Source organism: Mustela nivalis (assembly GCF_964662115.1).
Source record: "Mustela nivalis genome assembly, contig: HAP1_SCAFFOLD_1279, whole genome shotgun sequence".
NCBI classification, from domain to species: Eukaryota; Metazoa; Chordata; class Mammalia; order Carnivora; family Mustelidae; genus Mustela; species Mustela nivalis.
Window position 1 is genome coordinate 33,542 of NW_028135385.1, and position 137,523 is coordinate 171,064.

General features: G+C 42.8%; 1 pseudogene across 1 annotated transcript; it reads left to right on the forward strand.

The window, feature by feature from the left end:
• Window positions 1–43,176: 43,176 nt before the first annotated feature.
• LOC309857789 (renalase-like) lies at window positions 43,177–118,809 on the forward strand (annotated as a pseudogene). The gene is made up of 7 exons: window positions 43,177–43,274; window positions 47,555–47,562; window positions 50,943–51,288; window positions 52,502–52,598; window positions 53,260–53,402; window positions 59,176–59,334; window positions 118,693–118,809. The product of its transcript is annotated as a renalase-like (transcript).
• Window positions 118,810–137,523: the final 18,714 nt, after the last annotated feature.

Here is a 137,523-nt window from a genome sequence, read left to right on the forward strand (position 1 = left end):
AATCTGCTTGACCACAAAGGCTTTTCTAGACGTATTAGTGGAAAGTACTTTCAGCAGTTCAGACAGTGGAAACTGGCTTCCTTAAAATTCTGTCTACCATTTAGAAAATCTTCATTTACTTATACGTATCCTGTTTGAGGACTGCTGTCCCAGGACCACTGTCCTATCCAGTACTTCAGTTTCTTTGACAATATCCCCCATTGTGCCCATCCACATTCCGAAGGTGTCCCTATTGGAGAGCTACTTCATGAGGAAATGTGTTCCATTTTTAGATGCACCTACTTAAAATTATTCCTTAAGTTTCTTCTTTGAGAATATCTATATTCTCAATAAATAACATAGATATTTAATATATAATACAGATAATAAATATCTATATTATTCCTTAAATATCTTTAAGCCAGAATCTAGTTTCTTATAATTTTCATCAACTGATTTTAGTATACTGATGTATCCAATTATTTTTCTTTCTGAAGATCTATTACATGTTTGAAGATGGTTTTCATGTTTTCGTGACGTTTTCTTCAGGCTAGCAATCTAGCAAACTTTATCCCTCTTACCTATTCAAGCAAGATAATTTCAAGTCCGCTTATCATCCTGGACACTTTTCCTTGGAATGGCCCCATTTCTCAATGATCCTTTTGAAATCTTGGGTCCAGGAATGAACCTGGTATTCTAAATGTGTTCTGAGCAGTGTAAATAGTGTGGGACTATCACCTTCCTTGTTCTGCACACTAATCCATTTATCATAGCTTAGGTTTATATTTAGTTTTTTGTCTTAACAGCTCTATTATACTGTTAACTCAAAATAAACTTAAGGCCAAGTACAATTTTTTTTTCCTTAAGTAGGCTACACATGGGGCTTGAACTCAAAGCCCTCATTTAACCAACTGAGGCACCCAGACACATAAGCCCAGTAAAATTCTAAGCTCTCTTTCCTTGATTCTGTAAAATTGTTTTCTAGATACAAAGGTAAGACTTCAAATAACCTCCTCCATTTTTTTGTTGTTGTTAAATTTGTTTCAGTGACTTCTATTGAAATCTCTTAAATTCCTGATCTTAAAGTAACCCTATGAGGCTATTCACCTTGATTTTATGCCATCAAAAACTGATTTGCCATTAATGGTTATTGAAGTTATCAATAACACGGTTAGTAAGAACAGACAGAGCTGTGCCTCACACAAGCAGACAACCTTTGCTGACTGGCATGATATTTTTATATTATTACAGTCCTATTATACCATAAAAAAGCACTCTCTGAGAAAGTATTCTCAATACTGAAACTGACCTACTGAATTACCATTCAGCCTATCTTAGTTTAAGCATAATTCTTGAACGGCTTGCATACCTTCTAGGCAGAGTTACTGAGCTCGGTGTCTGAGAATGTGACTTATTCTAGTTGCCAGGGATACCACATTGACTATGACAATGTTTCTATCCTCTTAAACACTATTAAGTAAACAACAAATAAGTAGGCAAGAAAGCAAGATAACTTCTAAAAGTGATTAGGTAACATGAAGAAAATGAAACAGGTTGGGGGTATAAAGTCACAGGGTGGTTCTTTTAAGTCAAATAGTTAGAGAAGGCTTCCTTTAGGTGACTTCTAAGTGGGACTTAAATGAACAGAAAGAGCCAGCCTTGCAAAGATCAGGAACAGGAAAGAAGAGCAAAGGTCAAGGTGGCTAGGAAGAGTAAATACAGAAGCCTGTCCTAGCTATTTTGCAATCCTACTTTCTTTAGTTGTCTAGTCATTCTCAAAAGTCCCAGAAAGATGCACTAGTACCAGTAGCCAACCATGGACCTACAACCCTACAGTTATAACTCTGGGCTGATGGAACCCATTCTGGAGATTGGGGATGGGGGTTAGGTGGGTGGTTATACTAGTCCTTAAAGACTAATGAAAAATCACAGCCATGATAGCCACCTCCATTCAGTGCTCATAACCATCTCCAATTCTACATACTTTTTAAAGAACATATTATTGATCACATCAGAAAAGGAAAAGAGTGAAGAATTCATGCAAATGAACAATACTAGAAATACAAGTCAAAGAAAGTATGCTCTGTACTCAAGAACTACATAAACAAGGCTTACCGCTTTCACAGATATGTGGACAATTTGGGGGGAACATAAAATAATTCCATTTAGCTATAGCACAGGACATACGAAGATTACCAAGGTTAAGATATAAAGATAGGGTGGGGAATTATCACTGAACAGTTTTTATGCCAAGCAGTTGAACTTGGTTCTGTATGAAACTGAGTGCTACTGCAAGTTTTCTGAGAATGGTAGTGACTGACCCAGAAGCTCAGGAGAGAACATAGATTAGGAAAGGGGAGAAAGTCATTATAATAATAATGAAATAATAGTCATTATAATAATAAAAAGTCATTATAGTAATCCAGTTAAGAAGTAATGACTGCTTGGGGCAGCTCTGCAGCTAGGTCTGTTAAGTGTCCCACTCTTGATTTCAGCTCAGGACACAATCTCAGGGTCGTAAAACTGAGCCCGGAGTAAAACAAAAAAACAAAACAAAACAAAATAAAAAACAAAAAAAAAAAAAAGAAGAAGAAGAAGAAAGACAGAAAGAGACAAAGAAAGAAAAAGGAAAAAAGTAAACCTTGAGTTTTCTGGTGTAGAATTGCATGGGATTGAATATAAGAAACAGAGGAGAAAAGGTCAAAAGGACAGAGGACCAATAAATAACAGTGACAAAAGTGAAACTATGGAAGATGACCATGAGGTTTTAGGCCTGATTGTACAAGAAACGAGGAAGCAGGAGCTGTTTGAGAACAGACTCAAAACAATTCAGGAGGACCTGCCCTGGTCTCATCCTTGAAATACTACATAAATTTGGGCAAATTCACTTTAACTTAGTGTATATATTTACATTATGTAAAATGCTGGTGGCAGAGCGCGGTTGAACTAGATTACCTCAAACCTCCTTTCCAGACAGTTCTGAGGTCTTTAGCATGTGGTTGTGAAATCTCTTTAAAGCGGGGATTGATTAACTTCTTCTGCCTAGAATAGAAGCTTTATTTTATTTATAACAAATAAATTAATAGATTCATATGGCTTTTATAAAACCTGAAATTAATAGAAAAATGTAGATACATCTGTTTCCTCTCGAATTTCTCTAATACTGCAGTTATACTTGTCTCTGTGTGTTTGTAAAACTCTGGGATTTTACTAGTTTTGTAGCCAGTTTTTCAACATTATAGAATGAGTAAATTTCTGTATGTCCTTAAATATTTAAAGCCATATTTTCTTAGTAGGTTCGTTGGTTATAGACGTCAATGATTCTTTTTTTTTCTTCAATATTTTATTTATTTATTTGAGAGAGAAAGCATGCCAGGAGAGAGGTCAGCGGGAGAAGAGCGCGATGCAGGACTCGATTCGGGGACTCTGGGATCATGACCTGAGCCGAAGGCAGTCGCTTAACCAACTGAGCCACCCAGGTGCCCCTAGACATCAGTGTTTCTAATAACATTGAGGTAAACACATTTTTATATAAATCTTAATGTATAGCTATATATTATTTTCCCCAGATAAATGTCTAGACCTGGTATGTTTCATTCAAAGGACAGAGTTTTAGGATTTTTGATATATTATCAAACTCTACTCCGGTTTGCTATTTATATTTTGTCCTGTGCATTGTGCAACACACAAGTTGTAAATAACTATGTTTTTAATGTTTTTCTGTTCAGTTCTATCTTTTATTCTTATGTCTTTTTACAGCTTGTAATTCTTCTATATTTCATCTATATTTTCTTTTATCAGATATATGTACTATTGGTCCACCACCAATTTGATGTATGGTAATTTCTTCATAAGGGGGCATAAAGTAAAACCTTTAATTTTTAAATGTTTTCATTATCTGGCTACCACTGTCAACTTTCTTAGCACTTCTCATAGCTATCCAGTTTCTCTAGTTATCTACAATCTAGGGTAACTGAATTCTTTATTTTTTTAACGGTTCATAGTTCTCATTGCTTTTTGTTGTTTCACTGAGAATTTCCAGGACAATGTTGAAGGGAAACCAACAGGTCATGTGTCCTTGACTTGCTCATCTTTATATACCTCAGAGCACGTGGAATGTGTTCTAAAATATGGACCGAAGAGCCGAGTGAGCTCAAGTTTTCTGGTGAACGGTCACCAATCTGACGCGCAGACGTTAGGGTCCCCCTTTGACAGATGGAGAAACTGAGGCTCAGGGTTACAGGGCAGCCACAGAGCCCTGGGCCACCCTGAAAAGGACAGCTCCTGCACTCACACGTGCTTCCGGAGGAGGTGAGCAGCGGCCGTCCGGGTCCCTCCCTCCGCACTGCGGGACTGCGCGGTCACTCCCGCAGCGGCTCCGGCCTGGGTCGGTGCTGTCACGCTCCATCCTGCATCCCTGCCCCCTCCGCGAGGCTCGGGAGCACCCGGGCGTGGCCCGCCCCTCCCAGCGGCCCGCTCGCCTCCCGTCTGCCCCCTAGAGGCCGGTGGGCGGCACTGCGCGCGGGCGAGGCTGGGCGAGCCTGGAGCGCGGAACCCGACAGCCGGGTGCGGCCTCGCGGCGAGACTCCCGGCCCTGGCGCGGGTGCTGATCCTGGGCGCCGGGCTGACGGGAAGCCTGTGCGCAGCGCTGCTCGGGAAGGAGGCGCCTCGTCCAGTGCACCTCATGGTGTGGGATGAAGCTGGGGACTCAGATGGGTCGTGGGGTGGTCGAAACCGGGGAGAGGAAGGCGGCGCCTGCTGGCGGCCCACCCTGGGAGAGCTGTGGGACGATCCGGTCACCGCGGCCGCCACCTCCCTGCGGCAATGTGCGCGGTGCACGCCCGGTAACGTGCCCGGAGCCTCCAGCTCCCCAGGGACGCCCGAGAGGGGCGGAGTAGGCGGTGACCCCCGCGCGAGGGAGTGGGAGGAGCCCCGCGGGGCGGGGAGGGAGGACCGGGAGGAGCCCTGGGTAGGAGGAGGGGGGCCACTGTGGGAAGTAGGAAGATCCCCAAGCGGGGTCAGGAGCGTGAGGAGGGAGGACACTCGGGATGAGGAGTGGGGGTTTAGGGCGGGAGACGGGAGGATCCCCGCGCGGGTGAGGGAGGAGGAAGGAGCCTAGGGTAGGAGGAAAGGGGGGATAGGGAGAGAGGGAGCCTAGGTCAGGGTCCAGAGTCCGGGATGAACAGGAGGAACCCGGGCTGGAGAAGTGGGCGTGGCGGGGGGGAGGGGAGCAGGGAGAGGGAACCTTGGTCAGGGTCTGGGAAGAGCAGGAGGAGCCCTGGCTGGAGGAGCACAGGTCGGGGGATCAAGAGGGGGAGGAGTCTCACGCGGGGTCAGGGAGGAGGAGCGGGAGGTGTGCCACCCTGAGGGCAGCCCAGGAGCTCTGGCAGTTTGCACAGCTTGGGCCTACCCCCTTGGCCAGTGCGCGGTTTTTGTTGTTGTTGTTTTGGTTTTCATCTAGGCCTGGCCATGCCTTCCAGGCCATCTGCACATGTCGAGGATCCCAAAGTGCCCTTGGACTAGGACTACCAAGATCTAGTTGACAGACTCCTTTTTTTCTCATGAAACCCGTTTGGGGGAGTGAAAGCATGCTCCCAGTGATTATTCTGACATGTCATGCGTTTTTTCGTTGGATGTTCTCCACGCACCCATCCCTGTTGTTTAAATGTGTGACTCCAGGGGCCAGGCACAGCGCTGAACACCGCTGTGTCCTCTTTAAAAATACCTCGCAGTGACCAAGTTGTCCTAACGATGGTAGAGGACAAAGCCCAAAACTAAAACAGAAAAGCACAACAAAGTCCTCTTTTAATACAGCCCTAATCTCTTTGGCCCACTCTGGGGTGCATAATTGAGGTGTTCATTGCAAAAGAGTCATTCTGATGCACTAAGATGTTTCTTGTGAATGAATCCAAGGGGGAAGAATGACGACAGCCAGGAGCCCTTATAATCCACAGAGCATGGTTGACTTGGGTGCCCAGTCCATCACCTGCACGCCTCATTATGCCAAGCAACACCAAAGGTGAGTTAGTTGGCAGGAATCAATATTCATGCCCATAGGATGTAAAAAGATAGAAATCATCCATTATTAACAGAGCGACACCTTGCCCCTTGTGATATAGTGAAGATACTACAATAACATCGTTGATGGCATTAGCCCGAGTTAAGTGGGAAAGCCAGAGTCCATGCCTCCCAAGGGTGGTCCTGGAGACTGGAAGAGAAGCTACATCCAGGGCTCGATTTAAATATGAATTACTGTGCTATGTTGGCAAAGAGGACAATTAGTCCTGGGGGAACTGCATACCTTTCTATGTTCACTGTCTGTAATTTTGAGATATACAAGAAAATAGGCCTTCAGCTAATGTCAGCAAGATTTATAGATTCGCAGAACGTTTCTGTTCTTCACCTGGATGATGGTTTACTGATTTTTTAAGGAAAGTCTGTACCCCACATGGGACTTGAATTCACCACCCCAAGACCAAGAGTCCCCTGCTCTATTGACTGAGCCAGCCAGGTGCCCCTTGAATTGTTTTCTTTTTTTTTTTTTTTTTTTTTAAGATTTTATTTATTTATTTGAGAGAAAGACAGTGAGAGAGAGCATGAGAGGCGAGAAGGTCAGAGGGAGAAGCAGACTCCCCATGGAGCTGGGAGCCCGATGCGGGACTCGATCCTGGGACTCCAGGACCGTGACCTGAGCTGAAAGCAGTTGCTTAACCAACTGAGCCACCCAGGCGCCCTTGAATTGTTTTCTTAATGTAAAACATGCACTTATGTAGAGTGATACTCTCTAAGAATTCTTGGAAGAGAATACAGTATTTTTAAGCTAACTGATAGTGGTATTTAATTATATCATATATATTGATTTATTTCAGTTTTTATGATGACCTGTTAGCTCTTGGCATTTTGAAGCCTCTGACGTCTCCTATTGAAGGGGTGGTGATGAAAGAAGGAGACTGTAACTTTGAGGCACCTTAAGGAGTTTATTCAATCATTAAGCACTACTTGAAAGAATCAGGTGGGGATAGGAGTTTCTCTGCTTCATTTTACTATTGGCATTTAAAGATAAACATTGTAAACATAATTAAATATTAATACTATAAAGAAAGTTATAAAATAGATGTTCTTCTCTTTACCAATAGCTGATTTTCTTTTATCCCTAATAATAGTTTTCAATGTATTCTTCTAGAAAAAACTTTATGGATCTGTGTATTGATTTACATGGCTGCCTCTATTTATTTATTCATGTGTGTTTATATTTATTCTTTTTAAGTATACCAATGGGATTATTTTTCATAAACCAACACCTTGTTTGGGCTACTTGTAATAAATCAGTCCCCCCCCCCCCCATTATCTATCTGTCTGCCTCCTATTGGTTCTGTTTCTCTGGAAAATCCTAATACATCATCATCAACTGAATCATATCTTAGGTATATTTTCATAACAACAAATTCAGTATGCTTCATTTTTCTCAATGCCTGTTCAGTGTTATATGATTTCTTTATGAATAAATAAATTCATTGCTTATGTCAGGATTAGCTTTCTGGAAAATATTTATGTTGTTGGTGGGATGAGGGGTTGTTTTGGTTTTCGCTAATACCACTATTGCTGCATTGTTTAACTGTGTCACACTTCTTTAGGTATATCTGTAGAACCAGTTTCTAACAGCACAGTTGCTGTGCCAAATGGTATTGTGAATTTTTAATTAAACTAAGTGGTTCCATCTGCTCCTCTGAAAGAATATCTCATCAGTGGTAATGAGGAGGCACCTGGGTGGCTCAGTCAGTTAAGCATCTGATTCTTGGTTTTGGCTCAGGTCATGATCTCAGAGTGGTGAGATGGAGCCCCACTCTGAGCTCAGTGGTGAGATGGAGCCCCACTCTGAGCTCAGTGGGGAGTCTGCTTGAGATTCTCTCCCTCTCCCTCTACCCCTCCCACTCGTGTGTTCTCTCTCTCTCTCTAAAATAAGTAAATAAATCTTTTTAAAAATTTTGAAAAAGCAATGAATGAAAATTACTCTCTCTGCGCATCTAGGTATTTTATAACTAAAAATTTTAAATTTTTGCTAGTGGGGCAGGTTAAAGCTGGTGTCTTTCTGTGTTCTGATTTGTATTTACATAATTATGACTGAGTTCATGCATCTTTGTGTTTTTAGTGAGCTCTTTCCACCTTTTTTTTTGAATTTCTTATTTATAACTTTGTCCCTTTTCTATTAGGATTTTCATTTATTCTTTACGTATTTTATGAATGTTTTGAAAATGACCTTTTATAGAAAAGTTGATAAATGATCTTGGATGATAAACGATTTATTGTTTTTTTTTAATCTTTTAATTTTTTTTTTAAGATTTTATTTATTTATTTGACAGACAGAGATCACAAGTCGGCAGAGAGGCAGGCAGAGAGAGAGAAGGAAGCAGGCTCCCTGCTGAGCAGAGAGCCTGATGTGGGGCTCGATCCCAGGACCCTGGGATCATGACCTGAGCCGAAGGCAGAGGCTTTAACCCACTGAGTCACCCAGGCGCCCCTAATCTTTTAATTTTTTAAAGATTTTATTTATTTTTGTGTGTGTGAGAGAGAGAGAGAGAAAGAGAGATCACGCATGTGCATGAGGCAGCATGCAGGAGAAACAGATTCCTAGCTGAGCAGGGTGCCCAACCCAGAACTCGATCTTAGGCCCTGGGAACATGACCTGAGCCAAAGGCAGATGCTTTAACCCACTGAGCCACCCAGGCCCCCCTATTCAATATATATTGAATATACATTCAAAGTGCAGAAGGAAGGGAAGAAAGAATAGAAGGGGGAAAAAAAAACCCTGCCAACCATGAACATTCAACAACCCAACAAAGCTGCCTTTCTTTTTTTTTTTAATATTTTATTTATTTTCTCTATTTTTTATTTTCAGCATAACAGTATTCATTATTTTTTGCACCACACCCAGTGCTCCATGCAATCCATGCCCTCTATAATACCCACCACCTGGTACCCCGACCTCCCACCCCCCCCCCCGTCCCTTCAAAACCCTCAGATTGTTTTTCATAGTCCATAGTCTCTCAAAGCTGCCTTTCAAATTGGAAGGGAAGATATTTTTTCAGACAAGTAAAAGCTGAAGGACTTTATCACCGGTAATAGTTGAGCCTTACAGTACACATTAAAGGGACTTCCTCAAGCTGAAATTAAAAGGATGATAATAAGTAATGGGAAATCATGTGAAACTATAAAACTGTTCAGGTAAATATATAGTTGAATTCAGAAAACTCTAGTCTTTCATGTTGGTGGTAAATCTGGAGAATTCTTACAAAGCTGGTAAAGAGCAACTGTGAAAGGGTAAGGTAGGAAAGGCAAATCTGCTTGACCACAAAGGCTTTTCTAGACGTATTAGTGGAAAGTACTTTCAGCAGTTCAGACAGTGGAAACTGGCTTCCTTAAAATTCTGTCTACCATTTAGAAAATCTTCATTTACTTATACGTATCCTGTTTGAGGACTGCTGTCCCAGGACCACTGTCCTATCCAGTACTTCAGTTTCTTTGACAATATCCCCCATTGTGCCCATCCACATTCCGAAGGTGTCCCTATTGGAGAGCTACTTCATGAGGAAATGTGTTCCATTTTTAGATGCACCTACTTAAAATTATTCCTTAAGTTTCTTCTTTGAGAATATCTATATTCTCAATAAATAACATAGATATTTAATATATAATACAGATAATAAATATCTATATTATTCCTTAAATATCTTTAAGCCAGAATCTAGTTTCTTATAATTTTCATCAACTGATTTTAGTATACTGATGTATCCAATTATTTTTCTTTCTGAAGATCTATTACATGTTTGAAGATGGTTTTCATGTTTTTGTGACGTTTTCTTCAGGCTAGCAATCTAGCAAACTTTATCCCTCTTACCTATTCAAGCAAGATAATTTCAAGTCCGCTTATCATCCTGGACACTTTTCCTTGGAATGGCCCCATTTCTCAATGATCCTTTTGAAATCTTGGGTCCAGGAATGAACCTGGTATTCTAAATGTGTTCTGAGCAGTGTAAATAGTGTGGGACTATCACCTTCCTTGTTCTGCACACTAATCCATTTATCATAGCTTAGGTTTATATTTAGTTTTTTGTCTTAACAGCTCTATTATACTGTTAACTCAAAATAAACTTAAGGCCAAGTACAATTTTTTTTTCCTTAAGTAGGCTACACATGGGGCTTGAACTCAAAGCCCTCATTTAACCAACTGAGGCACCCAGACACATAAGCCCAGTAAAATTCTAAGCTCTCTTTCCTTGATTCTGTAAAATTGTTTTCTAGATACAAAGGTAAGACTTCAAATAACCTCCTCCATTTTTTTGTTGTTGTTAAATTTGTTTCAGTGACTTCTATTGAAATCTCTTAAATTCCTGATCTTAAAGTAACCCTATGAGGCTATTCACCTTGATTTTATGCCATCAAAAACTGATTTGCCATTAATGGTTATTGAAGTTATCAATAACACGGTTAGTAAGAACAGACAGAGCTGTGCCTCACACAAGCAGACAACCTTTGCTGACTGGCATGATATTTTTATATTATTACAGTCCTATTATACCATAAAAAAGCACTCTCTGAGAAAGTATTCTCAATACTGAAACTGACCTACTGAATTACCATTCAGCCTATCTTAGTTTAAGCATAATTCTTGAACGGCTTGCATACCTTCTAGGCAGAGTTACTGAGCTCGGTGTCTGAGAATGTGACTTATTCTAGTTGCCAGGGATACCACATTGACTATGACAATGTTTCTATCCTCTTAAACACTATTAAGTAAACAACAAATAAGTAGGCAAGAAAGCAAGATAACTTCTAAAAGTGATTAGGTAACATGAAGAAAATGAAACAGGTTGGGGGTATAAAGTCACAGGGTGGTTCTTTTAAGTCAAATAGTTAGAGAAGGCTTCCTTTAGGTGACTTCTAAGTGGGACTTAAATGAACAGAAAGAGCCAGCCTGGCAAAGATCAGGAACAGGAAAGAAGAGCAAAGGTCAAGGTGGCTAGGAAGAGTAAATACAGAAGCCTGTCCTAGCTATTTTGCAATCCTACTTTCTTTAGTTGTCTAGTCATTCTCAAAAGTCCCAGAAAGATGCACTAGTACCAGTAGCCAACCATGGACCTACAACCCTACAGTTATAACTCTGGGCTGATGGAACCCATTCTGGAGATTGGGGATGGGGGTTAGGTGGGTGGTTATACTAGTCCTTAAAGACTAATGAAAAATCACAGCCATGATAGCCACCTCCATTCAGTGCTCATAACCATCTCCAATTCTACATACTTTTTAAAGAACATATTATTGATCACATCAGAAAAGGAAAAGAGTGAAGAATTCATGCAAATGAACAATACTAGAAATACAAGTCAAAGAAAGTATGCTCTGTACTCAAGAACTACATAAACAAGGCTTACCGCTTTCACAGATATGTGGACAATTTGGGGGGAACATAAAATAATTCCATTTAGCTATAGCACAGGACATACGAAGATTACCAAGGTTAAGATATAAAGATAGGGTGGGGAATTATCACTGAACAGTTTTTATGCCAAGCAGTTGAACTTGGTTCTGTATGAAACTGAGTGCTACTGCAAGTTTTCTGAGAATGGTAGTGACTGACCCAGAAGCTCAGGAGAGAACATAGATTAGGAAAGGGGAGAAAGTCATTATAATAATAATGAAATAATAGTCATTATAATAATAAAAAGTCATTATAGTAATCCAGTTAAGAAGTAATGACTGCTTGGGGCAGCTCTGCAGCTAGGTCTGTTAAGTGTCCCACTCTTGATTTCAGCTCAGGACACAATCTCAGGGTCGTAAAACTGAGCCCGGAGTAAAACAAAAAAAACAAAACAAAACAAAACAAAATAAAAAACAAAAAAAAAAAAAAGAAGAAGAAGAAGAAAGACAGAAAGAGACAAAGAAAGAAAAAGGAAAAAAGTAAACCTTGAGTTTTCTGGTGTAGAATTGCATGGGATTGAATATAAGAAACAGAGGAGAAAAGGTCAAAAGGACAGAGGACCAATAAATAACAGTGACAAAAGTGAAACTATGGAAGATGACCATGAGGTTTTAGGCCTGATTGTACAAGAAACGAGGAAGCAGGAGCTGTTTGAGAACAGACTCAAAACAATTCAGGAGGACCTGCCCTGGTCTCATCCTTGAAATACTACATAAATTTGGGCAAATTCACTTTAACTTAGTGTATATATTTACATTATGTAAAATGCTGGTGGCAGAGCGCGGTTGAACTAGATTACCTCAAACCTCCTTTCCAGACAGTTCTGAGGTCTTTAGCATGTGGTTGTGAAATCTCTTTAAAGCGGGGATTGATTAACTTCTTCTGCCTAGAATAGAAGCTTTATTTTATTTATAACAAATAAATTAATAGATTCATATGGCTTTTATAAAACCTGAAATTAATAGAAAAATGTAGATACATCTGTTTCCTCTCGAATTTCTCTAATACTGCAGTTATACTTGTCTCTGTGTGTTTGTAAAACTCTGGGATTTTACTAGTTTTGTAGCCAGTTTTTCAACATTATAGAATGAGTAAATTTCTGTATGTCCTTAAATATTTAAAGCCATATTTTCTTAGTAGGTTCGTTGGTTATAGACGTCAATGATTCTTTTTTTTTCTTCAATATTTTATTTATTTATTTGAGAGAGAAAGCATGCCAGGAGAGAGGTCAGCGGGAGAAGAGCGCGATGCAGGACTCGATTCGGGGACTCTGGGATCATGACCTGAGCCGAAGGCAGTCGCTTAACCAACTGAGCCACCCAGGTGCCCCTAGACATCAGTGTTTCTAATAACATTGAGGTAAACACATTTTTATATAAATCTTAATGTATAGCTATATATTATTTTCCCCAGATAAATGTCTAGACCTGGTATGTTTCATTCAAAGGACAGAGTTTTAGGATTTTTGATATATTATCAAACTCTACTCCGGTTTGCTATTTATATTTTGTCCTGTGCATTGTGCAACACACAAGTTGTAAATAACTATGTTTTTAATGTTTTTCTGTTCAGTTCTATCTTTTATTCTTATGTCTTTTTACAGGCTGTAATTCTTCTATATTTCATCTATATTTTCTTTTATCAGATATATGTACTATTGGTCCACCACCAATTTGATGTATGGTAATTTCTTCATAAGGGGGCATAAAGTAAAACCTTTAATTTTTAAATGTTTTCATTATCTGGCTACCACTGTCAACTTTCTTAGCACTTCTCATAGCTATCCAGTTTCTCTAGTTATCTACAATCTAGGGTAACTGAATTCTTTATTTTTTTAACGGTTCATAGTTCTCATTGCTTTTTGTTGTTTCACTGAGAATTTCCAGGACAATGTTGAAGGGAAACCAACAGGTCATGTGTCCTTGACTTGCTCATCTTTATATACCTCAGAGCACGTGGAATGTGTTCTAAAATATGGACCGAAGAGCCGAGTGAGCTCAAGTTTTCTGGTGAACGGTCACCAATCTGACGCGCAGACGTTAGGGTCCCCCTTTGACAGATGGAGAAACTGAGGCTCAGGGTTACAGGGCAGCCACAGAGCCCTGGGCCACCCTGAAAAGGACAGCTCCTGCACTCACACGTGCTTCCGGAGGAGGTGAGCAGCGGCCGTCCGGGTCCCTCCCTCCGCACTGCGGGACTGCGCGGTCACTCCCGCAGCGGCTCCGGCCTGGGTCGGTGCTGTCACGCTCCATCCTGCATCCCTGCCCCCTCCGCGAGGCTCGGGAGCACCCGGGCGTGGCCCGCCCCTCCCAGCGGCCCGCTCGCCTCCCGTCTGCCCCCTAGAGGCCGGTGGGCGGCACTGCGCGCGGGCGAGGCTGGGCGAGCCTGGAGCGCGGAACCCGACAGCCGGGTGCGGCCTCGCGGCGAGACTCCCGGCCCTGGCGCGGGTGCTGATCCTGGGCGCCGGGCTGACGGGAAGCCTGTGCGCAGCGCTGCTCGGGAAGGAGGCGCCTCGTCCAGTGCACCTCATGGTGTGGGATGAAGCTGGGGACTCAGATGGGTCGTGGGGTGGTCGAAACCGGGGAGAGGAAGGCGGCGCCTGCTGGCGGCCCACCCTGGGAGAGCTGTGGGACGATCCGGTCACCGCGGCCGCCACCTCCCTGCGGCAATGTGCGCGGTGCACGCCCGGTAACGTGCCCGGAGCCTCCAGCTCCCCAGGGACGCCCGAGAGGGGCGGAGTAGGCGGTGACCCCCGCGCGAGGGAGTGGGAGGAGCCCCGCGGGGCGGGGAGGGAGGACCGGGAGGAGCCCTGGGTAGGAGGAGGGGGGCCACTGTGGGAAGTAGGAAGATCCCCAAGCGGGGTCAGGAGCGTGAGGAGGGAGGACACTCGGGATGAGGAGTGGGGGTTTAGGGCGGGAGACGGGAGGATCCCCGCGCGGGTGAGGGAGGAGGAAGGAGCCTAGGGTAGGAGGAAAGGGGGGATAGGGAGAGAGGGAGCCTAGGTCAGGGTCCAGAGTCCGGGATGAACAGGAGGAACCCGGGCTGGAGAAGTGGGCGTGGCGGGGGGGAGGGGAGCAGGGAGAGGGAACCTTGGTCAGGGTCTGGGAAGAGCAGGAGGAGCCCTGGCTGGAGGAGCACAGGTCGGGGGATCAAGAGGGGGAGGAGTCTCACGCGGGGTCAGGGAGGAGGAGCGGGAGGTGTGCCACCCTGAGGGCAGCCCAGGAGCTCTGGCAGTTTGCACAGCTTGGGCCTACCCCCTTGGCCAGTGCGCGGTTTTTGTTGTTGTTGTTTTGGTTTTCATCTAGGCCTGGCCATGCCTTCCAGGCCATCTGCACATGTCGAGGATCCCAAAGTGCCCTTGGACTAGGACTACCAAGATCTAGTTGACAGACTCCTTTTTTTCTCATGAAACCCGTTTGGGGGAGTGAAAGCATGCTCCCAGTGATTATTCTGACATGTCATGCGTTTTTTCGTTGGATGTTCTCCACGCACCCATCCCTGTTGTTTAAATGTGTGACTCCAGGGGCCAGGCACAGCGCTGAACACCGCTGTGTCCTCTTTAAAAATACCTCGCAGTGACCAAGTTGTCCTAACGATGGTAGAGGACAAAGCCCAAAACTAAAACAGAAAAGCACAACAAAGTCCTCTTTTAATACAGCCCTAATCTCTTTGGCCCACTCTGGGGTGCATAATTGAGGTGTTCATTGCAAAAGAGTCATTCTGATGCACTAAGATGTTTCTTGTGAATGAATCCAAGGGGGAAGAATGACGACAGCCAGGAGCCCTTATAATCCACAGAGCATGGTTGACTTGGGTGCCCAGTCCATCACCTGCACGCCTCATTATGCCAAGCAACACCAAAGGTGAGTTAGTTGGCAGGAATCAATATTCATGCCCATAGGATGTAAAAAGATAGAAATCATCCATTATTAACAGAGCGACACCTTGCCCCTTGTGATATAGTGAAGATACTACAATAACATCGTTGATGGCATTAGCCCGAGTTAAGTGGGAAAGCCAGAGTCCATGCCTCCCAAGGGTGGTCCTGGAGACTGGAAGAGAAGCTACATCCAGGGCTCGATTTAAATATGAATTACTGTGCTATGTTGGCAAAGAGGACAATTAGTCCTGGGGGAACTGCATACCTTTCTATGTTCACTGTCTGTAATTTTGAGATATACAAGAAAATAGGCCTTCAGCTAATGTCAGCAAGATTTATAGATTCGCAGAACGTTTCTGTTCTTCACCTGGATGATGGTTTACTGATTTTTTAAGGAAAGTCTGTACCCCACATGGGACTTGAATTCACCACCCCAAGACCAAGAGTCCCCTGCTCTATTGACTGAGCCAGCCAGGTGCCCCTTGAATTGTTTTCTTTTCTTTTTTTTTTTTTTTTTTAAGATTTTATTTATTTATTTGAGAGAAAGACAGTGAGAGAGAGCATGAGAGGCGAGAAGGTCAGAGGGAGAAGCAGACTCCCCATGGAGCTGGGAGCCCGATGCGGGACTCGATCCTGGGACTCCAGGACCGTGACCTGAGCTGAAAGCAGTTGCTTAACCAACTGAGCCACCCAGGCGCCCTTGAATTGTTTTCTTAATGTAAAACATGCACTTATGTAGAGTGATACTCTCTAAGAATTCTTGGAAGAGAATACAGTATTTTTAAGCTAACTGATAGTGGTATTTAATTATATCATATATATTGATTTATTTCAGTTTTTATGATGACCTGTTAGCTCTTGGCATTTTGAAGCCTCTGACGTCTCCTATTGAAGGGGTGGTGATGAAAGAAGGAGACTGTAACTTTGAGGCACCTTAAGGAGTTTATTCAATCATTAAGCACTACTTGAAAGAATCAGGTGGGGATAGGAGTTTCTCTGCTTCATTTTACTATTGGCATTTAAAGATAAACATTGTAAACATAATTAAATATTAATACTATAAAGAAAGTTATAAAATAGATGTTCTTCTCTTTACCAATAGCTGATTTTCTTTTATCCCTAATAATAGTTTTCAATGTATTCTTCTAGAAAAAACTTTATGGATCTGTGTATTGATTTACATGGCTGCCTCTATTTATTTATTCATGTGTGTTTATATTTATTCTTTTTAAGTATACCAATGGGATTATTTTTCATAAACCAACACCTTGTTTGGGCTACTTGTAATAAATCAGTCCCCCCCCCCCCCATTATCTATCTGTCTGCCTCCTATTGGTTCTGTTTCTCTGGAAAATCCTAATACATCATCATCAACTGAATCATATCTTAGGTATATTTTCATAACAACAAATTCAGTATGCTTCATTTTTCTCAATGCCTGTTCAGTGTTATATGATTTCTTTATGAATAAATAAATTCATTGCTTATGTCAGGATTAGCTTTCTGGAAAATATTTAGGTTGTTGGTGGGATGAGGGGTTGTTTTGGTTTTCGCTAATACCACTATTGCTGCATTGTTTAACTGTGTCACACTTCTTTAGGTATATCTGTAGAACCAGTTTCTAACAGCACAGTTGCTGTGCCAAATGGTATTGTGAATTTTTAATTAAACTAAGTGGTTCCATCTGCTCCTCTGAAAGAATATCTCATCAGTGGTAATGAGGAGGCACCTGGGTGGCTCAGTCAGTTAAGCATCTGATTCTTGGTTTTGGCTCAGGTCATGATCTCAGAGTGGTGAGATGGAGCCCCACTCTGAGCTCAGTGGTGAGATGGAGCCCCACTCTGAGCTCAGTGGGGAGTCTGCTTGAGATTCTCTCCCTCTCCCTCTACCCCTCCCACTCGTGTGTTCTCTCTCTCTCTCTAAAATAAGTAAATAAATCTTTTTAAAAATTTTGAAAAAGCAATGAATGAAAATTACTCTCTCTGCGCATCTAGGTATTTTATAACTAAAAATTTTAAATTTTTGCTAGTGGGGCAGGTTAAAGCTGGTGTCTTTCTGTGTTCTGATTTGTATTTACATAATTATGACTGAGTTCATGCATCTTTGTGTTTTTAGTGAGCTCTTTCCACCTTTTTTTTTGAATTTCTTATTTATAACTTTGTCCCTTTTCTATTAGGATTTTCATTTATTCTTTACGTATTTTATGAATGTTTTGAAAATGACCTTTTTTAGAAAAGTTGATAAATGATCTTGGATGATAAACGATTTATTGTTTTTTTTTAATCTTTTAATTTTTTTTTTAAGATTTTATTTATTTATTTGACAGACAGAGATCACAAGTCGGCAGAGAGGCAGGCAGAGAGAGAGAAGGAAGCAGGCTCCCTGCTGAGCAGAGAGCCTGATGTGGGGCTCGATCCCAGGACCCTGGGATCATGACCTGAGCCGAAGGCAGAGGCTTTAACCCACTGAGTCACCCAGGCGCCCCTAATCTTTTAATTTTTTAAAGATTTTATTTATTTTTGTGTGTGTGAGAGAGAGAGAGAGAAAGAGAGATCACGCATGTGCATGAGGCAGCATGCAGGAGAAACAGATTCCTAGCTGAGCAGGGTGCCCAACCCAGAACTCGATCTTAGGCCCTGGGAACATGACCTGAGCCAAAGGCAGATGCTTTAACCCACTGAGCCACCCAGGCCCCCCTATTCAATATATATTGAATATACATTCAAAGTGCAGAAGGAAGGGAAGAAAGAATAGAAGGGGGAAAAAAAAACCCTGCCAACCATGAACATTCAACAACCCAACAAAGCTGCCTTTCTTTTTTTTTTTAATATTTTATTTATTTTCTCTATTTTTTATTTTCAGCATAACAGTATTCATTATTTTTTGCACCACACCCAGTGCTCCATGCAATCCATGCCCTCTATAATACCCACCACCTGGTACCCCGACCTCCCACCCCCCCCCCCGTCCCTTCAAAACCCTCAGATTGTTTTTCATAGTCCATAGTCTCTCAAAGCTGCCTTTCAAATTGGAAGGGAAGATATTTTTTCAGACAAGTAAAAGCTGAAGGACTTTATCACCGGTAATAGTTGAGCCTTACAGTACACATTAAAGGGACTTCCTCAAGCTGAAATTAAAAGGATGATAATAAGTAATGGGAAATCATGTGAAACTATAAAACTGTTCAGGTAAATATATAGTTGAATTCAGAAAACTCTAGTCTTTCATGTTGGTGGTAAATCTGGAGAATTCTTACAAAGCTGGTAAAGAGCAACTGTGAAAGGGTAAGGTAGGAAAGGCAAATCTGCTTGACCACAAAGGCTTTTCTAGACGTATTAGTGGAAAGTACTTTCAGCAGTTCAGACAGTGGAAACTGGCTTCCTTAAAATTCTGTCTACCATTTAGAAAATCTTCATTTACTTATACGTATCCTGTTTGAGGACTGCTGTCCCAGGACCACTGTCCTATCCAGTACTTCAGTTTCTTTGACAATATCCCCCATTGTGCCCATCCACATTCCGAAGGTGTCCCTATTGGAGAGCTACTTCATGAGGAAATGTGTTCCATTTTTAGATGCACCTACTTAAAATTATTCCTTAAGTTTCTTCTTTGAGAATATCTATATTCTCAATAAATAACATAGATATTTAATATATAATACAGATAATAAATATCTATATTATTCCTTAAATATCTTTAAGCCAGAATCTAGTTTCTTATAATTTTCATCAACTGATTTTAGTATACTGATGTATCCAATTATTTTTCTTTCTGAAGATCTATTACATGTTTGAAGATGGTTTTCATGTTTTCGTGACGTTTTCTTCAGGCTAGCAATCTAGCAAACTTTATCCCTCTTACCTATTCAAGCAAGATAATTTCAAGTCCGCTTATCATCCTGGACACTTTTCCTTGGAATGGCCCCATTTCTCAATGATCCTTTTGAAATCTTGGGTCCAGGAATGAACCTGGTATTCTAAATGTGTTCTGAGCAGTGTAAATAGTGTGGGACTATCACCTTCCTTGTTCTGCACACTAATCCATTTATCATAGCTTAGGTTTATATTTAGTTTTTTGTCTTAACAGCTCTATTATACTGTTAACTCAAAATAAACTTAAGGCCAAGTACAATTTTTTTTTCCTTAAGTAGGCTACACATGGGGCTTGAACTCAAAGCCCTCATTTAACCAACTGAGGCACCCAGACACATAAGCCCAGTAAAATTCTAAGCTCTCTTTCCTTGATTCTGTAAAATTGTTTTCTAGATACAAAGGTAAGACTTCAAATAACCTCCTCCATTTTTTTGTTGTTGTTAAATTTGTTTCAGTGACTTCTATTGAAATCTCTTAAATTCCTGATCTTAAAGTAACCCTATGAGGCTATTCACCTTGATTTTATGCCATCAAAAACTGATTTGCCATTAATGGTTATTGAAGTTATCAATAACACGGTTAGTAAGAACAGACAGAGCTGTGCCTCACACAAGCAGACAACCTTTGCTGACTGGCATGATATTTTTATATTATTACAGTCCTATTATACCATAAAAAAGCACTCTCTGAGAAAGTATTCTCAATACTGAAACTGACCTACTGAATTACCATTCAGCCTATCTTAGTTTAAGCATAATTCTTGAACGGCTTGCATACCTTCTAGGCAGAGTTACTGAGCTCGGTGTCTGAGAATGTGACTTATTCTAGTTGCCAGGGATACCACATTGACTATGACAATGTTTCTATCCTCTTAAACACTATTAAGTAAACAACAAATAAGTAGGCAAGAAAGCAAGATAACTTCTAAAAGTGATTAGGTAACATGAAGAAAATGAAACAGGTTGGGGGTATAAAGTCACAGGGTGGTTCTTTTAAGTCAAATAGTTAGAGAAGGCTTCCTTTAGGTGACTTCTAAGTGGGACTTAAATGAACAGAAAGAGCCAGCCTTGCAAAGATCAGGAACAGGAAAGAAGAGCAAAGGTCAAGGTGGCTAGGAAGAGTAAATACAGAAGCCTGTCCTAGCTATTTTGCAATCCTACTTTCTTTAGTTGTCTAGTCATTCTCAAAAGTCCCAGAAAGATGCACTAGTACCAGTAGCCAACCATGGACCTACAACCCTACAGTTATAACTCTGGGCTGATGGAACCCATTCTGGAGATTGGGGATGGGGGTTAGGTGGGTGGTTATACTAGTCCTTAAAGACTAATGAAAAATCACAGCCATGATAGCCACCTCCATTCAGTGCTCATAACCATCTCCAATTCTACATACTTTTTAAAGAACATATTATTGATCACATCAGAAAAGGAAAAGAGTGAAGAATTCATGCAAATGAACAATACTAGAAATACAAGTCAAAGAAAGTATGCTCTGTACTCAAGAACTACATAAACAAGGCTTACCGCTTTCACAGATATGTGGACAATTTGGGGGGAACATAAAATAATTCCATTTAGCTATAGCACAGGACATACGAAGATTACCAAGGTTAAGATATAAAGATAGGGTGGGGAATTATCACTGAACAGTTTTTATGCCAAGCAGTTGAACTTGGTTCTGTATGAAACTGAGTGCTACTGCAAGTTTTCTGAGAATGGTAGTGACTGACCCAGAAGCTCAGGAGAGAACATAGATTAGGAAAGGGGAGAAAGTCATTATAATAATAATGAAATAATAGTCATTATAATAATAAAAAGTCATTATAGTAATCCAGTTAAGAAGTAATGACTGCTTGGGGCAGCTCTGCAGCTAGGTCTGTTAAGTGTCCCACTCTTGATTTCAGCTCAGGACACAATCTCAGGGTCGTAAAACTGAGCCCGGAGTAAAACAAAAAAACAAAACAAAACAAAATAAAAAACAAAAAAAAAAAAAAGAAGAAGAAGAAGAAAGACAGAAAGAGACAAAGAAAGAAAAAGGAAAAAAGTAAACCTTGAGTTTTCTGGTGTAGAATTGCATGGGATTGAATATAAGAAACAGAGGAGAAAAGGTCAAAAGGACAGAGGACCAATAAATAACAGTGACAAAAGTGAAACTATGGAAGATGACCATGAGGTTTTAGGCCTGATTGTACAAGAAACGAGGAAGCAGGAGCTGTTTGAGAACAGACTCAAAACAATTCAGGAGGACCTGCCCTGGTCTCATCCTTGAAATACTACATAAATTTGGGCAAATTCACTTTAACTTAGTGTATATATTTACATTATGTAAAATGCTGGTGGCAGAGCGCGGTTGAACTAGATTACCTCAAACCTCCTTTCCAGACAGTTCTGAGGTCTTTAGCATGTGGTTGTGAAATCTCTTTAAAGCGGGGATTGATTAACTTCTTCTGCCTAGAATAGAAGCTTTATTTTATTTATAACAAATAAATTAATAGATTCATATGGCTTTTATAAAACCTGAAATTAATAGAAAAATGTAGATACATCTGTTTCCTCTCGAATTTCTCTAATACTGCAGTTATACTTGTCTCTGTGTGTTTGTAAAACTCTGGGATTTTACTAGTTTTGTAGCCAGTTTTTCAACATTATAGAATGAGTAAATTTCTGTATGTCCTTAAATATTTAAAGCCATATTTTCTTAGTAGGTTCGTTGGTTATAGACGTCAATGATTCTTTTTTTTTCTTCAATATTTTATTTATTTATTTGAGAGAGAAAGCATGCCAGGAGAGAGGTCAGCGGGAGAAGAGCGCGATGCAGGACTCGATTCGGGGACTCTGGGATCATGACCTGAGCCGAAGGCAGTCGCTTAACCAACTGAGCCACCCAGGTGCCCCTAGACATCAGTGTTTCTAATAACATTGAGGTAAACACATTTTTATATAAATCTTAATGTATAGCTATATATTATTTTCCCCAGATAAATGTCTAGACCTGGTATGTTTCATTCAAAGGACAGAGTTTTAGGATTTTTGATATATTATCAAACTCTACTCCGGTTTGCTATTTATATTTTGTCCTGTGCATTGTGCAACACACAAGTTGTAAATAACTATGTTTTTAATGTTTTTCTGTTCAGTTCTATCTTTTATTCTTATGTCTTTTTACAGCTTGTAATTCTTCTATATTTCATCTATATTTTCTTTTATCAGATATATGTACTATTGGTCCACCACCAATTTGATGTATGGTAATTTCTTCATAAGGGGGCATAAAGTAAAACCTTTAATTTTTAAATGTTTTCATTATCTGGCTACCACTGTCAACTTTCTTAGCACTTCTCATAGCTATCCAGTTTCTCTAGTTATCTACAATCTAGGGTAACTGAATTCTTTATTTTTTTAACGGTTCATAGTTCTCATTGCTTTTTGTTGTTTCACTGAGAATTTCCAGGACAATGTTGAAGGGAAACCAACAGGTCATGTGTCCTTGACTTGCTCATCTTTATATACCTCAGAGCACGTGGAATGTGTTCTAAAATATGGACCGAAGAGCCGAGTGAGCTCAAGTTTTCTGGTGAACGGTCACCAATCTGACGCGCAGACGTTAGGGTCCCCCTTTGACAGATGGAGAAACTGAGGCTCAGGGTTACAGGGCAGCCACAGAGCCCTGGGCCACCCTGAAAAGGACAGCTCCTGCACTCACACGTGCTTCCGGAGGAGGTGAGCAGCGGCCGTCCGGGTCCCTCCCTCCGCACTGCGGGACTGCGCGGTCACTCCCGCAGCGGCTCCGGCCTGGGTCGGTGCTGTCACGCTCCATCCTGCATCCCTGCCCCCTCCGCGAGGCTCGGGAGCACCCGGGCGTGGCCCGCCCCTCCCAGCGGCCCGCTCGCCTCCCGTCTGCCCCCTAGAGGCCGGTGGGCGGCACTGCGCGCGGGCGAGGCTGGGCGAGCCTGGAGCGCGGAACCCGACAGCCGGGTGCGGCCTCGCGGCGAGACTCCCGGCCCTGGCGCGGGTGCTGATCCTGGGCGCCGGGCTGACGGGAAGCCTGTGCGCAGCGCTGCTCGGGAAGGAGGCGCCTCGTCCAGTGCACCTCATGGTGTGGGATGAAGCTGGGGACTCAGATGGGTCGTGGGGTGGTCGAAACCGGGGAGAGGAAGGCGGCGCCTGCTGGCGGCCCACCCTGGGAGAGCTGTGGGACGATCCGGTCACCGCGGCCGCCACCTCCCTGCGGCAATGTGCGCGGTGCACGCCCGGTAACGTGCCCGGAGCCTCCAGCTCCCCAGGGACGCCCGAGAGGGGCGGAGTAGGCGGTGACCCCCGCGCGAGGGAGTGGGAGGAGCCCCGCGGGGCGGGGAGGGAGGACCGGGAGGAGCCCTGGGTAGGAGGAGGGGGGCCACTGTGGGAAGTAGGAAGATCCCCAAGCGGGGTCAGGAGCGTGAGGAGGGAGGACACTCGGGATGAGGAGTGGGGGTTTAGGGCGGGAGACGGGAGGATCCCCGCGCGGGTGAGGGAGGAGGAAGGAGCCTAGGGTAGGAGGAAAGGGGGGATAGGGAGAGAGGGAGCCTAGGTCAGGGTCCAGAGTCCGGGATGAACAGGAGGAACCCGGGCTGGAGAAGTGGGCGTGGCGGGGGGGAGGGGAGCAGGGAGAGGGAACCTTGGTCAGGGTCTGGGAAGAGCAGGAGGAGCCCTGGCTGGAGGAGCACAGGTCGGGGGATCAAGAGGGGGAGGAGTCTCACGCGGGGTCAGGGAGGAGGAGCGGGAGGTGTGCCACCCTGAGGGCAGCCCAGGAGCTCTGGCAGTTTGCACAGCTTGGGCCTACCCCCTTGGCCAGTGCGCGGTTTTTGTTGTTGTTGTTTTGGTTTTCATCTAGGCCTGGCCATGCCTTCCAGGCCATCTGCACATGTCGAGGATCCCAAAGTGCCCTTGGACTAGGACTACCAAGATCTAGTTGACAGACTCCTTTTTTTCTCATGAAACCCGTTTGGGGGAGTGAAAGCATGCTCCCAGTGATTATTCTGACATGTCATGCGTTTTTTCGTTGGATGTTCTCCACGCACCCATCCCTGTTGTTTAAATGTGTGACTCCAGGGGCCAGGCACAGCGCTGAACACCGCTGTGTCCTCTTTAAAAATACCTCGCAGTGACCAAGTTGTCCTAACGATGGTAGAGGACAAAGCCCAAAACTAAAACAGAAAAGCACAACAAAGTCCTCTTTTAATACAGCCCTAATCTCTTTGGCCCACTCTGGGGTGCATAATTGAGGTGTTCATTGCAAAAGAGTCATTCTGATGCACTAAGATGTTTCTTGTGAATGAATCCAAGGGGGAAGAATGACGACAGCCAGGAGCCCTTATAATCCACAGAGCATGGTTGACTTGGGTGCCCAGTCCATCACCTGCACGCCTCATTATGCCAAGCAACACCAAAGGTGAGTTAGTTGGCAGGAATCAATATTCATGCCCATAGGATGTAAAAAGATAGAAATCATCCATTATTAACAGAGCGACACCTTGCCCCTTGTGATATAGTGAAGATACTACAATAACATCGTTGATGGCATTAGCCCGAGTTAAGTGGGAAAGCCAGAGTCCATGCCTCCCAAGGGTGGTCCTGGAGACTGGAAGAGAAGCTACATCCAGGGCTCGATTTAAATATGAATTACTGTGCTATGTTGGCAAAGAGGACAATTAGTCCTGGGGGAACTGCATACCTTTCTATGTTCACTGTCTGTAATTTTGAGATATACAAGAAAATAGGCCTTCAGCTAATGTCAGCAAGATTTATAGATTCGCAGAACGTTTCTGTTCTTCACCTGGATGATGGTTTACTGATTTTTTAAGGAAAGTCTGTACCCCACATGGGACTTGAATTCACCACCCCAAGACCAAGAGTCCCCTGCTCTATTGACTGAGCCAGCCAGGTGCCCCTTGAATTGTTTTCTTTTCTTTTTTTTTTTTTTTTTTAAGATTTTATTTATTTATTTGAGAGAAAGACAGTGAGAGAGAGCATGAGAGGCGAGAAGGTCAGAGGGAGAAGCAGACTCCCCATGGAGCTGGGAGCCCGATGCGGGACTCGATCCTGGGACTCCAGGACCGTGACCTGAGCTGAAAGCAGTTGCTTAACCAACTGAGCCACCCAGGCGCCCTTGAATTGTTTTCTTAATGTAAAACATGCACTTATGTAGAGTGATACTCTCTAAGAATTCTTGGAAGAGAATACAGTATTTTTAAGCTAACTGATAGTGGTATTTAATTATATCATATATATTGATTTATTTCAGTTTTTATGATGACCTGTTAGCTCTTGGCATTTTGAAGCCTCTGACGTCTCCTATTGAAGGGGTGGTGATGAAAGAAGGAGACTGTAACTTTGAGGCACCTTAAGGAGTTTATTCAATCATTAAGCACTACTTGAAAGAATCAGGTGGGGATAGGAGTTTCTCTGCTTCATTTTACTATTGGCATTTAAAGATAAACATTGTAAACATAATTAAATATTAATACTATAAAGAAAGTTATAAAATAGATGTTCTTCTCTTTACCAATAGCTGATTTTCTTTTATCCCTAATAATAGTTTTCAATGTATTCTTCTAGAAAAAACTTTATGGATCTGTGTATTGATTTACATGGCTGCCTCTATTTATTTATTCATGTGTGTTTATATTTATTCTTTTTAAGTATACCAATGGGATTATTTTTCATAAACCAACACCTTGTTTGGGCTACTTGTAATAAATCAGTCCCCCCCCCCCCATTATCTATCTGTCTGCCTCCTATTGGTTCTGTTTCTCTGGAAAATCCTAATACATCATCATCAACTGAATCATATCTTAGGTATATTTTCATAACAACAAATTCAGTATGCTTCATTTTTCTCAATGCCTGTTCAGTGTTATATGATTTCTTTATGAATAAATAAATTCATTGCTTATGTCAGGATTAGCTTTCTGGAAAATATTTAGGTTGTTGGTGGGATGAGGGGTTGTTTTGGTTTTCGCTAATACCACTATTGCTGCATTGTTTAACTGTGTCACACTTCTTTAGGTATATCTGTAGAACCAGTTTCTAACAGCACAGTTGCTGTGCCAAATGGTATTGTGAATTTTTAATTAAACTAAGTGGTTCCATCTGCTCCTCTGAAAGAATATCTCATCAGTGGTAATGAGGAGGCACCTGGGTGGCTCAGTCAGTTAAGCATCTGATTCTTGGTTTTGGCTCAGGTCATGATCTCAGAGTGGTGAGATGGAGCCCCACTCTGAGCTCAGTGGTGAGATGGAGCCCCACTCTGAGCTCAGTGGGGAGTCTGCTTGAGATTCTCTCCCTCTCCCTCTACCCCTCCCACTCGTGTGTTCTCTCTCTCTCTCTAAAATAAGTAAATAAATCTTTTTAAAAATTTTGAAAAAGCAATGAATGAAAATTACTCTCTCTGCGCATCTAGGTATTTTATAACTAAAAATTTTAAATTTTTGCTAGTGGGGCAGGTTAAAGCTGGTGTCTTTCTGTGTTCTGATTTGTATTTACATAATTATGACTGAGTTCATGCATCTTTGTGTTTTTAGTGAGCTCTTTCCACCTTTTTTTTTGAATTTCTTATTTATAACTTTGTCCCTTTTCTATTAGGATTTTCATTTATTCTTTACGTATTTTATGAATGTTTTGAAAATGACCTTTTTTAGAAAAGTTGATAAATGATCTTGGATGATAAACGATTTATTGTTTTTTTTTAATCTTTTAATTTTTTTTTAAGATTTTATTTATTTATTTGACAGACAGAGATCACAAGTCGGCAGAGAGGCAGGCAGAGAGAGAGAAGGAAGCAGGCTCCCTGCTGAGCAGAGAGCCTGATGTGGGGCTCGATCCCAGGACCCTGGGATCATGACCTGAGCCGAAGGCAGAGGCTTTAACCCACTGAGTCACCCAGGCGCCCCTAATCTTTTAATTTTTTAAAGATTTTATTTATTTTTGTGTGTGTGAGAGAGAGAGAGAGAAAGAGAGATCACGCATGTGCATGAGGCAGCATGCAGGAGAAACAGATTCCTAGCTGAGCAGGGTGCCCAACCCAGAACTCGATCTTAGGCCCTGGGAACATGACCTGAGCCAAAGGCAGATGCTTTAACCCACTGAGCCACCCAGGCCCCCCTATTCAATATATATTGAATATACATTCAAAGTGCAGAAGGAAGGGAAGAAAGAATAGAAGGGGGAAAAAAAAACCCTGCCAACCATGAACATTCAACAACCCAACAAAGCTGCCTTTCTTTTTTTTTTTTAATATTTTATTTATTTTCTCTATTTTTTATTTTCAGCATAACAGTATTCATTATTTTTTGCACCACACCCAGTGCTCCATGCAATCCATGCCCTCTATAATACCCACCACCTGGTACCCCGACCTCCCACCCCCCCCCGTCCCTTCAAAACCCTCAGATTGTTTTTCATAGTCCATAGTCTCTCAAAGCTGCCTTTCAAATTGGAAGGGAAGATATTTTTTCAGACAAGTAAAAGCTGAAGGACTTTATCACCGGTAATAGTTGAGCCTTACAGTACACATTAAAGGGACTTCCTCAAGCTGAAATTAAAAGGATGATAATAAGTAATGGGAAATCATGTGAAACTATAAAACTGTTCAGGTAAATATATAGTTGAATTCAGAAAACTCTAGTCTTTCATGTTGGTGGTAAATCTGGAGAATTCTTACAAAGCTGGTAAAGAGCAACTGTGAAAGGGTAAGGTAGGAAAGGCAAATCTGCTTGACCACAAAGGCTTTTCTAGACGTATTAGTGGAAAGTACTTTCAGCAGTTCAGACAGTGGAAACTGGCTTCCTTAAAATTCTGTCTACCATTTAGAAAATCTTCATTTACTTATACGTATCCTGTTTGAGGACTGCTGTCCCAGGACCACTGTCCTATCCAGTACTTCAGTTTCTTTGACAATATCCCCCATTGTGCCCATCCACATTCCGAAGGTGTCCCTATTGGAGAGCTACTTCATGAGGAAATGTGTTCCATTTTTAGATGCACCTACTTAAAATTATTCCTTAAGTTTCTTCTTTGAGAATATCTATATTCTCAATAAATAACATAGATATTTAATATATAATACAGATAATAAATATCTATATTATTCCTTAAATATCTTTAAGCCAGAATCTAGTTTCTTATAATTTTCATCAACTGATTTTAGTATACTGATGTATCCAATTATTTTTCTTTCTGAAGATCTATTACATGTTTGAAGATGGTTTTCATGTTTTCGTGACGTTTTCTTCAGGCTAGCAATCTAGCAAACTTTATCCCTCTTACCTATTCAAGCAAGATAATTTCAAGTCCGCTTATCATCCTGGACACTTTTCCTTGGAATGGCCCCATTTCTCAATGATCCTTTTGAAATCTTGGGTCCAGGAATGAACCTGGTATTCTAAATGTGTTCTGAGCAGTGTAAATAGTGTGGGACTATCACCTTCCTTGTTCTGCACACTAATCCATTTATCATAGCTTAGGTTTATATTTAGTTTTTTGTCTTAACAGCTCTATTATACTGTTAACTCAAAATAAACTTAAGGCCAAGTACAATTTTTTTTTCCTTAAGTAGGCTACACATGGGGCTTGAACTCAAAGCCCTCATTTAACCAACCGAGGCACCCAGACACATAAGCCCAGTAAAATTCTAAGCTCTCTTTCCTTGATTCTGTAAAATTGTTTTCTAGATACAAAGGTAAGACTTCAAATAACCTCCTCCATTTTTTTGTTGTTGTTAAATTTGTTTCAGTGACTTCTATTGAAATCTCTTAAATTCCTGATCTTAAAGTAACCCTATGAGGCTATTCACCTTGATTTTATGCCATCAAAAACTGATTTGCCATTAATGGTTATTGAAGTTATCAATAACACGGTTAGTAAGAACAGACAGAGCTGTGCCTCACACAAGCAGACAACCTTTGCTGACTGGCATGATATTTTTATATTATTACAGTCCTATTATACCATAAAAAAGCACTCTCTGAGAAAGTATTCTCAATACTGAAACTGACCTACTGAATTACCATTCAGCCTATCTTAGTTTAAGCATAATTCTTGAACGGCTTGCATACCTTCTAGGCAGAGTTACTGAGCTCGGTGTCTGAGAATGTGACTTATTCTAGTTGCCAGGGATACCACATTGACTATGACAATGTTTCTATCCTCTTAAACACTATTAAGTAAACAACAAATAAGTAGGCAAGAAAGCAAGATAACTTCTAAAAGTGATTAGGTAACATGAAGAAAATGAAACAGGTTGGGGGTATAAAGTCACAGGGTGGTTCTTTTAAGTCAAATAGTTAGAGAAGGCTTCCTTTAGGTGACTTCTAAGTGGGACTTAAATGAACAGAAAGAGCCAGCCTGGCAAAGATCAGGAACAGGAAAGAAGAGCAAAGGTCAAGGTGGCTAGGAAGAGTAAATACAGAAGCCTGTCCTAGCTATTTTGCAATCCTACTTTCTTTAGTTGTCTAGTCATTCTCAAAAGTCCCAGAAAGATGCACTAGTACCAGTAGCCAACCATGGACCTACAACCCTACAGTTATAACTCTGGGCTGATGGAACCCATTCTGGAGATTGGGGATGGGGGTTAGGTGGGTGGTTATACTAGTCCTTAAAGACTAATGAAAAATCACAGCCATGATAGCCACCTCCATTCAGTGCTCATAACCATCTCCAATTCTACATACTTTTTAAAGAACATATTATTGATCACATCAGAAAAGGAAAAGAGTGAAGAATTCATGCAAATGAACAATACTAGAAATACAAGTCAAAGAAAGTATGCTCTGTACTCAAGAACTACATAAACAAGGCTTACCGCTTTCACAGATATGTGGACAATTTGGGGGGAACATAAAATAATTCCATTTAGCTATAGCACAGGACATACGAAGATTACCAAGGTTAAGATATAAAGATAGGGTGGGGAATTATCACTGAACAGTTTTTATGCCAAGCAGTTGAACTTGGTTCTGTATGAAACTGAGTGCTACTGCAAGTTTTCTGAGAATGGTAGTGACTGACCCAGAAGCTCAGGAGAGAACATAGATTAGGAAAGGGGAGAAAGTCATTATAATAATAATGAAATAATAGTCATTATAATAATAAAAAGTCATTATAGTAATCCAGTTAAGAAGTAATGACTGCTTGGGGCAGCTCTGCAGCTAGGTCTGTTAAGTGTCCCACTCTTGATTTCAGCTCAGGACACAATCTCAGGGTCGTAAAACTGAGCCCGGAGTAAAACAAACAAAACAAAACAAAACAAAACAAAACAAAATAAAAAACAAAAAAAAAAAAAAAGAAGAAGAAGAAGAAAGACAGAAAGAGACAAAGAAAGAAAAAGGAAAAAAGTAAAGCTTGAGTTTTCTGGTGTAGAATTGCATGGGATTGAATATAAGAAACAGAGGAGAAAAGGTCAAAAGGACAGAGGACCAATAAATAACAGTGACAAAAGTGAAACTATGGAAGATGACCATGAGGTTTTAGGCCTGATTGTACAAGAAACGAGGAAGCAGGAGCTGTTTGAGAACAGACTCAAAACAATTCAGGAGGACCTGCCCTGGTCTCATCCTTGAAATACTACATAAATTTGGGCAAATTCACTTTAACTTAGTGTATATATTTACATTATGTAAAATGCTGGTGGCAGAGCGCGGTTGAACTAGATTACCTCAAACCTCCTTTCCAGACAGTTCTGAGGTCTTTAGCATGTGGTTGTGAAATCTCTTTAAAGCGGGGATTGATTAACTTCTTCTGCCTAGAATAGAAGCTTTATTTTATTTATAACAAATAAATTAATAGATTCATATGGCTTTTATAAAACCTGAAATTAATAGAAAAATGTAGATACATCTGTTTCCTCTCGAATTTCTCTAATACTGCAGTTATACTTGTCTCTGTGTGTTTATAAAACTCTGGGATTTTACTAGTTTTGTAGCCAGTTTTTCAACATTATAGAATGAGTAAATTTCTGTATGTCCTTAAATATTTAAAGCCATATTTTCTTAGTAGGTTCGTTGGTTATAGACGTCAATGATTCTTTTTTTTTCTTCAATATTTTATTTATTTATTTGAGAGAGAAAGCATGCCAGGAGAGAGGTCAGCGGGAGAAGAGCGCGATGCAGGACTCGATTCGGGGACTCTGGGATCATGACCTGAGCCGAAGGCAGTCGCTTAACCAACTGAGCCACCCAGGTGCCCCTAGACATCAGTGTTTCTAATAACATTGAGGTAAACACATTTTTATATAAATCTTAATGTATAGCTATATATTATTTTCCCCAGATAAATGTCTAGACCTGGTATGTTTCATTCAAAGGACAGAGTTTTAGGATTTTTGATATATTATCAAACTCTACTCCGGTTTGCTATTTATATTTTGTCCTGTGCATTGTGCAACACACAAGTTGTAAATAACTATGTTTTTAATGTTTTTCTGTTCAGTTCTATCTTTTATTCTTATGTCTTTTTACAGCTTGTAATTCTTCTATATTTCATCTATATTTTCTTTTATCAGATATATGTACTATTGGTCCACCACCAATTTGATGTATGGTAATTTCTTCATAAGGGGGCATAAAGTAAAACCTTTAATTTTTAAATGTTTTCATTATCTGGCTACCACTGTCAACTTTCTTAGCACTTCTCATAGCTATCCAGTTTCTCTAGTTATCTACAATCTAGGGTAACTGAATTCTTTATTTTTTTAACGGTTCATAGTTCTCATTGCTTTTTGTTGTTTCACTGAGAATTTCCAGGACAATGTTGAAGGGAAACCAACAGGTCATGTGTCCTTGACTTGCTCATCTTTATATACCTCAGAGCACGTGGAATGTGTTCTAAAATATGGACCGAAGAGCCGAGTGAGCTCAAGTTTTCTGGTGAACGGTCACCAATCTGACGCGCAGACGTTAGGGTCCCCCTTTGACAGATGGAGAAACTGAGGCTCAGGGTTACAGGGCAGCCACAGAGCCCTGGGCCACCCTGAAAAGGACAGCTCCTGCACTCACACGTGCTTCCGGAGGAGGTGAGCAGCGGCCGTCCGGGTCCCTCCCTCCGCACTGCGGGACTGCGCGGTCACTCCCGCAGCGGCTCCGGCCTGGGTCGGTGCTGTCACGCTCCATCCTGCATCCCTGCCCCCTCCGCGAGGCTCGGGAGCACCCGGGCGTGGCCCGCCCCTCCCAGCGGCCCGCTCGCCTCCCGTCTGCCCCCTAGAGGCCGGTGGGCGGCACTGCGCGCGGGCGAGGCTGGGCGAGCCTGGAGCGCGGAACCCGACAGCCGGGTGCGGCCTCGCGGCGAGACTCCCGGCCCTGGCGCGGGTGCTGATCCTGGGCGCCGGGCTGACGGGAAGCCTGTGCGCAGCGCTGCTCGGGAAGGAGGCGCCTCGTCCAGTGCACCTCATGGTGTGGGATGAAGCTGGGGACTCAGATGGGTCGTGGGGTGGTCGAAACCGGGGAGAGGAAGGCGGCGCCTGCTGGCGGCCCACCCTGGGAGAGCTGTGGGACGATCCGGTCACCGCGGCCGCCACCTCCCTGCGGCAATGTGCGCGGTGCACGCCCGGTAACGTGCCCGGAGCCTCCAGCTCCCCAGGGACGCCCGAGAGGGGCGGAGTAGGCGGTGACCCCCGCGCGAGGGAGTGGGAGGAGCCCCGCGGGGCGGGGAGGGAGGACCGGGAGGAGCCCTGGGTAGGAGGAGGGGGGCCACTGTGGGAAGTAGGAAGATCCCCAAGCGGGGTCAGGAGCGTGAGGAGGGAGGACACTCGGGATGAGGAGTGGGGGTTTAGGGCGGGAGACGGGAGGATCCCCGCGCGGGTGAGGGAGGAGGAAGGAGCCTAGGGTAGGAGGAAAGGGGGGATAGGGAGAGAGGGAGCCTAGGTCAGGGTCCAGAGTCCGGGATGAACAGGAGGAACCCGGGCTGGAGAAGTGGGCGTGGCGGGGGGGAGGGGAGCAGGGAGAGGGAACCTTGGTCAGGGTCTGGGAAGAGCAGGAGGAGCCCTGGCTGGAGGAGCACAGGTCGGGGGATCAAGAGGGGGAGGAGTCTCACGCGGGGTCAGGGAGGAGGAGCGGGAGGTGTGCCACCCTGAGGGCAGCCCAGGAGCTCTGGCAGTTTGCACAGCTTGGGCCTACCCCCTTGGCCAGTGCGCGGTTTTTGTTGTTGTTGTTTTGGTTTTCATCTAGGCCTGGCCATGCCTTCCAGGCCATCTGCACATGTCGAGGATCCCAAAGTGCCCTTGGACTAGGACTACCAAGATCTAGTTGACAGACTCCTTTTTTTCTCATGAAACCCGTTTGGGGGAGTGAAAGCATGCTCCCAGTGATTATTCTGACATGTCATGCGTTTTTTCGTTGGATGTTCTCCACGCACCCATCCCTGTTGTTTAAATGTGTGACTCCAGGGGCCAGGCACAGCGCTGAACACCGCTGTGTCCTCTTTAAAAATACCTCGCAGTGACCAAGTTGTCCTAACGATGGTAGAGGACAAAGCCCAAAACTAAAACAGAAAAGCACAACAAAGTCCTCTTTTAATACAGCCCTAATCTCTTTGGCCCACTCTGGGGTGCATAATTGAGGTGTTCATTGCAAAAGAGTCATTCTGATGCACTAAGATGTTTCTTGTGAATGAATCCAAGGGGGAAGAATGACGACAGCCAGGAGCCCTTATAATCCACAGAGCATGGTTGACTTGGGTGCCCAGTCCATCACCTGCACGCCTCATTATGCCAAGCAACACCAAAGGTGAGTTAGTTGGCAGGAATCAATATTCATGCCCATAGGATGTAAAAAGATAGAAATCATCCATTATTAACAGAGCGACACCTTGCCCCTTGTGATATAGTGAAGATACTACAATAACATCGTTGATGGCATTAGCCCGAGTTAAGTGGGAAAGCCAGAGTCCATGCCTCCCAAGGGTGGTCCTGGAGACTGGAAGAGAAGCTACATCCAGGGCTCGATTTAAATATGAATTACTGTGCTATGTTGGCAAAGAGGACAATTAGTCCTGGGGGAACTGCATACCTTTCTATGTTCACTGTCTGTAATTTTGAGATATACAAGAAAATAGGCCTTCAGCTAATGTCAGCAAGATTTATAGATTCGCAGAACGTTTCTGTTCTTCACCTGGATGATGGTTTACTGATTTTTTAAGGAAAGTCTGTACCCCACATGGGACTTGAATTCACCACCCCAAGACCAAGAGTCCCCTGCTCTATTGACTGAGCCAGCCAGGTGCCCCTTGAATTGTTTTCTTTTCTTTTTTTTTTTTTTTTTTAAGATTTTATTTATTTATTTGAGAGAAAGACAGTGAGAGAGAGCATGAGAGGCGAGAAGGTCAGAGGGAGAAGCAGACTCCCCATGGAGCTGGGAGCCCGATGCGGGACTCGATCCTGGGACTCCAGGACCGTGACCTGAGCTGAAAGCAGTTGCTTAACCAACTGAGCCACCCAGGTGCCCTTGAATTGTTTTCTTAATGTAAAACATGCACTTATGTAGAGTGATACTCTCTAAGAATTCTTGGAAGAGAATACAGTATTTTTAAGCTAACTGATAGTGGTATTTAATTATATCATATATATTGATTTATTTCAGTTTTTATGATGACCTGTTAGCTCTTGGCATTTTGAAGCCTCTGACGTCTCCTATTGAAGGGGTGGTGATGAAAGAAGGAGACTGTAACTTTGAGGCACCTTAAGGAGTTTATTCAATCATTAAGCACTACTTGAAAGAATCAGGTGGGGATAGGAGTTTCTCTGCTTCATTTTACTATTGGCATTTAAAGATAAACATTGTAAACATAATTAAATATTAATACTATAAAGAAAGTTATAAAATAGATGTTCTTCTCTTTACCAATAGCTGATTTTCTTTTATCCCTAATAATAGTTTTCAATGTATTCTTCTAGAAAAAACTTTATGGATCTGTGTATTGATTTACATGGCTGCCTCTATTTATTTATTCATGTGTGTTTATATTTATTCTTTTTAAGTATACCAATGGGATTATTTTTCATAAACCAACACCTTGTTTGGGCTACTTGTAATAAATCAGTCCCCCCCCCCCCATTATCTATCTGTCTGCCTCCTATTGGTTCTGTTTCTCTGGAAAATCCTAATACATCATCATCAACTGAATCATATCTTAGGTATATTTTCATAACAACAAATTCAGTATGCTTCATTTTTCTCAATGCCTGTTCAGTGTTATATGATTTCTTTATGAATAAATAAATTCATTGCTTATGTCAGGATTAGCTTTCTGGAAAATATTTAGGTTGTTGGTGGGATGAGGGGTTGTTTTGGTTTTCGCTAATACCACTATTGCTGCATTGTTTAACTGTGTCACACTTCTTTAGGTATATCTGTAGAACCAGTTTCTAACAGCACAGTTGCTGTGCCAAATGGTATTGTGAATTTTTAATTAAACTAAGTGGTTCCATCTGCTCCTCTGAAAGAATATCTCATCAGTGGTAATGAGGAGGCACCTGGGTGGCTCAGTCAGTTAAGCATCTGATTCTTGGTTTTGGCTCAGGTCATGATCTCAGAGTGGTGAGATGGAGCCCCACTCTGAGCTCAGTGGTGAGATGGAGCCCCACTCTGAGCTCAGTGGGGAGTCTGCTTGAGATTCTCTCCCTCTCCCTCTACCCCTCCCACTCGTGTGTTCTCTCTCTCTCTCTAAAATAAGTAAATAAATCTTTTTAAAAATTTTGAAAAAGCAATGAATGAAAATTACTCTCTCTGCGCATCTAGGTATTTTATAACTAAAAATTTTAAATTTTTGCTAGTGGGGCAGGTTAAAGCTGGTGTCTTTCTGTGTTCTGATTTGTATTTACATAATTATGACTGAGTTCATGCATCTTTGTGTTTTTAGTGAGCTCTTTCCACCTTTTTTTTTGAATTTCTTATTTATAACTTTGTCCCTTTTCTATTAGGATTTTCATTTATTCTTTACGTATTTTATGAATGTTTTGAAAATGACCTTTTTTAGAAAAGTTGATAAATGATCTTGGATGATAAACGATTTATTGTTTTTTTTTAATCTTTTAATTTTTTTTTTAAGATTTTATTTATTTATTTGACAGACAGAGATCACAAGTCGGCAGAGAGGCAGGCAGAGAGAGAGAAGGAAGCAGGCTCCCTGCTGAGCAGAGAGCCTGATGTGGGGCTCGATCCCAGGACCCTGGGATCATGACCTGAGCCGAAGGCAGAGGCTTTAACCCACTGAGTCACCCAGGCGCCCCTAATCTTTTAATTTTTTAAAGATTTTATTTATTTTTGTGTGTGTGAGAGAGAGAGAGAGAAAGAGAGATCACGCATGTGCATGAGGCAGCATGCAGGAGAAACAGATTCCTAGCTGAGCAGGGTGCCCAACCCAGAACTCGATCTTAGGCCCTGGGAACATGACCTGAGCCAAAGGCAGATGCTTTAACCCACTGAGCCACCCAGGCCCCCCTATTCAATATATATTGAATATACATTCAAAGTGCAGAAGGAAGGGAAGAAAGAATAGAAGGGGGAAAAAAAAACCCTGCCAACCATGAACATTCAACAACCCAACAAAGCTGCCTTTCTTTTTTTTTTTAATATTTTATTTATTTTCTCTATTTTTTATTTTCAGCATAACAGTATTCATTATTTTTTGCACCACACCCAGTGCTCCATGCAATCCATGCCCTCTTTAATACCCACCACCTGGTACCCCGACCTCCCACCCCCCCCCCCGTCCCTTCAAAACCCTCAGATTGTTTTTCATAGTCCATAGTCTCTCAAAGCTGCCTTTCAAATTGGAAGGGAAGATATTTTTTCAGACAAGTAAAAGCTGAAGGACTTTATCACCGGTAATAGTTGAGCCTTACAGTACACATTAAAGGGACTTCCTCAAGCTGAAATTAAAAGGATGATAATAAGTAATGGGAAATCATGTGAAACTATAAAACTGTTCAGGTAAATATATAGTTGAATTCAGAAAACTCTAGTCTTTCATGTTGGTGGTAAATCTGGAGAATTCTTACAAAGCTGGTAAAGAGCAACTGTGAAAGGGTAAGGTAGGAAAGGCAAATCTGCTTGACCACAAAGGCTTTTCTAGACGTATTAGTGGAAAGTACTTTCAGCAGTTCAGACAGTGGAAACTGGCTTCCTTAAAATTCTGTCTACCATTTAGAAAATCTTCATTTACTTATACGTATCCTGTTTGAGGACTGCTGTCCCAGGACCACTGTCCTATCCAGTACTTCAGTTTCTTTGACAATATCCCCCATTGTGCCCATCCACATTCCGAAGGTGTCCCTATTGGAGAGCTACTTCATGAGGAAATGTGTTCCATTTTTAGATGCACCTACTTAAAATTATTCCTTAAGTTTCTTCTTTGAGAATATCTATATTCTCAATAAATAACATAGATATTTAATATATAATACAGATAATAAATATCTATATTATTCCTTAAATATCTTTAAGCCAGAATCTAGTTTCTTATAATTTTCATCAACTGATTTTAGTATACTGATGTATCCAATTATTTTTCTTTCTGAAGATCTATTACATGTTTGAAGATGGTTTTCATGTTTTCGTGACGTTTTCTTCAGGCTAGCAATCTAGCAAACTTTATCCCTCTTACCTATTCAAGCAAGATAATTTCAAGTCCGCTTATCATCCTGGACACTTTTCCTTGGAATGGCCCCATTTCTCAATGATCCTTTTGAAATCTTGGGTCCAGGAATGAACCTGGTATTCTAAATGTGTTCTGAGCAGTGTAAATAGTGTGGGACTATCACCTTCCTTGTTCTGCACACTAATCCATTTATCATAGCTTAGGTTTATATTTAGTTTTTTGTCTTAACAGCTCTATTATACTGTTAACTCAAAATAAACTTAAGGCCAAGTACAATTTTTTTTTCCTTAAGTAGGCTACACATGGGGCTTGAACTCAAAGCCCTCATTTAACCAACTGAGGCACCCAGACACATAAGCCCAGTAAAATTCTAAGCTCTCTTTCCTTGATTCTGTAAAATTGTTTTCTAGATACAAAGGTAAGACTTCAAATAACCTCCTCCATTTTTTTGTTGTTGTTAAATTTGTTTCAGTGACTTCTATTGAAATCTCTTAAATTCCTGATCTTAAAGTAACCCTATGAGGCTATTCACCTTGATTTTATGCCATCAAAAACTGATTTGCCATTAATGGTTATTGAAGTTATCAATAACACGGTTAGTAAGAACAGACAGAGCTGTGCCTCACACAAGCAGACAACCTTTGCTGACTGGCATGATATTTTTATATTATTACAGTCCTATTATACCATAAAAAAGCACTCTCTGAGAAAGTATTCTCAATACTGAAACTGACCTACTGAATTACCATTCAGCCTATCTTAGTTTAAGCATAATTCTTGAACGGCTTGCATACCTTCTAGGCAGAGTTACTGAGCTCGGTGTCTGAGAATGTGACTTATTCTAGTTGCCAGGGATACCACATTGACTATGACAATGTTTCTATCCTCTTAAACACTATTAAGTAAACAACAAATAAGTAGGCAAGAAAGCAAGATAACTTCTAAAAGTGATTAGGTAACATGAAGAAAATGAAACAGGTTGGGGGTATAAAGTCACAGGGTGGTTCTTTTAAGTCAAATAGTTAGAGAAGGCTTCCTTTAGGTGACTTCTAAGTGGGACTTAAATGAACAGAAAGAGCCAGCCTTGCAAAGATCAGGAACAGGAAAGAAGAGCAAAGGTCAAGGTGGCTAGGAAGAGTAAATACAGAAGCCTGTCCTAGCTATTTTGCAATCCTACTTTCTTTAGTTGTCTAGTCATTCTCAAAAGTCCCAGAAAGATGCACTAGTACCAGTAGCCAACCATGGACCTACAACCCTACAGTTATAACTCTGGGCTGATGGAACCCATTCTGGAGATTGGGGATGGGGGTTAGGTGGGTGGTTATACTAGTCCTTAAAGACTAATGAAAAATCACAGCCATGATAGCCACCTCCATTCAGTGCTCATAACCATCTCCAATTCTACATACTTTTTAAAGAACATATTATTGATCACATCAGAAAAGGAAAAGAGTGAAGAATTCATGCAAATGAACAATACTAGAAATACAAGTCAAAGAAAGTATGCTCTGTACTCAAGAACTACATAAACAAGGCTTACCGCTTTCACAGATATGTGGACAATTTGGGGGGAACATAAAATAATTCCATTTAGCTATAGCACAGGACATACGAAGATTACCAAGGTTAAGATATAAAGATAGGGTGGGGAATTATCACTGAACAGTTTTTATGCCAAGCAGTTGAACTTGGTTCTGTATGAAACTGAGTGCTACTGCAAGTTTTCTGAGAATGGTAGTGACTGACCCAGAAGCTCAGGAGAGAACATAGATTAGGAAAGGGGAGAAAGTCATTATAATAATAATGAAATAATAGTCATTATAATAATAAAAAGTCATTATAGTAATCCAGTTAAGAAGTAATGACTGCTTGGGGCAGCTCTGCAGCTAGGTCTGTTAAGTGTCCCACTCTTGATTTCAGCTCAGGACACAATCTCAGGGTCGTAAAACTGAGCCCGGAGTAAAACAAAAAAACAAAACAAAACAAAATAAAAAACAAAAAAAAAAAAAAGAAGAAGAAGAAGAAAGACAGAAAGAGACAAAGAAAGAAAAAGGAAAAAAGTAAACCTTGAGTTTTCTGGTGTAGAATTGCATGGGATTGAATATAAGAAACAGAGGAGAAAAGGTCAAAAGGACAGAGGACCAATAAATAACAGTGACAAAAGTGAAACTATGGAAGATGACCATGAGGTTTTAGGCCTGATTGTACAAGAAACGAGGAAGCAGGAGCTGTTTGAGAACAGACTCAAAACAATTCAGGAGGACCTGCCCTGGTCTCATCCTTGAAATACTACATAAATTTGGGCAAATTCACTTTAACTTAGTGTATATATTTACATTATGTAAAATGCTGGTGGCAGAGCGCAGTTGAACTAGATTACCTCAAACCTCCTTTCCAGACAGTTCTGAGGTCTTTAGCATGTGGTTGTGAAATCTCTTTAAAGCGGGGATTGATTAACTTCTTCTGCCTAGAATAGAAGCTTTATTTTATTTATAACAAATAAATTAATAGATTCATATGGCTTTTATAAAACCTGAAATTAATAGAAAAATGTAGATACATCTGTTTCCTCTCGAATTTCTCTAATACTGCAGTTATACTTGTCTCTGTGTGTTTGTAAAACTCTGGGATTTTACTAGTTTTGTAGCCAGTTTTTCAACATTATAGAATGAGTAAATTTCTGTATGTCCTTAAATATTTAAAGCCATATTTTCTTAGTAGGTTCGTTGGTTATAGACGTCAATGATTCTTTTTTTTTCTTCAATATTTTATTTATTTATTTGAGAGAGAAAGCATGCCAGGAGAGAGGTCAGCGGGAGAAGAGCGCGATGCAGGACTCGATTCGGGGACTCTGGGATCATGACCTGAGCCGAAGGCAGTCGCTTAACCAACTGAGCCACCCAGGTGCCCCTAGACATCAGTGTTTCTAATAACATTGAGGTAAACACATTTTTATATAAATCTTAATGTATAGCTATATATTATTTTCCCCAGATAAATGTCTAGACCTGGTATGTTTCATTCAAAGGACAGAGTTTTAGGATTTTTGATATATTATCAAACTCTACTCCGGTTTGCTATTTATATTTTGTCCTGTGCATTGTGCAACACACAAGTTGTAAATAACTATGTTTTTAATGTTTTTCTGTTCAGTTCTATCTTTTATTCTTATGTCTTTTTACAGGCTGTAATTCTTCTATATTTCATCTATATTTTCTTTTATCAGATATATGTACTATTGGTCCACCACCAATTTGATGTATGGTAATTTCTTCATAAGGGGGCATAAAGTAAAACCTTTAATTTTTAAATGTTTTCATTATCTGGCTACCACTGTCAACTTTCTTAGCACTTCTCATAGCTATCCAGTTTCTCTAGTTATCTACAATCTAGGGTAACTGAATTCTTTATTTTTTTAACGGTTCATAGTTCTCATTGCTTTTTGTTGTTTCACTGAGAATTTCCAGGACAATGTTGAAGGGAAACCAACAGGTCATGTGTCCTTGACTTGCTCATCTTTATATACCTCAGAGCACGTGGAATGTGTTCTAAAATATGGACCGAAGAGCCGAGTGAGCTCAAGTTTTCTGGTGAACGGTCACCAATCTGACGCGCAGACGTTAGGGTCCCCCTTTGACAGATGGAGAAACTGAGGCTCAGGGTTACAGGGCAGCCACAGAGCCCTGGGCCACCCTGAAAAGGACAGCTCCTGCACTCACACGTGCTTCCGGAGGAGGTGAGCAGCGGCCGTCCGGGTCCCTCCCTCCGCACTGCGGGACTGCGCGGTCACTCCCGCAGCGGCTCCGGCCTGGGTCGGTGCTGTCACGCTCCATCCTGCATCCCTGCCCCCTCCGCGAGGCTCGGGAGCACCCGGGCGTGGCCCGCCCCTCCCAGCGGCCCGCTCGCCTCCCGTCTGCCCCCTAGAGGCCGGTGGGCGGCACTGCGCGCGGGCGAGGCTGGGCGAGCCTGGAGCGCGGAACCCGACAGCCGGGTGCGGCCTCGCGGCGAGACTCCCGGCCCTGGCGCGGGTGCTGATCCTGGGCGCCGGGCTGACGGGAAGCCTGTGCGCAGCGCTGCTCGGGAAGGAGGCGCCTCGTCCAGTGCACCTCATGGTGTGGGATGAAGCTGGGGACTCAGATGGGTCGTGGGGTGGTCGAAACCGGGGAGAGGAAGGCGGCGCCTGCTGGCGGCCCACCCTGGGAGAGCTGTGGGACGATCCGGTCACCGCGGCCGCCACCTCCCTGCGGCAATGTGCGCGGTGCACGCCCGGTAACGTGCCCGGAGCCTCCAGCTCCCCAGGGACGCCCGAGAGGGGCGGAGTAGGCGGTGACCCCCGCGCGAGGGAGTGGGAGGAGCCCCGCGGGGCGGGGAGGGAGGACCGGGAGGAGCCCTGGGTAGGAGGAGGGGGGCCACTGTGGGAAGTAGGAAGATCCCCAAGCGGGGTCAGGAGCGTGAGGAGGGAGGACACTCGGGATGAGGAGTGGGGGTTTAGGGCGGGAGACGGGAGGATCCCCGCGCGGGTGAGGGAGGAGGAAGGAGCCTAGGGTAGGAGGAAAGGGGGGATAGGGAGAGAGGGAGCCTAGGTCAGGGTCCAGAGTCCGGGATGAACAGGAGGAACCCGGGCTGGAGAAGTGGGCGTGGCGGGGGGGAGGGGAGCAGGGAGAGGGAACCTTGGTCAGGGTCTGGGAAGAGCAGGAGGAGCCCTGGCTGGAGGAGCACAGGTCGGGGGATCAAGAGGGGGAGGAGTCTCACGCGGGGTCAGGGAGGAGGAGCGGGAGGTGTGCCACCCTGAGGGCAGCCCAGGAGCTCTGGCAGTTTGCACAGCTTGGGCCTACCCCCTTGGCCAGTGCGCGGTTTTTGTTGTTGTTGTTTTGGTTTTCATCTAGGCCTGGCCATGCCTTCCAGGCCATCTGCACATGTCGAGGATCCCAAAGTGCCCTTGGACTAGGACTACCAAGATCTAGTTGACAGACTCCTTTTTTTCTCATGAAACCCGTTTGGGGGAGTGAAAGCATGCTCCCAGTGATTATTCTGACATGTCATGCGTTTTTTCGTTGGATGTTCTCCACGCACCCATCCCTGTTGTTTAAATGTGTGACTCCAGGGGCCAGGCACAGCGCTGAACACCGCTGTGTCCTCTTTAAAAATACCTCGCAGTGACCAAGTTGTCCTAACGATGGTAGAGGACAAAGCCCAAAACTAAAACAGAAAAGCACAACAAAGTCCTCTTTTAATACAGCCCTAATCTCTTTGGCCCACTCTGGGGTGCATAATTGAGGTGTTCATTGCAAAAGAGTCATTCTGATGCACTAAGATGTTTCTTGTGAATGAATCCAAGGGGGAAGAATGACGACAGCCAGGAGCCCTTATAATCCACAGAGCATGGTTGACTTGGGTGCCCAGTCCATCACCTGCACGCCTCATTATGCCAAGCAACACCAAAGGTGAGTTAGTTGGCAGGAATCAATATTCATGCCCATAGGATGTAAAAAGATAGAAATCATCCATTATTAACAGAGCGACACCTTGCCCCTTGTGATATAGTGAAGATACTACAATAACATCGTTGATGGCATTAGCCCGAGTTAAGTGGGAAAGCCAGAGTCCATGCCTCCCAAGGGTGGTCCTGGAGACTGGAAGAGAAGCTACATCCAGGGCTCGATTTAAATATGAATTACTGTGCTATGTTGGCAAAGAGGACAATTAGTCCTGGGGGAACTGCATACCTTTCTATGTTCACTGTCTGTAATTTTGAGATATACAAGAAAATAGGCCTTCAGCTAATGTCAGCAAGATTTATAGATTCGCAGAACGTTTCTGTTCTTCACCTGGATGATGGTTTACTGATTTTTTAAGGAAAGTCTGTACCCCACATGGGACTTGAATTCACCACCCCAAGACCAAGAGTCCCCTGCTCTATTGACTGAGCCAGCCAGGTGCCCCTTGAATTGTTTTCTTTTCTTTTTTTTTTTTTTTTTAAGATTTTATTTATTTATTTGAGAGAAAGACAGTGAGAGAGAGCATGAGAGGCGAGAAGGTCAGAGGGAGAAGCAGACTCCCCATGGAGCTGGGAGCCCGATGCGGGACTCGATCCTGGGACTCCAGGACCGTGACCTGAGCTGAAAGCAGTTGCTTAACCAACTGAGCCACCCAGGTGCCCTTGAATTGTTTTCTTAATGTAAAACATGCACTTATGTAGAGTGATACTCTCTAAGAATTCTTGGAAGAGAATACAGTATTTTTAAGCTAACTGATAGTGGTATTTAATTATATCATATATATTGATTTATTTCAGTTTTTATGATGACCTGTTAGCTCTTGGCATTTTGAAGCCTCTGACGTCTCCTATTGAAGGGGTGGTGATGAAAGAAGGAGACTGTAACTTTGAGGCACCTTAAGGAGTTTATTCAATCATTAAGCACTACTTGAAAGAATCAGGTGGGGATAGGAGTTTCTCTGCTTCATTTTACTATTGGCATTTAAAGATAAACATTGTAAACATAATTAAATATTAATACTATAAAGAAAGTTATAAAATAGATGTTCTTCTCTTTACCAATAGCTGATTTTCTTTTATCCCTAATAATAGTTTTCAATGTATTCTTCTAGAAAAAACTTTATGGATCTGTGTATTGATTTACATGGCTGCCTCTATTTATTTATTCATGTGTGTTTATATTTATTCTTTTTAAGTATACCAATGGGATTATTTTTCATAAACCAACACCTTGTTTGGGCTACTTGTAATAAATCAGTCCCCCCCCCCCCATTATCTATCTGTCTGCCTCCTATTGGTTCTGTTTCTCTGGAAAATCCTAATACATCATCATCAACTGAATCATATCTTAGGTATATTTTCATAACAACAAATTCAGTATGCTTCATTTTTCTCAATGCCTGTTCAGTGTTATATGATTTCTTTATGAATAAATAAATTCATTGCTTATGTCAGGATTAGCTTTCTGGAAAATATTTAGGTTGTTGGTGGGATGAGGGGTTGTTTTGGTTTTCGCTAATACCACTATTGCTGCATTGTTTAACTGTGTCACACTTCTTTAGGTATATCTGTAGAACCAGTTTCTAACAGCACAGTTGCTGTGCCAAATGGTATTGTGAATTTTTAATTAAACTAAGTGGTTCCATCTGCTCCTCTGAAAGAATATCTCATCAGTGGTAATGAGGAGGCACCTGGGTGGCTCAGTCAGTTAAGCATCTGATTCTTGGTTTTGGCTCAGGTCATGATCTCAGAGTGGTGAGATGGAGCCCCACTCTGAGCTCAGTGGTGAGATGGAGCCCCACTCTGAGCTCAGTGGGGAGTCTGCTTGAGATTCTCTCCCTCTCCCTCTACCCCTCCCACTCGTGTGTTCTCTCTCTCTCTCTAAAATAAGTAAATAAATCTTTTTAAAAATTTTGAAAAAGCAATGAATGAAAATTACTCTCTCTGCGCATCTAGGTATTTTATAACTAAAAATTTTAAATTTTTGCTAGTGGGGCAGGTTAAAGCTGGTGTCTTTCTGTGTTCTGATTTGTATTTACATAATTATGACTGAGTTCATGCATCTTTGTGTTTTTAGTGAGCTCTTTCCACCTTTTTTTTTGAATTTCTTATTTATAACTTTGTCCCTTTTCTATTAGGATTTTCATTTATTCTTTACGTATTTTATGAATGTTTTGAAAATGACCTTTTTTAGAAAAGTTGATAAATGATCTTGGATGATAAACGATTTATTGTTTTTTTTTAATCTTTTAATTTTTTTTTTAAGATTTTATTTATTTATTTGACAGACAGAGATCACAAGTCGGCAGAGAGGCAGGCAGAGAGAGAGAAGGAAGCAGGCTCCCTGCTGAGCAGAGAGCCTGATGTGGGGCTCGATCCCAGGACCCTGGGATCATGACCTGAGCCGAAGGCAGAGGCTTTAACCCACTGAGTCACCCAGGCGCCCCTAATCTTTTAATTTTTTAAAGATTTTATTTATTTTTGTGTGTGTGAGAGAGAGAGAGAGAAAGAGAGATCACGCATGTGCATGAGGCAGCATGCAGGAGAAACAGATTCCTAGCTGAGCAGGGTGCCCAACCCAGAACTCGATCTTAGGCCCTGGGAACATGACCTGAGCCAAAGGCAGATGCTTTAACCCACTGAGCCACCCAGGCCCCCCTATTCAATATATATTGAATATACATTCAAAGTGCAGAAGGAAGGGAAGAAAGAATAGAAGGGGGAAAAAAAAACCCTGCCAACCATGAACATTCAACAACCCAACAAAGCTGCCTTTCTTTTTTTTTTTAATATTTTATTTATTTTCTCTATTTTTTATTTTCAGCATAACAGTATTCATTATTTTTTGCACCACACCCAGTGCTCCATGCAATCCATGCCCTCTTTAATACCCACCACCTGGTACCCCGACCTCCCACCCCCCCCCCCGTCCCTTCAAAACCCTCAGATTGTTTTTCATAGTCCATAGTCTCTCAAAGCTGCCTTTCAAATTGGAAGGGAAGATATTTTTTCAGACAAGTAAAAGCTGAAGGACTTTATCACCGGTAATAGTTGAGCCTTACAGTACACATTAAAGGGACTTCCTCAAGCTGAAATTAAAAGGATGATAATAAGTAATGGGAAATCATGTGAAACTATAAAACTGTTCAGGTAAATATATAGTTGAATTCAGAAAACTCTAGTCTTTCATGTTGGTGGTAAATCTGGAGAATTCTTACAAAGCTGGTAAAGAGCAACTGTGAAAGGGTAAGGTAGGAAAGGCAAATCTGCTTGACCACAAAGGCTTTTCTAGACGTATTAGTGGAAAGTACTTTCAGCAGTTCAGACAGTGGAAACTGGCTTCCTTAAAATTCTGTCTACCATTTAGAAAATCTTCATTTACTTATACGTATCCTGTTTGAGGACTGCTGTCCCAGGACCACTGTCCTATCCAGTACTTCAGTTTCTTTGACAATATCCCCCATTGTGCCCATCCACATTCCGAAGGTGTCCCTATTGGAGAGCTACTTCATGAGGAAATGTGTTCCATTTTTAGATGCACCTACTTAAAATTATTCCTTAAGTTTCTTCTTTGAGAATATCTATATTCTCAATAAATAACATAGATATTTAATATATAATACAGATAATAAATATCTATATTATTCCTTAAATATCTTTAAGCCAGAATCTAGTTTCTTATAATTTTCATCAACTGATTTTAGTATACTGATGTATCCAATTATTTTTCTTTCTGAAGATCTATTACATGTTTGAAGATGGTTTTCATGTTTTCGTGACGTTTTCTTCAGGCTAGCAATCTAGCAAACTTTATCCCTCTTACCTATTCAAGCAAGATAATTTCAAGTCCGCTTATCATCCTGGACACTTTTCCTTGGAATGGCCCCATTTCTCAATGATCCTTTTGAAATCTTGGGTCCAGGAATGAACCTGGTATTCTAAATGTGTTCTGAGCAGTGTAAATAGTGTGGGACTATCACCTTCCTTGTTCTGCACACTAATCCATTTATCATAGCTTAGGTTTATATTTAGTTTTTTGTCTTAACAGCTCTATTATACTGTTAACTCAAAATAAACTTAAGGCCAAGTACAATTTTTTTTTCCTTAAGTAGGCTACACATGGGGCTTGAACTCAAAGCCCTCATTTAACCAACTGAGGCACCCAGACACATAAGCCCAGTAAAATTCTAAGCTCTCTTTCCTTGATTCTGTAAAATTGTTTTCTAGATACAAAGGTAAGACTTCAAATAACCTCCTCCATTTTTTTGTTGTTGTTAAATTTGTTTCAGTGACTTCTATTGAAATCTCTTAAATTCCTGATCTTAAAGTAACCCTATGAGGCTATTCACCTTGATTTTATGCCATCAAAAACTGATTTGCCATTAATGGTTATTGAAGTTATCAATAACACGGTTAGTAAGAACAGACAGAGCTGTGCCTCACACAAGCAGACAACCTTTGCTGACTGGCATGATATTTTTATATTATTACAGTCCTATTATACCATAAAAAAGCACTCTCTGAGAAAGTATTCTCAATACTGAAACTGACCTACTGAATTACCATTCAGCCTATCTTAGTTTAAGCATAATTCTTGAACGGCTTGCATACCTTCTAGGCAGAGTTACTGAGCTCGGTGTCTGAGAATGTGACTTATTCTAGTTGCCAGGGATACCACATTGACTATGACAATGTTTCTATCCTCTTAAACACTATTAAGTAAACAACAAATAAGTAGGCAAGAAAGCAAGATAACTTCTAAAAGTGATTAGGTAACATGAAGAAAATGAAACAGGTTGGGGGTATAAAGTCACAGGGTGGTTCTTTTAAGTCAAATAGTTAGAGAAGGCTTCCTTTAGGTGACTTCTAAGTGGGACTTAAATGAACAGAAAGAGCCAGCCTTGCAAAGATCAGGAACAGGAAAGAAGAGCAAAGGTCAAGGTGGCTAGGAAGAGTAAATACAGAAGCCTGTCCTAGCTATTTTGCAATCCTACTTTCTTTAGTTGTCTAGTCATTCTCAAAAGTCCCAGAAAGATGCACTAGTACCAGTAGCCAACCATGGACCTACAACCCTACAGTTATAACTCTGGGCTGATGGAACCCATTCTGGAGATTGGGGATGGGGGTTAGGTGGGTGGTTATACTAGTCCTTAAAGACTAATGAAAAATCACAGCCATGATAGCCACCTCCATTCAGTGCTCATAACCATCTCCAATTCTACATACTTTTTAAAGAACATATTATTGATCACATCAGAAAAGGAAAAGAGTGAAGAATTCATGCAAATGAACAATACTAGAAATACAAGTCAAAGAAAGTATGCTCTGTACTCAAGAACTACATAAACAAGGCTTACCGCTTTCACAGATATGTGGACAATTTGGGGGGAACATAAAATAATTCCATTTAGCTATAGCACAGGACATACGAAGATTACCAAGGTTAAGATATAAAGATAGGGTGGGGAATTATCACTGAACAGTTTTTATGCCAAGCAGTTGAACTTGGTTCTGTATGAAACTGAGTGCTACTGCAAGTTTTCTGAGAATGGTAGTGACTGACCCAGAAGCTCAGGAGAGAACATAGATTAGGAAAGGGGAGAAAGTCATTATAATAATAATGAAATAATAGTCATTATAATAATAAAAAGTCATTATAGTAATCCAGTTAAGAAGTAATGACTGCTTGGGGCAGCTCTGCAGCTAGGTCTGTTAAGTGTCCCACTCTTGATTTCAGCTCAGGACACAATCTCAGGGTCGTAAAACTGAGCCCGGAGTAAAACAAAAAAACAAAACAAAACAAAATAAAAAACAAAAAAAAAAAAAAGAAGAAGAAGAAGAAAGACAGAAAGAGACAAAGAAAGAAAAAGGAAAAAAGTAAACCTTGAGTTTTCTGGTGTAGAATTGCATGGGATTGAATATAAGAAACAGAGGAGAAAAGGTCAAAAGGACAGAGGACCAATAAATAACAGTGACAAAAGTGAAACTATGGAAGATGACCATGAGGTTTTAGGCCTGATTGTACAAGAAACGAGGAAGCAGGAGCTGTTTGAGAACAGACTCAAAACAATTCAGGAGGACCTGCCCTGGTCTCATCCTTGAAATACTACATAAATTTGGGCAAATTCACTTTAACTTAGTGTATATATTTACATTATGTAAAATGCTGGTGGCAGAGCGCAGTTGAACTAGATTACCTCAAACCTCCTTTCCAGACAGTTCTGAGGTCTTTAGCATGTGGTTGTGAAATCTCTTTAAAGCGGGGATTGATTAACTTCTTCTGCCTAGAATAGAAGCTTTATTTTATTTATAACAAATAAATTAATAGATTCATATGGCTTTTATAAAACCTGAAATTAATAGAAAAATGTAGATACATCTGTTTCCTCTCGAATTTCTCTAATACTGCAGTTATACTTGTCTCTGTGTGTTTGTAAAACTCTGGGATTTTACTAGTTTTGTAGCCAGTTTTTCAACATTATAGAATGAGTAAATTTCTGTATGTCCTTAAATATTTAAAGCCATATTTTCTTAGTAGGTTCGTTGGTTATAGACGTCAATGATTCTTTTTTTTTCTTCAATATTTTATTTATTTATTTGAGAGAGAAAGCATGCCAGGAGAGAGGTCAGCGGGAGAAGAGCGCGATGCAGGACTCGATTCGGGGACTCTGGGATCATGACCTGAGCCGAAGGCAGTCGCTTAACCAACTGAGCCACCCAGGTGCCCCTAGACATCAGTGTTTCTAATAACATTGAGGTAAACACATTTTTATATAAATCTTAATGTATAGCTATATATTATTTTCCCCAGATAAATGTCTAGACCTGGTATGTTTCATTCAAAGGACAGAGTTTTAGGATTTTTGATATATTATCAAACTCTACTCCGGTTTGCTATTTATATTTTGTCCTGTGCATTGTGCAACACACAAGTTGTAAATAACTATGTTTTTAATGTTTTTCTGTTCAGTTCTATCTTTTATTCTTATGTCTTTTTACAGCTTGTAATTCTTCTATATTTCATCTATATTTTCTTTTATCAGATATATGTACTATTGGTCCACCACCAATTTGATGTATGGTAATTTCTTCATAAGGGGGCATAAAGTAAAACCTTTAATTTTTAAATGTTTTCATTATCTGGCTACCACTGTCAACTTTCTTAGCACTTCTCATAGCTATCCAGTTTCTCTAGTTATCTACAATCTAGGGTAACTGAATTCTTTATTTTTTTAACGGTTCATAGTTCTCATTGCTTTTTGTTGTTTCACTGAGAATTTCCAGGACAATGTTGAAGGGAAACCAACAGGTCATGTGTCCTTGACTTGCTCATCTTTATATACCTCAGAGCACGTGGAATGTGTTCTAAAATATGGACCGAAGAGCCGAGTGAGCTCAAGTTTTCTGGTGAACGGTCACCAATCTGACGCGCAGACGTTAGGGTCCCCCTTTGACAGATGGAGAAACTGAGGCTCAGGGTTACAGGGCAGCCACAGAGCCCTGGGCCACCCTGAAAAGGACAGCTCCTGCACTCACACGTGCTTCCGGAGGAGGTGAGCAGCGGCCGTCCGGGTCCCTCCCTCCGCACTGCGGGACTGCGCGGTCACTCCCGCAGCGGCTCCGGCCTGGGTCGGTGCTGTCACGCTCCATCCTGCATCCCTGCCCCCTCCGCGAGGCTCGGGAGCACCCGGGCGTGGCCCGCCCCTCCCAGCGGCCCGCTCGCCTCCCGTCTGCCCCCTAGAGGCCGGTGGGCGGCACTGCGCGCGGGCGAGGCTGGGCGAGCCTGGAGCGCGGAACCCGACAGCCGGGTGCGGCCTCGCGGCGAGACTCCCGGCCCTGGCGCGGGTGCTGATCCTGGGCGCCGGGCTGACGGGAAGCCTGTGCGCAGCGCTGCTCGGGAAGGAGGCGCCTCGTCCAGTGCACCTCATGGTGTGGGATGAAGCTGGGGACTCAGATGGGTCGTGGGGTGGTCGAAACCGGGGAGAGGAAGGCGGCGCCTGCTGGCGGCCCACCCTGGGAGAGCTGTGGGACGATCCGGTCACCGCGGCCGCCACCTCCCTGCGGCAATGTGCGCGGTGCACGCCCGGTAACGTGCCCGGAGCCTCCAGCTCCCCAGGGACGCCCGAGAGGGGCGGAGTAGGCGGTGACCCCCGCGCGAGGGAGTGGGAGGAGCCCCGCGGGGCGGGGAGGGAGGACCGGGAGGAGCCCTGGGTAGGAGGAGGGGGGCCACTGTGGGAAGTAGGAAGATCCCCAAGCGGGGTCAGGAGCGTGAGGAGGGAGGACACTCGGGATGAGGAGTGGGGGTTTAGGGCGGGAGACGGGAGGATCCCCGCGCGGGTGAGGGAGGAGGAAGGAGCCTAGGGTAGGAGGAAAGGGGGGATAGGGAGAGAGGGAGCCTAGGTCAGGGTCCAGAGTCCGGGATGAACAGGAGGAACCCGGGCTGGAGAAGTGGGCGTGGCGGGGGGGAGGGGAGCAGGGAGAGGGAACCTTGGTCAGGGTCTGGGAAGAGCAGGAGGAGCCCTGGCTGGAGGAGCACAGGTCGGGGGATCAAGAGGGGGAGGAGTCTCACGCGGGGTCAGGGAGGAGGAGCGGGAGGTGTGCCACCCTGAGGGCAGCCCAGGAGCTCTGGCAGTTTGCACAGCTTGGGCCTACCCCCTTGGCCAGTGCGCGGTTTTTGTTGTTGTTGTTGTTGTTGTTGTTTTGGTTTTCATCTAGGCCTGGCCATGCCTTCCAGGCCATCTGCACATGTCGAGGATCCCAAAGTGCCCTTGGACTAGGACTACCAAGATCTAGTTGACAGACTCCTTTTTTTCTCATGAAACCCGTTTGGGGGAGTGAAAGCATGCTCCCAGTGATTATTCTGACATGTCATGCGTTTTTTCGTTGGATGTTCTCCACGCACCCATCCCTGTTGTTTAAATGTGTGACTCCAGGGGCCAGGCACAGCGCTGAACACCGCTGTGTCCTCTTTAAAAATACCTCGCAGTGACCAAGTTGTCCTAACGATGGTAGAGGACAAAGCCCAAAACTAAAACAGAAAAGCACAACAAAGTCCTCTTTTAATACAGCCCTAATCTCTTTGGCTCACTCTGGGGTGCATAATTGAGGTGTTCATTGCAAAAAAGTCATTCTGATGCACTAAGATGTTTCTTGTGAATGAATCCAAGGGGGAAGAATGACGACAGCCAGAAGCTTATAATCCACAGAGCACGGTTGACTTGGGTGCCCAGTACATCACCTGCACGCCTCACTACGCCAAGCAACACCAAAGGTGAGTTAGTTGGCAGGAATCAATCTTCATGCCCATAGGATGTAAAAAGATAGAAATCATCCATTATTAACAGAGCGACACCTTGCCCCTTATGATATAGTGAAGATACTACAATAACATCGTTGATGGCATTAGCCTGAGTTGAGTGGGAAAGCCAGAGTCCGTGCCTCCCAAGGGTGTTCCTGGAGACTGGAAGAAATGCTACATCCAGGGCTCGATTTAAATATGAATTACTGTGCTATGTTGGCAAAGAGGACAACTAGTCTTGGGGGAACTGCATACCTTTCTATGTTCACTGTCTGTAATTTTGAGATATACAAGAAAATAGGCCTTCAGCTAATGTCAGCAAGATTTATAGATTCACAGAACGTTTCTGTTCTTCACCTGGATGATGGTTTACTGATTTTTTAAGGAAACTCTGTACCCCACATGGGGACTTGAACTCACCACCCCAAGACCAAGATTCCCCTGATCAATTGACTGAGCCAGCCAGGTGCCCCTTGAATTGTTTTTTTAATGTAAAACATGCACTGAGTCGATCACATGAAGATTTCTAATTATGTAGAGTGATACTCTCTAAGAATTCTTGGAAGAGAATACAGTATTTTTAATCTAACTGATAGTGGTATTTAATTATATCATATATATTTATTTATTTCAGTTGTTATGATGACCTGTTAGCTCTTGGCATTTTGAAGCCTCTGACATCTCCTCTTGAAGGGGTGGTGATGAAAGAAGGAGACTGTAACTTTGAGGCACCTTAAGGAGTTTATTCAATCATTAAGCACTTCTTGAAAGAATCAGGTGGGGATAGGAGTCTCTCTGCTTCATTTTACTATTGGCATTTAAAGATAAACATTGTAAACATAATTAAATATTAATACTATAAAGAAATTTATAAAATAGATGTTCTTCTCTTTACCAATAGCTGATTTTCTTTTATCCCTAATAATAGTTTTCAATGTGTGCTTCTAGAAAAAACTTTATGGATCTGTGTATTGATTTACATGGCTGCCTCTATTTATTTATTCATGTGTGTTTATATTTATTCTTTTAAAGTATACCAATGGGATTATTTTTCATAAACCAACACCTTGTTTGGTCTACTTGTAATAAATCAGTCCCCCCCAATTATCTATCTGTATGCCTCCTATTGGTTCTGTTTCTCTGGAAAATCCTAATACATCATCATCAACTGAATCATATCTTAGGTCTATTTTCATAACAACAAATTCAGTATGCTTCATTTTTCTCAATGCCTGTTCAGTGTTATATGATTTCTTTATGAATAAATAAATTCATTGCTTATGTCAGGAGTAGCTTTCTGGAAAATATTTAGGTTGTTGGTGGGATGAGGGGTTGTTTTGGTTTTCGCTAATACCACTATTGCTGCATTGTTTAACTGTGTCACACTTCTTTAGGTATATCTGTAGAACCAGTTTCTAACAGCACAGTTGCTGTGCCAAATGGTATTGTGAATTTTTAATTAAACTAAGTGGTTTCATCTGCTCCTCTGAAAGAATATCTCATCAGTGGTAATGAGGAGGCACCTGGGTGGCTCAGTCAGTTAAGCATCTGATTCTTGGTTTTGGCTCAGGTCATGATCTCAGAGTGGTGAGATGGAGCCCCACTCTGAGCTCAGTGGGGAGTCTGCTTGAGATTCTCTCCCTCTCCCTCTACCCCTCCCACTCGTGTTCTCTCTCTCTCTCTAAAATAAGTAAATAAATCTTTTTAAAAATTTTGAAAAAGCAATGAATGAAAATTACTCTCTCTGCGCATCTAGGTATTTTATAACTAAAAATTTTAAATTTTTGCTAGTGGGGCAGGTTAAAGCTGGTGTCTTTCTGTGTTCTTATTTGTATTTACATAATTATGACTGAGTTCATGCATCTTTGTGTTTTTAGTGAGCTCTTTCCACCTTTTTTCTTGAATTTCTTATTTATAACTTTGTCCCTTTTCTATTAGGATTTTCATTTATTCTTTACGTATTTTATGAATGTTTTAAAAATGACCTTTTTTAGAAAAGTTGATAAATGATCTTGGATGATAAATGATTTATTTTTTTTTAATCTTTTAATTTTTTAAAGATTTTATTTATTTTTGTGTGTGAGAGAGAGAGAGAGAGAAAGAGAGATCACGCATGTGCATGAGGCAGCAGGCAGGAGAAACAGATTCCTAGCTGAGCAGGGTGCCCAACCCAGAACTCGATCTTAGGCCCTGGGAACATGACCTGAGCAGAAAGCAGATGCTTCACTGACTGAGCCCCCCAGGAGTCCAACATTTTGTTGTTCTTGTTGTTTTTAAAGATTTCATTTATTTATTTATCTATTTATTTGACAGAGAGACATTGTAAATAGGCAGAGAGGCAGGTGGGAAGTAGGATCCCAGCCAAGCAGAGAGCCCGATGCGGGACTCAATTCCAGGACCCTGAGACCATGACCTGAACCGAAGGCAGAGGCTTAACCCACTAAGCCACCCAGGCACCCCTAACTATTTTCTTTAAACAGAAGTAAGTTTCTTGATGAATCATAATTAAGTAAGTTTCCCAATTCAAGATCACTGATGAAAGGTGCTAAGACGTTTTGTTCCATAAACTATTTCAAGAATAATTACTATTTTGATTTTCTTCATCAGGTTTTATTGTTTGAGAACCCTAAGAATCCCTGATAGCAGGCAATGGAGGATTCAGTTAGATTCGATATACATACAGCATGGTGACATAGTAGATGTCATTCTGGTTAGATAGCTTCTCCATCGAGAATTCAGGCAATGATGGTGTATTACTTGGGATTTACCAGAGAAACAGAGCCAACAGGAGCTAGATATAATAAGAAGTGTGTGTGTGTGTGTTTATATAAATATATAAACACATATAAATATAATTATATGTAATATTTAATATATTATAATGTATATAATATATAATATGATCATGTAATATATAAAATATATAATATATAATTAGTATAATATATTTTATATATTATTTGATTATATAATATATAATATAACATGTATTTATATGTATTATATATACAAATATATAATAGGATATATCTGTATATATATGGTTATTATAAAGAATTGGCTCATGATTAGGGAGGTTGGTAGGTGTCAAGGTCTGCAGGATGAATTGGCAATTCCAATACAAGGGGTAGAAAAATCCCCAACAACCCCTTGTCCCAGTTTGAAGGCTGTCGTTCAGGAAGAATTCTTTCCTTTTGGGGAGGGTCAGGTTTTTTGTTTCATACATGCCAATGACAGGATAAGAGCCATGGGCATTAAGTAGGGAGGGTAATCTACCTTACTCATTCTACCAATTTAAATGTTAATCTCACCCAAAATCATTGTCAAAGACAGAGCCAGAATATATTTGACCAAATATCTTGGGGGGAATCCATGACCCAGTCAAGCTAGTGCATAAAATTAACCCTTACAGAATGTGATAGCATTGGATATTTTGTAGAATGTCACCATCAGCCTCATCTCTTGCCACCATTTAACTTTTAAAAATCTCATTTCCATTATGATTTGACCCAATTTGGATGTGCCTATTTACTGAAATCCTCAAGTACTTACCAGCTGTATTATATGTCCTAACCATCCATCCATGCACGCACACATCCCTTCAATGAACGCTTATCCCTTCAGTGTACTTCCTGTATGTCAGATGCTGTGTTAGGTGCTAAGGTTACAAGAACCAAAGTCCTTGCCCTCTTACATCTGACGTTCTTCCAGCAGAGGAACAGTCCTTGAATACACAGTACCTACATCCTTCTCTTGGTAGGTGTTTGGGAGAATATATATTTTATCTTCCAGTTTTGCTTTGGAAGCTCTTGGGAAAAGAGGTCATATTTAATTATTTGTGGCTCACATAGAGTTTAACCTACCCTGTACATGGCAGGTAGGTATCATGATATATAGATTTCTATATCTATTTCTATATATATGTATGCATGTACATTGGAGTATATATTAAATATATTGAATATAGTTATGAAATACATTTAATATATATATTAGGTGGTTATCAGTTTTAATTTAACCAATTCTTAGTAAAAACCTGTTTATATTTTCCATTTGTACAACCTCTTGAGACAATGGTTTTATAGAGTTTTTTATGCCTATGTAAAATACTATTTACTTCAAAAGGCAATTTTTTAAAAAGATTACATATTATTGGTTGAAAGTTTGGAAGATACAGAAAAATCACAGGAAAATGTCACTGTAGACATCAACCATAAGTTCGTTTTGTGATCTACTTTCTCCTTTTTTAAAAAGTAAATTTTTACATAATCAAGTTCAAGATCTATATAATTTGAGTGCATATAAATGATTTATTTTAATATTATCTTTGTAATACCTCAAGAGTCTTTTTCCCGTTTACCCAGATCTGTTGTTACAGAATTTATAAACTTTATTATACTATTTTAAATTCTGTAATTGTATCTTTTTAAACATCCTTTGAACTTCTGGGAAGTTTTCTCTCCACTACATGATCCACAAGAGTGTTTTCATGTTTCCATAGCATAAGTGAGAGAGTTTCTGGAATCGGATGGACCTGGAACTAACTAACCCTTTCCTAGCTATGTAATCATCGGAAAGTTTAAAAATCTATACCCTGGTTCTTTCATTGGAAAAAATGAGAGTAATTACAGCCCCCCCCTGCAAAGTGTTACCATGAGGACTATGGGATAGAACGCATTCATTGTCAACCCAAGCAAGTAGTAGGCCAGGTACATAGCAACCTTTTGCTACATTTTGGTTTAAAAAAATAGTCTCCTTAATGAAGTTGACCTTGCATAAGATCAAATTGTTAAGTCATTCCAAAACTATTCTACAGTTTGGAATCAATAAAATTTATAACCCCACAGTCTATTGGATGAACCAGCACGGTTTTGATTGGACCAGACTTCCAGGAGATTATCTGTGTGGGATATGACTAATCACGTATGCTTTCGAATGCGTTCAAATCTCTAAAACCAATGTTGTGCAGAACAACTTTCGAGAACAGCAGCCTGAGCAGCAGAGATGCTGGTCCAGTAGGTCTGGCTTAGGTCTCAGAACGTACCTTTATACCAGGATCCAAGGTGCTGCTGGTGCTGCCGTCCTGGGGTCCACACTTAAGAGAACCACGGACATACACCTTGCAGAATACTTTGGGACCCTTGGGATGCATGTCCAGGACATCTGGCTGGGTATGGAGAATTTCTAGGTCCGTGGACTTAAGTTCCCTGAAACACGCACACCTGCTCACCACCACCCATAACCGTGCACCACTCTTTCCCACGGCACCCTAAATAAATAGAACCGAGTGAAGGGGAAAGGTTCAGGCCGGCCTGGAGCTGGCGGGTGGGAGTTGAAGGGGCCTCCGGGTCAAAGAGATGAACCCCTGGGCCTAGTTAGCACCTTGTTCCTTCTAATATATTTGCTTTTGATTTAAAAACTCTGAATGTTCACAGTGTTGCTGCGGGATTCCAGGGACAGTGAAAGCATCTGAGGTCTAGAGATGTGAAATGGAGGAAATGAGTGGTTTTGTATGGATAAGACATACCAGACACAGGCAGATATTCCGAATCAATGTCAGAACAATGGCGGAGGGACCTTCTAGGGGAGGAGGATGGAGTTGCTGCAGGAAGGAAGCTTCAGGGCCAGGCGGACATAAGCCAGATGTTGGGTGGCTGGGATGCTGTGATGTCCCCTGGAAATGATGAACGAGATCTTTCAACGTGCTTTTGTGTCTTGTTCTTTTTTCATTTCTTGCTTTTCCATTCCTGAGACAGCATACAAGTAGATTTGTAAAAACAAATCCAAGTTTTCTGGCAATTGCGATGTGAGGTAAGTGCTTGGCCTCAAGGACACTTAACGATCCAGGAATGTTTTCTTGTCTTTCGGTTTATGGTTCCTGATTCATTCTCTTCAGCAGGTACTTATGAAATCCCACTATGTGGCGAGTACTCTACTGTGTATGGGATACGGTCTTCACAGACACAGAGCAGATATGGTTCCTTCCCTGGGGGCTCACAGGTTAATAGGGAAGGAAATATTAGTCAAATAACTACTCAGGTAATTATCAAAATACCTTGGTGATAAAGAAGAAAAATGCAATGAGAGGACATTCTCAACCATATTTCTTTTCATTCCAGTTCTTTTTTAAAAAATATTTTATTTATTTGACAGAAATCACAAGTAGGCAGAGAGGCAGGCAGAGAGAGAGGGGGAGGAAGACCCCTGCCAAGTGGAGAGCCTGATGTGGGGCTCGATCCCAGGACCCTGGGATCATGACCTGAGCCTAAGGAAGAGGCTTTAACCCACTGAGCCACCCAGGTGCCCCCTCATTCCAATTCTTAATAAAGGTAAATTGATCCACTAACGAGAGCTTGGATCTCGTTCACAGACACCTTTTTCAGGCTTAAGAGGGAAGGAGAGGAATTCCGACCTAAGGGGGAAGTGAGCCCCGAGAAGGGTGCCTTCACTGTTCAGTTCCCCTGAATGGATCCAGTCTGTAACTCCTCTCTCTCTTCCTGTTCATACTGGAAACCCTGAGGATGTGAACATGACCTTGCTTTTGGAACAGGTGCTGATGTCTGCTTCAGACACCGTGTGACTCAGGTCAACCTGCGGAATGACAAGTGGGAAGTCTCCAAGGATACAGGTCCCCCTGAGCAATTTGATATCATTGTCCTCACAATGCCGGTTCTGCAGATTCTGCAGCTCCAAGGCGATATTGCAAACTGTGAGTCCTGGCCTGGCTGTCCACCTCACGGAGTGGGGTTCCTCTCGCGGGGTGTGAGCTTAGCATAACTCTCTCAGCAAACGGCACATTGTGGATTCTATTGATTTCCGTGTTTTAGAAACTGATGCTATGGCCTTGTCTGTGATGTTAGTCAAGGTTAAACTTAAATCCACGGAATTTTTTTTAACTGGTTAAAGCTTGAACATTGTTCTTACCGCCCTTGCTTTTAAGACGTAAATATGTTTTATGAACATGCAGTTTTTTGGCCAAAGGAAGACCAGTCTCTTTGTGTCCATCCTGGAGATAAGAAGGTTTTTATGATACAAGAATTGATCACATTGGGCACCTGGGTGGCTCAGCTGGTTAAGCATCTGCCTCTGGCTCTGGTCATGATCCCAGGGTCCTGGGATTGAGCCCCTCATTGGGCTGCCTGCCCAGTGGGAAGTCTGCTTCTCCCTCTGCCTGCTGCTCCCTCTGCTTGTGCTCTCTCTCTTTCTCTCTCAAATAAATACATGAAATCTTAAAAAAAAAAAAAGAAAATGTTTATGAATGATTGACTTGGTACACTTGACGGAGGGTAAGTTTCTTTGGGTTTTATCAGCTCAAATCAGAATTGGACCCCATGTAAATAAGCCCACTAAATGGGGAGCCAGAGCAGGGCTCCCCCTCCCGACCCTAAGATCCTGACCTGAGCTGAGATCAAGAGTCCAGTGCTCAATAGACTGAGTCACCCAGGTGCCCCTAAAACTCAGGAATCAAAAACATCTGGTTTCCCTTTAAGTTCTAAATCTCAAGTTCTAAAGCTCAGTATGGACTATTCATGTCTTCTCTCTGTGTTTTCCTGAGAGCCTTAAATATTGCTTGTGTGATTATTACCCGGTTGCGTCATAGTTCCCCTGCTGAAGAGGTCCATCTACGAAGCCACGTGCTGCCACCCCGTGGACTCTTTATGTAGTGCAGGTCCCCTCAGAATTTTTAAACCAGAGTGGACTCTGAAGAAGAGAGCAAAACAGAATATACAGAATGAATGAATAAACAAACAAACAAACAAAAAACAGAATATACGTAAAACCGCGACTGTAATTCATGAAACCCCACAGTGTCACAGGGAAATCACCTTAGACCCACAATAATTGAGTAACGTGCTCAGAAGTGCTAGTCAGTGACAGGCCTCGCTTTCCTACCAACTGTGAGCAGCCCCGAGCCTTTGCTTTCTTTGCATTTCCTTCTCACCCTGTCCCCCTTTTAAATCATGTCTGCCCTTTTGGATCAATGCAAATACCATCACTCCCGTGAGAGACTTCCCTGTTGATTACACGTGGTCTGGGTTTTCCCGTATGCACTGCTCTCTCCTTACTTTGCTTTTTACAGAAGACATGGAGCTACTATTTTTGTGTGTGTATGTCATTTACTTGTTACATTTATTACATTATTTCAGGGAGAACAGGGAATCCTTATGGCCCATGTAGACAGTCTCTTATAATTTGTGATTTGCCTTTTGGTTCTATAACTGTGCTGCCTTCTATTTATTAATATCACAGGATTATCTCCCATGATCCTAAGACATTATTATTATGATTATGTCCATTCTTGGCGCTGAAGGAATAAACATCTGTTTTATTCCTCAACTTGATTATAAGCTCCTTGTGGTCAGATGACCTTGGAGTCTACTGGTTCTGGCTTGGTTCCCCGTTTGGGTGCTGGGATAAAAGGGTGAGCCTTGAGGGTTTCAGGACCAGAAGGGACCTTGGGGCTCATTGCTTCTGCCACCCTGACTTTCGAGATGAGGAATTTCAGATGTGATCCGCCTTGTACAAGATTACATGATTTAGTGGGGACCATGCAGGAGAAATTGTGGCTGAGGAAAAGGAGGCACCTTTCCCATATCATTATGGTCTTGATTTCGTGTTTCCTAGACATTTATTTACTTATTTATTTTAAAAGATTTATTTATTTTAGAGAGGGGGGAGGGAGAAGGAGAGAGAGAATTCTCAACAGACTCCCTGCTAAGTAGGGAGCCCAACATGGCACTCTGTTCCAGGACCCCGAGATCGTGACGTGGGCCAAAAGCAGGAGTCAGACAGTTAACAGATTAATCCACCCAGGCGCCCCCATGTTTCTGATACATTTAAATACAACTCTTCATTGGGCTGTCATAGGGCATCTGGGTCTGAATCCACATACCGGACTTCCTGCTAGAGTTCTCGCCTCCTCCTGTTATGAGCGTGGCAGAGGAAGTGGAGAGATTGTGGGGTGAACAGTATAAAATAAAGCAGGTGGGACGTGGTGACTGTCAGACATGAAAAGCCTGGAAGGTTCCGCTCCCTGTGCCATCCTGCCTCCCACACGCCTAGATGGAAGGAACGCGTGCATTAAAGTCTCCTGATGGATTTGTGTCCTTATTGGTTTTGTACACTCTCTCACATCCTTAACACCAGGAGGGTAATTTGTTTTCTTGAGACAGGAAGGAATGAACACATCAACCAGGTCAGGTACCAGCATGTCAGGGAGCACTCCACTGCTCTGTGTTTATCTGAGCAGAAACATGGTCAGATAGACCTGGGGAGGGGGGGGGGAACATGTGAGTCCATCCCTGCATTGAACCCACGAAACACTACTAGTTTTAGACCAAAGGCCTCAAGCTGCCAAACATTACTTCAAGAGGCAAATGAATGAAAGCAAAAGGTTCACATGCAGCCCATTGGAAGGGTCACTAAGAGGAAGCTGAGGGGGAGGCAGGGACAGCCGTAGAGTGGGTCTCCTCCCTTCAGGAATTCCAGTCTGCTCCGGGCTCCTGGAATGAACCATACGTTGTTCGTGCATTTCTTCCTAAAGCTCCCTTTGCCTGCCATACTCGTACATGGGCTCTGTCTCCCTCCTTCAGGACCCAGGCCCCCCCATCAAAGAGTTCCCTGGGCTTCTCTGAAGCTCTGCTCTTCAGGAGAAGCACCTTGGAGATTTCTCTAGCACCACGTCCTTACACTCATGTAGCTCCTGGCATTGGCTCCTCCACAGAGGACAGTTCAGGGCACTGACAGAGGGAGCCAGAGCTTGTAATCCAACCATGCCGCTCACAGTCTGGGTGATCTGGGGAAAGCTACTCAACCTCTCTGAGTTTGTGTACAAAATGAGGACAAATCACATAATCGACACATGGGATCATAGTGAAGACTCCGTGAGATACTCTGAGTACAGACCTTGTCAGGGCGTTGGACACATAGTAAGCACATTGCTTTTATTAATACTCTTGGTGACTTTTTAATGTTTGTGACTTCTTTACCACTAGGGAAAAGGTCTATACATCTGTTTAAGGGGTGGAATGCTTGGTGTTGGGGATTAAGACAACCAGAAAAATCCCCTGTATCAGTAAGGATACAGCGGGGAACATTACTTTGCTCTTGTGCAAAACAGTGGCATATTTGGATCCAGAACATTGTGTGGTCCCTTCGCCTTAGAGGCTACAACACTGAGATGCAAGGAATGTCTGTTTCTTTGTCGCTCTAAGTTTACAAATTACTCTCTCCACCTACCTGGTAGAAAACCCTCCCTTGTCCTCATTAGGGTATCTTCCATTCCCTTTGGGGTCACATGGGAATTCCAGGCTTTCATAGTGCCAGGGAACTGGGGGTGGAGGCCATGGCTCCCAAGTGCACAAAGTTGCCAGCTTTATTGGTGCTCCTCTGGTCTGTCGGCTTGGACCCAGCCCAATCCTCGGACATTGCTCAGCCTGGCAGGACTCACGGACGTCTCAGGGGATAGCCATGCATTTACCCAGAAGCCTTTCCACTGCCCTGCAGGTCTAGACACATGCTCCTTGTGAATTCTGCTGCAAGTTGCCTCCCAGGCAGAGCACGCGAGTGGGAGCCAGGCCTCTACCCTGACAGGAACCCCCCGAAACTCCTCCCTTTTAGACATTTCACATCCAGCCCCTGCCTTTCCATTTTCAGGGATCCACCCCCTTGACCCACCTGATAATTCTGCAACAGAAAGACACTTTACTTCCTTCTGACTGCCTACGGGGTGAGGGTGGGGTCATCCCCACTTTTAGAAACACACCACTGAGCATCTCTTTCCTAGACTGGAGGGTGGGGACGAGAGAGTTGGTATTCCTTGAATTACTCATCTTGGTAAATTCTTGAATATCTGGTTGATATGTGATAGAAAAGCTGGAACGAAGCTGCAGGAGCTCTCAAGAAGGTACACTGTAATAATGGAAGGGTCACGCGTGTACCTTACTAGAGGCTAACAGAAGGAAATGGGAAGAACATGGAATTGCTCTTAAAATTCTAGAATACAACCACCAAAAGAGCAGCAGCAACCTGGAAGCCTTAAAGTCGATAATTTCAGATGAAGGACATGCACTCTAATTCATTGTAGAGAAGTTTGCCCTCCGACAAAATATTATCTGTTTGACTGAATCTAAAGGAAATGCTTACTTTGCTTCTATTTTAAAAAGTATAAGTTGTTTGCCCAAAATATAATAGTTTAAGATTTTCAGTAGACTCACAGATGGGAGGTTTTTGATGAACTGTTAAGGGTCTTGGAGCACTGCATCAAAGACTAGTGATATATTGTGTGGTGACTAACATCACACAATTAAAAAAAAAGAATTTGAATATACAAAATTTAAAAATTTTAAAAATTGTCGAATTATTGTAAAAAAAAATTAAGATCTTGGGGGTCCATTTCTAGATTTGTAAAAATGTCCCAGAAAATATCTGCTTTTTCAGTAGTTATCTGTGTGTGTCCCTTTTCTCCACATCACATACCCTGACTGGTGCACTTCAGGCTTATGGAATTGCTCAGGATCTATTTTTGATATATCTATTAATATTGCTAACATTTCTGTTCTTTGGATTCACCTTGATGTGTTAAACCAGTTTGATCGACATGGAGGTTTCCAGTTTCATAAAGTGTTGCTCACAGAATGCTAACCGTGTTGTTAACTGCAAATATGAAACAGAGGTTTTCTCCACTAAATTCCTTTCCTCATGGAAACAGTTAATTTTAACATAGAGTAGAGTTAGGGCCTCTTGATGGTTTTTGTTCTAAATTTTCTTGGCTAATCTATGTTTTATTTCTCTGAGATTTAGAATCAAGTTTCATTAAAAACTCCAGTTAGAATACTGACTCGAATTACATTGAACGTAAGCATTAATTTAGGGAGAAAGGACACTGTTACAATAGTGCATCTTTTTACCCAAAAGAACACACACACACACACACATACACACACACAGCAACACCAAAAACAAAACAGTTCTCTAGGAATTTTTATGCCCTTTGGTGTAATTTGGTAGCTTTTATTTTAAGATCTTATAAATTTCTTGTTAGGATTATTATGAAATCTATTATGATGTCTTGGAGATTGTGAAGAATGTCACTTTTTCTTGCTTAGAAATATTTTATTTTATTTTATTTATAATTTTTAAATTTTTTATAAACATATATATTTTTTAAGTCTTTTTTTTATTTATTTTTAAATTTTTTATAAACATATATTTTTATCCCCAGGGGTACAGGTCTGTGAATCGCCAGATTTACACACTTCACAGCACTCACCAAAGCACATACCCTCCCCAATGTCCATAACCCTACCCCCCCTTCTCCCACACCCCTCCCCCCAGCAACCCTCAGTTTGTTTTGTGAGATTAAGAGTCACTTAAGAATGTCACTTTTGTTTTATGTTTACTTAGGCATTTTCAGAGAAAACCATCTAGTTGTTTTTAAATCCATCATGAAAGGTCTGTTTCTTTTGATAGTGGAGTTAAACCCTTTTACGTTTATTGGGGTAAATAGCCTGTTACTTTTATCTTTTCCATTGATGTCTGTTATTTATTTTATTGTAGTTTTTCCCCTCTTTTTCTTCTTTTCACCAACTTTATCAAGTCTCTCTTTTTCCTTTTCTCATGTCATTTATTTATAGGATCTACAGTGCTTTGTCATTCTATGAATGCTTATCCTTTTATCCTTTACAAACATGTTTAAACCTATTTCATCTCCTTCCTATTCCTTTTCACTTTATTCCACAAAAAATTTTTGAATGCCTACTGTATTCGATGTTGTTGGGTAAAGTAAAAAATTAAGTAATCCTTTCCTTCTCCCAGAATATTTTTTATCACTTATATGAAAAAGCTGATGAGTAATCTGAAAACAAAAGAAACCATCAGAGGTTGAACAATAATTCCCTGCACTGTCCTCTCTTCCCACATCCCAGAGATAATTGATGTTAGTGGTGTGGTGAGTGCCCTTCCACACCTTGCTCCAGCATAGAGTGCCTTCTAAATCTATTGTTTTGAAATTGGCTCTTTAAATTGACTTTTCTTCCGGGTCATCTGACTCTTGACTTCAGCTCAGGCCGTGATCTCAGGGTCCTGAGACTGAGCCTCACGCTGGGCTCTGCACTCAGCAGGTAGTCTGCTTGAGAGTGTCTCTTTCCCTCTTCCTCTACTGCTCCCAACCTACTTGTGTGCATACTCTCATGCTCTCTCTCAAAATAAATAAATAAAATCTTTTTAAAAATCTGACATTTCTTCAGATAAATACATCGTATCTATTTCTATTTAATGGCTGCATAATCTTCTATACTTTGGAAGTCCTAGAATTTAGTTTTCATCCCTTGTTGTATATTGACGGACATTCATGTGCTTTCTAGTTTTTTTTTTTTTTCTATTTATTCCTGTTTACTGCTATATTGAGTGATAAAGTGCCAATATTGGGATTTTGGGCTCAAAAAATCTGTATGTTTTATTATTTATTTATTTATTTAATGGTTTTATTTATTTGACAGCCAGAGATCACAAGTAGGCCGAGATACAGGCAGAGAGAGAGAGGAGGAAGCAGGCTCCCTGCTGAGCAAAGAGCCCAATGTGGGGGGCTCGATCCCAGGACACTGGGGTCATGTCCTGAGCTGAAGACAGAGGCTTCAACCCACTGAGCCACCCAGGTGCTCCAATCTGTATGTATTAACAGATATTGCCATATCACTTTCTAAAAGTTATATACTTTCTAAAAATTTTATAATGATGTGCATTCTTAATGTTTGAGTATATCTGCTTTTCCATATACTCTTAGCAGTGGATATTTTTTAATTTATCTTTTAAGATTTCTGCCATAGTGTTAAGTGAAAACAGGTACATTTTTCTTGTTTAAATTTGCATTTCCCTTGACTGAAAATGAAATTGAGCCCTTTTCATGTGTGTTACTCATTAGATTCCCCTCATGTGAATATCCAGGTCCTCTCTTTTGCTTACTTTGGTAGTGGGCTCTTTGTCTCTTAGGAGCATTTCATATATAAAAGATATTAATGTTTTTCATATAATATCACAAATATTTTCCAGAATATCATTTATTTGTTACTTGATTTTTTAAAAAATGTCATTTGCCATAGTAATTTCTTAAGATTTTTATTCAGTTAAGCATGTTTATTATCTCGCATGGCTGCTGGATTTCCCAACTCACTTCTCATTTCCCTTACTCCTGAGTCTTGTAAATATCCTAAATAGTATTTTAATACTTTTACTTCTCATGCTTTACATTTAAATCTTTATCTGTAATATGTGTTTTATAGAGTATGAGATAGTGATCTGGCTTTGTGGGGTTCCCTCCCCCAGCATAGGAATACCGATTTTATCAAGATTATAAGATTTATTTTTTCCACTAAATTGAAATTCCTTATTTGTCATATGGTAAGTTCCACATATACCTAACATTTGTTTTTGGATATCTGTTTTGTTCCGTTTATTTATTCCTGTGCCAATGCCATCGCTATTTGACTTATAGTCACTTTGTAGTTATAAGTTGTTTTTAGGGAGTCTGAGCCAAATGTGTGGTGTGTAAGCATGAGAAAACTTGATTGTTCTCTGGAATGGCCTTCAGACTCTCTGATGTGTACTCCAGGTCTTTCCACAGAATTAGGGCCTGAATGGAGTCTTGGTCACTGGCAACAACTTTCTAGCCATCTTTGGCTTTGAAAGAGTCTAATGTTGGCTTTTAAGGCTCGGTTGTGGTTATTTTAGTCTTGACTCTGAGCTCATTTGCTTCATCTCTAATGCCAAGCAGGCCTGTCTGGTACCAAGGGATGCTGGCAGAGTGGATTTGGGGTCTGATTTTGAATATCCGCCCACTCCTCTCTTCAGACTGTCCCGTGACTGGCTGCTTGGTGCTGGGAGGGAGTCAGCCTTGGCTTCCCTGGAGTTCATCCTGTAGTTTGACCCTTAGGGAATGGGTCTACATGTAGACAATGTGGGGTGTCTTTTCTTGGCCCAGAGGGCGGTTTCTGCTTCATACCGAATGTTTCCAGGGCTGTTTCCCTGCGTCTAGAGGCAGTGATGTCTTCCCCAGGTAGCCCCAGCTGCCGAGCTTCACCTCAGTCCCTGTGGAGTCTGCCCTTCAGCACGTACCTGGTTAGAAAACAAGGCCTCTCCTTCTTGGAACTCCCTCTCCAGGAGTGTTTCTGGATCATTCCCTGGGTGGCTTCCAGGATTTGGAGGTGGAGCTTCTCTCTGGGAATACTGGCATTTCCATAAAGCTGAGCTTTGGCATTTCACATCCTGTTGGAATTTTCTCTTTATATTGACCAGACAGTGGGGCTCAGAGGAGCAAGGCCAAGTCTTACTGGCGAGGTCTCAGAATTTGCTGAGAGCAGTTGGCTTGGTGCTTTTCTTGGTGACCTCTGGAACTTCAAATGTAGGATCATGAGTGCTTTTTGTCCCAGCTTCACAGAGAGCCAGGAAGAACTGCTGTTGCAGTTTTCACACTTAGAAGGCAGGAATTTCCTTCCCACACTTTAATAACTATATCCCAATTTCATCATAACCATGCACCTGTTGGGAAAGTTGACTTGTTGGCCCCCCTCTGCCCTACGTTAGCCTCCTGTTCGTTCATCCTCCCAATTTGCAGCAAAACTGCTTCCTCAGGAGCATCTTCCTGACCTCCAGGACATTTCTCCTACCATATATAATCCCAGTTTTCTGTTCCTCATATGCTTAGCACTCCCCACAGCTGCACTTAATTAATGGCTCAATCCACTGTGTGGCGCGGGTCTTCCCTGGAAGAATGGAAAGGACACAAAGACAAGAACTGGTTCCAACTCACCTTGTCCTGCTTTCCCAGGATGCTGTAGCCTGTGGCTGGCCCTCAGTCTCTGTTTACTGAATGAATCACAGGGCACTATCTGTAGTAAATCTTGCAGAACAGGCAGGGGACAGGAAGGGAATGCTTTGGAGAAGAAAAAAGGTCTTAGCAAAAAGCTGGAATTAGAGGTGCTTATCTTATATTTTGGGGACTGAAAATGGACTGGCTTGGTGGGAGAGAAGGCTTTAGGGTGGGAGAGTTAGGGAGATAAAGCTGGAAATGTGGTTTTGGGGTAGAATTGGTGAGCCTCGGATGTGGACATCCATTGAACAGAAGTCCTAGTTCATCAGAAATACAGATTCTACCTTTAAAACCTGACTGGGCACATTAAGATGGTAAATAAATTTACCTGACTGGACTGAGAGGAAGGAAATCCTTGTGGGACTTTGGGGAACGTTGTCCAAAAGGCTTTTCATCTGAACAGACTGTCTGTCCTTAAAGAGACATTTAGCACTTCAGTAAACTGAACTGGAAAAATATGTAATCTCAGAACCTATCGTGTACTATAGAATAAAAGGATGAATATTGATCACTACAAACACCTTCAATCTCCTTCCCATGACTGCTAGAATCTCCCATTATCTTTGATGGAGAAATGAGAACCAACTCTTTTCTGCTAAAAAAAGATTAAATTCCTCATTTTTCTTGGACATTTTGGTGAAGAGATTTTGCTTAAAAGCGCAGGAAACAAAGATCCTCTCTTCATCAGGTAACATGCTTCATTGCTTTTTCCAGCAGACCATCTCCATAGCAGGGGAGATAATTCAGTTTTGAAACGTCTCAGATATTAACTGCTCTGTTGGGCTGCCTGCAAGCTTTTGAACTGAGATCTCCATTTTTAGAAAAACCAATTATTACTATTAAATCCCCTTTATTTGTCATGTCTCAATCTTCACCTTTTATATCTCCCTCATCTACTTGTCTTTCTTTATTATTATTTGCATAGTATTGGAGAGTGAGCATTGGTTCTGGTTGATGTCTCCTTCTTTTAGTAGCCAAGAGGCAGCCCAAGCTGATCTTTGCCTTCCTGCAGAAACCCAGCAGTCAGCGGAAATGTCAGAGTCCTGTACCATTGTGGGTTCTAGAGCAATTTGTTACCACTCCTTGTGCTGATTGCCTACTCAGGTCCTGGCGGGACAGAGCAAGCATCTCTCCTTCCATATCTGCCGCTCTGGGGACTGACTGCTGGAGTTGGAGAGAAGAGTAAGAGGGCATCTGGAAGGATCTGGAAGATGAAGAGAACTGGTATCACAAGCAGTTCATACTTATTGTATCAACCACTTCACCCTCACTGTTCTTCCCTCATTCTTCACAATTGCCTCATGAGTGTTTTACTCCCATTTTGCAGTAGAGAAAAGTGAGACTCCAAGAGGTTACATTAACCTGTCTGAGGTCCCAGAGATCACAGAGCTGTTGGGTGGCCATCTGGAATCCAGTCTTCTCAGGACACTGCGGTTCCCGTTTCCACCACGTGGTCCCTAGTAGCTTGCTCAGAGAGAGTTTTTAAAACTCCTAATGAAATGCACTGCATAAATTTTGGGGGGGTGAAGAAAACTGAGGTGATACTTAATACCCATCAAATGTTTCTATCTTGAGTGGCCCATATTATGTGTCATAGAATGAAATATGGTCTCTGCCCTTAAAAGCAGCTCAGTGGAAAGGAGTCCCAGTACGGCCAGGCCAGGTGCAGCGTGAAACAGATGTCTACACCCATGTTCATTTATCCAGACTCAGGAGCATCTCTCCCTCACCAGCACCTCTTCTGTGGTCATCAGAATGAGGTAGTGAGCCAAAGGGATCTGTTTGAAGAGATCTGGGGACACATTGAGATAAAGGTATTTAAGAAAAGGGACCTCATCATCTGATTCAGCTTTTCTGTTAAATTTTCACGATCATATTCAGTATTGCAATGTCTAGCTCTCAGGCCACTGCCATAGAGGGTGATGATCACTTGAAAATTGGACTAAAATCTCAAGTCACTGCTGGCGAAACTGGTGTCCTATGTAGGTAACTCTCAGAAGATTTCATAGTTTCAACACGAGCATAATTCTAAACCATCATAACTGTTCTCTGATCTGCATCCCTGAGAAAAAGATTTAAGTGTATATATATTTTTTTCAGATTTTATTTATTTATTTGAGAGAGAGAGCACAAGCAGGAAGAGCACCAGCAGAGGCAGAGGGAGAAGCAGACTCCCCACTGAGCAGAGAGACCAATGTGAGACTCAATCCCAGGACCCTAAGATCATGACCTGGGCTGAAGGCAGACACTTAATCGGCTGAGCCACCCAGGCTCTCCAGATCTAAGTGTGTTTGTTATTCCCACTTCAAAGATGAGAAAATTGTGCAATGGAGACACAGTTAATGAACGACCCAGTTAGGCTGAGTCCAGGGGCTGGCCCTTCCCCATTCCATCACACTTCCCACTATTTATGTGCTTCTCATACCCAACACATGAGCCATGTGTTTGCAGGTAGAAGAACCACAGTGGAAGGGCAAGATGCACAGTTGTTCACTTCCCGTGTTTTCATGTTCAGTGTGGAAGGCAGAAGAACAGCCCCTCAAAGATGTCCTGTCCTGATCCCTGGAACTGTGGAGTATGTTGTGTTACATGGTGAAAGGGACTTTGGAGATGCAGCTAAGGGTCTGAAAATGGGGAGATGATCTCCGTTATCCAGGGACCTGGTGTAATCTCAGAGGTCCTTGTAAGTGAGAGCGGGCAGGGAGAATCAGAGGCAGATGAGCTGTGCTGTGAGAACAAAGCTCAGAAAGATGTTCTTGGTGGCTTTGAAGATGAAAGGGGCTACAGACCCAGGACCATGGGTGGCCTTCAGCATGAAACACATTCTCCCAGCGATCCTCCAGAGGTGTGCACACAGCCTCGTGGGCACCATGTTGTTAGCTCTGGTAGACCTATTTCGGACTCCTGTGAGGCAGTGTTTGTGTGGCATTCGAAGCCACTCTGTGTGTCCTAATTTGTTATAGCAGCATGAGAAACTACAATTCCCAGGAATTGTTTTCATTAGTAATAATGTTTTTTCATAAAATTAGCTCATTCTTACCTGAGAATGATCATCAAATTGAACATTATAATCATTACTGACTGAATATGTTGGAACTGTGAGGAATTTGCCTCTCTTCTCTTTTACAAATGATCCCAATTGACTGCTTTCTCTGACAGTTTGAAAGAATCTTTACATCCGTACAGTTTTGTGAAGTTCAGTACTGATTGTCTAACTAGTTTCAAGGAACTTGAGAGCAATTTACTTGGAAATGACCTATTAACTTATTTAGGCCTTTTAATGAGACCATTTTTAAAATTTTTGCTTTGTTTTGTTTTGTTTTACGGTGGAAAGGGTTGCCCCTTAATAGAGGGTTACTTGTATCTTGCCTGTTATTGGGAAAGCCAAAATTGCTTTGAAGTTTCAAGATGCTGATGTTTTTGGAAATGTATTTACTTCATCCGCGATAAAATCTATTTTATCTGCAATTGGTTTCACTTCGAATGTTGTAACGATGTGTCTGTAAGTTTTGTAAGACCCCACTAATTATTTGACAAGAAATGTGGCTGCCAAATTCATAAAGTTCCAGGAAGCACACCAGAACTACCAGAAGCAGATGCCAGGATGGGCAGTTGGAGGCACTTTCCCATCTCCTTCCACCTGGAGCTCAGTGACCTTGGACTTGGAGTGTCCTCTTTAGGTTAGTGCCATCACAAGCCAATGTGAAAAGAGAAAACAATTTAAAAGTAAATAGAAGGAAGTCTTGGGGTGCTTGGGTGGCTCAGTAGGTTAAGCCTCTGCCTTCAGCTCAGGTCATGATCTCAGGGTCCTGGGATCAAGCTCCGCATCTGGCTCTCTGCACAGTGGGGAGCCTGCTTCCTTCTCTCTCTCTGCCTTCCTCTCTGCCTACTCGTGATTTCCATCTGTCAAATAAATAAAGAAAAATCTTTAAAAAAAAGAAGGAAGTCTTGAACTAAGACATATCTCTGAAGGTTGTGTCAAGAGGTTGATACCCCGTTTAGGACCATTGCTTCTGAACAGTGAAATGAAAAAGCTGACACTCACTTGTCCTCAGCCTTTTGTCTTCTGTGCACCAGTACGCACAGACCCACACCACGGATTTGTTCCAGTTAGTGTGTACTGGACATCTGTTGTTGGGACATCACAGTCTCCAACAATTCCTTCCTTGTCTTTTACATACTACAACCTGCCAGCTAACCATCGTCTCGGTGTCTTGGTAAGAAATCAATTTAGGGTTTGAAAGTTCTTGTTGTCTTTGAAGTAACATTGTTGGATTTTATAACACCTGTTATGCAGAAATTTTACTTAGCCTGCACAATGATTAGTTTATGGCTAGCTAAGAAAGATTTTTAACATTTCTTGCCATGTTAATTTTTTGTTTGATTATTGACATATGACATCGGTTTTCTGAATTGTGGATTAGATGATAATATTTCTATTCATCTCCAGCATGAAGGCAATAATCTACTATTTTTCTTTTTTAGTTTTCTATTTATTTATTTAATTTATTTTTTTTTTATTTTCAGCATAACAGTATTCATTATTTTTGTGCCACACCCAGTGCTCCATGCAATCCATTCCCTCTATAATACCCACCACCTGGTACCCCGACCTCCCACCCCCCGCCCCTTCAAAATCCTCAGATTGTTTTTCAGAGTCCATAGTCTATTTTTAACCACTATCATTATGAGAAGTTTTTTTCAGTGGGAGTGTTCATTGATGTGTTCATTGTTTCTTATATGAAAGTCAGAAAACAAACAAACACACCAGTGTGTCTGCAATAAGCACAAAGGGCACAGCCTCATTCTTCTCCTATCTGTGCTCAACATAAATCAGTGAACTCTGTCTTTATTTGAACTGTTCAGAGTTTTTAAAGTCATCATTATTTATTTTAGAATTTTAGAATTTTCGTTTTTGATTCCAGTAGGTGAAAAGATCAGCAAAGCATTTTTTTTCTTTTTACAATAATTTACAATGTTCTGAATAGGTGACAGTTCCAGAAGACTCTTTTGCATTTACCAATGACTTTACAATAAGCTGAATACAGAAAGTGAATATAGAGTTTTATCTGTTGCTATGAGTAGGGCATCAGCAGTCAGATATACTTAGGGCGGTTAGAGAATTATGTAGGTTTGAATGTTTATTTTCATTCTTGATGTGAAAGTAATTGCAGAATTCTCCTATTATTACAATATGTAAATATAGAATATATTCCGCATTCTTTATAATTACTTTTCAGTAGCCCTTGACATGCCAGACATGTATTTTTTTCCCTCAATAATCCCCCAAATTTAGAACACTATATTTCCCATGAACATACATGTAAATTTTAATTTAGTGATTATTTATGGAATTCAAATTCTTAGAATACCTCCAAATGATTCTCTTAGTTAACTTTTATTGTTCATTAGTGCTACTGATAAAATGTTTTTATTCAAAATTTCCAGTTAATCCAAGTGCATAATTTGGATATTTTCCCTGAAATGGCAATTCTCACACTGTTTTTATTTCGAGATAGATGTAGAGAGAAACAGCATGGAAGAAATTGTCAAGAAAACAATACCTTTTGACAGAATGAACTTCTGGGAACTGTCAGCTCGTTCATAATAAGAGCCACATAATGCCGAATTGTGTGTTGTTTGATTTATATGGACTCTATAGTGTTACTTTTTCCCTTACTAAAGTCTTTCTCAATATTGTTACTTTTTTCCCTTTCCACTAAAGTCTTCCTCAATTTAAGTTTTGGGTCAGTACTCTAGAAAAATGAAGAGAAAAAGTTTGGGATAAGACCCAGGGAACTTCTCCCTAGTTTGCTGGTCAGAAAATACAGATTATGTTGTGGAATCCCTGGAGAAGCAGGGAAGAGAGGCTTCAGCAAAGCAGCAGGCTTCTCCAGGACAGCAGTACTGTGGGCCCGGGGACCTTCTCGGATGAGCTGCTGCTGGAAACTTGCTGAAGCATTACCTTACCATCATCCTCAAACAAGGACCAAATGGGGTGATCCCAGGGGCGCCTGGGAGACAGGACTGCCATGTTAATTCTGCATTTCCATACTGTACAGCACAAATAGCCTACCATCTTTCCAACTTGTATTTAAAGCAGTCGGACTCCAGACCAAGCAGAACTCGTCTTCTCTCTGAGAGCATCCTTTCCAGAGGGATAGTTCCCACCTCCATCATGAAAGAAGACCGGAAGTAACCAGTCATCCACATCCAAGTTAATGGTGTCCTCGAGGGGTTGTAGGTCACTCAGGCACGTGTGCTGTTTGTTTTCTCAGAATTGAGTGGTTCTGGTCATCCCTGCTTCTCAGAGCGCGCATCCCCGCCATATGCAGCATTTTAAATTGAAGTAAGAGACCCTGGAAATGATTCTTGAAAGTCAAAGCCTTTAGTTTGATGGCCAGATAGCCTGGTATTTCCCACCTCAAAGTTCCCCAAACTCTTCTCCTTTGTACTGTGAGAATAACAGGGGTACAGGAGGAGAGCGCTGAGGAGATGTGTCGAGCCAAGGAGAAGATAGACAGCAGTCCTTCCAGCTGGTAGAAATCAGAGCAAGGGCACCAGAGTGCATCCATCTCACCACAGACCAGTCCAGAAGGACAGGAATATGCAGCAGTTGGCCTTTCTTTATCCCACTGGGTACTTCCAAATGAGACACATGCACAGAAGGATGTAGAGAAATCCTGTGTCTCTGAATGAAAAAGAGAAAAAAGAAGGAAGAGCTAACACTTAAATAGTGCTTGCCAGGTCCTGTCTAAATGTTTTAAGTATATTAACGAATTTAATTCTAGCAACAACCCTCACATTATTGTCCTCATTTTCATGAGGAAACTGAAATACAGAGAAGTCAAATAGCTTGCCCGAGACACAGAGCTTGTAAAAGACCGAGCCTGAGCAAGGACTCCCACCCAGCCTGCCTGGCTACACCCCTCACTGTACGGCTGTGCCTTGAACTTGTCAGACTTCACTGGAAACAAGTATTTCAAGGACAGTGTTGTCTGAAGAATCATGACTATTAATATCTATGACTTTATCCATTCTGAAGCAAAAGCCTTCTGGTGTCTTAGACATGTGCTTCTTGGTCATTCATGTAATATTGAAGTGAATTTCTTTAATGTAGATATTATTATTATTATTTAGGATTTTATTATTTTTAAGTAATCTGTACACCCAACACGGGGCTCGAACTCACAACCCCTAGAGCAGAAGTCACGTGCTCTTCTGATTGAGCAAGCCAGGTTCCCCTTTCACATGTAGGTTTTAATTTTTCTTGTCTGAAGTGTTCACTTGGCAAGAGAGAAGAGAGAGACCTTAGGCAGTACCCAGGGCAGAAATGACTTAGGGACTGTGGGGGAGGGAGGGAAGAGCAGTAGACGGGGTGGGGGGTGTCAGGGTTGAGGGCCCACTGGCAGCCACGTGGGTCATAAGATAGCATGAAGGGTTAGGCTGGAAATACTGAGCAAAGGATTGTATCTGAGGCCTGGAAACAAAGGGGAAAAGGGCAGAGAAGTGGGAACACATATGGCGGGGTCAGCTGAAAGAAGTCCAGCAGTTTTAAAAACACCGTTCAAGAATATTCTGTGTGACGTCGTCTGCACCACCAACTAGACCTTGCCTTGCTCTGGGGTTAACTGTCTTCATTGTTGTGTTCTAGGAAAGGAATGGTTTTCTGTCACTCAAGAGTCTTATGAGTGCCGAGGGCATTTGTATTATATTTTGTGATTACAGTTGCAGATGCTGCTTATCTTATTTCTTGTAAAATGCAGAGGGAAGCCTTCCAAGGGCTTTCCTGCTCTTGGGGCTCTTTGTAATCAAATCTGCTTCTCCAGCAGTAATGGTAGCATCTATTATCTCGCCTGAGCCACCAGCCATCGGATTGCCTTGCGGCTTCTACATCACTTGTGGTTTGTGGACTATCCTGCAGTGCTGTCTAGTGTTCCTGACCATAGGTTTTAAGCGCATAGCTGATTTATACTGCCTGGGATTTTCCCATCTCTTCCTAGCACTTGAATTTGGCAAAGCAATCACTTGATCTTTTCCACCCCGTGTTCAGGCCTCCCTGGGAGGTCATTGGTGTCAAACCAAGAAAGACTTTCCCATTGACAGAAAAAATGTTTGCATTGGAGTAGGGAACATCACGCCCTCTGGAAGATAGGCATGTTGTCATTTCAGATGAAGGAATGAAAACAAATAAGCAAATAAGAACATATTTTTCCAAGTGCACTGAGTCCGCAACAGAACTGGAAAGGGAGTTCTCGTACTTCTCTCGTACTCCTCATTCCCAGGCACATCCTTGGGCTTTCTTCTCTTCTCACCAGAGCTCTGGCTCCTGCAGCACAGAATAATCATACTCAAATCCAGCCTCACACTTAAGTTCTCAGACCTGATTCCAAGATGCTATGTTCAAGGAGTGGGGTGGGCGAGGGGGGCATGTGTGGGGGGGTCGGCATTAGTCTGATATGCTAGCTCTCCATTCACTGTAACCTTGAATTTTTATATCATGTGGATCTGTCTTTAATCATTCCTTGTAATTAAGCAGAAACTTAGTGGATAGAAACTGACAGTCACATGACTGGTCCCAAAGCCAGATGCAAAGGTGTCTCTCTCCTCTTTGCTCCTGCACCCCTTTGGAGTGGGCTGTAGAGGGTTTCATTCAATGCCCTCAGTCCCCCGGTACCCCTGTCCCCTTATCTCTATCCTCACCAGATAGACAATTCAACCCCTTAGGTTTCCTCAATTGTAAAAAACCTTCAAATAAGGGAGCCTGGGTGGCTCAGTCAGTGAAGCACCCAACTCTTGGTTTCCACTTAGGTCATGATCTCAGGGTTGTGAGATTGAGCCTTGATTTGGGCTCCACGCTTAGTGGGGAGTCTGCTTGGGATTCTCCCCCTCTCCTTCCGCCATCCCCCAACAGTCTCTTTTCTTTCACTCTGTCTCCAAAATAAATAAATGAATAAATAAATAAATAAATAAGCTTTAAAAAAGAATCATCCAATAAACATCATCAGAAGGACGTCCTTGGGGAGGAGTCAAGATGGCGGAGAAGTAGCAAGCTGAGACTGCTTCAGCTAGCCGGAGATCAGCTAGATAGCTTATCTAAAGATTGCAAACACCTGAAAATCCATCGGCAGATCGAAGAGAAGAATAACAGCAATTCTGGAAACAGAAAAACAACCACTTTCTGAAAGGTAGGAGCGGCAGAGAAGTGAATCCAAAGCGACGGGAAGATAGACCCCGGGGGGAGGGGCCGGCTCCCAGCAAGCAGCGGAGCAACCACGCACAAAATCAAGACTTTTAAAAGTCTGTTCCGCTGAGGGACATCGCTCCAGAGGCTAAACCGGGGCGAAGCCCATGCGGGTTCAGCGTGGCCTCAGGTCCCGCAGGGTCACAGAAGGATCGGGAGTGTCTGAGTGTCGCAGAGCTTGCGGGTATTGGAACGGGAAAGCCGGCTACAGAGACAGAGCTGACAGTAAGCTCGCAGCTCGGGGTTACCTTGAATCGGTCACAGGCTCGGTGAGCTCAGAGCGCGGCCGGAGGTCAGGCAGATGGGAATAACAGGGCGCTGTTCTCTGAGGGTGCACTGAGGAGTGGGGCCCTGGGCTCTCGGCTCCTCCGGGCCGGAGACCAAGAGGCCGCCATTTGTATTCCCATACTCCGGAACTCTACGGAAAGCGCTCAGGGAACAAAAGCTCCTGAAAGCAAACCCGAGTGGATTACTCACCCCGGCCCCGGGTAAGGGCGGTGTAATTCCACCTGGGGCAAAGACACTTGAGAATCACTACAACAGGCCCCTCCCCCAGAAGATCAACAAGAAATCCAGCCGAGACCAAGTTCACCTACCAAGGAGTGCGGTTTCAATACCAAGGAGAGCAGCAGAATTCCAGAGGAGGAGAAAGCCAAGCACGGAACTCATGGCTTTTTTCCTGTGATTTTTTTTAGTCTTGCAGTTAATTTAATTTTTTCTTTTTCATTTTTTTTTTTCTCGCCTTCGGGTAAATTTTTTTTTTTTTAACTGTTACCTTTTTCTTTTTTAACGATTTTTTACTAGTTTATCTAATATATATATATTTTTTCTTTTTTACATTTTCTTAGGTGTTTTCTTTTTTAAAAAATTCTTTTCTTTTCTTTTCTTTTTTTTTCTTTTTGTTTTTTTTTTCTTTCTTCCTTTTTGAACCTCTTTTTATCCCCTTTCTCCCCACTCACGATTTTGGATCTCTTCTAATTTGGTTAAAGCATATTTTTCTGGGGTTGTTGCCACCCTTTTAGTATTTTACTTGCCCTTTCATTTACTCTTATCTGGACAAAATAACAAGACGTAAAATTTCAACACACACACAAAAAGAACAAGAGGCAGTACCGAAGGCTAGGGACCTAATCAATACAGACATTGGTAATATGTCAGATCTAGAGTTCAGAATGACAATTCTCAAGGTTCTAGTCGGGCTCGAAAAAGGCATGGAAGATATTAGAGAAACCCTCTCGAGAGATATAAAAGCCCTTTCTGGAGAAATAAAAGAACTAAAATCTAACCAAGTTGAAATCAAAAAAGCTATTAATGAGGTGCAATCAAAAATGGAGGCTCTCACTGCTAGGATAAATGAGACAGAAGAAAGAATTAGTGATATAGAAGACCAAATGACAGAGAATAAAGAAGCTGAGCAAAAGAGGGACAAACAGCTACTGGACCACGAGGGGAGAATTAGAGAGATAAGTGACACCATAAGACGAAACAACATTAGAATAATTGGGATTCCAGAAGAAGAAGAAAGAGAGAGGGGAGCAGAAGGTATACTGGAGAGAATTATTGGAGAGAATTTTCCCAATATGGCAAAGGGAACGAGCATCAAAATTCAGGAGGTTCAGAGAACGCCCCTCAAAATCAATAAGAATAGGCCCACACCCCGTCACCTAATAGTAAAATTCACAAGTCGCAGTGACAAAGAGAAAATCCTGAAAGCAGCCCGGGAAAAGAAGTCTGTAACATACAATGGTAAAAATATTAGATTGGCAGCTGACTTATCCACAGAGACCTGGCAGGCCAGAAAGAACTGGCATGATATTTTCAGAGCACTAAACGAGAAAAACATGCAGCCAAGAATACTATACCCAGCTAGGCTATCATTGAAAATAGAAGGAGAGATTAAAAGCTTCCTGGACAAACAAAAACTGAAAGAATTTACAAATACCAAACCAGCTCTACAGGAAATATTGAAAGGGGTCCTCTAAGCAAAGAGAAAGCCTACAAGTGGTAGATCAGAAAGGAACAGAGACCATATACAGTAACAGTCACCTTACAGGCCATACAATGGCACTAAATTCATATCTCTCAATAGTTACCCTGAATGTTAATGGGCTAAATGCCCCTGTCAAAAGACACAGGGTATCAGAATGGATAAAAAAACAAAACCCATCTATATGTTGCCTCCAGGAAACTCATTTTAAGCCCGAAGACACCTCCAGATTTAAAGTGAGGGGGTGGAAAAGAATTTACCATGCTAATGGACATCAGAAGAAAGCAGGAGTGGCAATCCTTATATCAGATCAATTAGATTTTAAGCGAAAGACTATAAGAAGAGATGAGGACGGACACTATATCATACTCAAAGGGTCTGTCCAACAAGAAGATTTAACAATTTTAAATATCTATGCCCCCAACGTGGGAGCAGCCCACTATATAAACCAATTAATAACAAAATCAAAGAAACACATCAACAATAATACAATAATAGTAGGGGACTTTAACACTCTCCTCACTGAAATGGAGAGGTCATCCAAGCAAAAGATCAGCAAGGAAATAAAGGCCTTAAACGACACACGGGACCAGATGGACATCACAGATATATTCAGAATATTTCATCCCAAAGCAACAGAATACACATTCTTCTCTAGTGCACATGGAACATTCTCCAGAATAGATCACATCCTCGGTCCTAAATCCGGACTCAACCGGTATCAAAAGATTGGGATCATTCCCTGCATATTTTCAGACCACAATGCTCTAAAGCTAGAACTCAACCACAAGAGGAAGTTTGGAAAGAATCCAAATACATGGAGACTAAACAGTATCCTTCTAAAGAATGAATGGGTCAACCGGGAAATTAAAGAAGAATTGAAAAAAATCATGGAAACAAATGATAATGAAAATACAACGGTTCAAAATCTGTGGGACACAACAAAGGCAGTCCTGATAGGAAAATATATAGCGGTACAAGCCTTTCTTAAGAAACAAGAAAGGTCTCAGGTACACAACCTAACCCTACACCTAATGGAGCTGGAGAAAGAACAAGAAAGAAACCCTAAGCCCAGCAGGAGAAGAGAAATCATAAAGATCAGAGCAGAAATCAATGAAATAGAAACCAAAAAAACAATAGAACAAATCAACGAAACTAGAAGCTGGTTCTTTGAAAGATTTAATAAAATTGATAAACCCCTGGCCCGACTTATCAAAAAGAAAAGAGAAAGGACCCAAATAAATAAAATCATGAATGAAAGAGGAGAGATCACAACTAACACCAAAGAAATACAAACTACTATAAGATCATACTATGAGCAACTCTACGGCAATAAATTTGACAATCTGAAAGAAATGGATGCATTCCTAGAAACATATAAACTACCACAACTGAACCAGGAAGAAGTAGAAAGCCTGAACAGACCCATAACCAGTAAGGAGATTGAAACAGTCATTAAAAATCTCCAAACAAACAAAAGCCCAGGGTCCGACGGCTTCCCGGGGGAATTCTACCAAACATTTAAAGAAGAACTAATTCCTATTCTCCTGAAACTGTTCCAAAAAATAGAAATGGAAGGAAAACTTCCAAACTCATTTTATGAGGCCAGCATCACCTTGATCCCAAAACCAGACAAGGATCCCACCAAAAAAGAGAGCTATAGACCGATATCCTTGATGAACACAGATGCGAAAATACTCAACAAAATACTAGCCAATAGGATTCAACAGTACATTAAAAAGATTATTCACCACGACCAAGTGGGATTTATTCCAGGGCTGCAAGGTTGGTTCAACATCCACAAATCAGTCAATGTGATACAACACATCAATAAAAGAAAGAACAAGAACCATATGATACTCTCAATAGATGCTGAAAAAGCATTTGACAAAGTACAGCATCCCTTCCTGATCAAAACTCTTCAAAGTGTAGGGATAGAGGGCACATACCTCAATATCATCAAAGCCATCTATGAAAAACCCACCGCAAATATCATTCTCAATGGAGAAAAACTGAAAGCTTTTCCGCTAAGGTCAGGAACACGGCAGGGATGTCCATTATCACCACTGCTATTCAACATAGTACTAGAGGTCCTAGCCTCAGCAATCAGACAACAAAAGGAAATTAAAGGCATCCAAATCGGCAAAGAAGAAGTCAAATTATCACTCTTCGCAGATGATATGATACTATATGTGGAAAACCCAAAAGACTCCACTCCAAAACTGCTAGAACTTGTACAGGAATTCAGTAAAGTGTCAGGATATAAAATCAATGCACAGAAATCAGTTGCATTTCTCTACACCAACAGCAAGACAGAAGAAAGAGATATTAAGGAGTCAATCCCATTTACAATTGCATCCAAAACCATAAGATACCTAGGAATAAACCTAACCAAAGAGACACAGAATCTATACTCAGAAAACTATAAAGTACTCATGAAAGAAATTGAGGAAGACACAAAGAAATGGAAAAATGTTCCATGCTCCTGGATTGGAAGAATAAATATTGTGAAAATGTCTATGCTACCTAAAGCAATCTACACATTTAATGCAATTCCTATCAAAGTACCATCCATCTTTTTCAAAGAAATGGAACAAATAATGCTAAAATTTATATGGAACCAGAAAAGACCTCGAATAGCCAAAGGGATATTGAAAGGGAAAGCCAACGTTGGTGGCATCACAATTCCGGACTTCAAGCTCTATTACAAAGCTGTCATCATCAAGACAGCATGGTACTGGCACAAAAACAGACACATAGATCAGTGGAACAGAATAGAGAGCCAGAAATATACCCTCAACTCTACAGTCAACTAATCTTCAACAAAGCAGGAAAGAATGTCCAATGGAAAAAAGACAGCCTCTTCAATAAATGGTGCTGGGAAAATTGGACAGCTACATGCAGAAAAATTAAATTGGACCATTTCCTTACACCACACACAAAAATAGACTCAAAATGGATAAAGGACCTCAATGTGAGAAAGGAATCCATCAATATCCTTGAGGAGAACACAAGCAGCAAAAAATAAAAAATAAAAAAAAAAAAAGACTCTTTATTAGTGTCCCTGTAAACTCTATCCTCCCGCTCATACTTGGTATTATTTCAAGGTCATACCTCCTTCAGATGGCTCTTCCTTGAATGACTCTATCCTGTTTTAGCTTTTCTTTTTCCAAGAATACCAGCCGGTGTTTATTCATTTAGCCAACAAATATTCATTTAGCCAACAAATGTTTTTAGGTACCAGGAACTATGCTAGTTAGAATCTTTCCATGTCATTTGTAATTCTTACTACAGCCTGTGGGGGAGCTCAGCTGAATCAAGGGGAAACCACAGTTTAGAGCCTAAATCCCTTTCTAGTGCTCTAGATCTAGGTGTCCCCCAAGCCAGCACCCATCTCAAGTGCATCTGCTTCTAAAACCAATGCTTTTTTTTTAAGATTTTATTTATTTGACACAGAGACAGATCACAAGTAGTCAGAGAGGCAGGCAGAAAGAGAGAGAGGGAAGCAGTCTCCCTGCTGAGCAGAAAGCCCGATGCAGGGCTCCATCACAGGACCCTGGGATCATGACCTGAGCTGAAGGCAGAGGCTTGACCCCACTAAGGCACCCAGGCATCCTAAAACCAATGCTTTTAATAACCTCTAAAACATTCCTTGGGGAAGGAATGTTACTTTTTATTTTTTTGGTAATGGTAGTCAGTATGCAATGCCAGCTGGGTGTGAGTCCCTCTCCCCAGTGTGTGCCATCTCCCATTACACAAGTACAATGTCCACGTCCAGAAGGGTGTGTGATGGGTACCGGGTCGAGGGCTACTTGGGAAGCCAGGGTTGGATCTCGTCTTCACCACACCCAGTGCAGGGCTGCTTCTCTGTAACATAACGCTGCAGGTCTCCAGGCAGGAGGGGACAAGTATGTGAACAGGTCCATTCAACAAAATAAAACCTCTGGTTAATTCTCTGATAAAAACTTTTTCTTCAAGTCCACATCCAGTGACCTCTTCATCCCATGTGAACCTGTTCTCAGTCTTCACCCTCCTTCCTTCAGAGTCTCCTTCTGAGGCGCCTCTTCCCCTGGCTATTCAGCACCTCAACTCTCCTTGCTTTCTTTCTAACTGCAATCATGCTCTCTCTCCTTCCTAAGTGACTCTTCCCCCTTCCTCCTAAAATACAGCCAGTACTCAAGGCTTTGCCTTGAACTCTCTTCTTTTTCTGTTCTCTCTCTGTCAACAATCTCATTTACCCCAGGATTTCCTGTGCAGAAGACCCCAGATCCTTTTATTTTTAGCCCTGATTTCTCCTTTGTGATTTCTTTATTTCCTTTTTTTTTTAATTATTATTTTTTTATTTTTTATTATGTTATGTTAGATTTAGATCTAGGGCTGGTGCTGCCTGTGGAGTTCAACTCGTGCCAAGCAAATTTTGGCATTTGCTTTCCTCCCCAAACCTGTTCTTCCCTTTCATCCCACTGGTTGGCCATTCTCTCTGTCATGACCCCATGCCTCATTGACCTCTTGCCTGTGCTTTTATAAGGGCTCTTCCTGTTCCTCGTTTCTACTTAAACCCAGCCTGTTAACCGAAACCAAAGTCCTCTTCTTAAGGGCACCATGGGTCATTTCAGTGTCCCATCCAAATAAGCTTTGAGGGCTCCCTGGTGCCCACCAACTAAAATTGACCCGTCTGTGTCCCCTTTTTATCTAACTTCAACTGATCTTTCAAATCAAATTAATATATATTTTTTTCTCTTGACATGTCTACACTGTCCCATTTCTGAATCTTTTCCTAATGCTTTTTCTTTCTTTTAAACCAGGGATGATGGACAGTAGAGGATAAGTCCCATCAAAGGAAATCCACTTCAAATGGGGAATGGGACCCACATTTTATTCTAGACAAGAAAAAGAGGGTTGATTAGGGACTTCAACTTAAAAAATGTAATTGAAAATTATGTTATAAACATGTTTATTTTCATTATAATTAATAAAATTTAGGTTATAAATGGAATTATATCCTAATTCTTGGAAAGTATAAAGAGCAATTATTGATCAAGTTTTGGGCATGATTTTCTGGCAATTGTAAAATAAAGTGACTCAATCATATTGATTTTGACTTTTGCAACACAAATATAAATGATTTTTTAAAAATTTCAGAAACTTAGTTTTATTTAGAGCACCTTTTAAATTAACTTGATTTTACAAGCACCACATCAGTCCTTTAATAACTTGGGTTCTCTGTACTAGATCCTCATTTATGAGTGTCTTTGCACGGAATTTGAGTGGTTCTTCCCTATCTCTCCTTTCATCGAACTGTATGCAACTCTGCAGAGTTTCCAGTATCTACACTTAGCACTAGGTTACTGTTGATGTTGTAATCATTAAACAATTTGTAAGACTTCCTGTGATGACCTGACACTTTTCCCTTAGGTCTTCTATGGTGTTTACCATAGTCTGAGTGTTTGAGTACATATCTGTTCTACCAGGTTTTCAGTTTCTTGCAGGGCAAGAATAGTGCTTTGTTCTTTTCTGTACCTTTGTCAGATCCATGGAAATGTCTTGTACATAGTAAAATTTAATAAGTATTTGTTGAATTCTGTTTTCTATTGGCTCCCCAGTAGAACCAAGCTTTGCCTTTTGCTAGATCTCATCATTGGACACAATGCCATCTAGTTTATGGAAAAATGGGCCATTGGATATTTTCTATAAATGTACTGTACTAATGAGGCGTTCCATTCCAAATCAAAGAGTCAACTTCAGATATAACCAATAGTGACATAGCCAATAGTGTTTCATAAAAGAGAGAATAACTAAAATATTTTATGATAGCAAGTAAGATGTGTATTCCAAATCTTGTAAAATATTTATTGGTACATGATGTGTAATGGTTATTTGTGCTAAAATATATACATAAAATGAAAAGATATAAATTAGGTTATTTAACGTAAGTGTAAAAGTTATCACCAAATCAGTTAAGATTCTAATTGACAACATTCTCTTCTCTGTCCTAGACGTAGAAAGGGCTTTGGAAGATAATTTTAATAACCCAATTCATTTTCGGACCCCTGGGTGGATCAGTTGGTTAAGGGTCTGCCTTCAGCTCAGGTCATGATCCCAAAGTCCTGGAATTGAGCCCTGCATCGGAGTGGGGGGATGTCCCTGTTCAGCAGGGAGCCTGCTTCTCCCTCTTCCACTCTCCCCTCCTTGTGCGCTCTCTCTCTCTCTCTTTTTGCCAAATAAATAAATAAAATCCTTTTCTTAAAAGATTTAAAAATATTTTAATATAATAATTTTTTTTTAATTTTTAATTTTTTATAAACATATATTTTTATCTCCAGGGGTACAGGTCTGTGAATCACCAGGTTTACACACTTCCCAGCACTCACCAAAGCACATACCCTCCCCAATGTCCATAATCCCACCCCCTTCTCCCAAACCCCCTCCCCCCAGCAACCCTCAGTTTGTTTTGTGTGATTAAGAGTCACTTATGGTTTGTCTCCCTCCCAATTCCATCTTGTTTCATTGATTCTTCTTCTACCCACTTAAGCCCCCATATTGCATCACCACTTCCTCATATCAGGGAGATCATATAATAATTTTTAATAATAAAATATATTTTTATTTAAAAATAACACTATTCTTTTAAAAATTTTTCACTCAAGGAGCACCTGGGTGGCTCAGCTGATTAAGTGTGTACCTTTGGCTCAGGTCATGATCTCAGGGTCCTGGGATCAAGTCTCATGTTGAGCACCCAGGTCTGCAGGGAGTCTGCTTCTCCCTCTGCCCCTCGCCCCTGCTTGTGTTCTCTCTCTCTCACTCTCTCAAATAAATAAAATATTTAAAAAATAATTAATTAATTAATTAAATTTTTAAAAAATCTCACTGCAGTATGCCTTTAGCAAATTACTTTACTCCTAAGTAAGTAGAGATTGAGTTTGGGAGAAGCTGACAATTCTGTCAACCTTAGATTTGCCTCATCTTATTTTAGTGGTCATGCAGTACCTCTTTGGGGACAAGATAATAATTTTGTTTCTACAACTCAGAGCTGAGCTAACATTTTCCCCAGTCACCCTTTTCTTACTCAACTTAAAGTCGTTCAGTCAGAGAACAAATAAATTCTACACAACAGCAAAAAGTAGTCATGTCATTCTCCTTGATATTTAGTCATGAGAATACTTCACATACCATTGGAAAACCATTCAAACTATTACCAGGTCACTGGAATGGGCATTTTAAAAGGAATTTCTGGCAGAAGACAATGCCCAGACTTAGCATGTACTGTTATATCAAAATCAATGAATGAATAAAGGTGGCAAAAATCTAAGAGTAGTAGGAAATATGTGGCTGTGATTGAGAAGCATTGTGATCTATGAAGTGGGTTGAGATGGTGACCAGCAACATTGCTAACATCTAACTAGGAAAAAAAAATGCCTCCATAACTTGAACAACCTTGCTCTCTCATACAAAGCTTTTATTCCTAAGTAGCAGTGTAGTGTACCTGGCCTAATGTGAGTTTTTTTCCAAATGTTCTGATAAATATACTCTGGGGTCAAACTAAAATAGATAACGTATGCAAAAATGAGTTTTTATACCATTTTTTATATTTCCCTTTCTTTTCAGTGTCCAAATCAATCCTTCTGGCTTGGAGTTTCTCTTTGTTGCCCTAGCAATGCCTATTAACTTTCAGTCTCCTTAATAAAGAAGGCTGCCTTGTGATGTATTTCTCAATGCCCCCATATAATTGTGACAGCTGAAATCAGATGCTGTTCTCTGTTCCTCTCCAGTCGTAATGTGCTATTTCCTAACCTTTAGCTAGGTCAAGTATTAGGACCAATGACTTCAGGACCATTTATCAAGAAACAGTTGCCCAGTTCAACTCGTATTAAATAATACTTCATTCAGACTTCTTTGGTCTTACCATGAAAATTTTTTTCCAACATTTCTTGTCCTGCAAATTCTCATTTGAAACAGTTTATTAGAGAGTGAAGCAACATGCATTTCTGGAAACCATATGTTATCGTATCAGGCTTCTTGGATGACCCTGCCTTGGTGCCCCACCATGGACTCACCCATTCATTTATTTTGTCATCAGCACATTCTTATTATAAGAAAACTTTCACTACACATGCCTTATATTCATCCAGAATGAATGCCATCCTTTGTGAGAAAAAGAATAAATTTTCAGTCATCCAAAGGCTAAAGGATAATTATTATTTAAATACCATCACTATGAGAATTATTAAAGGATGTACTTAAGCAGGAAGAAAAGCACGACCAAAGGAAAAAATAAGACATACAGGAAGCAATAGTTAGCACAGAGTTTCATCAATGGATTTGTACCTGTAACTAACTATCACCTGCAAACAAATAGCTATTTTTTCGCATTTTTTTAAACATTAAACCAAGATGCTAGACAGCACCAAGGAGATTATATGTGCATATGTTCAATGGGTGATTAAATTTGTGATTCCAGAAAAAAATAACTAGATAAAATATAGCTTTAACCCACTGAGCCAACCAGGTGCCCCTGTATTTGTTTTTAATATATGGTTTGTGGGGTGCCTGTGCAGCTCAGTTGGTTAAGCATCCAACTCTTGATTTTACCTCAGGTCATGATCTCAGGGTCCTGGGATTGATTCCCATGTCATTCTCCCTGACCCTGCCACCCCTCCCCATGTTCTCTCTTCCTCTCTCTTTCTGTGTCTAATAAATAAATAAATCTTAAAAAAATAATATATGGTATGAAGCAAACATGGCAAAAATGTTACACTTTGTTATGGCTGGGTGGTGATTCACAAGTTTTTTTGTAATATTTTCTATTCTCTTTGTATGTTTGGAATATTTCACAATTAACATATTTTCTCTTAAAGCAAAGAAACAGTCCTAGGAAGGAGACTTTTCTCTCTTCTATACTCTAGGAAATTAGTCATTGAATCCTGAATTTTAAATTGTTCTTTTTACATATGGCTCATTCTGTAGAATACACTGCTACCCACCATTGTGCATGTACAAAACTGTAACAGTGTTGCTGTTTGGGGGAGCAGTGCCTAACAGACCTTTCCTTCACTCGAATTTGGAACCAAACTGACAAAGACAAAGAAGTCAGACAAATGCAAATCAGACTATCACCATTTGCTACTTACAAGACATTGGAGAATGTGGTGGGGTGTGTATGGCAAAAGTGGGCTTCTAATACTGAACAGACGTATCCAGCCAAGCCGGTGGCCCTGGAGAATCGAGGACCGTTGGAGGGCAGGGCCTGCCCCTGTGAGATTTATGCCAGTGAGAGGCAAGGCCAGACTGGAGTTTTCCTGCACGAGGGAGGAAGCAGCTGAGCTCTCTATACCCAGCTCCTCCCACGGCCCTTCTGGCCTCAGTTCACGACTGTGGAAGACTGAGGCATGCAAGAGAGTCTAGAACTTTCTAAAGAAAATTATCCTAGTGGAAGTCGGAAGAGTCAGGAAGAAATCTTCTATAATCCTCCCAAGCCCACTCAAACAAGAATAAATCCGTCTTCTGTGGCTTCCAGATGCTCAGGATACTAGGAGTTTTGAGGACATGAGTCATTTATATAAATAAATCATAGCCTGATTGGCACATCTGGAAACAGACTCTCAATCCGTCCCATCACAGCAGATATTCTTAACTAATTAGTTTATGTATGTATTTTCATTCATGAATTCATTTATTATTTCCTTTTCTGAGAGACTCTCTCCCTTTGTGCTCTCCCTTCTGGAGCTCTTCTCTGCATGAGTTGCTCTGTGATCCTGCATCAGAGCTGCCATTCACCGTCATTTGGGATATTTCCACCCCCTCTGCCCTATGTTGTGTCCTACTTCCTGCTTGTTTGCTTCACTCCCTCGTTGGGGTAGAAGGTGTCTCTCTGTGGTTTCCTGAGAACAGGTATGTGGGAGATCCACTCTTCAAACATGCCTCTCTGGAAGCATCTTTTTCCCATTCTTCCCTACTGCTTTCCATCTTTGGGGATTTTTTCTACTCTTTTTTTTTTAAGATTTTATTTATTTATTTGACAGAGATCACAAGTAGGCAGAGAAGCAGGCAGAGGAGGTGGGGGGAAGCAGGCTCCCTGCTGAGCAAAGAACCCGATGTGGGGCTCGATCCCAGGACCCTGAGATCATGACCTGAGCCAAAGGCAGAGGCTTAACTCACTGAGCCACCCAGGCACCCCCTTTTCTCTACTCTTCAAGTACTCTTCAGTGTTATCCTTCCTTCCTGCTGCTGCATGTTTTTGACTATTTTATTTTTATTGTTGTGTCCTTTCTTATAAAATAAGATACAATAGCTTCTCTTATCCATCTGAGGATAACAAACTTTTTTTTTTTAATTTCTTTTACCTTTCCTCTTGGTTCCTGCTTTTGTTTGTTTGCTTATGGCTTTTGATGCTCTTCATGGCTGGTGACCCTTGGTCATCTGTTTCTATTTTAAAGGCACACTGCTGTGACGCCAGTTAAAAGCTTCGTGTGTGTGTGTGTGTGTGTGTGTGTGTGTGTGTTGTGGAAAGGGGGGACATGTGGGCTGGCACACTTCACTGAAGGAGGCAAAGTTCTGACCGTTGGCGAGGAGACCACTCAACAGGACTTCAGTTGACCCATGTAGCCCCTTTGTAGAAATCAGAAAAAAGGATCCCCTGGAGCACATGAGTTGTTGACCTGTGGATGCCTTCATGCTGATTAGAAAAAGGTAGCCCCCTCCCTTGTATGGGGGGGGTAAAGACTGGATTTAATTCTTTCCTCACCCTCTCAGGCAATGTCTGTTGCCTGAGAAACTGTGAGGGCCCAGCTCCTGAATGTTGGTATGTTTAGGCCTTTTTCCTCTGATGGTCTGTGTTCTGCCTGGGGACGAGGCTGGATGGGATTGTGAGGGTGGGGAGGTTCTAAAGGTCTGGTCCCAGAGTTCCAGGAGCCATGTAGAGGAAGAAAGCCAAAGGAGGGAAGAAGGTCTCACCGGTGAATGTATAGACTTTCCCTTAATCCTCTGTTGCACTGAGGAGAGCCACTAGTACCCAGATAACCAAGCCTGTCTGACTCAGCGTCCCAAGAGTGACCTCACAGTCTTCTTGTCATGAGGGACAGTGGAGAAAATGGGGGGAATCCCCAGAACCCAAGGACTCAACCATACTCTTGTTTTCTTCTCCATCCCTCCCTGTTCCTTCCAAGACACAGTTCCTGAATCTTCCTGGAATTTTGCATCTCTGCTGGCTTCCCATGTCTTATCTGCTTCTCAGACTTAGAGTTCAGGCTCTCTCTAATGAGCCTGGGCAACTTCCCTGCATCCATCTACTGAACGACTTTCAAACTTTTGGTGCCATGCCTCCCCTACTGTTTTCTCAAATGTTTTTCGTCCTTTTGTGTTTATTCTGCTTTTATGTGGGTAATGTCATTTTAGTAGGAAATTGTAAAGAAGTAGAAACAAACACGGATGCTCTGTTTGTTGTATTTCATTGGAAAATCCTCACTTCTTTATCATTTGGGGCAAGGTTTCTGGGTTACTAAACTTCTGCATCAACTCATTATTCTAGCATGAGTTCTAAAATTGGTAGTGAAGGGTTTGATGCATTTTACTCAAGACTCTAGTTGTTGCACTGCTCTTACTGTTCGGATCTTTTTAAGCTGATCAAGAGGCTAATTGTGAAGAATCTGTTTCTGATTTTCTTTGGCAGTAGTGAGGTGCTATGGGGCCTTTGCACGATTGTGAAGATGAAGTAGATTTAATTAAGGGTGAAGGTCCAGCTTTGGTGTGCATATTCATTCACTTGGACCTCCTGTCATCCCACAAAGTTAATGCTGCTGATGAATGGACCCAATCGCATCTTTATAGTTCTGCTTGTACCCTGCAGCAGCCCTCTGTCCAAGCAATAGAAAGTAATATTGTTTACCAACCACTTGACCTGAGTGCTGCTTCTTTGTGGGTGGATATGCCCTTGCAAGATCTTAATTACAAGCCTGAATATCTAATTTGGTAAGATACAGTGATCTAGAACATGATGGATTACTTCTTTCACCACAAGATCTATTTGAATACCAGTCAGTGTTTGTTTGTGCATGTGTGCATGTGTGTGTACATATATACAGTTGTGCATATATGCAGTTATGGGCATGTTTATGTGTATGTATAGAATTGCACATCTAAGCTATGATTGCAAACTCTGGAATTGTTATTTGTAAACATAATTCTTGTTAACAAAAATAACTAAATAAATTAAAAATAAAAATGAAGCTTGCTAGAAACCTTTTTACAGATGCTCCTCTTCCCTTGGCGCCAAAGGCTGTTGTGCTCTGCTGTGGATTCCACCACCTGAACTGTATCCAGAACTTGGGCACTCTGCCTGCAGTTACCAGGGCATTTGTACATGTGATGAACATTGATCTTTCTGTGAATGGAGAAGGTTTACAGGTTTCTTTGTGCTCTGTATAGTGTATTTCATATGAGGATTGAGGATTTTATGTAGAATGAATTAATGATGATATGAAGTCTTTGGTTCAAATATATCTTTCACACACACACATACAACAACAACAAAAATGCAGCATCCTCTTTTGTTACTCAGATGACAGAAAAGTCAAATTTCTCATTGCCGATATTTTTTTTAAAAGATTTTATTTATAGCAGCAATGGCCACAGTAGCCAAACTATGGAAAGAACCAAGATGGCCTTCAAAGGACGAATGGATAATGAAGATGTGGTCCATATACACTATGGAGTATTATGCCTCCATCAAAAAGGACGAATACCCAACTTTTGTAGCAACATGGATGGGGCTGGAAGAGATTATGCTGAGTGAAATAAGTAAAGCAGAGAGAGTTAATTATCATATGGTTTCACTTATTTGTGGAGCATAACAATTAGCATGGAGGACATGGGGAGTTAGAGAGGAGAAGGGAGTTGGGGGAAATTGGAAGGGAAGGTGAATCATGAGAGACTATGGACTCTGAAAACAATCTGAGGGATTTGAAGTTGTGGGTGGGGGGAGGTCGGGGTACCAGGTGATGGGTATTATAGAGGGCACGGATTGCATTGGAGCACTGGGTGTGGTGAAAAAATAATGATACTGTTATGCTGAAAATAAATAAATTTAAAAAAATATTTTATTTATCTATTTGGCAGACAAAGATCACAAGTAGGCAGAGAGGCAGGCAGGCAGAGAGAGAGAGAGATGGGGGAAAGCAGGCTCACCTCTGAGCAGAGAGCTCAATGCGGGGCCTGATCCCATGACCCCGGGATCATGACCCCGGGATCATGACCCAAGCCGAAGGCAGAAGCCTTAACCCACTGAGACACCCAGGCACCCATCTCCTTGCTGATATTTCTTACCATTGGGTCGTTGGGTTGGGGAAATAAACTATAGTGTTATCTGCTTTCAGACTAGGGCAAGGGTTTTTAGTACTTGAGGTGCTTTGAAAGGCTAAATAGAGTCTGTATTTGGACAAAATTATCCAGAGAGCCAATGTTATACTGATAAATTTGAAAATGGTCTACTCAAGGACTATACAGAAGAACTTTTCTGTGCTGATGGGAATGGTCTGTATCCTGACTGTTGGATCTAGTAGATGCTACCACGTAGGGCTGTTGAGAACTTCAAATATGTTCAGTGTGATTGAGGAATTGAAATTTTGTTTAATTTTAATAAATTTAAATTTAAATAGCTAGCCTTTTCCTCCCTGGCTGCTTGAAGCTCGCCTGCCGCCATCATGAATGACACAGTAGCTATCCAGACTAAGAAGTTCATGTCCAACCAACCACTTCAGTCACCTGAACTGCTCCAATAACCAACAAATGGTCATTGATATTCTCCACTGCAGAAAGGCAGCAGTACTTAAGACAAAATTTGCGGGGAAACTAGCCAAAATGTACAAAACCACACCAGATGTCATCTTTGTCCTTGGATTCTTCCCTTCATATTGTCCTGCAGGACCAGCCCTTTCTGCTCCCCAGTTTAGACAGAAGGACACCGAAGGTCCCAGTGGCCAGGCTTCCCCTGCCTCCCTTTTCAAAGCCATGTGATCTGAGAGGGAGTATCTTAGTAATCCATTCAAATTCTCGGGAAAAGCACTTTGATTGGCTCAGCATGGTCAGGTGTAAACTCTTGGGTCAGAACCTGGGCCCAAGGCAATGCTGTGTCACCCAAATGCGGCTGCTCCCTCAGCCAACCTCCTGGTGATCTGTTGGTATGAAGGAGTAGTTTTTCTGAAAAGGGTGAAGGTTAGGGGTGCCAGTGAGAAGGATCAACAGACCATCTCATAGGTATCTACTTCACTTTGATTTCACTGCAGCTCAACCAGGAAATAGTTGTTAGACGCCCATCTCTTCCAAACCCACTGGGTTTGGCTTAGTTTTATGAATTAACAGAGTAAGCAGTGGTCATTCGAATGCAGGATCTGAAACCACTTCCCCCTGTGGCATTAAGTAAAAGCAAAACAAGGACAGTTAGCGGGGATAGCAAGCCTTCTTATGTCTCCTTAAATGGAAGATCCATCGCTCCTACTGCCTTCCCAGGCACAGAGCTGACAGTTCATAAGTAGTAGTTGCTCTTTTAATTTCTGGAGAAGGCAAGAAACGAGAAGTATTAGATGTTGTCAAAGGGGGGTTCCTGAGATGGGTGCTGGCACCCTCTCCAGACCAAAGCCTGTCACAGAGCTATCAGCTGACAGTACTCAATAACCCTGAATATTGCAGGGGTGCCAGGGTGGCAGTCAGTTAAGCTTCTGAGTCTTGGTTCAGCTCATGTCATGATCTCAGGGGTGTGAGATTGAAGTGAGATTGATCCCTGTGTTGGGCTCTGTGTTCACCATGGAGTCTGCTTGAAGATTCCCTCCCTCTGCCCCCACCACGTGCATGTCTGTGCATGCAAGCACTCTCCCTTTCTCTAAAATAAAATAAAAAAAATTAAAAAAAAACCCTTAATATTATAAAGGACCATGTTACGAATATCAAAACATTTAAAACAAAGAAAAAAGTATTTAAAAGACCATGATTACATAAACTATGTTGTATGTTTATATTAAATTTTCAGCAAGGTTCTTTACTGGGTACTTCCTTCCTGTAATATGACATCTTGTTTGCTGTCCAGGTTGTCAACCTCTCTGTATCTTACAATCTGTATATATGAATTCTGTAGCATGCTTATGAGTTTCTATGATCTTGAAGCAGTAACGTCACAACAAATTGCTATTGTAAATTAAAAAGCTAGCTTGAAATATTAAATTAGTAATATTGTGTGTTTACTAATACACTAGTTAACTAGTACTAATATTAGATTTAAATCGTTTGTCTCTTTTTACACCTGAACTCGACTAAGTTATAGACATTTCTCAGTAAAGTGTCATTATGTCAGGTTGGTGGGTCCCCCAGGAGAAATTTGTTCTTCAAGCTTACTGCTGTCAGACCTCCACCTCCCTCCTCCCCACTCTGTGTTTGGTATAGACGCTAGTCAAAGTTGGGGCTGGAACTAATGGGTGGCCCCATCTCCCCTGGACCACTCAGGGACAATGGTCTCATCCTTCTCAAGACCAGGCATCCCAGCACCTCTGCTCCAGGTGAAAGGAAGCACAGCTCATCCTCAGCAGTGAACTCTGCCTTGGTGAAAAGACTTCCAGACGGGGTGCTTGGGTCAGTCCTTAAGTGTCTGCCTTCAACGCAGGTCATGACCCCAGGGTCCTGGGATCAAGCCCCGCGACTATGGGGCTTACAGCTCAGTGGGGATCCTGCTCCCTCTCCCTCTGCCTCTACCCCCTCTTGGGCATCTTCTCTCTCTCTCTCTATCTATCTCTCAAATAAATAAATAAAATACTTTATAAAGTATAAAGTATTAATAAAGTATTTTATTTATTTATTTGATAGGCAGAGATATCAAGTAGACAGAGAAGAGGAAGCAGACTCCCTGCTGAGCAGAGAGCCAGATGCGGGGCTCCATCGCAGGACCCTGAGATCATGATCTGAGCCAAAGGCAGAGGCTTTAACCCACTGAGCCACCCAGGCACCCCAATAAAATATTTTTTTTTAAGATTTTATTTATTTATTTATTTGACAGAGAGAAATTACAAGTACACTGAGAGGCAGGCAGAGAGAGAGAGAAGGAAGCAGGCTCCCTGTTGAGCAGAGAGCCCGATGCGGGACTCGATCCCAGGACCCTGAGATCATGACCTGAGCCGAAGGCAGCAGCTTAACCCACTGAGCCACCCAGGAGCCCCCCCCAATAAAATATTTTTTTAAAAAAGTTCTGGGATCCCATCTTTTATAAGTGGAGACAGTCATACCAGATGAGAGAGGAGAAATCAGGGCACTTGGGTACTGGATGTGGCTGCTGTGAAGACCTCAAATACTATCGTTTCAGAAATCGGGAATTATGGACAGACCAAGATCACAGAAACAGAGGGTAACATGGTGCTTCTTAATGTATAGCACAGAACCTCTCAGGGTGCATTTGGCGCCAGTGTTCTCTTCTGAGGGGGGGCAGGATCAAACCGCTTTATTGAGGGGCTTCAGGTAAAGGTCAAAGGGCTAGGAGGACAATGAGATCCAGTATCCTTAGCCTGGCCAGGATCTCCTCAGCATCACAGTTTCCCAAAAAAGTCCAAATATCCTCTTAAGGCCCACATTCTAAAATGTCTTTTGGGGGGGGGCACCTGGGTGGCTCAATGGGTTAAAGCCTCTGCCTTTGGCTCAGGTCATGATCCCAGGGTCCTGGGATCAAGCCCTGCATTGAGCCCCACATCAGGCTCTCTGCTCAGCAGGAAGCCTGCTTCCTCCTCTCTCTCTGCCTGCCTTTCTGCCTACTTGTGATCTTTGTCAAATAAATAAATTAAATCTTTAAAAAAATAAATAAATAAAATGTCTTTTTGGCATTTAGCCTGCTGGTAACTATTCACTTGAGAACCACTACATGGTGCCAACAAGGACTTGGCTTCCCATAGTGTAGGACTCCCAAACTTCTCTACCCTGTGCGCCACCTGCCCAGCTCTCCTTGCCTAAAATTCATATCTTCCAAACCAAAAAACAGCAAGACAGACTTTCTAGTTTTTAGTTGGGGAAAAGCAGCCTATCCCAGATCTCAGGCCAGAGAAGGCTGATGTGGGGCAGTGGGACGCCCAGCACTGGCTGGGGGGCTGGATTCAGCCACCTCAGTCACCCCACTTGCCAGTGTTTTTTTCTCCATCATAGTGGGGCTGCTATGCTACGTTCTAGGTGCCTGCCCTGAAGTCAGGAAATCGTCCCTAGACAGAGCGCTAGGCAATTGTAGGAGCCACTCCTGAGTGTTCCTTTTCTCAGGGGCTGTAGTCTGTGTCACTTTGGTATAGTGCCTAGAAACTCTGTCTCATGTATTTTGTCTGTTTTAATAGAATTTCCTCTTTGTGGCAAGACAAAATGGAATTTCTAAAAAGGAAAATACTACTTTTTAAAATCTTGGTGAGACTAAGGGCCCCTGGGTGGCTCAGTCAGTCAAGTGGCTGCCTTCAGCTCAGGTCATGATTTCAGGGTCCTGGGATTGAACCCCACATCGGGCTCCCTGCTCAGCACGAGGGTGGGGGAGTCTGCTTCTCCCTCTCCCTTTCCTGCTCCCGCTGCTGTTCCCTCTCTCTCTGTGTCAAATACATAAATAAATTTTTTAAGAAATCAGATACATAACCAACTGAATCACCCAAGCACCCAAAGCATATTTCAATTTTATGTGGCTTCAAAGATTCACAGTCAATAACATGGTAGGATCAAAACTAATAATTAATTTCATCAGCATTCAGAGATTTTTATTTGAAGGGTTGTTGTTACCAAACACTTTGAGGAAAGATAGATGATCCTTCTGTTGCTAGTTTAAGTATCAGTTGGGAACTAGAAAATAATATTCTCTGAGGTCATCTGAAGCCTACATTTGTATCTACAAGATGACTTAAAAGAAATCAATTCTTTATATATTTGACAGCACAAAGTTTCTTTTTTTGCTTAGCAGTTTCTCTTAAAAAAAAGTAATGTCTAATATGTTGTACATTTTTATTTGACATTCCTGTAATACATGCTGGATTACTTCTCAGTTATGAAGAGACATTAAAAATGCCAAATACTTTGACACATCCAATCACCCTATCATCGCCATGACATAAAATGGGGAAAGAGGGGGCACCTGGGTGGCTCAGTGGGTTAAGCCGCTGCCTTCGGCTCAGGTCATGATCCCAGGGTCCTGGGATCGAGTCCCGCATTGGGCTCTCTGCTCAGCGGGGAGCCTGCTTCCCTCTCTCTCTGCCTGCCTCTCCATCTACTTGTGATATCTCTCTGTCAAATAAATAAATAAATAAAATCTTAAAAAAAAAAAAAAGATGGGGAAAGAGAACTCCAAGTCTTCATGTCTCACTTGGAGCCAGGCAGTAGCCTGGGACTGGTCCGCCTTCAGGCTCGAGCGCCTCCCAGCCCACCCTCCGTGGTGTGGAGACTAAGGCCTCAAGTTACCAGCGACTCTTAAGTCAGATTTGTTAATAACCAGCACTCACTTACCTCTGAGGAAAAACCAGCATCGTGAAAGAGAGATGACACCCTCTATAAACAGGTCATCTTTTAACCCTGAATGGGGCTCTAAAATACCTTTAGGTAATCTCTTTACTGGCTAAGAGACAATGGCACGTGCAGAAAATTGAGGAGGGTGAACCTAGGCTTAGGGTTAGTGGCTATAGGCATGACTGCACTGATTTGATAGCACTGTGGCAAGGCTTACAGGGGCCTGACTTGAGAGCATGGTTCAGGGTCAGTGTCAGTGTCAGGTTCCAGGGCTGTGTCCAGGGGACTGCTGAATGTGGACCTCTCAGGGCAGAAACCTCAGAAGAGAACCCAGGGTTAGGGTAAGGGCCTATGGGCCTAGCAGGTCTGGGACAGCACACTCTGTCCATCTTTATGTGGGGCTGTTTGGGGGGCATGGTTCAGGGGGAGTGTCAGGTTCTGGTTTGTGTCCAGTGGCCCGCTGATTGTGTGGTGGCTAGAGTTGAGCATGCAATTTTCTCCTCCACCGAATCCTTCCCAAAGTTCCAAATGGCACGGTTTCCCTCCGGGTGGCAGGCTCAGCCATCAGGTCTTGCTCAGGTATTTCCAATATCGGGTTCTGTAGCCAGGCCCTTGGGGATGGACCTGTCTGTACCCAAACTGGGGTGAGGCTTAAGGCCTAGGGGCATGGCAGGACTTATCTGAAAATGCTTTGGAGAGCCTCCCAGGTGGCTGAGATGAGGGCATGTGTCAGGGTCAGTGTCTGTCTCTGGGTTGGTGTCCAGGGGTCTACTCATATGGCCATGGCCTCAGGTGGGCATGCAGATTTCTTCTGCTGTTCATTCTTTCCATACTTCCAAATGGCACTGTTTCTTTCTGGGGGGCATTCTGAGCCCTCTAGGATTGATCTGGTCTCCTCAGTCTAGACAGCTTATGTCCCAGGCCTCTGGGGACAGAAGCCTCAGAACTGAACCTACAGTCCAGTCAGAATTATAACCTAGTGGCATGACAGGTGTGGACTGCCAGTTCTCTTTGCATCTTGAAGGGAGGCTGAGTTGAGGGTCTAGATAAGGTTGGGTATCAAGCTCCAGGTTTGTGTCCAGTGGCCCCCTGAATGTCAGGGTGACCAGATGTGGACATGCAGATTTCTATTATTCAGAATGCTTTCAAAAGTTCCAGATAGAATGGTTTCCTTGTGGATGGAAGGCTGAGGCCACTGGTATTCCTCAAGTTTCTCCAATCCTTGGGTCTTTGGATCCAGGCTCTTGGGGATAGAGGCCTCAGAACCCAACCTAGGGTACGGATTAGGGGCTAGGGGTATGGCTGGCCTAATCTGCCAGCTTTGATTTGACCTCTCTAGAGGGAAGATTTGATGGCTTGCTTAAGAATGAGTGTCAGGCTCTGCATTGTTGTCCATGGGGCTGCTGAATGTTGGGGTGGCCTCAGGGGGGTTTCCACATTTCTCCTACTTGGAATCTTTTCCATAGTTCCAAAGACCACAGTTTCTTTCTTGGTGGCAGGCTGAGTCCTCTAGTGTTGCTCAAGGTCCCCAAACCCTGGGTCTTTGGATCCAGGCTTTTGGGGTTGGACCCCTCAGAACCCAATATGGGGTTAGGGTTAGAGCCTGGGGCATGGCAGGACCAAGCTGAAGGTACAGTGGAGAATTTCCTAGGGGGACTGAGATGAGGTCAGGACCAGGGCGAGTTTCAGTCTCCAGGTTTCTACTAGGGGACACTGAATGTGGAGGCGGCGTCAGGTGGGCATGAAGATTTCTCCTGCCATTAATCCTTTCTGGAGATCCAAATGGCATTGTTTCCTTCTGAGTCCTCTGACAATGCCCCAGTTCTTCCCTTTGTTCCACATCATGGGGATGGCTTCTCAGGTGCCAAATATGGTTATGGTTAGGGCCTAGGGGCATGGCAGGCCTCATCTCCTGGTGGTGTTTTGATGTTTTCAGAAGGCTAAGTTGAGAGGGTGGGTCAGGGTGAGTTTCAGAATCTGGGATTATGTCCAGTTGGAACCTGAAATTTGGATGGCCTCATATGGGCATGCAGATTTCTCCCACTCTGAGCCCTTTCTGGACTTCAAAATGGCACAGTTTCCTCCAGCTGGCAACCATTTGGAACTCCAGAATGGATATGGTTTGTAGAAATCTCCGTGCTCATCAGAAGATATGACCAAATTTAGCACACCCTTGGATACAAACCCAGAACCTGAAATTAACCCTAAAGCACACACTCATAGGAGACCCCTGTGAAGTTTGCCACATCACTGCCAGACCAAGCCCGCCAAGCCACTAGACCTGAATGCTAACCCTAAGTTGCGTTCCTTAGAGGTCTGTCCCCAAAGAGCCAGCCTCCAAAACTCCAGAGACTGGGGACAGCTGAGCAATACCAGAGGACTCTGCCTGTCACCCAGAAGGAAACTGTGCCATATCAAACTCTGGAAAGGCTTCAGAGCACAAGAAATCTGCATGCCAACAGGGGAAACCCCCAATTTCTTTGGTCCCTTGGACACGAACTCAGAGTCTGACACTCACGCTGACACAGGCCTTCAACTCAGCATCCTGGGAAGTTCACTTCAAAGACTGCAGATTGGGTCTACTATGCCCCCAGGTCTTACACCAAATGATGGGTTTAGCTTTGAGTCTTCCATCCCTAAGCCTGGATCCCAAGCCCTACACACTGGGGACAACCTCTGCAAACCCAGAGAACTCCACCTACCACCCAAAAAGAAATTCAAACCAAGAGCATGGCACACACCCTGACCCAAGCCCTCAACTCAGCCCCCAGGAGTTTGCCTCAGCTGTGGCTGATCAGGTTTGCCATGCCCTTCGGTCCTACCCAAACCCTTGGTGAGACATTGAGAATTCTGTCCCCAGTGGCCTTGCGGCCCAGCTCTACACGCTGGGCCATCCGACATCAGGGATATCTGAAAAATACCAAGGACCCCACCAGGCACCCACAAAGAAATCATGGCATTTGCAATGACCAAAAGGATTCAGAGCAGGAGAAATTTGCATGTCCACCTGAACCAACCCCCTTCAGAGGCCCGCTGCTACAAACCACAGAGTCTGACACTCAGCCTGACCATGCCCTCAACTCAGCTCCAAAGGAAGCTGGACTCGGTGCCAGCAGATCAGGCATTTCATGCCCTTAGGCCCTAAACATAACCTTAAATTGGGCTTTGAGTGTTTGTCACCAGAGCCCTGGCACCCAAGCCTTACACATTGGGGATACCTGAGCAATACCATAGGACTCCGCTAGCCTCCTAGAAGGAATTCCTGCCATTTGGAACTTCAGAAAGGCTGCAGAGGAGGACCAATCTGCATTCCCACTGGAATCCACCCCACACTCAGGGGCCCCCATTCACAACAGCAGCCTGACTGTCCCCTGACCCAGGGCCTCAACTCAGCCCCCAGAAGCAACAAGACCTGCAGATCTCTGCCATGCCTCTAGGCCCTACACCTAACAATAGCTGTAGCTTTGAGTCTTCTGTCCTCAGGGACCTGGCTCCCAAGCTTTAGGGACTGCAGAGACCTGAGCAATCCAAGAGGACTCCACCTGCCATGCAGAGGGAAACCCAATGAGTTGGAACTCCGGAAAGGATTCAGAACAAGAGAAATCTGCATGTCCACATGAGACCATTCCCAATGACCATGGCCCCCGGACACAAACTTGGAGTCTAACACTCCCCTGACCCAGGCCCTCAACTCCACACCCCAGGAAGTTCACCTCACCTCCTGCTGAATGAACCTGCCATGCCTCTAGGCCTTTATCCTAACCTGAGGTTGGACTTTGAGGCTTCTGTCCCCTGAGGCCTGGTTCCCAAGCCCTACAGACCAGCGACATCAGAGCAAAGCCAGAGAAGGAAATCATGCCATTTTGAACTATAGAAACAATTCAGAGAAGTTGAAATCTGCATGCCAACCTGAGGTCACCCCCACATACAGTAGCCCCTGGAACTTGAAGGAGAAGCCTGCCCCTCACTCTGACCCAAGCCCTCAACTCAGCTACCAAGAAGTTTGCCTCAGCTCTGGTATATTTGGTATGCCATACCCATAGGCCCTATCCCTAACCCTCAGTTGGACTTTGAGGCTTATGTCCCCAGCGGTCTTGCAGCCAATCTCTACACATTGGGGATATCTGAAAAATACCACAGGACTCTGCCTGTTACCAGAAGGAATCCCTGCCATTTGGAACTCCAGAAAGGATTAAGAGCAGGACACGTCTGCATGCCCACCTGAATCCACCCCACATTTAGGGGCCCCTGGACACAAGAGGGAGCCTGACATTCCCCTTAATCATGCCCTCAACTCGGGCCCCAGGGAAGCATGCTTCAAGGTCTCCTGACCTCTGCCATGACCCTAGGCCCTAACCCTAACAATTCGTTTAGTTTTGAGTCTTCTGTCCCAGAAGCCTGACTCCCAAGCCCAAAGACTGGGCACACCTGAGCAAACCCAGAGAACTTTGCCTGCCACGCAGAAGGAAATTGTACCACTTGGAACTCTGGAAAGGATTCAGAGCAAGAGAAATCTGTATGCCCAAATGAGGCCACTCCCAATGACCATGGCCCCAAGACACAAACTTGGAGTCTGACACTCCCCTGACCCAGGCCCTCGACTCCGCACCCCAGGAAGCCTCTGAAGCTTCACCTCACACCCCCCCCCCAGATCAGGCCTGCAATGCATTTAGGCCCTTACCCTAACCTGAGGTTGGACTTTGAGGCCTCTGTACCCCAAGGCACAGAACCCAAACCCTATAGACTGGGGACACCTGAGCAAAGCCAGAGAACTCCACTGGCTACCCACAAGGGAGCTTTGGAAAGGATTCAGAACAGGAGAAATCTGCATGCCAACCTGAGGCCACCACCCCATATTTGGTGGCCCTGTGCACTTGAACCAGATGCCTGCCCCTCACCCAGACCCAAGCCCTCAACTCAGCCCCCAGGAGTTTTCCTCAGTTCTGGCTGATCATATCTGCCATGCCCCTAGGAATTAACCTTAACCTTTGGTTGGACATTGAGGCTTCTGTCCCCAGAAGCCTGGTAGTCAGCTGTACACTTTGGGGATACCTGAGCAATACTACAGGACTCTGCCTGCCACCCACATAGAAACCATGCCATTTGGAAATCCGGAAAGGATTCAGAGCAGTTGAATGAACTGCTGAGACCAACGTGAGTTCACCTCCATGTTCAGTGGCCCTCTGCACTCGAACCAGGAACTGGCCACTCTCCCTGACCCAAGCCTTCAACTCAGCCCCCAGGAAGTTCACCTCAGCTCTGGCTGATCGAATATGCTATGCCCCTAGGCCCTAACCCTAACCCTTGGTTGGACTGTGAGGCTTTGGTCCCCAGAGACCTGGCAGCCATATCTAAAAAATACCAGAGGACTCTGCCTGGAACCCAGAAAGAAACTGTGTCATTTGGACCCATGGAAAGGATTCAGAGCAGGAGAGATTTTCGGGCCCACCTGAACCCACCCCACCTTCAGAGGAGATGACAGAACAGAAGGCAGTCTGAGGACAAAGCAGAAGCCGGCAGCCTTTAATAGCCCCGCCTTGAGATATGTGACAGTCCTCAGGCATTCCTGCTACCCTAAAGGAAAAACAAATAGCTAACTGGTAGAGATCACAATTCTACCAGACCTGAGTCTCCCTCAGTGTACAAATGTCCTAGTGATTTACAAGGAAGAATTCTTGTCAATAGCTTAACTTCCAAAGACACATTACTCAGTTCTTGAAGCCCTAACACTATCTTTCCCTCCCTAAAATTGAGGGAGGCTGGGGCAGAGGGAAATGTAAATAAAGTTAGATTTCTTCTAAACCTAAAGCTCATTGATAAGAATGTGTGAGAGCAGGAATGTGCCATTCCTCTGGGAAGCTCCCAACTATTTTACTGTTAATGTCTTACTAAAAGGAAAAACACCTTAACCTGACAATGGCAGAGCCTCTGATATCTTACAGTCCTCTTTAGCACATGAAAGTTCTTTTGAAACCTCCCTTTTTCTTACCTCCCCAACCTCACAGTCTATAATCAACCACCCCCACAACTCAAGTGCCAGAGCTCTTTCTAACCACAGGTCTTGTTGCTTAAATAAAATCACTTTTTTAAAAAAAATTTATTTTCAGCATAACAGTGTTCATTGTTTTTGCACCACACCCAGTGCTCCATGCAATCCGTGCCCTCTCTAATACACACCACCTGGTTCCCCCAACCTCCCGCCCCCCCCCCCTTCAAAACCCTCAGATTGTTTTTCAGAGTCCATAGTCTCTCATGGTTCACCTCCCCTTCCGATTTCCTTCAACTCCCTTCTCCTCTCCATCTCCCCTTGTCCTCCATGCTATTTGATATGCTCCACAAATAAGTGAAACCATATTATCATTGACTCTCTCTGCTTGACTTATTTCACTAAGCATAATCTCTTCCAGTCCTGTCCTTGTTAATACAAAAGTTGGTTATTCATTTTTTCTGATGGAGGCATAATACTCCACAGTGTATATGGACCACATCTTCCTCATCCATTCGTCCGCTGAAGGGCATCTTGGTTCTTCCCACAGTTTGGTGACTGTGGCCATTGCTGCTATGAACACTGGGGTATGGATGGCCTTTCATTTCACTGCATCTGTATCTTTAGGATAAATACCCAGTAGTGCAATTGCAAGGTCATAGGGAAGCTCTATTTTTAATTTCTTAAGTAATCTCCACACTGTTTTCCAAAGTGTCTGTAACAGCTTGCATTCCCACCAAGAGTGTAAGAGGGTTCCCCTTTCTCCACATCCTCTCCAACACATGTTGTTTACTGTCTCATTCATTTTGGCCCTTCTCATTGGTGTCATGTGGTATCTCAATGTGATTTTGATTTGAATCTCTCTGATCACTAGTGATGATGAACATTTTCTCATGTGTCTGTTAACCATTTGTATGTCTTCATTGGAGAAGTGTCTATTCATATCTTCTGCCCATTTTTTGACATGATTATCTGTTTTGTGTGTGTTGAGTTTGAGGAGTACCTTATAGATCCTGGATATCAGCCTTTTGTCTGTATTGTCATTTGCTAATATCTTCTCCCATTCTGTGGATTGCCTCTTTGTTCTGTTAACTGTTTCCTTTCCTGTACAGAAGATTTTGATCTTGGTGATGTCCCAAAAATTCATTTTCACTTTTGCTTCCTTGACAAGTATTTATTTAAATCACATGATGAATATTTTTACCACCTAGGTTTGTGTTAGAACAAATTTACAATATTCCTAAAGAATTATGGAATGTGTTTACTTGGAAAATAAGTAAAAGAAGGTACTATTGTATTTCTGGAAAGGCTACAAGTGCTTTCCTCCTTGCAAGCTTCCCACTTGGTTAGGTAGACTTATTTAAAATCCTTGAAGTTAGTTGCGGTGCAGATCCTCTTGGCAAACATAGAGACCGCTTTTTACTGAGTGTGTCATCCTACTACTTTGGCAATTTCACATTTGTTACCATAGCAAAATCTCAAATTACTTTTTGTTCTACCTAAATCGCAGTACATAAATAAAAAAAGATATCATAGAGTGTTTTGCCTAAAACTTAGAGGTAACTTGAAGTAGTGACTTTCCGTTTAAAAGAAAATACATTTTACCAGTACCAAAATCCAATTTTCTTTAATCATCTCTCCCCAGTGCATTGTCTTTCCATTGCTAATGTATTTCCCACTTGTAACTATTGACAAACTTTGCAGTTCATGACTGAAATTACTTTCAGGGACCACAACAATTTTAACTTTGTGTTTGCTTCATTTATTACTGAAAATAAATTTCATTAAACATTTAAAAATGTTCTTATATGATATCATAATCTACATGGAAAAGGTATAATCATGAGGCCAAATGGCTTATTAACTATATTGAAAAGTCAGGTAATAGAAATGGAAGAAATTCACTGAGGTTTATTCTTCTGGGTTATAAAATCATAAAAGCAGGTACATCTTGGTTACACATTATTGTATAATTCCCTTCAGTTTGCAGAGGTCTTACTAAATTTAGCAGGTACTTTGTAACTTTTGTTTAGTGAGTGATTTAATTGGCAATCATTGGAAAGGCAAGTTAGAAAAGAGAGATAAGGGTTTCCTGAAGATGTTGATTAAAAAATAAGCACAATTGGGGGTCCCTGGGTGGTGATGTCTTGGTTGTGGCTGAGGTCGTGATCTCAGGGTCATGAGATGGAGCCTTGTGTCAGGCTCCACACTCAGTGGGTGTTTGCTTAGGACTTTTTCTTTTTCTCCCTCTCTTTCTGCCCCCCCCAACCTCTTTCTCTCTCTCATTCTCTCAAATAAATAAATAAATCTTAAAAGAAAATAAGCACAACTGATTTGGTCTGAGAAATAAGGAGCTTAGAAATTGTCACTCCATCCCAACAACTAAAAAGCTGAATAAACTGAAAAATAAGCAATTCTCCTTAGATATTTCAGAGAGTGAGTTCATGGAAAAACCACTGCTTCTAAAACTGGAGAGACAGACAGGCAGATACAGAGAATTACAACTTTCCAGAGCAGAAACTTCCGCAGAAACCAGTCCTGGGGTTGGGAAACCTGAGCTGTAATTAGTGAATTGCTTGGAGGTTTAGTGTGGGTATGACTCTGATAAGAACTCTAAGTGGGGCCAAGCCCCACAAAACAAAAACAAACTCCAAGGGGACCCAGCCATAGGGGGCCTCTATACATTTGTGAGTTTTACCTCCAGGGGTTCTACCAGGTCCTCATAGTTAATAGTGGAGAAAAATTTCCTCATGCCTATAGCAGGAGAAAGGGAAACGTAACCATTTATCCATATAAGAACAACTCAAGATGCTGATGGAATGTAAGGATGAGCAAAAGAACGGGAGAAAGTCTCCTTATTCATGCATAAAAAGATTCAGTATGGTCAAGATGCAGGTTCTTCACAAATTGGTCTGTAGATTCAAGACAATGCCAGTCAAAATACCATCAAGTTAATTTATGGATATCAGCAAATTGATTCTAAATTTACTTGAAAGAAGAAAATCAACAATAGTCAACATCATATTAAAGGAGAGGAACAAAGTCTGAACACAGATAATACTCTTTGTATGAAAGGCAAGGCATTCAGGAACTTGTAGTTGGGAAGGTGAAATAGCCTGGAGATGAACTCTTTTCTCTTTCAAAGATAAGTTTATGGATATAATAAAAAATAGATAAATTAACAGAGATATCAGAATGAGACACGTTTTTTCCAAGGGTGCAAAATTTAAGGAGTCACTCACTTACAGAGTCACTCACAGACTTACAGAGTCTGTTTACAGAAAACAAAATCTGGACACAGATGGCCAGTTTTGTCATGAAAAATTTGCAGCCTTTTATCCAGCAAATCAATTTTTATTTTGTACTTATAGATTTTCAGTTAAATTTCAAACTCTGTTACAATTTCACTTTCCTCATTTACATTGTTTATTCATCCAAACGTGTTTATTGAGTTCCTACCTAATGTGTATTGGCTAGGCAATTGATTATATATTGGTGAAGAAAACAAAAGCTGACTGCTCTTTTGGAGTTAATGATAAGTGAGGGATCAAGAGACATTTAACATGTACATAACTAAGTTAATAAGGACTTATTGTGGTAAGGACAATAAAAGAAACAAACATGATGCAGGAATGTCTATTATTACTGGTTCATGTTAGAGAAAATAATGATCATCTCCAAGACCTAAGATATGGTGGGGGATCAACCATATAGAAAAACTTTGGGGATGCAGTGTGGTTGAGGAAAATTCCTGCCTGAAGTCCCAAAATATTTCTTTGAATGTTAAATATTAAAGTTAAAAATGAAATAAAAAATAGGAAGATATTTTTTCAAGCATATAGAATAAAAGACAAACTACATTTGGTTATACCACAAAGGTACTACTAATTAAGTTATTTCTTTCTTTCTAGTTTTGTCCCATGCCAGATTTAGTAAAATTCATACTACTCCTTGATTACTCTTCTGTTCTTGTCTTTCTTCTTTCTCTTCCTTCTCCTACTCTTCCTTTTTATTCTTACATATTTAAGATGGATCTAATTTTAATTTCTTCTCATTTAAAGTCACTCTTGAAGGGGCATCTGGGTGACTCAGTTGTTGAGTTTCAGCTCAGTTCATGATCTTTTCATCCCGGGGATCCAGCCCAGAATTGGGCTCTGTGGCAAGCAGTGAATCTGCTTGAAAATTCTCTGTCTCTGCTCATTCCCCCTTTCTCTCTCTCTCTCTCTCTCTCTCTCACACACACACACACACACACACACACACACTTTCTTTCTAAAAAAAACCAAATCTTATAAAAATAAAGCTACTCTTGGATATTTTAAGTTTTTGTTGCTGTTGTGAATGAGATCTGGTCTCTATGTTCCTTTTCATAATCTACGTAGTCTTGATGTTTCACTGTAGAGAAATTTTAAATATAGAGAACATTCTAAGGAGTAAATAAAAATCTCTCACAGTATGTTATCTGGTTAATATTTGCAGCATATTTCAGGTTTATGTTTATATTTATAAAATCAAGCATTTTTGTTGGTCATATGTAATGATTACATTTTGTAACTCATTTGTTACATACATATGTAAAAGAAATTATTGAGTTTTTCTATATGTAGCTTGCATATGCCATTATCCATTGTATCTAATTACTAACACTTTTAATCAAATGCTTTATCTTCATCTATTGAAATAATTGTTATTTTCATATTTCACCAATTGATGAATAAGAGTAGGTTTATTTATTGTTTTGGAACAGGAATGCCTGTGTGTTCCTGGAACAGAATTTATCTATTCATGGTATGTTACTTCTATTTATTTTGTGTCAATTTACATACATACAATACAAAATTTACTATATATGCCTTATATATCAAAATTCTTCCTCTACTTATGAGAAAATCCTCTGGTAGAAAATAATAATTCTTCCATTTTCATCACTTTCTTTCAAGGATTGTTATTTCTTTGACTTTTCCATATCTCACTCTGAAGTCCACTTATATGACATTAAAAACATAATTTTATACTTTTAGCCATTTTAATAACAGAATTGTATAGAATTCACTATTATGAAGAGTGGTGTGATAGAAAATGTTTATCTGTTGATTGATCAGAACAACAACAAAAAGTAGCCTTAATTTGTAACATTCGTTTGCTTCCATGGGGATGGGAGGAGCCCCAGGTAGCAGTGCACAACAGCGGGGGGCGGGCGTGATGGGCGGGACCATTGTGCAAGCCAAGGGGGCAGGGCAGCGAAGCGCCGCAGAGGCCTGAGGCACAGGGCTGCAGAGGATCTGCGGCAGCTGAGGTAAGCCGGGCAGTGTGAGGGGCACAGCAGGGTGGCAGGATGCATGTGGCTGTAGCAATGTGGAGGTGGCGCGGGGAGGGGGGCGGATATTCAGAGCAGAAGTAACGGTAACATGCCTGGCAGCGGGGAGGCAATGGAAAGGGGGGAGGGGAAGCCATCAGGCAGTAGTGGGAGTTGGGGGCGGGACAAGCCGGGCGTTAGCGGGTCGTCAACGTCAGGGCATGGTGGACCGGGCTGCATGGGCCTGAGGGGTTTGCAGCCGGGAGAGAACACTGAGGTAGGGGGACGGGATCACGGAGGAGGGAGAAGGGGTCACCAGAGGCGGGGAAGGGGTCAGGCAGTAGTCATACAGAGAGGGGTGGGAGCTGCGTGGCACCTGTGGGGGGGTGGTCCGAATCTAGGCAGCAGCAGAGGGGGTGAGGGGGTGAGGAGGTGAACGGTGCGAGCAGCCCCAGGCAGCGGGGCAGCAACAGTTAGGAGGGGGTGGTGGGCGGGCCCATCGTGCGCGTCAAGGGGGCGGGGAGGTGAAGCGCTGCAGAGGTCTGGGGCACAGGGCCGCAGTGGAGCGGCAGCAGCTGAGGTAAGGGGGACAGGGGTGTATGTGGGCGGTAACAATGCGGCGGAATCACGGGGAGGTGGTGGATAGGGCGCTAGTAGCACGGTAATGTGGCTGGCAGCGGAGAGACAATGGAGCCAGGGAGAGGGAAGCAGCTAGGCGGTGATGGTGGGTGGAGGGGAGGGACCAGCCTGGCATCATCGGGAGGCCAGTGTTTTGGCGTGGTGGGCAGGGTAGCAGGGCTGCAAGGGTGCCAGGAGGTGTCAGAGAGGTGAAAACGCTCAGGTATGGGGGCGGGACCAGTGGGGGAGAGAGCTGGGGTCACCAGAGTCAGGGGAGGGAGCAACCAGTCAGTAGTGGTGCAGGGAGGGGTAGCGGCCGTGGGTCAGGAGCTGTGTGCCATCTGAGGGGGTCAGCAGTGTGGCACCTGGAGGGGTTGGGTGGAATAGAGGGTGGAATAGGGTGGAATGCAGGGCAGCATAGGGAGGGTGAGACCAGCCCTGAGGCAGCAGCACAGAGACAGCTTGGCTGGTTTGCTGGGCCTGCTCATAGTGCTTGCCAACGAGGCGGGGAAGCGAAGTGCAGCAGAGGCCCTGGCACAGGACAGAGGCCGCCTGGCAGTGAGGGGGCCTGTGGGGGGCACAGCTGGGTGGCAGGGGTGCATTTTGGCGGGGGCAGCAAGCTGGTAGCCACATGGGGGGTGGTGGATGTGTTGGGCAGACACACGCTTGGCAGCCAGGAGGCATCGGAGTGGGGGGAGGGGAGTAGCTAGGCCGTAGTGTCCTTGGAGGTGGACAGGACTAGCCGGATATGAGGGGGGTGTCAATGTCATGGTGTGGTGGGTCAGGCAGCGAAGCAAGGGCCTGGCTTTGCTGGGCTTGGTGCATGTCTACAGGGAAGGACCAATGTTAGCAGCAGCAGCGTGGACCCAGGGTAGCAGTGGAGAGGCAATGGTGGTTGTAAGTGGGGCGCTGTGGATGGTGGTGCAGCGTGGTGGGAGCAGCTCATGTTGTGGGGGCAGCCTGGTGGTACCAGTGTGGGGAAGGTGGAGTAGGACTCATGGGGTGGCAGCAGGGCGGCAACAGGGGTAAGGAATCGGGAAGTCTCCAGAGTGGGGTACAAGGGTAGCATCTAGGTGGTAGCTGCAGGGAGGGGTGGGCAGGAACAGCAGGGGGGTAGTGTGGCAGGTGGGGCAGTCATGCAAGTCAACAGGGCAGGGCTGCGTAAGGCTGGGCTACAAAGACCAGCAGCTGTAGGACACAGGGATGCAGCAAAGATATAGGGCAAGAGTGGGACCCAGGGTGGCAGCAGAGCAGAAGCAGGGCAGCAGTAGGGGGTGACAGTGAGGGGCAGGGGATTGATAGTGGGGGTGTGGGGTGAGCAGATGGGGGTGGTATCAGCAATGTGGTGGGGCATCAGGACAGTACTGAGCATGGTGGGGGGCGGGGTGGGACAGCACAGCTGCACGGGTGCATGTGGGGTGGCAGGTGGTTGGTGGTGGCATGCGGAGAAGGGGGGACAGAACCAGCTGGGAGGCAGCGGCACAGCAACTGCACAGGTAGGGCACGAAGGGCAGGGTAGGGCCTCAGTGCATGTCAGTGGGGCTGGACAGTGAAGGTCAGCAGTGGCCTCAGGCACAGGGCAGCAGCTTAGCTGTAGCAGCGGTGGTAAGGTGGACAGTATGAGGTGTGTGCTGCCAATGGCAGGGTCACGAGGTAGGGGCACCCAGGCAGTAGTAGCATTGGGAGAAGGCTGGGATGCGTGGGGCGGCAGCAGCAGGTCAACGGGGAGGGAATCTGGAGGCACTGGAGCAGGGGTGGGGGGCCGACAGGCGGGAGCAGTTCGGGGGTGTTTGGTGGGACCAGCAGGGCAAGAGCATCAGGTTAATAGCTGTGTGGGCAGAGCAGGGGTTCTGCACAGTCGTGGTAACAAGGGGACAGTATGCAGTGAAGAAATGGTGGGGGGCGGGCAGTGAGGCAGCAGTGATTTGAGGAAGGCAATGACTTGAGATGGCAGCAGATGGGGAGGCAAAGCAGGGAGGCGAAGCAGGGAGGGACTGGCCTGGATGTGGTTGGAGGGACCAGTGACGCAGCAGCTACACGGCAATGGCACAGCATGGCTTGGGGGCTGGGTGGGGCAGTGGAGATGGGCAGGAGCAGAGTGACCACGGTAGCAGTGGTGGTGCTGTTGGAAACAGGCACCAGGGCAGTAGAAGCACTGGAGGGTAGCGCAACAGGGTGGCAGAGTCCTGGGGGGTGCACAGGGGAGCAGTAAGGACACTGGGGGTGGCACAGCAGGGCATCAGTTGCAACAGGGCATCAGTTGCAACGGCAGGGCAGCAGAGCAGCTATGGTGAGGGTTAGCTATTGTGGAACAAAGGGGCACTGCTGAGGAGTAGCAGGGTGGAGTGTGGCAGCGCTGGTGGCAGGGGCCTGTCAGGAATGGGGGGTGGAAGGGACAGCGGTGGGTGTGTGGGGTGCAGCAGGGTTGCAGTGAGGGATGGCACAGTGGGGTGGCTGGTGGTACAGTGTGTGGGGACCAGCCAGGCGGTAGAAGCACAGGTGGGGGGGGACAGTAATTTGGTAGCAGCACTATCAAATGCTTTTTCTGCATCTGTTGAGATGGTCCTATGATGTTGATCCTTCGTTTTGTGAATGCGGCACATTAGTTTGATTTGTGGATGTTGAACCGCCGTTGCATCCCTGAAATAAATCTTACTTGATCATACCTCTTCTTGTATTGTAGAATTTGGTTTGCAGATATTTGGGTGAGGATTTTTATGTTTACGTTCATCACAGATACTAGTCTGTAATTTTATTGGGGCGCCTTGGGAGGTTTCGATAAGGGCTATACTGGCCTCCTAAAATGAGGTGGGGTGCATTCCTTCCTCTTGTTTTTCTGGCAGAGTTGGAGAAGGATTGGTATTCATTTTTGTCTGTGGATGATTTGTAGAATTCACCAGTGAAACCATGGGGTCTTGGACTTTTGCTTGTTGGAAGTTTTTGATTTCTTATTTAATCTCTCTACTGCTCATTGGTCTGTTCAGATTTCTGTTTCTTTAGATTCAATCTTGGCAGGTTATGTTTCTGGAAATGTATCCTTTTCTTTTGGATTATCCAGCTTGTTGGGGTGTAATTGTTCATAGTACATTCTTATGAGCCTTTACATGTCAGTGGTTTCAGGGAACATCTCTTTCATTTCTGATGATGAGTCCTCTTTCTTTGAGTCTGGCTGAGACTCTGTCAGCTTTGTTCTTTTCAAAGAACCAGCTCTTTGTTGATCTGTTATTGTTATTGTTTTTTTTTTTAATATATATATTTCTGTTGTCTTTTTAGTCTGTATTTCATTTATTTAAGTTATGATGTGTTCCTTCTACTAACTTTGGACTTTATTTGTTTTTTTCTGTTTCCTTGAGGTATCAAGTTAGGTTGCTTATTTGAGATGTTTCTTGTTTCTTGTGTTAGGCCTGTATAACTATAAACTTCCATCTTAGAACAACTTAAAAAAAAAAAAAACTTGGCTCTAAGGGCTGCCTGTGTGGCTTTGTCTGTTAGGTGTTGGCCTTTGGCTCAAGTCATGAATCTAGGGTCCTGGAATTGAGCCCTGCATGAGCTCCCTGGTCAGCATGGGGAGTCCGTTTCTCCCTCTTCTACTGCCTGCCACTCCTTCCACTTTATTCAGTCTGTCTGTCTCTTTCTCCCGCTCCATGTCAAATCAATAAATGACATCTTTAAAAAAATAAAGTGAGCTCTATGCCCAGTTTGGGGTTGAACCTTAAAACCACAAGATCAAGAGTCACAGAGCTCCACTGACTAATCGACTAGACTAATTGCCTAATCGGGTGCCCCATTTTAGAACCTGTTTTACTGCATTCTGTGAGTTTTGTTTCATTGTATTATTTTTTCATTTACCTCAAAGTATTTCTGTGTTCCTATTTTGGTTTGCCCATGAACCCAACTGGTTGTTCAGTAGCATGTGTTTTAGTCTCTGTGTTTATGAATTTCCAGTTTTCTTCTTGGAATTGATTTCTAGTTCTCTACCCCTGTGGTTGGAAAAGATGGTTGATTTGATTTCAGTCCTCATTTGGGAAATTTCTATGCTTCTGGAATTTATTGACTTGTCTTGTGGCCTTACATATGATCTAATGTGGAGAACAATCTAGGGGCAGTTGAGAGGAGTATATTCCATTTGCTGCTTTTGGATGGAGGGTTCTGTGTGTATCTGTCAAGTCCATCTAAGTAACAGGTTGTCTGAGGCTTATATTTCCGTTGTGATCTTCTGTCTGGATGGGGGATCATTGAGAGAAGTGTGAGGTATTAAAGTATGGTATTGGTGCTGTTTGCTTCTCTTAGGTTTGTTCATATATGCTCTACATATTCAGTTGCTGCACTGCTGGGTGGGTAAATACTTATAAATGTTGCATCGTTTTACAGCATTAATTCCATTATCAGTTGTAGTGCCCTTCATTGGCTCTTGTTACAGTGTTTGGATTTTTTCTTTTTCTCCTCCATTGACTGAAAATCAGAAGATCATCTGTTAGCTCTGCAATCATGAACAAAGCACACCTTTGTTCTAAGTCTGGTTTTCTTTTTTTTTTTATTTTCCTCTGTAAATAAACACAATAAATTCTTCTCCCATGACCATATCCTGACTCCAATATGAGAATGTGTATAAAAGTGCTTTATAAACTAGGAGATACTGCCCAATTATGAAAATGATTGTGCAACCAGCAAATGTTCAGGATAAGGTTTTTAAAGACATACTTATTTATTGTAGAGACAGAAAGAGAGTGCACAAGCATACGCTAGAGAAGGGAGGGTCAGAGGGCGGGTATCCTCCAGCAGCATCCCTACTGATTGTGGAGCCTGGTGTGGGGCTCTCTCCCAGGAGCTTGGGTTCTTGATTTGAGCCAAAATTAAGAGTCAGCTGCTTAACTGACTGTGCCACCCTGGTACCCCCAGAATAAGATTTTTACAACATTTTTTGAGGGCTTACTCTCATAGGTACTATTCTAAGTGATCTCTATTTCACTCAATTCTAAAAACTATTCTTAAATTTAAATAGAAGCTATTCTAAAAGCAAATATTCATAATATCCTCAGAGGTGGGAAAACAGGCAGAAAAGAGGTTAAGTAGGGACACTGGGTGGTTCAGTCATGAAGCTTCTGCCTTTGGCTCAGGACATAATCCTAGGTTCCTGGGATCGAGCCCCAGGTCAGGCTCCCTGCTCAGTAGGGAGTCATCTTCTCCCTCTCCCTCTGTCCGTTCCCCTGCTTATGTACCCCCCTGCTTATGCCCCCCGACTCTCAAATAAATAATTACATTAAAAAGGTGAGGTACTTGCTCAGTGTCATGATAAATGTTAGAACCAGATATAGTCCTGAGTGTGTGACCCTGAAGAATGTGTTCTTTACTTCTTACATTTACCAAAACATACCTAGCCCTCAAAATACCATAGATTAAATTAGTTTCCCCTTTCTCCATACATTGAGTATCAGAAGGTGCTACAATTCCAGGACCCTGGCTGCCTGGGTCGGTGGAGTGTCTGACTCTTGATCTCCAGGTTATGAGTTTAAGCCATGTTGAGGGTACAGATTACTTAATTGAAAAAAAAAAGATGCTATATTTGGGCTTGTTTTCTTTTTTCCTTTTGACCCCTTCACCCATTTCTCCCACCTCCAACCCCAAACTTCTGCCACCCCCCATCTGTTCTGTCTGTGAGCTCATATTTTTGTTTTTGTTTTGTTTAAGGTTCTACATGTGATTACTAGTATTTGTCTTTGGCCTGTTTTACTTAGCATAATGCCTTCAAGGACCGCCATGTTGTAAATCCAAAGATTTCATCCTTTATTATGGCTGAGTAGAATTCCACTGTGTTTATCGACCACAATTTCCTTATTCATTCATCCACTGATGGCATTTAGGTTGTTTCTTTATTGTCACTGTTGTAAATAATCCCGCAGTGTACACAGGGGTGAATCCACCTTGGTGAGTTAGTATTTTTATTTCCTTCAGATAAATACTCAGAAAAGGAATTGCTGGCTCCTTTGGTAGTTCTGTTTCTCATTTTTTGGAGGAACTTCTGTACTGTTTTCCATAGTGGCCACACCCTTTTATATTCCTAGTAATGGTGCATTAGAGTTTTCCTCTACTCCACATCTTAACCAAAACTTGCTATTTCTTGTGTTTTTTATAATGACTCTTCTGACAGCTGTGAAGTTGTGCTTCATTCTGGTTTGATTTGCATTTCCCTGATGATTAATGATGTTGAGCATCTTTTCGTGTTCGTGTAGACCATCTGTATTTCTTCTTCAGGAAAATGTCTATTTGGATCTGCTGCTGTTACATTAGATTACTTGTGGAGGTTTTCGTTCTTTTGTGTGTTCTGTTTTGTTTTGCTGTTGAGTTGCATGGGGTTCTTTATATTTTAAACATTAACCACTTACTGGATATATAATTTACAAATATTATACCTTAGGTTACCATTTTATTTTGTTGATGGTTTCCTTTGTTGTTTGGACATTTTATATTTTGATGTAGGCCCACACTTTGCTTCTTTGTTTGTTTTTACTTTGGTATCAGCTTAAAAGCACCACTACCAAGACCTATGCCAAAGACCTTTCCAAATCCTGTGTTTTCTGCTAAAGGTTTTATAGTTCCAGGACTTATATTCAAGTATTTGACCCATTTTGAGTTAAATTTTGGGTATGGTATAAGAGAATGGTGCAGTTTCATTGTTTTGCCTGTGGCTCTCCAATGTTCCCAGCACCATTGATGATAGAGACTGTTTCTTTCCCCTTGTTTATTCTTGGCTCTTTTGTCATAAAGGTCCCAGGCCATAGATTTGTGTGTTTATTTCTGGGCTCTCTCCTGTCTTCTGGTGATGTGTGTGTCTGTTTTTATGACAATGACAGATTATTTTGATTCTCAAGGTTTGTCATTAGTCTGAAATGAGCAAGCGTAATGCCTTTAGTGTGTTTCTTCTTTCTCTAGATTGCTCTGGTATTCAGAGTCTTTTGTGGCATCATACAAATTTTTAGATACTTTTGTTCTCTTTCTGTGAAAAATGTCCTTAGGAATTTGATAGGAATTACAACATACATGGTTTAGGGAAGTATGGACATTTTACCACTATTATTTCTTCTCACCCATGAATACGTGATATGTTTTGGTTTATGTTTGTTGCCTTCAGTTTCTTTCCTTAGTGTCTTGTAGTTTTCATTATACAAGATTTTACCTCTTAATGAAGTGTATTCCTGGGTATTTTATTCTTTTTAATGCATCTTCAGGTGGGATGACCTTCCTAATTTATTTTCTGATGATTCGTTATTATTATATAGAAATGCAGCAGGTTTTGGGGTAGTGATATTGTACCCTGTCCCTTTACTGAATTTAGTCATAGTTTGAACAATTTTTCACTGGCTTCTTTGAGGTTTTTCTTATATTCTGTATCATCTGCAAATAGTGACCATTTTACTTCTTTCTTTCCAGTTTTGATGCCTTCTGATTATCTTCTTGCATAATTGTTCTGCCTTGGATTTTTAATTATTGTGCTCAGTAAAAGTGACAAGGAAAGAGTGGCAGTGTTTCTAACTTCGGCGGTCTTAGAGGAAATAGTAAGAGCTAAAACTTTTCAGTATCTGTGTGGTTATCTGTGTGGTTGTCACATATGGCCTTTTTTTAATAAAGATTTTATTTATTTATTTGAGAGAGAGAGAGAGAGATCACAAGTAGGCAGAGAGGCAGAGAGAGGGGGAAGCAGACTCCCTGCTGAGCAGAGAGCCCAATGTGGGGCTTGATCCCAGGACCCTGGGATAATGACCTGAGCTTAAGGCAGAGGCTTTAACTCACTGAGCCACACAGTTGGCCCATATATGGCCCTTTTGATGTTGAGGTATGTTCCTGGTCTACATGCTCTGTTAAGAATTTTGATTGCAAACAGATATTAAAGTTTGTCAATTGCTACCCTGCTTTTTAAGATGATCACATCATTTTTATTCTTTATTTTGTTAATGTGCTATATCACTTTGATCGATTTGCACCTGTAAACCATCGTTGCATTCCTGCAAGATCCCACTTGATCATAGTATATGATCATCTCAGCATATTGGTGAACTTGGGTTTTTAGTATTTTATTGAACATTTTTGCATCTATGGTTATCAGGGATATTGGACTGTAAGATTCTTTTCTTGGGGTTTCCTCGTTTATTTTTGTATCAGGGTAATGTTGGCCTCAGTAAGTGGGTTTAGAAGCTTTCTCTTCTGTTTTTTGGAAAAGCGGGCAAAGGACTGGTATGAATCCTTCCCTGAATGGTAGAATTTACCATGAAAGGCATCTGGTTCTGGAACTTGGTATTTTGGGAGGTTTTAAATAACTGATATGATGAGTACTAGTGTTTTATGTAAGTATTCAATCACTAAAGATGAAACTGTTTCCATATCTTGGTGGTGGGATGGATGAAGGGGAACGAGAGTCATGGGGGCCCAGCACTCAGAGGTTCCATCTGCCACTGTGGCTGTGCCATTCCTCTCAGATCCTGGCAGAGGAGGAAGGACGTGGTGGAAACACGGCAGAGTGGTGGTGGCTGGAATGTGGGGTCCAAGCGGAGTGATGAGACTGATGCGTGGCCCTCCTGTCTCACCCATAGGGTATCAGACCACCTACTGCCTGGCCAACAGCAACTCCAGCACATTCACCACAGTGGAGATGGGAGCTATGGTGAGGCGATTCATGGCCACCGGGCTGGCCCCATAGTCAGCGTACATCTTCAGGCTGATGATCAAGATGAGGCAAGGTTGGGGAGCCCCTAGAGGCCACCATCATCACCACTGAGAAGCGAGGTAAGGCCAGAGACCCAGGTCCATTGTCCTGGTGATGTGGGAAGACAGCTGGGCCCAAGACTTCCTGGGGCAGGGCTTGCAGGGTAGTGTGTCTGCATAGCCCGATATTTACCAGAAAGGCAGGAATGTCCCTGGAGAGGAGGTTGTGTAACTGGATCAGGGTGGCTCTGAGTCACCATGTCGCAGGGAGGCTCCCTGAAGCCAGTTGCTTTTTCTCTGATGTTGAAGACCACATGATCAGCTGAGCCAGGGGTTCCAAAACATGTTTCCTACCAAGCAATCTTAGGGAGATGTGTCTTCATGGATGGCGCTTCTGTTCTAAGCACTGGTGAGGTGCTTATTGTTCATTGTCTTGGTTTATCCTCAACCAAATTCTGGGGTACAAAGTGCTGTGAGGCCCAGTTCTACAGAAAACATGGCGCACAGACAGATTCAGTCATTTGCCAGGGACACAGCTGTTGAGGCAGTGATGTGGACACCCCCCACAGACACTGGGCTCCCTGTTCCCACAGCAATCTGCTGTGGGTTCCCATCTCAGTGAGCCCCTGATATGCCATCCAGCCTCATCCTGGGATCTGTCTCAGGGGGTTCCCTTCCCAGAGCCACCCCAACTACTATAGGCCATTTTTATGCCACCTGAACTTCGAGGGACCACAAGGGTTCCAGCTTAGGTCTGAGTCAGGACGGAGCAGGGGCAATCTGGAATGCATAGCTGGCACTGGACCCCCACTCTGAGGCTGCCAGGAGCCTGCGTGGCTTTCAGGGCAGCATGGTGCCTGCCAGTTTCTGTGCTACCATCAGCCCACATGCATAGTTCCCTTAGAGTTCTGGATTCAGAATGTGTGGCTCAGGGACTGCATCCCTGTTCTCTCCACATCCAGGGAGCAGGCTGTTCTTTGGCCGCTGAGGCCACAGGGTTACACACAGGTAGTAGCTTGACTCGGCCTGTCCCAGGAGTGGTGTTGAGGGGAACATATGGCTCATTTATCACCTGTGCTCTTGAATGGAGAGCCCCATCCATGCCCCAGAGCTATCTCCCTGGACTTTGGAGCAAAATCAAAACAGCAAAATGAAAGGATCCAGGTTACATTTGGGCCCATTTACCTGCAGAGGTACTCTTGGTCTGTGGCTTGCTCATCAATGTCAGAGCAGGGCTCTTACTGGAGCACAGGTAGGCTGACAACCAGGCCTGCTGCAGGGTATCTGGAAATGTTGCCACTCTGAGAGAAACACATTTGCTCACTAATCAAGTGCTATTTGTGCTGTTATGCTGAATCCTGCTCTGACCCACCTGCGTACCATGAGAGGCTGAGTGAAATGCAGTGCCTGGAGTGTAGATTATGTTGGCTTCTCTATATATCTGTCCCTAGGGGTTATTCGGCTGGTGGGGAGTGGGTTAGGGAGCAGGTATTTGGGGCTGATGTGCCTTTATTCCGAGGAGACCCCTGCATTTGAGCAGGAAGGCGGAGGGCTGCAGTCTGATCTGGCACCTGGGCCCATGTTGGTTACCACAGTGGTTGGGTTGAGGGGAGCACAGGGCCTGCCAGCCAGAGTCTGTGGTTCCTCAACTGCCTGTTGACAGCCTACACCCAGGGCTCGGGGCACTGGAGCAGAGCCAGAGCCCCAGGGTCCAGGCATATCCTCATAGAAAAGGACTGAAGCCAGGGAGGGAGGGAGGCAGGCAGGCCCAGGCAGCCACAGCAGCCAGCCAGGTCACTGGGGGGCTGAAGCCTGGCTCTGTGCTCTATGCTACATTGGAGTGTTGGCATTTCTCAAGGCAAAAATCACACCGTGGCAAGTCTTCTATCACCACAACTCTGAAGTAGACGGTGTGGTGTGGCATGCAATCTGGCACCTGGGTGCGATGGGTGTGTCTCTTCATCCAGTTTACTTTCAAATCCCTAGGTCAGCACCTGGGCATTGGACAGAGAGCAGCTAGCTAGGGTGTGGGAGTTCTTTCTGAGGAGGCTGGCAGGGGGAATGCTGCCCCGTGGCTGAGGTGGGCGGTGGGGGTAGAGACCAAAATAGCCTGCTAAGTGCTAAGGCTCAGGTTTTGTGCACGGGGATTCTTGGAGGCACCACAAAAGAAGAATCCCATCTGCATGTCCCTGCAGAAACCTTGGTTGGGTGCAAGGAGGGAGAAAGGATGGGAAGGAGTATATTTGCTCTTTCCACCACTATGCAGGTTACCTTCTTCCAAAGAGATCCATTGAGGACATGGAACACAGAGGCCGAGCGACCAGGAGAGGGTGTGCTGTGCAACTGGGGGAGAAAGGGCTAGACCTGCCTGACCATGGTGGATGCAAAGGGGGCACTGAACAGGTTTGTGGGCCTTGGGCAAGGCGTTGAGCTGCAGGGCTTCCAGGCTTCCAGGCCATTATCCATGAAGCCTCCGTAAACACTTTTGCAAATCCTTTACAACCCCTCTGGTTTTCTCCTTGGGAGAAAATTCTAGAAGCAGAAACCTTAGCTCAGAAGACATGAGCATATTTGGCTTGGAGATATGGAAACTCATGGACACCCCATGTCCTGGTGACCAGGATGCAGGTCTTGTGGCCTCTCTGCTTCCATGTTGATGTCTTGCCTTCTATGTTAGGTGAAAATATATCTCATTAAGTGTGTGTCCACAGGCCTTTTATCCCTACTTTGCCATTAAATGCCTGTGACTATACATGGTGATATGTCTTGTGGGGTCTTAGTGTCTGATTGTGAAAATTCTCAAACTCAACTGGGTACGGATTTGCAGAACTCATGGAAAAGCTTCATTCATGCCAAGCAAGCATTAGTAAAGGGGGACTGAGTGAGTTGAGGAACATGAGCCTACCTTTGTGACTCTTGTTTGAAATGTTGCAGGTTCTTTAATATTTCTTCTCTCAGACTTAGGGAAGCTGTATCTGAAAATATCCATGATCTATAGAAATGTGATGAAATACTTCTGTGTGAACAAATGGGAAAATTTAACTTCTCTCCCTTCCTGAACCCTTCATCACTCAAAAACTCTCAGGGAAAATTCTTTCTTCCAAGGTACTTAGGATAATTGTCATAAGTTCAGAACAAGAGCCTTTTTCTTGTTAACAGGACACCGCTGGAAACATTGAGTGAAATGTCCAATTTGACAGTAATGTGTATAGACTCAGATAATGACCAGACAATTTTCGGGAATTAAGGGTGACTTTGTGGAGCCCCTTGGCAATAGTGGTTTCACACCTCGATGACACAGTGCTCAGGAGCCAGTGCCAGATGTTACCTGTTGATAGGTATAGGAACCTCAGGATATTTGGGGGAACTCGAGAAGAGGAATCCACCCAAATCGATAGGTATTGAAGTCAAGTCTGATGGGAGTATTGTGCATGGCTTTGGCCTGGACACACTACTGAAAGTTCACTCTAGAGATTCGTCATGAGAAGTTCCAGCACAGCAGGGTTTCAAAATCTGTATGGAATGGTCTGTCACTATGCCTGCCAGGCTTAGTTAGAATAGATGCTAAGAAACCAAGTGTGCTTGCAGCTGCCTTCTTGCATCTAAGAAACCATCCCAAATCTGTTGAACTGAAATCCATCAGCCATGTGGACTGGCACACACTGCCACCACCGCCAGGCATTTCTGTGCCTCACAATGGGTCCCGTAAAGCTCTGAATCTGTTCAGTTCACAATCAGGTTTGGGGGCCTCACTTTTTAGGGTGGCAGTGTTTTTGGATTGGGAAAATCCTGTCAGAAATATACCCCAAATCATCTCAGAATCCTCTAGAAGCTGGTTGTTAGAGGGTTTGCCCTTTAGGTCAGTAGCATAGTCTCTGGTTAGAAGTGAAGCATCTTCGATCTCCAAGGATAGGTTACATTCATATTGGGTGGTGATTAGTTGTTGGTTCTTTTATTTCTTTTTTTCTTTTTCTTTCTTTCTTTTTTTTTTTATTTATTTCTTTTTTTGAGTTCCAGGGTCCATGAGAGGCATGTCTTAGAAAGGAAAGACCAGAGGCTCATTTCAGCCAAATAGAGTTGTGAAGAAAGAAAGGAAGCAAGACTAACAGAGTCACTCACATAGAGTAGAAAAGACATTGAGGAGGTAGAGTATATGCATATCTCCAATGCGAGGTCCGTGTCATTGAAGTTACAGGGTAGAGGAATGAGAATGCATGTCAAAGGTGAACGAAGATTCAAGGAGAAGTAAGCAACCCTAGGATGGTCATGCAAAATGCAGTTGAAATAGGGTTTATGCAGATCTTCTGTTCGGTTTATGGGAGCAGCAGAAACTTTATTTAGACTCCTGTCACTAGTTGCACATGGTGATTGACCTCTGGGCCATTTCCTGGCCCACATCCTCCTGCTTGGGTCTGGCAAAGATATCATGGAACTCCCAGTAGCCAGTTGACCGTGCATGTATCATTTGAAGGTCTTCCAGCAGCAATGCTAAATCTTTAAGTTTCGGGATTCTGTTTTGGCTTCTTTGAGCTCGTGCTCTATGCTGGAAGGGAGGGGCATGCTTTCAGTTTTGTGTGACATTGTGTCTTTCCCAGTGCGGGTCCTGAGACCTCAACTAAATGCTCTCCCTGTTTTTACAGGTGGTGCTTCGAACCTCAGGTGACTTGACTTCGTTGGCAGCATCCAACGTGTCTGGCCTCTGTCTCTTCAGTGCAGATTCAAGTGCCAAATATACAGGAATGTGACCTCTGTCATCTCCCTGGTGGATGTATATCACAGTCGTAATTTGTCATGGTTCTGAACCTCCCACCAGGGTTGAGGTTCAGGCCTTGACTTGGGTATCTTTTTTGCTGGCTTCTGTCTTTCTTATGGAGGGAACAATACCCTCTTTTTGTCGATTAACTTGGAAATGTACCCTTAACCACATTGTTTAGAGTTTGCTGCTTGGGGAAGATGACTTAGTGGCACATATGGAGAAGGTTCTGCAAGTCCCTTCCCCACACAAAACTTCTGAACTCCTGGTTGCCTCTAGTAGCAGAATCCTGAGTTATTGCAGCCTGAACTTGTATAGACATTCTCTCGATGATTGACTTTCTGTTTAATCTTTACGCATGTATTAGAGGAAGGTCTTCCAGGAGCTATGCTAAGACTTTGACAGATGGCGGGGACCTGTGGTTTTGGCCTCCTTGAGCCTGCACTCCCTACTGGGAGGGAGTGGCTTGCCTTCTGTCATGGGTGACTCCATGTCTTTCCACGTGTGGGTCCTGAGACCTCGACTGAATGCTCTCCTTGTTTTTATAGGTGGTGCTTCGAGGCTCAGGGGACATGGCCTCCTGGGCAGCATCCAAAGCATCTGGTCTCTGTCTCTTCAGTGCAGATGGACGTGAATCACGTCCAGGAGTGTGACCACTGTCATCTCCCTGGTGCACATGCATAGCAGTGGTAAGTTGTCTTGGTTCTGAACCTCCAGCCTGGGTTGAGGTTCAGGCCTTGACCTGGTTGTCTTTCTTGCTGGCTTCTGTCTTTCTTACAGAGGAAAAGATAGCTTCTTCTTGTCGATTAACTTGGAGATGTACCCGTAACCAGAAAGTCTAGAGTTGGCTGTGGGGGAAAATTACTTCTTGGCACATATGGAGAAGGTTCTGCAAGTTCCTGCCCTACATAAAACTTCTGAATTCCAGGTTGCCCCTGGTAGCAGAGTTATGAGTTATTGCAGCCTGACTTAATAAAACACATGACTAACTTAATAAAAAATAAATTATTTTATATAAAATAAAACTTAATAAATAAACATTCTCTCGACGATCGATGTTCTGCCCACACTTGCTTTATTGGGCCATTCATCTAGAGCAAAGAATCCTGGGCATCTTTACAAATGGATGTCTGATTGGACTTCGGCACACGTTCTCTCTCTCTCTCCCCTATTTCTTTTTTGGGGGGAGTGAGAGTTGTGGAGGATGAGAGAGATCCTTCAGCAGGCTCCCCATGCCTTCCATAGCCTGACTCAGGGCTCAATCCTATAACCCTGACATCATAACCTGAGCCAAAGCCAAACTTTGGTCCCTTAACTGAAAGAACCTCACAGGAATTTCTGGACAGGCTTTGTCTTTATGGAAGGGAATGTAAGAACCCCCTCCTGTTCTAAAATCTTCCGAATCGGGGAGGATTTCCATGTCTGCAGTGGTCGTACACCCTCTCAGGCCCAGAGATACGTCACTGTTCTTCGTGGTGGAGAAAAGCCATTGGCCCCCACGTTCTCATAGACGGGGAGGAAGCAATCACTGCCTGATGCTGACCTGTCGAGGTTTTCCTGCCCTGGTCCCAACAGGTCTTCCAAAGAACACCTTTGTAGAAGATGAAATTAATTTGCAAGCCCCCAGGTGGCGCAGTTGGGTAAGCATCTGCCCTTGGCTGAGGTCAGGATCCCTGGATCCTGGGGGATCAAGCCCTGTATTGGGCACCCTTCTCCGTCTTCCTCACTGCCCGACCCCAACTGTTCTTGCTCCCTCACTAGCTCTGTCGCTCTTCAAAAAGTGAAGTAAATAGAGCTATTTCTACGCGTGTAATTAATTTGTAAATCCTTTGCACTTTGTGAGGACAATATGAGTAGAATTAAGGACGCATGAGAGGTAGATCACAAACCATGTGTTTGTTAAATCTTGTGGCCATTCATCCTTGCAATCTACCTACATGGATAGGTTCCTGTTTTCGTGAACATCCATCGATCACCTTGTGTTCTGAGATTCTGAGCTCACCCTCGACTTGATGTTCTCATGGATCCCAGGCAGTGTTATTTCCTTGCCTGTTTGGTGAGACTGGCCTTTATGCAAATACTGCTGGATCAGAGCAGATGTGCTCTATTTCTAGCTATTGGTTACTGGAATAGCGCATTCCACATCCCTCAGAATGGGGCCCTGCTATATGTGTTGGCAGTGTCCGAGTTTGTATCTCAGAGTCAGCCTGAGGAATTCCTTGGGAGGTAGTTGCCCAGTGATTCTCTGATGGGAGTGTTTGGGGAAGAATTTCCCCTCATTGCGTTGGGATCAGTGATTCCTCAGTGTGAGGGTGTCATTGCTGGCTAGGGAAGAAGGGATAGCTGAGCCCATTCCTTTGCTCATCAGACCGGGAGGATTTTCTTGTGTGCCAATCCTCCCAGGTCCTTCCTGTGTTGGCTCCCTGAGGAATGGGATTCCCATATGGGATGTCCTCAGCATTCAGCCACAGCGATGATGCAGGGTGTCCTAGGGGTGCCTGCACCTTCGCTCCCGTGTGAGGGATGAAGCACACTCTGAGATGGTAGTGGGAGCCTCAGGCCTGAGCCCCACCTGAAGCTTCTCCCACCAGGATACCACGCTAGTGTCTCTCCCTGTGTGAGTTCTCTGGTGTTGGGAAAGGGCCCACTTCTGGCTGAAGGCTCTACCTCAGTGATGGGAGACAAGGGGTTTGTACTGTGTGGTTTCTGGGGCGGTGGGCAAGGTGGGCACTCTGGGTACAGGCGGGGCCTCAGTGATGACAGACACAGGTTTCTCTGCTCTGAGTTGTCTGGTGCCTCCAAATGTGAGAGCTGTATCTAACAGCTCTTCCACGTTGACCACATTTGTCGGGGCTCCTGCCATTGTGGATCCTTGGATGCTGGCTAAGGGTGTGCCTGGCCTAAATGCTTTCCCCTGAAGATGACATTCAACCAGTTTCATTCTGTGGGAATGTGCCCATGGCCTCGAAGGGATTCATGTTGCTGCGAGCCCTTGTGCAACAATCCCAGCACATGGCTTCTACCCTGTGTGAGGTCCTGGACATGAAGACAAGCAGAGCTCTTTGAATGAAGGGTCTTTCACCTTTGTTACATCCCTGAGGTGCGTCTCTGGTTTTCTTGCTGTGTACAGAGCTGAGCAGTGCCCTGGGGTTGTTCCCTCTATGTGTGTCATGTCTCCATTCCTCAGATGGGTGAGTTTTCTCATGTCTCCTGAGGTTAGAGCCCTGACTAAAGGCTCTCCCACACTGGGCAGATGGGTGTGCTGTGATCAGGATGAACAAGCACTGATGTCCCTAGCATCAGGGACACATGGCCGAAGGCTCTTCCACATTGTCAGCAAATACCAGGTTTGTCTTCCCAGGACAGAGCACACATGGAGTGAGGTGAGGGATGTGAGACCTCTCCATCCTGTGCCCCAGCATTGGCCGGGTTTCTGTGCAGTGTGAACCCTCTGCTAATGGCCAGAACAGGAGGGGCTGTGGCAGGATTGCACACTCATATTCCTCCCTTCCTGATTCAAGGAATGTGTTCCGGCCCCTTCCTTCAGGAATGGTCACTGCGTCTACCCCTGCAAGCCACTTGTAGTTGCGTGCCGTGTTCCCTCACAGAATTCAGATAGATCTTTCTACATGGTAGCCTCACACCCACGTCAACTGCTGATTAAATTTTCGATGTTTCTGTCTCAAAGACTATATACCTGTGAGTCGTGTTGAAGCCAGTGGCTTTTCCAGACATTCAGGCGGTGGCTTGACTTGAGGCCCATTTCAGCCGAGAAATGAAACTCTTCAGGTTTCTGGTGGGACAGTCCATATGCTCAGGGTCTTGGATGACAGGGGATTGTGGGGAATGCTTAGCATAGCCCATGTCCAGCTGTAGTGTGGAAGGCCAGGATTCACGACCCTGAAGCTTCCCGTTGACTTGCAGAGAAGCAGACCTTTGAGATGCCCCTGTGTGGGTCTCCTTTCATCCTTTATAATAGGGAACGTATTTCCGTGAGCTCCTGGGTCTTGTACACACAGAATGAGTCCTGGAACACTAGGTGAAAAGTACTGAAGTGCTTTGTGGGGACTAACAGAACAGAAAGAAAGAAGGAAAGAGGGCTAGGGAGGACGGAATAGAAAGAACAAAAAGATCATGCAGGGAAGGAAGGAAGGGAGGGAGGGAGGGCAGGTGGGCTTGAAAAAGGGAGAAGAGAAACTGGTAGAGAGGCATTAGGGGAAAAAAAGAATTTTGAAAGTTGTGAGACAAACATCTGAGAGTTAAGATTTGAGCTTGATGACAAAGGAAAGGGATGGAGTCCTCTACTCAGGAGCAGAAACCGGTTATAGGGTATTGGTGATGAGAACCTATGGAACAGATAAACCTGCAAGACAAAGAAAGTGAGGATGGGATGCTGGGGAGTTTCAGAAGGGCAACGTCAACCACGTCGAGGACTGAGAGAGGGGCCATGTGAGGGTTTGAGTGCAAGAATCACAGAAGGGTCCTGTCCTCGGAGGACACAGAAGGTGCGGTGGGTTAGGTGGATGGAGCTGGAAGAGTTGACAGAAATGGGCCTGTGTTGAAGGGTTGTTTCCACAGGAGTCCTACAAGAGACAGGGCTGATGTAGGAAAGACATTGGCGTTCAAGGCCGATGTTCAAGAAAGAAGTCTTGAGATAGCTTTGCTGGCAGAAGGTGATTTTTATTAAAGGATATCGCCAGGACTTGTGGGTTGAAAACATAGCTTGCTGGGGTAGTGACTGGATGCTGACTCTCCGGGATGGCACTTGGGGAAATCAGGCAAAAGGGAGGTTTTGCAAGAATGTTGTAGGAGACCAAAGGACACCCTGGATACAGGAGGTTTTTTTCTCTTGTCAAGTGCAGGTCCTTTTCCTTCTAGGAAGGCATTACTAGAATAATGGTGGGGAATTTCCTGGAGGAATGTTACCTTCCTCCTCTCACAGGTCCTTCTCAAGGGATTGCAGGTTTGAAAGATATTCTGTCCTATTGACATTTCCTTCAGCCTCAGCCTCCCTCAGTGTCATTGAGGATAGGGAGATGTTGGGGCTTCAGGAAACGGAGTTACGGGTCTCTGGAAGTTAGCTAGCCTATTGACAAGCAAGGCTCTTCCTGGAAATCACTAGGACATTTGTAAACTGAGGCAGACTCAGGTCTTGCAGTGTTGATCTCTATTTGTGAAGAATAGTTTTTTGTTTGTTTGTTTGTTTGTTTGTTTACTTTCCTTGGCTTTAGGGCAGCCAGAGTGCATGAGGAATGTCACCCATAACACATGTTGTGGAGGGGAGGTGTGGCGTGCCAGTTCCTGCTTTGTCCTCAGCCAGCCATTTCCTCTATCCTCATGTCCTCCTGAATAGTTTAGACCCTTCAGTCATTAAAGTTGTTGAAGGAGGACTGTCTCATCTTTTGTGTCTTCTTCCTGCTGAATAGGGGCATAGAGCTGTCCCTACCTATGGTACAGTACTGGTTATTTGGGGTTCTGTATGTGTAAGAGTTATGAATTGTAGAGACCGCTGAGTGCTGGGGAGAACTTCTGGTTTGGATTTTCCTGAGTAGACAGGACCATCTGTCCTCTGGAAATTACTACAGTGAAGGATTTCTGGCAGCACCCAGGGAATATGTCAAGTTTGGGCTCTTGTTTTTTGGGAGGTTTTTTATCACTGCTTCAATCTTATTACTAGATATCCGTCTATTCAGGTTGTCAGTTTCTTCCTGGTTCAACTTTGGAAGTTTATAGTTTTCGAGGAATGCATCCATTTCATCTAGGTTGCTTAACTTATTGGCATGTAACTGTTGATAATAATTTCTGATGATTGTTTCTAATTTCTTGGTGTTAGTTGTGATCTCTCCGTTTTCATTCATAATTTTATGAATTTGGGCATTCTCTCTTTTCTTTTGGATTAGTTTGGCTGATGGTTTGTCTATCTTATTGATTCTTTCAAAAAACCAGCTTCTAGTTTCATTAATGAATTCTACTGTATCTCTAGTTTCTGTCTCATTGATCTCTGCTCTAACCTTGATTATTTCCCTTCTTTTGTGTGGAGTTGGATAATTTGTTGTTGATTATCCAGTTCTTAGGATGTAGAGACAGCTCGTGTATTCTGGATTTTCCGTTTTTTTGTTTTTTTTTTTTTTTTTTGAGGGAGTCTTGGATGGCTATGTATTTCCCCCTTATGACTGTTTTTGCTGTATCCCATAGGTTTTGCACCGAAGTGTCTTCATTCTCATTGGTTTCCATAAATTTTTCAAGTTCTTTGATTTCCTGGTTGATCCAAACATTCTTAAGTGAGGTGGTCTTCAGCTTCCAGGTGTTTTAATTTCTTCCAAACTTTTCCTTGTGGTTGAGCTCCAGTTTCAAAGCAATGTGATCTGAGAATATGCAGGGAATAATCTCAATTTTTTGATATCAGTTGAGATCTGATTTGTGACTCACTATGTGGTCTATTCTGGAGAAGGTTCCATGTGCACTCGAGAAAAATTAATATTCTGTTGTTTTAGGGTGGAATGTTCTGTATATATCTATGAGATCCATCTGGTCCAATGTGTCATTCAATGATCTTGTTTCTTTATTGATATTCTGCTTGGATGATCTATTACTGAGAGTGGCATGTTAATATCTCCTACTGTTAATGTATTCATATCAATATGGGTCATTATCTTGATTAACAGTTTTCTTATATAATTGGCTGATCCAATATTGGGGGCATGACTATTTACAATGGTTAGATCATCTTGATGGATAGTCCCTTTAAGAATGATGTAGTGTCCTTCTGTATTGTTGACTACAGTCTTTGGTTTAAAATGTAATGTATCTGATATGAGAATCACTACCCCAGCCTTCTTTTGAGGCCCAATGCCATGAAAGACGCTTCTCCATCCCTTTACTTTCAGTCTGGGTGTATCCTTAGGTACAAAATGGGTCTCTTGTAGACAACATATGGATGGATCCTGCCATTTTATCCAATCTGCAACCCTGTATCATTTTATGGGCCCATTTCAGCCATTCTCATTGAGAGTGATTATTGAGAGATACGTTTTTATTGACATCATGTTACCTGTGAAGATGTTGTTTCTATAAATTGTCTCCATATATTTCTGTTTAATGATATTATTAGGTTTTTTCCTCTTTTATAGAACCCCCCCTTAATATTTACTGTAGTGTCGGCTTGCTGGTTGCATACTCTTTTAAACCTTCCCGTTCTTGGAAGCTCTTTATCTCTCCATCCATTTTGAATGTCGGTCTTGCTGAATAAAGTGTTCATGGCTGCATGTTCTTCTCATATAGTGCCATGAATACGTGTTGCCAGCCCTTTCTGGCTTGCCAGGTTTCTGTGGACAGGTCTGATATTATCCTGATGGGCCTTCCTCTGTACAGAAGGAATTTCTTTGCCCCGGCTGCATTCAAGAGCTCCTGTCTACAATTATGATTCATCATTTTCACTATCAGGTGTCTCGAGGTCTTTCTGGATTCTATAATCTTGGGGGTAAACCTTTCTGACTCTAGTACATGAATGCTTGTTCCATTCACGAGATTGGGAAATTTTTCATGGAGAATTTGTTCAACTATATCTTCTAGTCTTCTTTCTTTCTTCTCCCCCTCAGGTTTTCCATTAATTCTGACGTTGGAACTTTTCATGGTGTCATTTATTTCCCTAATTCTGTTTTCTTGGCTTCTAATCTGTTTGTTCCAGGCTTCCTCCTGATCCCCTTTTTCTAACTGTTTGTCCTCTGGATCACTAATTCTATCTTCTGCCTCAGTTATCCCAGCTTTTAGAGAATTTAGATTAGATTGGAATTATTTGAGAACATTGTGAACATCATCCCTGGTGTCTTTTACTTCTGCTCTAATCAATTCCATTTTGTCATCAAAGGCTTTTTCCAACTAACTATTGCTTAGATAATTGTTAGTATGAATTCCCTTTCTGATATACTGTCTATGTCCATATCCAATAGCTCTGATGCAGAAGGCCCAGTCTCTGAATTTTTCTTCTGTTGGGCATTCCTCCTCCTAGTCATTCTGATGAGAGATGGCTGAACAAATGTGTAACTGAATGTATTGACCGTGGTGCAGGCAAGGTGCACCCTGGAACGCTTCTGAGCAATCAAGAGTCTCCATCAAAAAGAAAGAAAAAAGAAAAAAGAGAGAGAAAGGAAAGAAAGAAGAAAATAAAATAAAGGAGAAGGCCCAGCCCAAATGGGCCCCAAGGTAAGATTTATGAAGTATGCAAACATAAACAAACAAAAAGACCAACAAAAGTAGATGACAAGAGAAAAAAAATAAATTAAAAAAAAGAACCTCATCAAACACCCCCCCCCCAGGTATAAGATTTATATGCTGCCAGGACAAAAACAAATACATAGAAACACTGACAGAAGAAAAAGATGGGACAATGGTTATAAATTCTCAGTGTGTGCAAGGAAGCTCATTTTGATTCTTCCTGGATGTCTTGATATCTTTGTTAAAGGACTTAACTTTATTAAGATAAAGGGGGATTAAAACTGGTTTACCTATAGGGTCGCATAGATTGGGTAAAGGGAATTACCTTGAAGCTTGCCTCTATATAAATATTTTAAAAAATAATGAATAAAATAAAATAAAATGAACATGAAAAAATAGAAAATCAAAAGAAAAACACAGGTATATGTATCAAAAAGTTCAGGTTAAAATGTTATTATGAAATTTGATGTACTTAACATCTCATTGTGATGGTAAATAGGTTAAAAAGTTATATACATATAAAAAAATGAAAAGAACCAGAATAGTGGGAACAAATTAAAAGTAAAAGTTGTATCTATGAAGTAGCAGTGGTTATCCTTTTGTCTATTTTTGGGGGGAGGGGGAGTGGCTTTTTAGGGGAGGGGCCTGCTGCGTGGGTTTTCAGTCAGTGATGTTCCTAGAGTTAAGTCCCCCTGCCCCCATCAAGAGGGTGGGCTCTGAGGAAACCAGATTTTCAGGCTTTTGTTCTCTGTAGGTTTTTTTGTTTGTTCATTTGTCTTCTCTCCCCTTGGTGGCTCTTTTTTTTTTTTTTTTTTTTTTTTTTTTAAAGATTTTATTTATTTATTTGACAGAGAGAAATCACAAGTAGTCAGAGAGGCAGGCAGAGAGAGAGAGACGGAAGCAGGCTCCCTGCTGAGCAGAGAGCCCGATGCGGGACTCGATCCCAGGACCCTGAGATCATGACCTGAGCCGAAGGCAGCGGCTTAACCCACTGAGCCACCCAGGCGCCCCCCCTTGGTGGCTCTTGATGGAGGTTTAGAGGAAAGCAAACTGAACCGAAACCTACTTTTCAGAGAGAAGGCTCAGTCTTTTCCCCTCTGGGTGCTCCAGAGGACATAAATTCCCCCTCAGCTGCTGGCAGATCACGTTCCCAGTCATGGTCTCTGGGGTCAGAGGAACTCCCCTTGTACCCAAAACCATGAGAAATACTAGCCGCAGCTGTCTGGGCAGTTCCAGGCTGGCAGAGAGGTCCCAAGCAGGGACAGTGCACTGAGATTTTCACACTGGCCAGGCTGGGAGTGCTCAGACTCTCCAGGGTCTGAGAGAGCACCGGCTGTTACCAGCCCACACCTCTCTCAGGGGAGGTGTAGGGGGCGACTTAGACTCTGGTCCTGTGGCACGAGCGTGGAGAGTGCAAAAGGTTGTGGTTCTGCCTGCTGGCTGGTGGGGCTCCCTCACCCTCATGGGTGCTGCCACCCAGGCACCTTCAGGCTCCCAGTGGCTCCAGGACCAAGACATGGCTTCTTTGCTGCACTCTGTCTGGCTCAGCACCTGCGGTGGCATCTTGGGTTGGCGGGCTTAAGCCCCTGTCCCTATATGCCTGATTCCCCCAATTTCCCCCTATGATCTTTGCTCTTTTTGAGTGCTTTCAACCAGACTCCAAGTCAATGCTGGTCCCCAATCACAGGACACTCTCTTATTGGGGTATTACTTTCCAATGGGTGGCTTCTGGTGGCTCTCTCCCCTTTTGTTTATCTTCTGATATCAGTCTGATGTTCCCACTCCACTTTACCTGCCCACTAGTGTCTTCTGCCCCCGTAGAGATCCATATGTGTATAATTCTGATCTCAGGCTGATTTCATGGGCGATCAGAGTTCTTTGGTATGCTTATCAGCTCACTTTAGGGGACAGTTTGAAATGGTGGCACCTCCTACTTCTCCATCATCTTGTCTCCCCTAGAATTGTCTAGTTGTATATTTTTAAAGAGCTAGTGTGAAGAATGATTTTTTTTTACATTTTTTCACCTTTTTTTTTTTACATTTATATTTTAGTTTTATTTACATTCAAGTTAGCTAACATACACTGTATTGTTAATTAGGGGGTAGAATTTAGTGATTCATGAGGTCTATATAGCACCCAGTGTTCATGACATCAAGGTCCCTCCTTAATGCCCATCAGCCAATAACCCCATCCCCCAACCCACTTCCCCTCCAGCAACCCTCAGTATATACCCTATTTAGTTAAGGGTCTCTCACGGTTTGTCTTTCTCTCTGTGTTTAGCCTGTTTTATTTTTCTTTCCCTTCCCCTATATTCATCAGTTTTGTATATTAAATCCCACATAGGAGTGAAATATTATGGTATTTGCTTTTCTCTAAGTGCCTTATTTTACTTAGCATAATATCCTCCAATTCCATCCACACTGTTGCAAGGGAAAATATTTCCATTTTTTGTTTGTTTGTTTTTTGGTTTTTGTTGTTGTTGTTGTTGTTGTTGGCTGAGTAATATTCCATTGAGTATGTATACCAAGTCTTCTTGATTCATTCATCAGTGAATGGACATCAAGGCTCTTTCCATAGTTTGGCTTTTGTGGACATTGCTGGAGTAACACTGGGGGCATGTGCCTCTTCTAATCACTATATTTATACCCTCTATAAATACCTTGTACTGAACTGCTGGCTCATAGTGTAGTTCTATTTTTATCTTTCTGAGGAACCTCTGTACTAATCCCAGAGTGGCTGCACCAGTTTACATTCCCATCAGCAGTGTAAAAGGTTTCCCCTTTCTCTGCATCCTTACTAACAGCTTCTTTCCTTTGCTCTTCATTTGAGCAATCTGATTGGTGTGGGGTGGTATCTCATGATGGTTTTGATCTGTGTTACTCTGATGAAGAGTGATGTTGAGGATTTTTATTTTTTTCATGTGTCTGTAAGCCATTTATGTGTTCTTTGCAGATTTGTCTGTTCATTTCTTCTGAAAATTTCTTTTTTTTTATCATTTTATTTATTCATTTATTTATTTATTTATTTATTTTTTAAAATATAATTTTTTATTTTTTATAAACATATATTTTTATCCCCAGGGGTAGGTCTGTGAATCACCAGGTTTACATACTTCACAGCATTCACCAAAGCACATACCCTCCCCATTGTCCATAATACCACCCCCTTCTCCCAAACCCCCTCCCCCCAGCAACCCTCAGTTTATTTTGTGAGATTAATTGGACTTTTTTGGGGGTTGATAATTGAGTTTGATGAGTTCTTCTTAGATTTTGGAGACTACACCTTTATTTATAGGTCAGTTGCAAATGTCTTCTTCCATTCTGTATTCTGCCTTTCAGTTTTTTTGATTGTTTCTTTTGCTGTGCAAAAGCTTTTTTTTCCTGATGAAGTCCCAGTGATTCATGTTGGGTTTTGTTTCCCTTCCCTCAGGCAAGAAGCTATATTGGACAAGGTCAAAGACATTGTTGCTTGTGTTTTACTCTAGGATTTTGATGGATTCCTTCCTCCCAGTTAGGTCTTTCATCCTTTTTTAGTTTGTTTTCATGTATGGTGTAAGAAAGTGGTCTGGTTCATGCTTCTGTCTGTGGCTGTCCAATTTTCACAACATCATTTGTTGAAGAGTCTGTCTTTTTTTCCCCCACTGGATATTCATTCCCCTTTGTCAATGACTGGGAGACTGTAGAGTTGAGGGTCCATTCCTGGTTCTTCCAATATCCTCCATGGATATAGGTGTCTGGTTTTGTGTGAGTACCGTACTGTCCTGGTAACTACAGCTTTGAAATACAGCTTGAAGTGTGGAATTGTGAAGACTCCCATTTTCATTCTCTTTGTCAACATTCCATTGGCCTCTTGGATTGTTTTTGGTTTTACACAAATTTTAAGATTGTTTGTTCCAGCTCTCTGAAAGATGTTGAGGGTATTTTGATAGAGATTGCATTGAATGTGTAAATTTTTTTTTTTTGCATAACACAGATACTTTAATAACATTTGTTCTTTTAATCCACGAGCATGGAATATTTTTCCATTCCTTGGTGTCTCCCTCAAATTCTCTCATGAGAGTTCAATAATTTTCAGAATACAATTTTTTTACCTCTTTGGTCAGGGTCAATCCTGGGTATCATATGTTTTTTTCATGAAATTGTAAATGGAATCAATTCCTTGATTTCTCTTTTTTCTGGCTCATGGTTAGTGTACAGATATGCAACTGACTTCTGCAAGTTCGTTTTATATCCTGGGACTTGCTGAATTGCTTTATAGTTTTTTTTAGCAATTTTTGGGTGGAGTCTTTTGGATTTTCTACATAGAATAGCTTGTCAACTGCAAAGAGGAAGAAAATTGACTTCTTTGTTGCCACTTTGGGTGCATTTATTTATTTTTGTTCTCTGATTGCTTAGGGTAGGATTTCCAGAACTATGTTTCACAGTAGTGGTGAGAGTGGACATCCCTGTTGTGTTACTGACCGTAGGGAAAAAAAAAAATCCCACATTTATTCTAATGAGGATGGTATTTGCATGGTCTTTCCTAATATTGAAGCATTTTCTTCTTTCCCTACATGGCAGGTTGTTTTTAATCAAGAAAAGGTACTGTACTTTGTCAAATGTTTTCTCTGTATCTGTTGAGGGGCCATACGGTTCTTATGTTGTATCACACTGGTTGATTTACAGATTGGAACCACCCCTCCGTCCCAGGAACAAATCCCCCTTGGCTGTTGTGAATAATCTGTTGAATGTACTTTTAGATCTTGTTAACTATTTTATTTCTTTTTTTAAATCATTTTATGAATTTTAATTATAGCAACCACAAATGTGTTTTAACAGTAGTCATAAAATCAACATCACCACATATACTAAGGACAAGACACCATTTTGGCAATCAAAAATACCATATATTAAAATTGGATTCAGGATGCCTGGGTGACTCAGTGGGTTAAGCCACTGCCTTCGGCTCAGGTCGTGATCTCGGGGTCCTGGGATCCAGTCCCGCATTGGGCTCTCTGCTCTGCAGGGAGCCTGCTTCCTCCTCCTCTCTCTCTGCCTGCATCTCTGCCTACTTATGATCTCTCTCTCTGTCAAATAAATAAATTTTAAAAATAAATAAATAGAATTAGATTCATTGGAAAAAACTCAAGACTTGCTAAGACACCATCTACACCAGAGAAAACAAACAAGAATGCTTTTAATACATTCAGATTTATAAACAGCAGCTTGATGAATCCCACTTCCAAAGTCAATTATTTGGCAACATTTGAACAATATTTTCTTTTTTTTTTATTAATTTGACAGAGAGAAATCACAAGTAGACGGAGAGGCAGCCAGAGAGAGAGAGAGAGGAAAGCAGGCTCTCTGCTCAGCAGAGAGCCCGATGTGGGACTCAATCCCAGGCCTCTGAGATCATGACCTGAGCTGAAGGCAGTGGCTTAACCCACTGAGCCACCCAGGTGCCCTGAACAATATTTTCTACACAGCCCAGCAATATTTTCTACACAGCCCAGCAGCTCATTTATCTGTAGGGCAATTTGGCCCTTTAAAACAAAACTTCTAAAATAATCTGCATAATTGTGAATGAAACACGTCAAGGACTTGAGTTAGCCTCTCAGCAGCATTAATCAAGCCACCTAATCCTGGAGTATTAGCTCTTGAGAGGGCCAGGGAGCCTAGAAGGGGGGCTGGAAGACCGGTGGGAACAGTACAGAGTCACTGTGTGGCTTATGATGGGGGAGTCGGGACCCGCCCCAAGCTGCAAGCAACCTCCC